The 137,852-nt window shown below is 36.9% G+C and overlaps 33 protein-coding genes across 33 annotated transcripts in view; 15 read left to right on the forward strand and 18 right to left on the reverse strand.

The window, feature by feature from the left end:
• Nucleotides 1-6,107: 6,107 nt before the first annotated feature.
• On the reverse strand, nt 6,108-13,280 carry MONOS_10021 (uncharacterized protein; the record flags this gene model as incomplete). Its single annotated transcript, XM_067862429.1, has 1 exon — nt 6,108-13,280. The coding sequence occupies one exon, from the start codon at nt 13,278-13,280 to the stop codon at nt 6,108-6,110; it is 7,173 nt and encodes a 2,390-aa protein (XP_067722015.1).
• Nucleotides 13,281-15,142: 1,862 nt separating this feature from the next.
• Nucleotides 15,143-15,814, forward strand: MONOS_10020 (uncharacterized protein; the record flags this gene model as incomplete). The annotated part of the gene is made up of 2 exons (XM_067862428.1): nt 15,143-15,419; nt 15,681-15,814. The coding sequence occupies 2 exons, from the start codon at nt 15,143-15,145 to the stop codon at nt 15,812-15,814; spliced, it is 411 nt and encodes a 136-aa protein (XP_067722016.1).
• A 112-nt stretch (nt 15,815-15,926) lies between these two features.
• On the forward strand, nt 15,927-17,346 carry MONOS_10019 (uncharacterized protein; the record flags this gene model as incomplete). Its single annotated transcript, XM_067862426.1, has 3 exons — nt 15,927-16,206; nt 16,256-16,501; nt 17,126-17,346. The coding sequence occupies 3 exons, from the start codon at nt 15,927-15,929 to the stop codon at nt 17,344-17,346; spliced, it is 747 nt and encodes a 248-aa protein (XP_067722017.1).
• Nucleotides 17,347-18,083: 737 nt separating this feature from the next.
• Nucleotides 18,084-18,455, reverse strand: MONOS_10018 (uncharacterized protein; the record flags this gene model as incomplete). The annotated part of the gene is made up of 1 exon (XM_067862425.1): nt 18,084-18,455. The coding sequence occupies one exon, from the start codon at nt 18,453-18,455 to the stop codon at nt 18,084-18,086; it is 372 nt and encodes a 123-aa protein (XP_067722018.1).
• A 4,292-nt stretch (nt 18,456-22,747) lies between these two features.
• MONOS_10017 (putative Capsular polysaccharide synthesis protein) lies at nt 22,748-23,635 on the reverse strand (the record flags this gene model as incomplete). Its single annotated transcript, XM_067862424.1, has 1 exon — nt 22,748-23,635. The coding sequence occupies one exon, from the start codon at nt 23,633-23,635 to the stop codon at nt 22,748-22,750; it is 888 nt and encodes a 295-aa protein (XP_067722019.1).
• A 4,169-nt stretch (nt 23,636-27,804) lies between these two features.
• On the forward strand, nt 27,805-28,318 carry MONOS_10016 (uncharacterized protein; the record flags this gene model as incomplete). The annotated part of the gene is made up of 2 exons (XM_067862423.1): nt 27,805-28,032; nt 28,098-28,318. 2 exons carry the CDS (start codon nt 27,805-27,807, stop codon nt 28,194-28,196), a joined length of 327 nt encoding a protein of 108 aa, XP_067722020.1. The 3' UTR covers nt 28,197-28,318.
• A 3,569-nt stretch (nt 28,319-31,887) lies between these two features.
• On the reverse strand, nt 31,888-33,573 carry MONOS_10015 (uncharacterized protein; the record flags this gene model as incomplete). The annotated part of the gene is made up of 1 exon (XM_067862422.1): nt 31,888-33,573. One exon carries the CDS (start codon nt 33,571-33,573, stop codon nt 31,888-31,890), a length of 1,686 nt encoding a protein of 561 aa, XP_067722021.1.
• Nucleotides 33,574-33,957: 384 nt separating this feature from the next.
• MONOS_10014 (uncharacterized protein) lies at nt 33,958-36,774 on the reverse strand (the record flags this gene model as incomplete). The annotated part of the gene is made up of 2 exons (XM_067862421.1): nt 33,958-34,763; nt 34,938-36,774. 2 exons carry the CDS (start codon nt 36,772-36,774, stop codon nt 33,958-33,960), a joined length of 2,643 nt encoding a protein of 880 aa, XP_067722022.1.
• Nucleotides 36,775-36,810: 36 nt separating this feature from the next.
• Nucleotides 36,811-37,911, reverse strand: MONOS_10013 (uncharacterized protein; the record flags this gene model as incomplete). Its single annotated transcript, XM_067862420.1, has 1 exon — nt 36,811-37,911. One exon carries the CDS (start codon nt 37,909-37,911, stop codon nt 36,811-36,813), a length of 1,101 nt encoding a protein of 366 aa, XP_067722023.1.
• A 5,655-nt stretch (nt 37,912-43,566) lies between these two features.
• On the forward strand, nt 43,567-46,932 carry MONOS_10012 (putative Choline Transporter-like (CTL) Family Protein). The gene is made up of 3 exons (XM_067862419.1): nt 43,567-43,630; nt 43,679-43,868; nt 43,931-46,932. Exons 1-3 carry the CDS (start codon nt 43,603-43,605, stop codon nt 46,410-46,412), a joined length of 2,700 nt encoding a protein of 899 aa, XP_067722024.1. The 5' UTR covers nt 43,567-43,602; the 3' UTR covers nt 46,413-46,932.
• A 538-nt stretch (nt 46,933-47,470) lies between these two features.
• On the reverse strand, nt 47,471-48,316 carry MONOS_18027 (uncharacterized protein). The gene is made up of 2 exons (XM_067871006.1): nt 48,134-48,316; nt 47,471-48,065 (listed from the first exon to the last, which is right to left on the reverse strand). Exons 1-2 carry the CDS (start codon nt 48,294-48,296, stop codon nt 47,659-47,661), a joined length of 570 nt encoding a protein of 189 aa, XP_067722025.1. The 5' UTR covers nt 48,297-48,316; the 3' UTR covers nt 47,471-47,658.
• A 290-nt stretch (nt 48,317-48,606) lies between these two features.
• Nucleotides 48,607-50,585, forward strand: MONOS_10011 (uncharacterized protein). The gene is made up of 3 exons (XM_067862418.1): nt 48,607-48,656; nt 48,755-48,858; nt 48,900-50,585. Exons 1-3 carry the CDS (start codon nt 48,623-48,625, stop codon nt 50,415-50,417), a joined length of 1,656 nt encoding a protein of 551 aa, XP_067722026.1. The 5' UTR covers nt 48,607-48,622; the 3' UTR covers nt 50,418-50,585.
• Nucleotides 50,586-50,830: 245 nt separating this feature from the next.
• On the forward strand, nt 50,831-51,607 carry MONOS_18028 (uncharacterized protein; the record flags this gene model as incomplete). Its single annotated transcript, XM_067871007.1, has 3 exons — nt 50,831-50,999; nt 51,136-51,263; nt 51,322-51,607. The coding sequence occupies 3 exons, from the start codon at nt 50,831-50,833 to the stop codon at nt 51,400-51,402; spliced, it is 378 nt and encodes a 125-aa protein (XP_067722027.1). The 3' UTR covers nt 51,403-51,607.
• Nucleotides 51,608-51,858: 251 nt separating this feature from the next.
• Nucleotides 51,859-54,800, reverse strand: MONOS_10010 (uncharacterized protein; the record flags this gene model as incomplete). Its single annotated transcript, XM_067862417.1, has 9 exons — nt 51,859-52,135; nt 52,458-52,596; nt 52,803-53,520; nt 53,721-54,078; nt 54,149-54,261; nt 54,320-54,431; nt 54,501-54,575; nt 54,658-54,683; nt 54,761-54,800. The coding sequence occupies 9 exons, from the start codon at nt 54,798-54,800 to the stop codon at nt 52,112-52,114; spliced, it is 1,605 nt and encodes a 534-aa protein (XP_067722028.1). The 3' UTR covers nt 51,859-52,111.
• Nucleotides 54,801-56,614: 1,814 nt separating this feature from the next.
• Nucleotides 56,615-57,820, reverse strand: MONOS_15320 (ArlL1, unspecified Arf-like protein 1; the record flags this gene model as incomplete). The annotated part of the gene is made up of 7 exons (XM_067868190.1): nt 56,615-56,886; nt 56,979-57,099; nt 57,193-57,256; nt 57,330-57,430; nt 57,481-57,536; nt 57,585-57,677; nt 57,760-57,820. 7 exons carry the CDS (start codon nt 57,818-57,820, stop codon nt 56,810-56,812), a joined length of 573 nt encoding a protein of 190 aa, XP_067722029.1. The 3' UTR covers nt 56,615-56,809.
• A 48-nt stretch (nt 57,821-57,868) lies between these two features.
• On the forward strand, nt 57,869-58,935 carry MONOS_15321 (putative heat shock protein Hsp20). Its single transcript, XM_067868191.1, has 2 exons — nt 57,869-57,999; nt 58,075-58,935. The coding sequence occupies exon 2, from the start codon at nt 58,136-58,138 to the stop codon at nt 58,766-58,768; it is 633 nt and encodes a 210-aa protein (XP_067722030.1). The 5' UTR covers nt 57,869-57,999; nt 58,075-58,135; the 3' UTR covers nt 58,769-58,935.
• A 668-nt stretch (nt 58,936-59,603) lies between these two features.
• Nucleotides 59,604-60,546, reverse strand: MONOS_15322 (uncharacterized protein; the record flags this gene model as incomplete). Its single annotated transcript, XM_067868192.1, has 3 exons — nt 59,604-60,102; nt 60,170-60,286; nt 60,389-60,546. The coding sequence occupies 3 exons, from the start codon at nt 60,544-60,546 to the stop codon at nt 59,604-59,606; spliced, it is 774 nt and encodes a 257-aa protein (XP_067722031.1).
• A 54-nt stretch (nt 60,547-60,600) lies between these two features.
• On the forward strand, nt 60,601-62,598 carry MONOS_15323 (uncharacterized protein). The gene is made up of 6 exons (XM_067868193.1): nt 60,601-60,627; nt 60,693-60,740; nt 60,786-60,855; nt 60,928-61,140; nt 61,207-62,058; nt 62,190-62,598. The coding sequence occupies exons 1-6, from the start codon at nt 60,623-60,625 to the stop codon at nt 62,394-62,396; spliced, it is 1,395 nt and encodes a 464-aa protein (XP_067722032.1). The 5' UTR covers nt 60,601-60,622; the 3' UTR covers nt 62,397-62,598.
• MONOS_15324 (putative Beta-lactamase-like protein) lies at nt 62,487-63,995 on the reverse strand. Its single transcript, XM_067868194.1, has 8 exons — nt 63,857-63,995; nt 63,756-63,809; nt 63,539-63,702; nt 63,406-63,487; nt 63,294-63,354; nt 63,223-63,227; nt 63,141-63,157; nt 62,487-63,028 (listed from the first exon to the last, which is right to left on the reverse strand). The coding sequence occupies exons 1-8, from the start codon at nt 63,960-63,962 to the stop codon at nt 62,900-62,902; spliced, it is 618 nt and encodes a 205-aa protein (XP_067722033.1). The 5' UTR covers nt 63,963-63,995; the 3' UTR covers nt 62,487-62,899.
• Nucleotides 63,996-64,009: 14 nt separating this feature from the next.
• Nucleotides 64,010-64,974, forward strand: MONOS_15325 (Iron/manganese superoxide dismutase). Its single transcript, XM_067868195.1, has one exon. The coding sequence runs from the start codon at nt 64,111-64,113 to the stop codon at nt 64,897-64,899; it is 789 nt and encodes a 262-aa protein (XP_067722034.1). The 5' UTR covers nt 64,010-64,110; the 3' UTR covers nt 64,900-64,974.
• A 63-nt stretch (nt 64,975-65,037) lies between these two features.
• On the reverse strand, nt 65,038-65,908 carry MONOS_15326 (uncharacterized protein; the record flags this gene model as incomplete). Its single annotated transcript, XM_067868196.1, has 3 exons — nt 65,038-65,162; nt 65,270-65,774; nt 65,858-65,908. The coding sequence occupies 3 exons, from the start codon at nt 65,906-65,908 to the stop codon at nt 65,038-65,040; spliced, it is 681 nt and encodes a 226-aa protein (XP_067722035.1).
• Nucleotides 65,909-66,000: 92 nt separating this feature from the next.
• On the reverse strand, nt 66,001-69,249 carry MONOS_15327 (uncharacterized protein; the record flags this gene model as incomplete). Its single annotated transcript, XM_067868197.1, has 6 exons — nt 66,001-67,735; nt 67,972-68,424; nt 68,508-68,578; nt 68,635-68,811; nt 68,939-69,070; nt 69,244-69,249. The coding sequence occupies 6 exons, from the start codon at nt 69,247-69,249 to the stop codon at nt 66,214-66,216; spliced, it is 2,361 nt and encodes a 786-aa protein (XP_067722036.1). The 3' UTR covers nt 66,001-66,213.
• A 75-nt stretch (nt 69,250-69,324) lies between these two features.
• MONOS_15328 (uncharacterized protein) lies at nt 69,325-69,973 on the reverse strand (the record flags this gene model as incomplete). The annotated part of the gene is made up of 4 exons (XM_067868198.1): nt 69,325-69,473; nt 69,547-69,618; nt 69,683-69,848; nt 69,905-69,973. 4 exons carry the CDS (start codon nt 69,971-69,973, stop codon nt 69,325-69,327), a joined length of 456 nt encoding a protein of 151 aa, XP_067722037.1.
• Nucleotides 69,974-75,176: 5,203 nt separating this feature from the next.
• On the reverse strand, nt 75,177-78,746 carry MONOS_14593 (uncharacterized protein; the record flags this gene model as incomplete). The annotated part of the gene is made up of 8 exons (XM_067867408.1): nt 75,177-76,150; nt 76,380-76,592; nt 76,752-77,612; nt 77,789-77,905; nt 78,134-78,264; nt 78,349-78,472; nt 78,533-78,659; nt 78,739-78,746. 8 exons carry the CDS (start codon nt 78,744-78,746, stop codon nt 75,701-75,703), a joined length of 2,031 nt encoding a protein of 676 aa, XP_067722038.1. The 3' UTR covers nt 75,177-75,700.
• Nucleotides 78,747-80,083: 1,337 nt separating this feature from the next.
• Nucleotides 80,084-91,395, reverse strand: MONOS_14592 (uncharacterized protein; the record flags this gene model as incomplete). Its single annotated transcript, XM_067867407.1, has 4 exons — nt 80,084-90,633; nt 90,779-91,012; nt 91,079-91,275; nt 91,347-91,395. The coding sequence occupies 4 exons, from the start codon at nt 91,393-91,395 to the stop codon at nt 80,275-80,277; spliced, it is 10,839 nt and encodes a 3,612-aa protein (XP_067722039.1). The 3' UTR covers nt 80,084-80,274.
• Nucleotides 91,396-95,859: 4,464 nt separating this feature from the next.
• Nucleotides 95,860-97,299, forward strand: MONOS_16469 (uncharacterized protein; the record flags this gene model as incomplete). Its single annotated transcript, XM_067869376.1, has 1 exon — nt 95,860-97,299. The coding sequence occupies one exon, from the start codon at nt 95,860-95,862 to the stop codon at nt 97,297-97,299; it is 1,440 nt and encodes a 479-aa protein (XP_067722040.1).
• A 4,850-nt stretch (nt 97,300-102,149) lies between these two features.
• Nucleotides 102,150-109,106, forward strand: MONOS_12822 (uncharacterized protein; the record flags this gene model as incomplete). Its single annotated transcript, XM_067865471.1, has 1 exon — nt 102,150-109,106. One exon carries the CDS (start codon nt 102,150-102,152, stop codon nt 109,104-109,106), a length of 6,957 nt encoding a protein of 2,318 aa, XP_067722041.1.
• Nucleotides 109,107-110,053: 947 nt separating this feature from the next.
• MONOS_12821 (putative isochorismatase) lies at nt 110,054-110,913 on the forward strand. The gene has a single exon (XM_067865470.1). It carries the CDS (start codon nt 110,083-110,085, stop codon nt 110,644-110,646), a length of 564 nt encoding a protein of 187 aa, XP_067722042.1. The 5' UTR covers nt 110,054-110,082; the 3' UTR covers nt 110,647-110,913.
• An 894-nt stretch (nt 110,914-111,807) lies between these two features.
• MONOS_12820 (uncharacterized protein) lies at nt 111,808-117,565 on the forward strand (the record flags this gene model as incomplete). The annotated part of the gene is made up of 1 exon (XM_067865469.1): nt 111,808-117,565. One exon carries the CDS (start codon nt 111,808-111,810, stop codon nt 117,553-117,555), a length of 5,748 nt encoding a protein of 1,915 aa, XP_067722043.1. The 3' UTR covers nt 117,556-117,565.
• Nucleotides 117,566-122,927: 5,362 nt separating this feature from the next.
• Nucleotides 122,928-129,228, forward strand: MONOS_12819 (uncharacterized protein; the record flags this gene model as incomplete). The annotated part of the gene is made up of 1 exon (XM_067865467.1): nt 122,928-129,228. One exon carries the CDS (start codon nt 122,928-122,930, stop codon nt 129,102-129,104), a length of 6,177 nt encoding a protein of 2,058 aa, XP_067722044.1. The 3' UTR covers nt 129,105-129,228.
• A 31-nt stretch (nt 129,229-129,259) lies between these two features.
• On the reverse strand, nt 129,260-130,739 carry MONOS_12818 (uncharacterized protein). The gene is made up of 4 exons (XM_067865466.1): nt 130,313-130,739; nt 129,871-130,245; nt 129,706-129,784; nt 129,260-129,601 (listed from the first exon to the last, which is right to left on the reverse strand). Exons 1-4 carry the CDS (start codon nt 130,686-130,688, stop codon nt 129,427-129,429), a joined length of 1,005 nt encoding a protein of 334 aa, XP_067722045.1. The 5' UTR covers nt 130,689-130,739; the 3' UTR covers nt 129,260-129,426.
• Nucleotides 130,740-130,807: 68 nt separating this feature from the next.
• MONOS_12817 (uncharacterized protein) lies at nt 130,808-134,648 on the forward strand (the record flags this gene model as incomplete). Its single annotated transcript, XM_067865465.1, has 15 exons — nt 130,808-130,814; nt 130,885-131,106; nt 131,160-131,285; nt 131,365-131,469; nt 131,570-131,707; nt 131,844-132,011; nt 132,139-132,270; nt 132,478-132,639; nt 132,831-132,962; nt 133,088-133,225; nt 133,333-133,461; nt 133,615-133,743; nt 133,919-134,047; nt 134,159-134,299; nt 134,503-134,648. The coding sequence occupies 15 exons, from the start codon at nt 130,808-130,810 to the stop codon at nt 134,646-134,648; spliced, it is 2,004 nt and encodes a 667-aa protein (XP_067722046.1).
• An 893-nt stretch (nt 134,649-135,541) lies between these two features.
• Nucleotides 135,542-137,852, reverse strand: part of MONOS_15460 (uncharacterized protein) — a gene marked incomplete at both ends in the record, with an annotated part of 6,072 nt that continues 3,761 nt past the window's right edge. The window contains one exon of the mRNA XM_067868340.1: nt 135,542-137,852. This exon is cut by the window's right edge and continues 3,761 nt beyond it. Coding sequence (XP_067722047.1) covers nt 135,542-137,852 — 2,311 coding nt within the window.

The following is a 137,852-nucleotide window of genomic DNA, read 5'->3' on the forward strand; positions in this document are numbered from 1 at the left end:
AAACCCTAACCCTAACCCTAACCCTAACCCTAACCCTAACCCTAACTCCTAACCCTTCTAACTCCTAATTCCTAACCCTAACCCTAACTCCTAACCCTAACTCCTCAACTCCTAACCCTAACCCTAACTCTTAACCCTAACCCTAACCCTAACCCTAACCTCAACTCCTAACCCTAATCCTAACCCCTAACCCTAACTCCTAACTCCTAACCCAACTCCACCCTAACCCTAACCCTAACCCTAACCCTAACCCTAACCCTAACCCTAACTCCTAACCCTAACCCTAACCTAACCCTAACCTTAACCTAACCCTAACCCTGCACCCTAACCCCTAACCCCAACCCTTAACCCTAACCCTAACCCTAACCCTAACCTAACCCTAACCTAACCCTAACCTAACCCTAACCCTAACCCTAACCCTAACCCTAACCCTAACCCTAACCCTAACCCTAACCCTAACCCTAACCCTAACCCTAACCCTAACCCTAACCCTAACCCTAACCCTAACCTAACCCTAACCCTAACCCTAACCCTAACCCTAACCCTAACCCTAACCCTAACCCTAACCTAACCCTAACCCTAACCCTAACCCTAACCCTAACCTAACCCTAACCTAACCCTAACCCTAACCCTAACCCTAACCTAACCCTAACCCTAACCCTAACCCTAACCTAACCCTAACCCTAACCCTAACCTAGTTTAACCCCCTAACCCTAACCCTAACCCTAACCCTAACCCTAACCCTAACCCTAACCCTAACCCTAACCCTAACCCTAACCCTAAACCCTAACCCTAACCCTAACCCTAACCCTAACCCTAACCCTAACCCTAACCCTAACCCTAACCCTAACCCTAACCCTAACCCTAACCCTAACCTAACCCTAACCCTAACCCTAACCCTAACCTAACCCTAACCCTAACCCTAACCTAACCCTAACCTAACCCTAACCCTAACCCTAACCCTAACCCTAACCCTAACCCTAACCTAGTTTGAACCCTAACCTAACCTAACCCTAACCCTAACCTAACCCTAACCCTAACCCTAACCTAACCCTAACCCAACCCTAACCCTAACCCTAACCCTAACCCTAACCCTAACCCTAACCCTAACCCTAACCCTAACCCTAACCCTAACCCTAACCCTAACCCTAACCCTAACCCTAACCCTAACCCTAACCCTAACCCTAACCCTAACCCTAACCTAACCCTAACCTAGTTTGAACCCTAACCCTAACCCTAACCTAACCCTAACCCTAACCCTAACCTAACCCTAACCCTAACCCTAACCTAACCCTAACCCTAACCCTAACCCTAACCCTAACCCTAACCCTAACCCTAACCTAGTTTGAACCCTAACCCTAACCCTAACCCTAACCCTAACCCTAACCCTAACCCTAACCCTAACCCTAACCCTAACCCTAACCCTAACCTAACCTAACCCTAACCCTAACCCTAACCCTAACCCTAACCCTAACCCTAACCCTAACCCTAACCCTAACCCTAACCTAACCCTAACCCTAACCCTAACCCTAACCCTAACCCTAACCTAACCCTAACCCTAACCCTAACCCTAACCCTAACCCTAACCCTAACCCTAACCCTAACCCTAACCCTAACCCTAACCTAACCCTAACCCTAACCCTAACCCTAACCCTAACCCTAACCCTAACCCTAACCCTAACCCTAACCCTAACCCTAACCTAACCCTAACCCTAACCCTAACCTAACCCTAACCCTAACCCTAACCTAACCCTAACCCTAACCCTAACCCTAACCCTAACCCTAACCCTAACCCTAACCTAACCCTAACCCTAACCTAACCCTAACCCTAACCCTAACCCTAACCCTAACCCTAACCCTAACCCTAACCCTAACCCTAACCCTAACCCTAACCCTAACCCTAACCCTAACCCTAACCCTAACCCTAACCCTAACCCTAACCCTAACCCTAACCCTAACCCTAACCCTAACCCTAACCCTAACCCCTAACCCTAACCCTAACCCTAACCCTAACCCTAACCCTAACCCTAACCCTAACCCTAACCCTAACCCTAACCCTAACCCTAACCCTAACCCTAACCTAACCCTAACCCTAACCCTAACCCTAACCCTAACCTAACCCTAACCCTAACCCTAACCCTAACCCTAACCCTAACCCTAACCCCTAACCCTAACCCTAACCCTAACCCTAACCCTAACCCTAACCCTAACCCTAACCCTAACCCTAACCCTAACCCTAACCTAGTTTGAACCCTAACCCTAACCCTAACCCTAACCCTAACCCTAACCCTAACCCTAACCCTAACCCTAACCCTAACCCTAACCCTAACCCTAACCTAACCCTAACCCTAACCCTAACCCTAACCTAACCCTAACCTAACCCTAACCCTAACCCTAACCCTAACCCTAACCCTAACCCTAACCCTAACCCTAACCTAACCCTAACCCTAACCCTAACCCTAACCCTAACCCTAACCCCTAACCCTAACCCTAACCCTAACCCTAACCCTAACCCTAACCCTAACCCTAACCCTAACCCTAACCCTAACCTAACCTAACCCTAACCCTAACCCTAACCCTAACCCTAACCCTAACCCTAACCCTAACCCTAACCCTAACCCTAACCCTAACCTAACCCTAACCCTAACCCTAACCCTAACCTAACCCTAACCCTAACCCTAACCCTAACCCTAACCCTAACCCATTTATTTTTTCCTTTCCCAAATCAAAAAAGAACAGTTTTTTTATTTGGGGGGTAGTACTTCATCCATGGTATTATTAAGGCTTTCCAATCATCCGTCCTTAAAGTTTTTTTTCAATGTTTTTATATTCAATCATTCATACGTTAAAAACCCTTCAAAAGGTTTTAAGAGAATATCTATGAATTTTAAAACATTTACTTGTGAGATTTTAGACGGACTTTTTTTTCGTTTCCTACTTAATCAAAAATTTTTTAATTGGACAATATTCAGAGTTAAGCCTCAGTAAATCGTGCAAACAAAACACTCTGAGACGCACAGCCCTCTGATAACTCGGATTCGTCTAATCCGTCCTTCTCAGGCATGACCCCTTTACCAATACTCTCATTTATCTTTACAATAGCCAGGCATATGGTCCAGCGAATGAAACGATTAATTCCAAACTAATGAAATCCGTTTTATTACATTCACCATATGTTTTTATTGGACCAACCGTTCCGGCCAAATCTTTCAAAGGCGGTACAACCAATCCTTCAAGATCCTCGACTTGGAAATAAAATATCTCAATTTCCTTTTCTTATCCCCTTGTAAAGCAGTATAATATAGAATCTCAGTCTATATACCAGCTTCCATCCACAAGGCATTTAAAGGAGATACAAGACCCATCACATTATATTCTAGTCATATATGTTATTCTACAGCTCACCTGGAAGATACGACCCCATTTACACACATCCCTTTTAACAGGATCTTCCCTTATCCAATCGTCGCCGACCGTAGATAGGAGGGTTGTCAATATCCTCGATGGCCATGGTCTTAATTTCCATATCTCTATTTTTATCTTTTAACATCAATTCCCTTTCTTAACAAAAGGCATGCCCAGGAGATTATCAATATAATCCTTCAATTGTCTTCTTATAATTCTCTGGAATAGATTCTGACTTAGAGGCGTTCAGTCATAATCTAACGTATGGTAGCTTCGCGGCACTAGTTTCTCAACTAACCGCAAATGCCAATTATACGATTCTAGGGTTCCTCTCGTACTTACTAGAATTACCATCTTGACAATAATTACACAATATCAGTAGGGTAAAACTAACCTGTCTCGCGACGGTCTAAACCCAGCTCACGTTCCCTGTTAGTGGGTGAACAATCCAACACTTGGCGAATTCTGCTTCGCAATGATAGGAAGAGCCGACATCGAAGAATCAAAAAGCAACGTCGCTATGAACGCTTGGCTGCCACAAGCCAGTTATCCCTATGTCCCCTCACTCACATGTTACAAAGGGGATAACTTTTATTTTATAACTTGACATGACCCTGGCTGATCTTGACGATAATTAACCATAGGATATATGGATGGTTGACTAGATGATGTAGATAACTCGTTTAATTGATAGACCTCTATTTGGTGAGAAAAAAATATTTTCTGGTTTGACTGAAAAATGACTGAAAAATCATTCAAAAATTCATATCTCCACAAATGCTGAAGATAATAACCTGATATTATTTCAATAAACAGTAGAAGTTATTGCCAACATAATACATATTTATATTTGAAATGAAAATTCTGAGTCAAATTTATTAAAAATCTTTTTATCTCATTTTCTGTGATATCCTGAGTGAAGAAAAGTCAATAAATGTGAATATTTTGTAATTTTTCATATTTTTTCTGTGTTTTGGAATATCACCGATAATTCACAACTAAGATGTGGGTGAAAGTATTTGGCTCAATTCCCCTTCCCCACCGAGATACACTATTTTTAGTGTTTCGAAATTTTAGCTGATTTTTTTTTGTAAGTTTAACATGAAAAATCATAATTCAACACAAATCGAGTTGAAGTGAATAGAGCAACTCATCATTCAAGCTATAATGCATTTCACCTGATAAAATCAGGTCTTTATCGAAAAAAGTGAAAAAAAAACATCAAAATGCTCAGAAATGTCTTGAAAAAGGATTGGTTTTTTTTTTGGTAAATTGTTTTTTTCTAGTCATAATAAAAAATGCAACAAATGGTTCTATTTTTTTCAAAATATCCTTTTTATTCCATAGGATATAATAGTGTCATCTTTCAATTTTCCAAGAAATAATTATTTTTTAAAGAAAGAATTTTCATTTGTTTTAATTGTTTTGTCGAGGTTTGAAAAAAATCCGACTTTTCGAGACAATGCTTCTATTATAACTACGAGATAAGGGCATATTTTCAATAAATAAATTCCAACTGTACACTTTGATAGAAAATAAAATTTGACTTGAGTTTTTGGGGAAAAAAACTTAAAATGTGCAAAGAAAAATGATGCAAGTGTTGCATATGCGTTTGGACTAAAAAAAAGTGTTTTTTTTTTCGAAAAATCTGAGCTTTTGAATTTTAATTACAGAAGAAAAAGATGATTTGAAAATTCCTTTGTTTGTATCAAATTTGTTTTGTCTATTGTCATTCAAAGAATAGCTGAAAAAAAAAGTCAGTTTTTTTTATATGATATTAGTGATCTTTGTCAGTTTCTATCTATCTCTCTCTCTATCTCCATCTCTATCTTCTTTCTTTCTTTCTTTCTTTCTTTCTTTCTTTCTTTCTTTCTTTCTTTCTTTCTCTTTCTCTCTCTCTTGGTGCTGGAATTCTGTTTTTTATTTTCATCCAGTTCTTCAAATACACACAAAATCGCTTTATTGCAAAACTTAAAACAAACAAAAATGTGATGTCACATAATCAATGATGAAAACATGACTATAAACAAATGACATGAACAGACTCTTTCTTCAAAATAAAATTCATTTCTCACATGTAGCACAGTTTTGAAATACAATAAGAAGGAAAAAGAAAGTGAGCACATGCTGAACAAAAGAAGAGAAAGCCTCAAAACTGATATAAACACACATAAATTGAATATCAACTTTGAATTGCAAGATGAACTCAAAAAAAGACAAGTCATCGAATTTAGGTTACAAGGATAATTGACTATTTACACATATAAGGGGAAAAAACAGATTCTTCACATCAAAAAATGTATGAAAAAAACAAAGAAAATGCAAAAGAGAATGACAGCCACCTCAGCCATCAGCCCAAGCCAGCTGCATAATAAATTTGCAAATTGAATTACAAATAATAAAAGAATCAATAAAACAAATAAAATTGAACGAAGAAATAATACACATAAAAGAAAAAAAGAAAGCTCTCTGAAGCAATTGTTCATTAATGAAAAAAAATTTACTGTATTTTTATCGAAATTTTTGCATTTTTTAATCAGCATCTTCTGTGTTGATGTCCAGTGGTGATGCTTCCAATAAATCAAGAGCGTGTGTTCACAATCGGACACACATCATTCACTCAAACATTATAAAAATTGCTGTTTTTATTCATTATTCAAAATCTTCTTTAAATGTAATTTCTTTTCCTTAAATTCTTCTTTTCAGTTTCTCTCGTATTTGTTGTTTGGGCTGTTTCCTTCGCCAACTATAATATTGTCTTTGTTCTCTTCATTTAGAACACACTCCACTATTCTGCTGTCTCTTTGAAAACAATTTTCTCGTCTTTCTTCGTTGCTATCCCCTGCATAGCACAGAGCATCTGTCGCTGTCAGCATCGCTGCATTCGCTGGAAACAGTCCAATGAATTCTCTCTTCATGCTTGAAAGCGAAACTCTGTCTGGCGTCTGCACCAGGACACTTTTCTCCACCACTCCTTTCAGCCGAGATCCCTCAACTTTTTTCATATTCGGTCTCTCTCCATTCACTATCTTCTGCCCTGCCACCTCTGCCTCATACTCCCCAAACGGCACATCCAACGTCAGACACTCCCAAAGCATCATCCCAATCGAAAACACCACCGACTCCTTTGTTGCTCCCATCTTCTTGTTCATCTGCAACTCAGGTGCCTTCCACCTCAAACACTCTTTTTTGAAGTCATCCTCATCTTCAAACGCAGATGAGGGCAGAAAGTCATCATCATCATCGCTGGTTGAAGTCACAACAGTTGATGAGGAGATGGATGATGAATCCGAGTCATCATCTGACGAGCAGTCGGAGTGCATCACAATGCAGATCACCATGTGCTCTGAGAATAACACAATGTGCGGACTCAGGTTTGCAAGAGATGAAAGAGGATTCTCCATTTCATCAAAGGAGTGAAGTGCAAGATTTGCCACCCAGAACAGGATCTGTGCAGCTGTTTGCTCCCTCTCCTTCAAGGAACCGATAGGCATCTCCTTTGTCTTATTCCTTCCATGCAGCAACATGAACAGCGAATCCCTCAAATCCACAATCAGCTTTTCATGTGGAGACGAGCAGGCCATTGCATCCACAAGGTTTGACATGGATGAGGTGGTTGGGCACAGACTCTCTGGTCGGATAAAAGTGGAATCTGTATCTGTCGTTGAAATGGATGAGATGGATGAAATTGATGGTGAAGGAGTTCGCTTTCTGGTCTCTTCCTCTTCTTCAACCTTCTCTAATGCCCATTCAGGAATCTTGTCCGAGTCTTTACCCAATATATATTCAGTCGATCCACTTTCAGCCAGTAAGTGTTCTGACGATTCTGAATGTCCCAAACTTTTCGCATATACCCTCTTCTTAATTTTCTCATCGTTCTTCTTCTCAGCTTCCTTTTCCGCTCTCTTCCACTGCTCTTCTGGAGACATCTCCATTGTAACCATCTCAAATGCCTTCGGATCCTTTCTGATATTATCATTCACAATCTCTCTCAGATCTTCTGCTTCACTCTTGACCTTCTTCCACCGAACAATAAATATAATAGATACAATAAGAACAATTAGTAATATGATACCCATGATTATTATAATTAACAGCCAAAAGGATTTTCCTTCTTTGTTTCCTTCTTCAACAATCCTTTCATCTCCTTTTTGCTCAATCTCGCTTCTGTTCTTCAGGATGAACGATTCAGTTGCCGAGGGAGAATGACCATCTCCAAACAAGATGCACACCCTCACTTCTGCACTCGCCTCTGCTCCCCTTACCATCTCCAACCCAATTGTTCCATGCACTTCCTCTTCGCTCACAAACCCAGATTCACTTATTTCGTGTGTTTCAATCTGCTCAACATCTCCTACCGATGAAACAACTCGAAATGACAGGTTGCATGGCAGAAGAAGTGTGCCTCTGAACACAACGCCCAACACCCCTTCCTTCTCCTCGGTCTCCACCGATCGGAGTGTGGGGATAAACAGTGGTGATGCTCGCTCCTCAACAATCCCCTTCAAACTGCATCCATCATTTAAGATCCAAAGAGAAGAATTGGGCATAACCCCATCTCCGCCTTTCAAGCTGGAAATGTTTAGTGAAGCAGAGTCTGAGCAAATGATGTTTCGATGAAGAGAAGGGTATTTTTCAATGAAAGGATTGTTGTTTGCTAGCATTCCCATCTCGATGACAGCCTTTCCTCCTTTTATCGAAATACCTCCTTTCGATGAATTCTCGATTTTAATATCATTCACCTGCAAATTGGAGCCTTCAGAATGAACGAGAGATCCGTTCCATTTACATATTTCTTCAAAAGCATTTGCAATCTCAATTTCACTTTCTTTCGCAAGTGCTCCAGTAAATCGACTCAAATCCATCGAAAAATTCGATGCATTATTCACATTTATTACGCTCCCTTTATCCGATAAAGAAATGCAATTTGAGCAGGAACAATTTGTGAAAGTAACATATGCAGACGATGAAGACACAGAAAGAACAGAAGCTCCTTCTGAGTTCCTTGAACAGTTATTGAACGAGGATATTCCAATAGAAATTGTTCCTGAAGCAGAATCTTGAATCGCAATGATACAGCCTTTAGATAGATTCATTCCGTCAGCCACCACCCAATTAAATGCAACGCTTCCACAATTTCCAATCTCAAAAATATCAGTCTTTGCTTCAATCTGTTCCAATTTCACATTCGTCAACGAAATTTCATTCCCACAAAACAGAAAAGAAGGCTTCTCGAAGAAAAGCATTGTTATTGTGCAGTTGTCAATGTGCAAATTTCCATTTTCAACTTTCAACAAAGTCGAGTTAAGAACAACAGATTCAATGTTTTCTGATTGGCCAACAGAAGAAAAGTCAACAAACGAAAGAGAAAGTTGTCCGTTTGCTTCATGAATTACAGAGCGACCTGAATACGAAAACAGCTGACCAATGCTGAATTTCAATCTTTCAATCCTAACGTTTCCCGATGTCCTGATTAGACTGCCTTCATTGAAATTAATTGTTGAGTTCAGATGCACCAAGGCGGCTGAAGGAGATTCCAATGAGCGGATTGTCACATCATGGACATCACATTTCCCAACAATTTCTGTTTGCCCCAAGATCAACAGCTGTGAATACAGAGATGGAATGATGTGCTGGACTCCAAAACTCAATGAGTGGCATGGCGTGTCGAACTCTCCACATTGCTTGCTATCTTCGTGATTCTCTGCAACAGATGACACAAATATTGTCTCGCTCTGATATCTCATAACCCTCAGCAAAAGATCCTCTTCCCCCACAAACGAGTCTGTTGTGCAGCCCCATATCGCCCGCTCCTTCACAAATGGCGCTCTGAAATCTAGCAAGAATTGCTCATCAACAATTTGTGTGTCAATTGAGTGGCATTTCACATACGCATCTCTCCCTCTCAATGCAGAGTTGTCTCGAAATGTGATATTTGACAGAACAAAATTCAGTGGATGCTCAGCTGTTGAGGTGCATTCCAGAAATAGCCACCCACCTCTTCCTGTGTTGGAGCAGAAGCACTCAGAAATCGTGCAAAATGAGCAATCAAAGCTCCCTCCCTCATTCAACACATTAAACATCCCTCCTCCCTTTCCACACTTCAACCCTCCACATCTTTTCATCGTTGTGTTCCGAATCACCATTTTTAATGGCTCATCATTCTCATTTCGAATGATCGAGATGTTTTCTGTTGTGTCTTGGGTGACTTCTTCAAACAAACTCCACTCAATATTAATGTTTTTTTCTCCTTCATTGCTCCCTCTCTTCTCTCCAGCTGATCCCTTTGATATGCTCAATCCGCTTGCTCCTTCCACCTCAATATTCTTCATCGTCAGGTTTTTCGCATTCAACACCGTTGTTGACAACACAGAAATAACATCCTGCGAAAAGCTCAACAATTGCATTGTCACAAATTCCAGCACAACTGTCCCTCCTTCTGCCTTGATCAACCCATAATCTGTCAATTCTTCTCTCTCATCTCCTTTTTTGGCGAATGAGCAGTCTTTCACAGTCAATAATCCCTCGCTTGAGCCAACATGCATCAAAACATTCACTCCACTTGCGAATGAAGATGGAATCACAAACTTCATCAGCTCGAAACAGGTAATGCCACAAATCTTCATTGCTGCTCCTTCTGCTCCTTCAAGCGATGAGACACATTCCAATGAGCACATGCTGCTCTCATCCGATTTCACTGATATTCCACTCACATCAACACTCTTCTGAAGATACCCTTTTCCAATGATGTTGACATTCCTTTCATTTCCTTCTGGCAGTCTTGTCAACGAATGATCCATCGACAGACACGGATAATCTGAGAATCCACACACACATACATCGCAACCTTCGCTCCCAATAAATATCTCTGAGCCAAGTGAGATCCAGAAATTGACCAGCGGAATGGCATTCGTTGTGTCATTCCCATCAAAGCCCCTCATAGAATTCAATGAAATATCAGAAAGATGCCCAGTCACAAACGGAAGAGAGGTGTTTGTGATGCTCTTTGTCAAGTTTGGCGATTCTACAAACAGGTCATTTCCATATTTCGCAGCATTAGGTTTGTCTGCCTCAAAAACAGGGGATGAGATCACAAATGAAGAATAGTCATCGATCAACTTCAGTGCCATCCCTCCCCCAAAGCCAGCCATCTCTTCTCCAGCTGGTGCTGTGCATCCTGTGAATGTGCATGAAACAATATTCATTTGAATGCTCCCTTTCAACTTTGCATTGATAGCCCCTCCTCTGCTTACATCTGCCAGCACTGAGCATCCATCAAAATCACATTCTTCAATATTTATTTCTCCATCTGTATTTTCATCATTGCTGTTATCGATGCTCACACATCCTCCACTTCCAGCTGCTCTGTCGATATCTGTGAAATTGCTGTTCGTCATATTAAACCACAGAGTACTCATCAACTCGGTATTTGTGCTGCTTCCAGACAAAGAGATCAATGGATTTCCGCTCAAAGTGATTGACAAAGCTGAGAATGAATCAATTGTCAGGATTCCTGAGGCTATGGATAAGAATAAGGATACCGATTCTGATGAAGAATCTTGAAGAGTTAAAGAACATTGAGACAGCGTTAGTGATGAAGAAGATGATGAAACAAAAGTGGAATGTGATGAAAAAGAAGAAGGAAGAGAGAAGATAAGACTTGACAATTCAGTTTCGATGGTTGCTGTTAACAACGCTGAATTGGATGTTGTGCTTGCATCAGAGACAGTCCATCCACTTTGATCATCATTTCCTCGAATTTCATGTTTCTGTCCGGCAAAGGTCAATTCATCGTTCATAATTATCATTCCATTCACAATAATTTTCTTTGCCCCTGCAAGTCGTGTGAGAGAGTGCTTCAAAGTCAAACATGGGAATTGAACAATTCCACAGTGTGAATGATCGAATGATTCGATGTTACTCACATATATTTCTTCTGGGGTGGGGAGGAGATAGATGCACAGAGGAATGGCCACACTGTTGTTTCCGTTGTCATATCCTCGAACTTTGTCAAATGAATCCAATGAATCTGTAACACACGAGATCTTTTGTGATTTTGCAGTCATTTCCAAATTTGGTGAGAAGACGAAGATACAGCTTCCCCATTTGGCTGTGTTTGTTCCGAATGAAGAGGAGATCAGGAAATTGGGATTTTCATTCAATAATCGAAGAAGGATTCCTCCCCCAAATCCATATGTTGCTGAGCAAAAGCATCCATCAAAAGATCCGCCTTTCACTTTCACTTCATTTCCATTCCCAACACACAGCATCATCGATCCCCCATCAGCCGATGTTCTGCTTCCACATCCTTCAAAAATGCAACAATTAAGATCAATGCTTGCCTTATCATTGGAAAACGACATCACTGCCGCTCCGCTCGTTGTTCTCTCAACCCCATAAAAGGTGCACTCTGAAAGTGTCAAGGAAATCTCATTTGTTGAAGAAAGTGAAAATAATGAAGTTGTAGAAATTGTCTTTGCCCAGTTCACATGTTCTATCTGAAACATCCCATTCTGTACATTAATCAGTTCTGTCGAAAAAGCTGTTTCTGACGTTTGCGTACTTCCAGCAGAAATGTTCAATCTGCTAATATGTATTTCTCCTGTTCCAGTAATCTCAAACAGCCTTGAACCACGATTATTCAGATGAGCCGAGTCATGCACAAGAATAAGGTCACTAACAGTCAATGTGCCTGTTAAAACTGAAAAAAGAGACAACCCAGATGCTTTAAATTCTGTTTGAATTGCTGTACTCATATTGCTTTGGCCATAAACAGTAAAACTGTTTGCTCCACAATCAAAACTATTCGTTTCAATTATTGTTCCAGAAAGGACTTCAACATTGGTCACAAAATCCGGAATGAGTTGAGTCAAACAATGGCTGATGGTGCTACATGGATGAGACTCATTAATTCCGCATGCATATGTATCTTTGACATTAGGTTGCGTTTCAGTCGAAGAAACAAATCTGGTTCTTCCACCATCATTCCTAAGCCATTCACTACGATCAACAATTGAGTCATATTTAATGCTAACTCTGTTTGTTGTTTGCCTTGTTGAATAGCAACTTGTATCAATGTTATTAGATGTTGAGCTTTGCAGAACAATATCATGTCCTGATCTTCCACATGTGTTATTGTGAAAAAAACAGTAATAAAACAAAATTCCATTATTATTTGCATTAATATGTAGGCATACAGCTCCTCCTCCACACTTTGAATAGCAATAGCAAAACAGGCAATTTGAGGTGATTACTTGATCTGTACAGCCATAATGCTCCATTGCTCCTCCTCCAGAATTTCCTGAATGTAGCGCGCTGCAATTTGAAAAAGAACAATCCAGAACACAATTTTTCTGTTTTTTGGTCATCGTCTGGCGGAGATCAATTGCACCCGCATCGTTTCCTGATGAACAGTTCTGAAAAAAGCAGCAATCAATAAGGGATTGAGTTGATATTTCTTCTGCATTTATTCCTCCACCGCCACAGTCTGTATTTATCGATGCGCAAGAGCATTGAATAAATGTTGTGTGTTGAACAATGCATTCAGCGATTTTCAAAGCACAGATTCCTCCACCTCTTGTCGATGAAGCATTGCATCTTGTGAATGATGAATTCTCAACTGTGAGAATGGCACTTGCATTGCCATGAACATAAAGAGCTCCTCCTTGTGGGGATGTGCAATCAATCCATTCACATAAAGAAAAGGATTGGCTTTCCGTTGTGTTCAGCTTTTCTTTTTTCTTCAAAGCATTTGCTTCTCTTTTCCCGAAGTTTATTGTTGTGTTTTTGCAGACAAATTCCTGAGAAGAATATGACCCACTCGAAATCCCTCCTTCAAAGACATTCACGCACGAATAAATAAGGCAGTTCTCCATAGAACTCCGAAAACATGAATGTTCCGCAAAATGATCACTATTCGCATCATATTTCACAGACATGTTCCTGAAGGCACAATTTATAATCTGTTCGCTTTTGCTCTTCCCTGATAACAGGAAATTGTCTGATGTTGAAATAGCCAGATCAGTAATGATGGAATTGCTCAAAACGACTGAATTGGAATCATCATATGAAAATATGAGACTGGATGGGTTAAGACTCTTTTTGGGGATCAAAGTCAAATTCACCATGTTAATTGCCCCACTTTGTAAAAGAGACAAAGATTCCGATTTTTGGTGGGAAATGCAGGAATCCAGTGTTGCACTTGATTTATCTGTTATTAACATCAACGATGAAGACAATTGTTCAAATGCCAAATTTTCGAATCCAATCGAAGAATTGGAAAAATGTAAAAATGTATTAACAACTGTAACTATTTTTGGCTTCAATTTTTCTATTCTAGAGAACGTATTCTGTTTAAACAAATAATTGTTATCGAACTTGGATTGAAATTGTGCTTCATTTGAAATTATTTGACCAAAATAAAAACAGTTATAAGGCAACTGTGCAAGAGAGCTAATTTCAATATTTTTGAATGTATCATTTTGTGCATTGTCGTGCATAATCAATTCTTCTGCAAACAAAAAACATGCAAATAAAAATAAATGCATGCTAAGTCAGAGAAATCTTCCACAACGAAACAAAAAAATATGTTATGCACATGATCAAACAATATCCTCAAAAAAAACTAAATATTTCTGATGAGAAACTTATTAAGTATAGTATGCGCATATTAATTATATAGTGATTAAAGAATTTAAATTTATTTTTTATTTTAATAATCAAAATTATTTAAACTCCACTTAAACATTTTGATGATGAATATTATTGTGATTCCAATCTGCTCAGAGAAATGAAAACAGTGAAAATGAATAAACTGACGCATGCGCAATTATTCTATCTGAATCTCACGGGAGGGTAGAGAGTGTAATTTATGAAGTCAAGTGATTGAAACATGACGTAGTTATTGGATCTACACATATTTTTTTTTGACAAATAGCAAAAACTGAACGAATGTGAAGAGAGAATGAGAATCTCATTTTTCACAGAAAAGTGTGAAATTGAAGAGTTTTAAGGAAGAAAGACAGGCAAAAGGGTGATTGGTGAATCTGTTGATAAAGTCATTCAAATGAGGAAGAGGAAGAAGAAGATGCACAGAGAATAGAGATAAATAAAAATTTGGGCTTTAGCAAATGGAGAAAGGAAGGCAGACAAAGAACTTGCACAACGCTATCATTTGAGCCTTTCAATTGTGCTTGTGGTATTAACCACCACTGCTTTGGAGAATGGAGCAGCAAATCTTTGTTTCTGAGGAGCCTTCTAAAAGAGTCAAATAGCCTGTAATTTTTATCGTTGGGTATCCAAATTGTGTTGATAGTGATTTCATCTCTCTCAGATTCTGAATTGATCTTTTCACTCGCATTTCATTCGATTCATTTGACGTTTGTCGAGAATGTTTCACGAATAGAAAAATCTTCTTCATCTTCTCATTAATATCGCTTTTGTCATCGCCTTCTTCTTCTTCTTCTTCTTCTTCTTCTTCTTCTTCTTCTTCTTCTTCTTCTACCTCTATATCATTGTCATTGTCATCATTATTACAATTAACATCATCATTATTACAATTCTCCTTCTCTTCTCCTTCTCCTTCTCCTTCTTCTCATTTCAACTCCTCACCTGAAAAAACCAATTTCTCATTCATTTTCCCTTCGCTCGAGAACTGAGAGCTTTCGCGGCTGGTTGATCTTTCTGATCCTAATGTGGATGTTGTGTTTTATCACATGCAGAGCTGCCAGCAGACGTGATGTGGTATCTGAAAAAGCTTCTTGTGGCAGAAGCAGTGCAGCAGTCATCTCTTCACTCAGCGCCTTTGTCTTCTTCCTCTTCTTTAGTTGGAACAGCTCGTCTGACTGTTTCGCCATTCAGAAGGCGGAGAAACGAAGAGAAGAAGGCAGCAGAAGTTGAGAAGTCATTTTCATCTTCATCATCAGCGCCTGCGATTGACCCTTCGGATGCATCTGCGGTTGCGGCGTCATACACATCGGCAGGAGCGATGAACGACATCGAGAGGCGGCTGGGGCGTATGAAAATCACAGATAGTCGTTACTGAGGGAGCAAAGACGCTTTGAGGGATATAGCTTGACACAGCTGGTTGTGTTGATGGGGGTGTAGTTTGTGAATACGATGTTGCATTTTTGGAGATGCTTTCGGTTCCGCTGGTGGCGCCGCTTCAGTCGCTTGCAGTGTCGGTGGGCACGAAGTCGGGGAGAAAGCGGATCTTTGCAGCGGCAGATGTGGATGTTCATTCTTCAATCTACGATCTGTTTGACCCGTCACTGCAGATATGGCGATCTCCGCAGTCGAGGCATGCGGAGTGATGAAGCTGGTCAACAAAATGAGGAGGCGAATGGTTGCAGTGAATGAAGTGGGAGAGATTGCGGAGAAGGCACTGGAGGCGGTGGAGCAGAGGGGCTGATGATGGAAGATGTGGTTCTGCCGCATGCAGCGATTGTGCTGCATTTGCTGGAAGAAGGAAAAGAAGAAGAAGAAGAAGAAGAAGAAGTTATAAAAAGGAAAAGGAGGAGAATATGATGAGCGGGCTGACAGAGCAGCTGCAGGAGAAGGACAAGATCATCTGGATGCAGCAGAGGAAGATTCTGGAGCTGAGTGAGAAGCACAACGCAGAGGTGAAGGAGTTGAAGGAGCTGCAAGAGCAGCTGATGGAAATGAAGGAGAAGAATGAACTTTCGGATGTGGTGATTATGAAGGAAAAGTCTCGTACGCAGCATGACGAAGTTGTGAGTGGACAGCGTGGACACGCTGGTGATGTCGGTGTTGTAGCTTGCCACGTCTACTCCGTCAGTTTCCGTGTGTGGCATGATGATTCCGTCTTCAGCTTAGTTGATCTTGCCTTCAGGGCTGCGTGAAAAGAACCAAGAAAAGTTTTCCACGAGTATCGGAGATGACAGCGTTGTGATGCTTGGTCCGAATCCAAGCTTGAAGGAGCTTTCTGTGAAAGTGGAGAGTCTGGCGAGTGCAGCGAGAGAGGCAAATAGTGGTGATGGAGGAGGAGACGGATGTGAAGGAACAAAGTTAGAGACAAGCAGGAGGTTGGAGAAGAACGGCATTGGGACAAATGGAAGTGGGGGAGGTAGCATTGGTGGTATTTGTGGTGAAGGAGAGTGGAAGCAACTGTGCGGCAGAAGATGAACAAGATGGAGAAGGAAAATGAAGATGCTGACGAAGCTGAAGTAATGCAGGAGCAGACGATAAATGTGCAGAAGGTGCTTTTCAAGAAGGTTATTGCAAAGCAGCAGATGGAGCTGCGTTTAAAATTAGCAGGTGCAGAAGAAAATGAATGCGTCGTATGAAGAGACGGTGCCGCGCCTGGTTGGGTAGGTGAATGAGCAGGAGGAGCAGGTTGGGCTTGGGGACTTTGGAGGTGGCAAGGAAGGCGGGGCAGAGGAGAAAGATGAGAAGGAGAAGGATGTGGCGAGGAGGAGGAAAATCAAAAGTTGAGGCGGAAAATACCATGAAGCTGAGGAAGGTGAAAAGGGAGAAGAAATAGATGAGAGCGCGCCGCATGGGTTTCCTCTATCGCAGTGTGAAGATCTAACGAAAGAGTGAAAGGACTGGATGCTAGCTGTTGTTCCATATTGTGAAGAAAAAGGGGTGGGGAAGGCGATTATTGTGCAGCGGCTGTACATGCTTCTTGAGCAGACGACAGACAACAGAGACCGAGAAGAGTCGAAGTGATCTGCTGCGCATTTTTGTGGATCTGGGGCAGGGTTGTCTGTGGCAGGCGGGGCGCCTTTGCCAAATGGGAAGACAGAGATGAAGCGGCTGATGAGCACGGCGTCAGGTGTGCTGGGGCAAGTGGCGTTCAAAACTGTGCACGTGCTTCGGATGCCACCCATACTGCGGTTGTCTGTGCAGATGGAGCGGCTGAAGACGGGGCTGCAGCCGTCACTTGTGTGGACGCTTTCGATGATCCGAGGGATATACTGAGACAAGACAGAGGCAGATCCGGGTAGGGGCAGGGATAGGTTAACAGGGATTGGTGAACTTTGTGTACATGTAGCTGGGGGAGAAGCACGCGGAGCAGAAGAAGAGTGAAGGTGCGTGATGGACGATTGTCTATCGGATGGAGCTTTTCTGGAAGTACTTTGCGGAGGTGTGCCTGTTTGGAAAGTTTGTGCAGGAGGAGTTCATGGAAGACGAGCTGTTGTTCTTCCTGTACTTCTATTCGGTGCTGTTTGAAGGGGCGCTGCTGCAGCCGATGGAGGAGAGCGATAACTTTCTGTTGGTTTCGTTCCGGATGTGCCGTAAGTGCAACAGCATTGTGGTTGAAGTGGCGTTGAAGAAGAAGATACAGATGTTTCTGGGGGTAGTATGAGAAGGTACAGTCAAAGACGGGAATGGAAGACGCGTCTGTTCTTTTGCGGCTTTTGATGAATAACAGCCGGGCAGAAGCAGCAAAGCGTAAAGAAAAGACGATGAAGGCGCTGCATGATTCAAGACGTAGGGGCTTTCCATTGACTTCATCAACTTCATCAACAACATTATCGGGGGCAGTGTGTAGAGGGATCACATACTCGAAGCTGGAGTCTCTTTTGTGTGTGTGTGTTATCCACAGAAGCCGCAGGCGCTGTCGCTGCGGATCTTTAGGGATGCGTACTGGCTGTCTGGCTGCTGTCTGCCATCGTTTGCGTCTGTGCCGGAGGCGTTTCAGCACAACGACTTCTTCACGCTGTGCCTGCGGCTTCTGGATGTGTGCGATGCAGCAGACCGAAGTGTACCTCTGAAGGAGTCTGAGAACAGCGCAGTTGTGAAGACGATGAGCCTGGGCTTGGCGCTGCTGAAGTAGGTGCTGGACAACCGGGCGCGGATGCTTTCGGGGGCGTCGGTGGGGAGTTGGCAGGGGCAAGGGAAGGTGCAGGGGCAGGGCTGAAGCGGTTGGGAGGAAAGAAGGCGGAAGGTGCTGTTCCGGATGGCGCAGCTGCTGGCAGTGCAAGTGGAGCTGCAGCCAGGGAAGAACGAGATGGAAGGGGTAATCTGCTTTCGGCTGCTGACTGTTTAAGGGCAGAAAGTGATGCAGTTTCACGAGACGATAGCATCGAAGAGGGAAGAGGAGCCGCGTCTTTCTATGTTTCACAATTATCGGCTTCTTCAGCTCAATATTAATAAGTTCTGAGTTCGAAAGAGATGACTATTAACAATTCACATCAATCTTTTGAGTGAGCATTGGATGGGAACTTTCATTTGATTTCCATGTTCACTTTTTCATCGGTGTTATTGTCTTCATCAAAGTCAACTTATTTTCTTTATTCTTTCATTTTTATCTCCTTTTTCTTATCGCATCCATTTCCTTTCAAAAAATATTTTGAAAGAAGCAAATATTTGATAAACGTCTAGAATGCAAAGTCTTCTTTTAACACTGTATTGAACTAAATGCATAATAAACAGAAGAAGAAGAAGAGGAAGAGGAAGAGGAAGAAGAAAAAGAGGAAGAAGAGGAAGAAGAAGAAAAAGAAGAAGAAAAGGAAGAAGAGGAAGAGGAAGAATATGAATAAGAAGAAGATCTTGTTCTGCTCAATGGAACAAGAGGAGAAGAAGGGCGGAATAAACCAGGAACAGAAGAAGAAGAAGAAGAAGAAGAAGAAGAAGAAGAAGAAGAAGAAGAAGAAGAAGAAGAAGAAGAAGAAGAAGAAGAAGAAGAAGAAGAAGAAGAAGAAGAAGAAGAAGAAGAAGAAGAAGAAGAAGGGGAAGGAGAAATAGAAAGATTGATGAATGTAAGGAGCAAACACTTCGCTTCAATCAGCTCTGTAAAAGCAGGAAATAATACATGAAGGTGTAATTCTGAAAGAAGTTAGCTTTTCTCTGTACATACTCAACTCTGCGGTTATAATGATCTTTGGTTGAACAGCGTCTGTGTTTTATTCCACGTTTTTCATATTTCTTCTCTTCCTTTCTTCTTAACAGAAGACACTTTGAGAACGAGAATGAAAAGCGTTGGATAAAAAATAATGCAGGAAAAAAAGATTGGAAAATTTCTGTTGATTGGCCGGAAGAATGTGAAGATAGAAGAAAAAGAAATAACCCTTGAGATATTTGCCTTTGATTTCTCCTCAAGCAATGGATGAATGTTACATTTGCAAAGAAAAAATGAAGTATCAATCTGCTTCCGGTATTCCTTCAGAAAGTGCAATTGCTTCCCTTTCTGCCATCTGAACAGTTGAAGTGTTTGAACCAGCAATGCTTCAATAATTATTTTCAGCTGATTTGTCTCTTCTCAAATACAACATCAAACTTTTCATCTCAGCCTATTACTATTCAGTAAGAAAGACACATTGACTGTGGCAAAAGATTTCCTGTAATTCAATTCTCTTTTAATAAATCGCAGTGCTCTGAGCAAGAAAAGCGAAAAAAAATGAAAACTTTGAGTATTCCTTCTTGTTGTATGTCGAAAAAACATTTTTTGATTTAACGCATCAAAATAAGGATAAGGAACTGATCTTTATTCATCTGTGAAGCTGCAGAAAAGAATGTAGAATTCGTTGAGGGGCTTATAAGACAGATTTTGCAATATTTCCAACATAAGAACCAGAACAGCCAAGCTGATGTTAGAACAAATTGTTGTGGTTGTGAATAAAGGCTATTTAATTTTACTACTGCTGTGCAAGCAAAAAAAAAGATCAGAGATGTTATCTGTGAAGGCCATAGTGAATTAGAAGAAACATTCTGAGAGTTTCGAATGAGAAATGGCAAAAAAGGCATCGTTATTCTTTCAATTATGTAAAAAGCAGTCAAAAATAGGACATTGGAGACATTCAAAGGGATATCCATTCATTTTTGTGCCATTGTTGTAAGATGTGTCCACAGAAATCCAACGAATGGTTTCTGGTTTGACCCGAGAAGAGTAAGTTTGTGCAAAAATGAATAATTGGCAAAGAATCAGAGTGTCTTTTGCTCTCTTCATTCTTTTTGGTCAAAAACTGAATTCTCTGATTATTTCTCCTAAACCTTTTGGAAAATAGCAGTAAAATATTATTCCCTCAAATGCTTTTTGAATGCTGCTATGGAGGAAATATTTTTTGTTTATCTCATTTGAACATCATACAATAGGGGGAAAAAATGTCTTTGAGGTGTAAGAGGCGTGATAAACCTCAAAGAAAAAAATTAAGTCTCACTTATTGTTTCCGTTCCTTCAATCATGAACCCCAATGTCTTTAACGTTAAAGATGGCCTTTAAGAATTTATATTATTTGTTCATTTCACATTGAAAGCAATTTTCCATTTCCTTCAACCATTCAATTTGCCATTGAATTACATTCTTTTGAAAAGAACGCAAACATATTTGTTCAATCAATTCTTTTGTATTTTCTACTCTTTTTCCTTCAAAGATTCCAATAAGCTATCTTGAATGAAAATTGAAAATGAAAGTGGAAAAAATACAAAACATAAATAAAACATAACTATTCGAGTATACAAACATTTTGTGCATTTGCTTCAAGCTTTAAACGCTTCGCAAAATGAAGAAATTTTCTTTTCTTTTCGGGAATTCGGTTGTCTGCTTTCGTTCTTTCCTTTATCAATTCCATTATTATATTAGGTATAAGTTTAACTCCAAATCAAGAAGAAATGCGCTTCATGAAACAAATTGAACGAAAAATTGAAGAATTATTTTCCATTTTAAATTATTATTTATTTGATCAAAATGTTATTTTGTTTTTTTTTCTTGGTCTGTTTCGATAAGTTCTTAACTTCGTTGAATATATATATATTTCATGAAATTCATAAAAAAGGTTTTTTTTAACTAATGTTAAAAGCGTCTCATTTTGCAAGATAAATAACAATGTTAGTATTTGTCTTTTATTTTTTGAAGTGAAAGTACAAATTTGTTCAAAAATAGAAATGTCAATTATGAGCAGAATGATTTCATGTTCCGTTGATAATCTTGTTTTTGGAAATTGAGAGATATCTTCTATGAAAAGTATTCTTTTTAATTATTATTAGATTATTTCTTTGAATGTTCAACATCTTATATTTAAGTTTATTTTAAAGAACTTTTTACTGATCTTGGACATTGCAGCGTGGATGAACAGAAAGAGAAAATTGTTGAAATGAATATTTTCAGGATGAAATGAATGAATACGAACTCGAATCAATTTTCAGAACCAATTTTTTCAAAGAATTTGATAAAATGGTTGAAGAATAGAAATTTTCGATGAAGTGTATCCTCGTTTTGCTGAAGTAAATGGGATATTGCAATTAGCTGAAAAGAATTTTCCCTCGAAACTTTGAAGAATCTTTGTTGAACAAAAGATTCGAAAAGATGATCATAAATGAAGAAAAGATAAATAGAAAAGAAAAGAACGAAAAGTTTCTGATCGATCTTTGTGAGTGCTTTTTGATTTTGTGCATCAACTGTATTTCAGAGGAATAACTTTCGATTTATGTGTAATATCTTCTGAAAGCTGCATTGAAGAAAGAGAAAAACGAGGAAACACAAAAAGAAATGGAAATGGCTTTACTGGTTTTGATCCGTGTTTGGATGTGGAAGGTATGAAATAGAATTTTCTTTGTTAATTTATTGCTTTCATTCTCGTTTTTCATAAGTATTTTGTACAAGAACTGTATCTGAATGAAATCAAAGAGATTATGAAATGTAATCAAGCGCATCGTCATCTGACACGACTTGCGTATCAGTCTGCTTGGAAGTTTTTGATTAAGAGATTATACAAAGAAAGAGAGCTGGAATGAGTAATTGTGAATGAGCTACATTTTGTGAAAAAAGCAAGAAGAGAACAGGAAGAAATGATGAAATGCGAATTGGAAGAGAAAAGAAGAGGAAATAGGAGAAAAAGAAAGAGGAGAACCGAAAATCCTCAAGCGATGGCTTAATACGATGGCGTTTTTCTTTGAATACTGTCTGTTATGGAATGAAGACTTTGTTATGCTTTTTAGCAACATAGCGAGAATGCTTCGAGCTACAAGAGAGAATAAAAGAGTAATTAGCCATTGGTACATTTATTTCATTAGCAATGCAGTCGAAAGCAGGGCTATGATGATTGATGACTTTCTGAAAGGTGGAACAGCCGATTCTGAATTGGATGAGATTTCGCGGTCAACGATGAATGAAGGCATAAAAATGATAACTTATCAATTTTTTGTAGTTCGAATGTTTTTCATCATTCTTTTAATCTGATAATAAGTTGAAATGTTTGTTGCAAAAAAATCACATTTCAAAGTAATTAAAATTAAATACATAGGAGAATTACAAATTTTTCAAGAATAGTTAGACAAGAAAAAAATACTAATATAAAAATTCCAAAGTTTCAAAAATAATAAAAATACAAAAAAAGAAAAAGAGTAATAACTTTCGAAAACGATATCATTCGACAGAAATTTAAATAATATCTACATCAGGGAATTTCACTTTGCCTCTTGTTCCAGCATAAAATTTCAGAATTGGATATTCGTGAACTTCTGGATCATTATCCCATCTATCTGCAACACACGTTGAGTTCCAATAGCAAGACTCGTGCAGCTTGAACCAATAATCTACTGAATTTCGAAGTATTGCGTTTGGATTTCCATAGTATTCTCGCTGGACAACTGTTTGCATACAAACGTAAGGCGCAAAATACGTTCCAAAGTATTCACGCTTGGTTTTTGTAGCAGCTTCGTGAATGCATGGACTTTTCATTATTATTCCGTTGTAAATTCTGTCTTTCATGTAAGGAACAACTCCCATAGACAACATTATCCTAAATTCTTCTAAAACTTTTCCAATTAATGGGCTCCCCTTTGGCGCCATCAAATATCCCAGCTCAATGTGATACGCGGGAGGCCAATAGCTGTTGAATGCAAGCAAATCAGCCTTCGCTTCAGTTAAATCCCGATAGCAATCTTCCAAAAAGGTGTCATTTTTGAGATACATTGACACATCCATCCATAGCCCTCCATATTCATGAATCAATCGAAGGCGATAAAAATCAGCTTTATTCGCTAGAGGTAGTTTCCTCAATTTGGAAGGGATTGAGTCTCTGTCCAAATACAAATTGATTGTCGAGTCTGTGATAAAAATGAGAGTGAAATTTGCGATTTTTTCCTTCATGTTGTGCAGAAGATAGCGCACTTCCTGGTTCAATTCGCCTTCCCAATAAAGCCAGATGATCCTAGGAACTTCATACGTCTTTTCTTCTTTGATAGTTGTGTTTGCCTTTAAAAAAGATGCGCCAAACAGAATCACAATCATAGAAAGTAATAAAGTCATGAACAAATGACGATTCATAGATTCAAAAAATAAAACTTGAAATTCGATGGAAAAGATTACAAAAATTCATAAAGAATTAAAATAATTATGTAGTAAAACACAAATTTAACAGAAAAAAACGAAAAAAGCACACTTTATAAGCTGCTTAAGTTAATTGTGTAGCAAATGATCCTGTGCGATCGCTCATATAAGTTGCGCCTGTGTCAAAAATGTAAAAAGATGATAAAAACCCTAAAACACGATAAATGTTAATATGGAAATTTCAAAAATGAAAAGCGCAAATCGATGTGTGCAAATAACACAGAATTTCAAAAGATAAATTATACGTCAAAGCCAAAAAATTTCTTTTCTATTTTCTCACTCAAATAAAAAGACTTTTGAAAATTACAACAAAAAACATCCGAATAACAGCAATATTATCAGCATCACATACAAACCTCGCTCTCCAATGTAGAAAACCAGAACTTCTGTCCGATTGAAATGTTCTTCAAGATTCCAGCAAAAAAACGCCTTCAAGATGCAAATCTTGTCTCATATTGTGTTTCCAATTCTTCAAAGAAAGCATTTCTCCATTTATTCCCATTCATTTCTTGTTCATCTGATATTTCAATCAAAATGAATTTTTGCACGCTCAAAAGTAAATTCTTCAATGTAATCAAAGCCCAAATACTTAATATGTCTTTTACCTGACTTATTTGCCTTTTACTCTTCAAATGCGCAAAATTGGATTTTGTAGTTGATTATCCGTCTTTGGCTAAATGTGTCCTGTTACAGTTGCAATTTCAAAAGCTCAGACATTCATGGAATCTTTGCATGCAATAATTTTTGAGATTGTCATTATTCTTCTAAACATTCTACAATGAACAAGAAAAGCGAATTCCATGAAAAATTCTATTTTTCTTCATCTTCTTCAAATAATAAATGAATTTCAATTATCTCTTTCTCAGTTTAAATGAGTTACGTCAAATAACATTTGGATAATATTATTTCTCTCAAAATGGCAAAGTATGTTAGAAGAGTCATACGAGCCAACAAACATGCAGAATTTAAATTTTAACATTCCAAGCGAATTTTCTATCCAATTTTGAGACAATCAAATAGACGCCTTGAAAGTTGAGGTTAATGATTTGAAAATGGATTAAAAAATTAAACAAAATAAGAAGCAAAAAATGAAACCTTTTCAACAAGCCTTCTCTCTTGCTGATATAAATAGCTTCTTCGCCTTCTTCGTCCTCGTCTTCACGTTCTTCATCAACTTCAAACTCTTTTTCTTCTTTAAATTATACTCCCCTTCTTCTTCTATTTTTTCATCTTCCTCTTCTTTGTTTTCTTCGCCTTCTTCGTCTTCTTCGTCTTATCCATCTTCTTCCTCATCCTCTTGCTCCTCTTCATATTCATTTAGATTGGTATCTATCCGATGATCTTCAAATAGCTTTGTTGATATTTTTCGGTAATCATGCACCAATCAAATCCTGTTTATTGATAAGACGCTTTTCTTCGGATAAGTCAATTTTATAGCCAAAATTCCAGCGAATTTCTTTGCCTTTTCCAAAAACGGCTTTTCTCATTGTGAAAATCCTTCTCCAATTCCAAAAAAATGCATAAATGACGAAGCAATATCGTACATCATCATCGTTAATATTTTCCGGCCTTCAATCCACTAATTTTGTTTCTCTTCTTTCTCCAAATTTTCTTCATCATTTTCATCATTTTCATCATTTTCATCATTTTCATCATTTTCATCGCTTTCCCCCATTTCAGTCACATCATTCTGCTTTTAGATTCTAATCATTCCGCCAAAATCTTCATTCTTCATCATTTTCCTCCTCTGTCTCCTCTTTCATTTCCCTCAAATGTCCATCCAGAAAATAGCATAACATCAGCAAAATAACATTTCTTCGCATGGATATTTCATCATCTGTAAGTTCCTTTGCTTTTAAAAAATATCTTCGCCATTTTATTGTCTCTCTTTCTTTTTCGCCAAATATATTGCGTCAAGTTTTCGTTTCATCCTACCAGAAGTTTGTGCAACTGAACTTAGCCGAAGAAGTCCTATGTAAAATCTCTCTCTTCCTTGTATCAATGGGGAATGAAAGGCTCATTCATTCAGAATGAACTTCAGTCTGAGCTGGCTGTTGGAGCGCAAAAGGAAAGGTCAAATCTACTTCACATCGAAGAATAACTCTTTTCCAAATAAGAAATAGAGGAAGTAGATTGGTCGTTTTTCAAATATTGTAGCACAAGTGAAGATTTCTAACAACATTTATCATGAAGACGAAGTAAATGAAGTTAAAGAATTCGAAGAAGATGAAATGGATAAAGAAGAGGAGGGTGAAGGAAAACAAGAAGAAGATGATGATGATGAAGAAGAAGAAGATGAAGAAGATGAAGAAGATGAAAAAGATGAAAAAGATGAAAAAGATGAAGAAAAATAAAAAATATCAGCTTTTCCAAGTCAGGTTGTTCAATAGAAAAAACTGAATGTGTTCTATACGCGAATGCCCTGCCAGATCATTAGCCTCGATAAACGAGTCGTTTCTGCCAAATACCCTCAACAAATATGCCAAACAAACTGCTTTTCTCTTTCAAGCTCATGTTAAGCATTTTCATGTTATACAGCATGCAAAACAGATGGCAGAAGTCACGAATATCATCGTTGAATGCAATGCAAACATGAATAATCTCAAAAGTTCTGACTCTTTTGAAAAATGTTAAAAAGGTTTCTTTTCGTGTCATTCCTGTTCGTGGCCAATCTGTATTCACTAAAAGAGCGTCATTAAAGAAAAATGAATGAAATATAAAAGGTCAAACCATCTTTTTGACTTTTTAATATTTTTCCATCTTAAATGGATAGGTAATTATTAACCCAACTTGCTTTCTTGTTCTCCAAAATTGCCTCTTGCCATATGAAAAAATTCAGACAGCTGGACAATAAATGGCTGGCAAAGAACATCATCGAGCACAGAGAATCCATTGTGAAGCTGGACATGATTCCAAAAGAAATAGCACATTCTCCAAATTAACAAGAAATCCACTCCTTTTCAAAGACTTATTCAACACCATGTCTTCGCTGATAGCTTTCCAGCAGGATTCGTGCAAAATTCAAATGAGATTGTTGTTAAGACCAGCTGAGTGCTTCGTTCAACTCGCTTCCTCCATTGTCCAACCCCCAATTCCCTTTCCTTTTCCACAAAATCATCCTTCCCTCAAAAAATCACGCAAAACAAGCCCTGAGCAAAAGGTATGCCAAGTGAAACACATTTCCCTCGAAATGAACAAGAGGTTCAATTCAATATTTCGGATATTCTGTTAGCTTTTTCTGCATCTTGCTTGAGTTATTTTTCATCAAAATATCGCAGCCAGCGTTATGCCATATGTTTTGTAATTTATTACCAAGTTCAAATCTCATATAATTTTACTCACCAATTCACTTTTCGCAAACAATATTGGAAAACAGCCACTTGCTCCTCCATCTCCAGGTTAAAATCCCTGTTCTTCTGCAGTGCTATAAATCGCATGGGTGCATCTGTTGCTATATGCCAAAGTAACTCAAACATGCTCTGGCTGCTGAAAATCATCTATCAAAAATCTTAACTTAAAAATTATAGGTTGCAAACCCTTATTTAATTGCTCAAATAGTTATTTTTTTAATATAAAGATTTGCATGTTTCGATGCAAAAGACATTGATGAAAATTGAAGATTTTTGGACTCATGTGTTATTAGATGTTTGACTTGTTGTTTTTAATTCTATTGATTCAATTGCACCACGAATATTTCGAAAATGAATTTATTTGTTGTTAGAAATAATTTTGCAATTTTGCGGTTTCTTTCGAACAAACAAATATTTCCTGATATATCTATATTTTGAGAAAACGATTGTTCGGATGATTAATTGTTTTATTTTCCAATTTTTTAGAAAAACTGCTGCAATTGGAAAAATGCACCGACGCTGAGCAGAAACAAAAAATCGAAAAATTGAGCAATGTTTTGGAAGAAATTTGCAAAGAAGAATTCAAATCCGTTTTCACAACAGAGTTGTTTGATGAAATTCACACAATGATTGAAGAAAGGAAGCTTTACATGAAAAATGCAATCTTATTGTTGAAACACGTTGGATATTGCAAAAAGTTGGAATGTTTGTAATCTGCATTTTGAAGAAACTTCGTTGTGCAAAGGATTTGAAGAGATGATTATTGAAGAAGATGAGAAAAAAGAGGAAAAGAATGAAAAGCTTCTTTTTGATCTTTGTGAATGTTATCTTTCATTGTATTACGAATTCACGGACATTCCAGAAGAAATAACTGATATTTGTGGAGTAAATCTTATGAAAATTAAACTGAGGAAAGAGGAAAACGGGGAAACACAAAAAGAAATGGAAATGGCTTTGCTAGCTTTGTGTAATATAAGATTTAATGTATGAGAAGTTCTTTTTCATTTTTGAATTTTTTTTATATTTTTATTTTATTTTGTTTTTATTAGTTTTTCGAAAAAGAACTATATTTGAGTGAAGTTATAGAAGTTATTAAGCATCATCAAGAACTCAACAATCTCTCTCAACTTGTCTATCAATCTACTTAGTTATTTTTGATGAACAGATTTTTCAACGACCAAAGCTCGGAAGAAGTGATTGTGAATGAGCTGCATTTTGGAAGAGAAGCAAGAAGAGAATTGGAAGATCTGTCAAAGAGTGTTGATTGGAAGGGAAAAGAAATGAAAAAAGGAAAAGAAGTGAATGAAGTACTTATAATCGGGAGATGGTTCACTGTTATTGAACGTTACTTTTTCTCATACACATTGTGGAACGAAGTACTTGCTGGACTAATCGACAGCATTGTTCAGATATTTGGAGCAGCGAAGAATAATCACAGAGAAATTAGTCACAAGTGCATTTTTTTCTTGAGAAATGCAGCGGAAGGCAAAGATGTGCATGTTGAAGACTTGTTCAAGGGAGGAGCTATTGATGCTGTATTGGAGGAAATGAATCAATCAACGTTGAATGAAGGTGTGACATATGAAAGCGTTCACTTCTTTTTGAATATTTCAAAGCGACTGAAAGGAAAGGAGGAAGGAAAAATCGAAGAAAAAGAAAGAAAAGACATGAAAAGAAAGATATTTAAAAGGATGGAAAAAGAAGGATACGAAGATATCGCTACAAGCCTTTATGGATTCATTTCTTTTCAAAACGATAAATATCATTATTATTTATCGTTAGATGTTTCTGATTATTTTGTGAATGTTTAAGAAAATGAAAAGCATTTCACTTTATAACTCAAAAATTAGTTGAGATGTGAAATTACAATCCAGTTTTCCCTATCTTCCATTATTTTGCATTGAACATTTCAACTTTTAAAATCCAGAAATTTTTCATTGAATGAGTTTTACGAATATCGGATTGTATTTTTGAAGTTGTAATTTTTTTCTCGACACAAATAGAAAAATTTAATATATTAATTTATTTATTTATTTATTTATTTATTTTTTTATTTATTTTTTATTTTTTTTTTACAATAAAACAGGGATTAAAAAAGAATAAGTTGTTTTTTTAGATAAAACAAACTGGTTTGACAATCACATCGAAGTCACAAATAAAAAATCTGGAGAAACCTTAAATCAAAAAATAACTTTATCAGAAAAAGAAAAAGTTGTCATTAAGTTATTAAGTCAAAACTTTTAACACACAAAAAATTTCCAATGCAAGCTTCTTAAAAAATATTGCTCAAAATTATACATTATAGAAATCCAACAAATCTTGCTGATTATTATCATTTACGGAATATTAACCGGTTTATCAAAAAAATGTAATGTGCAACAACGATGGAAAAAATTTTGTTTCTCAAGGTTAAAAAAAATTAAAAATGTTTCAAATGGAAATTCAAAAGAAATTCCAACAAGGAAAACATTCGGTATCAAAATATCGCGAAAACACGAGCAAAACATTGATCAAAATATGAAACTGATAAATTACAGATCTTTCTCATGATGAATTTATTTTCTAAAATATCAAGCATGAAACATTGCAACGAAATATTATTTATTTGGAAATAATTATCATCAAACGCAAGCTTCTATATGAAGCAATATGAGAAAAATTTATGGGATCGAATAAAAAACTGGGATCTTATATAATTTTTATCCAGTCTATTTCACAAAAACAGTTAAATATTCTTCTTCAATAAACCAGTTCGTTAATAAATATATTACTTAAATTTAGGGCAAAATATTTCCCTTCAGGCTATTTCATTGAAAAATATTGCTCTTTTCATTGACTTTTTGAGATCAAAAAACACAATAAAAATGAATTCATTTTTCTCCATTCATGAAATGTCACAAAACTTTATGTTTTGATTTCAACGATGCCTGTTTAAGAATTTGACAATCAAATATATTTTGAAATTTGAAAAAGGGAAATAAAGTTATGAGCGAAGTAATTTTTCAAAGCTTTGCGCAAAAAAAAGCTTTTAAATTCGTATTTTCCCTCATTTGGTGGGAAATATGGACTTTCAAGCTTTTTATGCACAAAGCATAAAAAAATTGTTTCACTTATAACATTTTTAAACTTTACCAGATTACAAATTAAATCGAATTTTCACAACTGTAAATAAACAATATTGATATAATAACAAAATGTGTTGTGATATCTCACGTATTTCGAAATAGAGACATATTTTTTCCAAATATCTTGATCACAAAAAGTTCATCAAATGTGCATAATTTTTCAATGAAAATGCCTGAAGTCAAATATTTTGTCCCATTTAATGTTTCTTTTCTTTATCATTTCATTCTTTCAGTTTTAAAAACTTTTCTTCATTTTTAATGAGTGATTATTTTTACTTCTTATTTTTTCCGAAAAGTTTTTCAAACTACGCTTTATTCACAAAAAATAGAATTTCATCCAATATTTTTAATATTAATATTTTTGCTTTTCAATGTGTTTATTTTCTAAATGTTTATTGTCGAGAAACCAATTTCAAAGAACAAAACATATCAATGAAATTTCTTTCGTTTGTAACTCAAATCATGAAAATAACCAACTATCCAAAAATTAACATGATTTCAAAAATAATCACACAAACAGAGAATAAGAAAAGTTTAAGTCACTTGTTTAAATGGAATAACGATTGAATATCATTGAACTTTTTCGAGTGGTCTTTCTCATGTATTTTTGAATGTGAATTGCAGCCAGAAGCATATTCATTTAAATAATTATATTTTATAAGAACATGTGTGGTAAGAAGATAAAAAGAAAAAACAATAACTCAAAAATAGCAATTTTTATTCATTTGTTCACTCTTTTTTGAATAACATAAAGGCAAAGATATATGTCAAGAAGCAACGTATAATTGTTCTTTCTTTGTTGTGAAGGATTCAAAGATCAAACAATAATCTTTGAACTTTTAATATTTTTTTGTTGATAATAACAGAATAGTGTGTGAACTCTTCCAAAAGAATTAGAAATACCATTTCCAATGATAAGAGCTGGCAAAAGTGGAAATAAGTTGATATTTGAATTTCATGACTTAATTTTCGTAATTCGATGACCTAATATAAATATCATTTATGTTATTAAATATAAATATTAGCATGAATATCAATTTTATTGTTCCACTCATCTTAAAGATGTTTCTGTCAGTATTTTTTCCAAAGCCCAGGAAAAATGTGTTATTGTTGAAATGGTAAATCTCCTCTTTGGAGGGCAATGCGACAGGAATGGAGCTGGTTATTATATATAAATTAGGAAATAAAGAAATATGATTAAGTGTTATGCTTTTCTTTATCTTTTATTTAAAGCAAGAGATGAAAACAAATCACCAAATAATATATAGAATAAGGGTGGAAAAAAATCCTTGAATTCAAAAATGTGTTGATTTTTGAAAAAGACAATTTGTTAATTGCGTTATTCAAAAATTCCGGTTGGAATAACATTCAAATTCAACAATAAATTAAAAGAATATAAAATGGATACAAAAATTCTTTTTAAAGAATGAGAGACAATAGCAATGGAAACAATCTCTGGTTCATAGCAATGGTAAAGCTATCCCGACTCTTCTCTTTCAGAAGACTCAGCAAAAAGTTAATTGGAAGCGTTTTTCATTTCGCAAATGAACTGATTTTCAAGAAGCAAAACAGTTCCATTGGCGCTTTAATCTGTTGAAAGTTCTTTCATTGTATAATTCATTCTGATTTCTGAGCATAATTCTCCCATCTCTCTCATCCTCCTTCGTTTTCTGAAGCAAGTGCATCCATATAATCTGCCCTGCTCAACAGCCTTCTATCCCTCATCAAGCAACCCCATTTCAGGATCATCCAGAATAATTTCTGATTTCTCTTCCATTTTCTGATTTCTCTTTTTCTTTTTCTTTCTCCTCTTTTGCTTCTCTTCCCCTATTTCTTCTCTTTCTCTCTCTTCCACCACTTCCTTTTCTTCTTCCATTGTTCTCTTCATCCCCTGATCTTCTGAATCGTCTCCAATCATCGAAAAATGGCTATTTGGTGCTGAACTTATCCTGATATAATATTCTGTCTGCTTTCCATTTCTTCCATCATCTGCAGCTGCAACCTCACCAAACTCCTCAAATCCAATCTCGCATCCTCCCCTCTCATCCATAATTTCATCAATCTCTTCCACTTGTTTTCGTTTCTTCCCCTTCCTTCTCTTCCCCCTTTTCGCTTTTCCATCTCTTTTTCGCATATTCTGATCTTCTATTCCACCCGCACAAGCAACACTCTCCGTTCCTTCTCCCTCTCCACAGCTTTGAAGCAAAGCAACTGTTAGCATTTCAACATAATTCACTGGTATCACTCCGATCACTTCCTCACAATCAAATCCGCTCTCCACCATTTCTTTGTTCTCATGCACATCAAGCTCCTCAACTTTCTCTGTTGACATTCCCATCTTATTTCCCGTTTCTCCATCCAATAATACTTGCATCTTATCTTCTTCCTCCTCCTCTCTTTGCACAACATCTTCTTTTCTCCATTCCCCTCTCACAATATTATTTGTTTCTTCTATTTCTCCATCTCCAATTTTCCTTTTTCCCTTATTTTGTTTCTTCTTAAGCACAACAATTATTGTTATTACAAACAACAGAATCGCAACAACTATCACACAACCAATGAATGCAATCAAACTCCATTGGATTTTGTTCTCTTTTTCAACAATCCTTTCATCTCCTTTTTGCTCAATCTCGCTTTTGTTCTTCAATACGAATGGAATTGTTGATAAAGGAGATTCTGCATTCCCAAACAAAACACAAACACTCACCTCTATTTCATCTCCACAATTGCTGATTATATCTTTCGCAACGCTTCCTTCAACTTCTCTTTCTGACAAAAACCCATTTCTATCAAAATCATAATGTTCAATCTCTTTCTCTTCTCCATTTCTCTTCACAACTGAGAATGCCAGATTGCATGGAATAAGAAGCAACCCTTTAAATATCAATTTCATTCTATCTGTCTCTTCTTTTGCCTCCACACCCTCCAACGCAGAAATGAAAAATGATGAATCCCTTTTTGAAACAATCCATTCAAAACTGCATCCATCATTCAACATCCAAAGAGACGTGTTTCTTTCCCATCCATCTCCTCCTTTCAAGCTCATCACATTCAATGTCCCAGAATTGGAACAAATGATGTTTCTTCTCAGAGATGGATATCCTTCAATCGATGGATTATTGTTCTCAAATCTTCCATCATTAACAGTCATTTCCCCTCCACTCATCGTAATTCCACCATCTGGTGAATTCGACAATGTTGTATCTTTCATCACCACAGAACTCTTGGTGATATCCACGAGAGATCCATCCCATTTGCACATCTCTTCTTCTGTATTTGAATTCTTTTCATTTCTTTCATTTGAACTTCCATCAAAAATGCAATTGTCCATTGAAACATCTGTGCAATCCTCCACTTTCATCAATTTCCCTTTTGTGATCTTTGAACTCACTCCACCCATTGTGAAATTTGTCAATTTCATCGTCTTTTTAATTGATAAGCACGATATCAATGATTCTTCATTTCCTTCAACTGAGATATTTTCTGTTTTGAAATCCTTTATTGTTAATTGACCACATTCATTTATATCCAATAGAGATTTTGAAATTGTTGAATTGCTAATCGTTAATGAATCAATTACTGATGGAAGAAAAGATGAAAGAAATAATGCAGATTCATGAATAATGAGATTTGATATTGTGCATTCATCAAGTTGCAATTCTCCTTTTTCCATATTAATAATGTGAAATGGAATGTTTGAAAATGCTGCATTTCTTTCTTCTGCTGATTGTTTTGTTGTGAATGAGCAATTCATTATCTCAAGAATTCCTCCTTCGGGTGATATTTATGATTCATGTTGAGAGTTGAAATTCGAATCAAACACAAAATTCACTCTCACCAACGAGACTGTTTCTCTTGTTGAAATCAAAGAATCTTTTGTTTTTTCAATTTCTGATTTCACTTCAACTTTGCACATCTCTCTGCTCTTCGAACTCAGACTCATCTCCTCCAGTTCTATCTCTTCCCCAATCACACTCTCTTCAACAACAATCATCACGCTCATGAAATCTGAAGTCAGATGCATCATTCCATGATCAATCGAATCACATGGAAGTGTGTTTGTTCCACATTGCCTCTCATCCGATCCATTCACACTGCTCACAATAATTGTGTCACTCTGATGGATCGTCGCAAACCCAATTAGATCTGTGTCGCTTTGGTGTTCGCAATAATCTCTTCCAAATATCGCGTTGAAACGATCGTAATAGCCTTCTCGAAGATCAAACTGGAATTGGCTTTCATTTGTCTGTGATGAAATGTTGAAGCATTCAATGAAAATGTCTTTTCCAACACTTGCACTGTTGTCACTGAACTTCACCCTCACAAATGTGAAATTCAAATCTCCTCTTTCCTTTGTTGCCAGATACACTCCTCCTCCTCTCCCTGAACTAATACTGCAGCTGCATTGACTGATTGTTGAGTCGATCATCTTCATTGATCCAGATGCACCTAATGTGAAGAATATGGCTCCTCCTTTTTCACTTGATTCTGCTTTGCCTTCTGTGATGTTACTCTCATTCACAATAAAACAAATCTTTTTCTCACTCTTTGACTCCAAAATACTTGCTCCATTATCACTTCTCTTCACTCCTGAAAATGATGAATTATCAATGTTGAGACTCATTTACTCGTCCACTTCATTTAACTTTGTTGCTAATTCAGGTCCTTTGATCAGAAGAAGACAACCTCCACTTTCATTCAACGACTCCACTCGAACATTTAAGAAATGACAAGTAATTCCAGTGTCATGAATGGAAAAAATACTGTTTCCAACGTTGCATGATTCAATCGACAAATCATTCACTTCCACACTGTCTCCAATCACGTCCACAAACACACAATCAAATCCATTGTTCACTCCTGCCTCTGAATTGAATGAGCATCCAGTTATCACCAATTCTCCATTTTTGTTGGAAATAATTGTTTTGGATGAGTTATCAAATTCAGATGTTAATTGGAGCTGGATATTTGTTAATTCAAGATGAACGTTATTCACCATGAAATATTCCAGTTGACTTCCAATCCCCTTTTCAAAATTCAATGTTGCTTTTGTTTCTTCATCTCCCATCTTCACATCCTTTTTGATCTGATAATTGGAAACATTGAATGAATCTTGAATAACAGCTGATCCTTCAATTTGAATTGTTTTATTTCCAATATCCTTTTTCATGTTTTTCATCCCTTTCCACATCGTGAAACATGGCTCTTCCTCACTTCCACATCTTGCAACATCAAATCCTTCTGATGAGATAAATATCTCAAAGGAGCTGTATGGAATCAGAAACATAAATAAATCTTTGTTTGAATGATAGCTATCACTTCCAACAATCAGAGTTTTATCATCCTTCATTGAGGAATAATCAAACTTGAATGACTCATTTGTCACAGAACTGTTCAAATCCTTTCCCAAAATGAACATATTCTTCCCTTTCCATACACTGCACAAAGCAAATGTAATGCTCTCCAATGAAAATGTTCCCATTTGATTGACAAATTCAGCAAACATCCCTCCTCCCATTCCTCTCCCTCCATTCTCAACATCCTCTGATGGCACAATACATTCTGACAAATTCACTCCTTTCACTTTCAATGTTCCTCCGCTTCCAACTGATATCATCATCCCTCCCCCTTTCATTCCACTTCCACCTGAGCAGGTTGATGAAAAATTGCTTTCTTCAATTTTCACATTCCCATTAACGCCCATCCCAACATTCAAACATCCTCCTCCTCCATTTCCACCTGCAACTTCCACCTCCACTCCACTCATTCTGCTATTCAAAATCTCCAATTGCACTCCACTTGTCATCGTTATTGGAGATTTCCCATTCATTGGCAGTGTCACTCCACTTTCCATCACAAATCCATCAACAATCAGATTCCCTCCTGCCATCTCAATGATGCTGTATCCTATCCTTCCATCGGTCAATTCCCCACTCTCAGATGAGACAGAACAGTTCTTCACACTGAGTGTTGATGTTGAATGGATGAATGCACTTCTCCTTGATTTCAGCTGACCTTTCACAACATATGAAAGTCTCCTCATTTTCAATGAACTCGAACATCCAACAAGCCAATCTTGAGTGGCTGATCCTCCATCACTCACATTCACTTTCACCATTGTTATCTCTTCTCCTGTTGTCACTTTCCCCGAAACACTCTCATTGAATGAAGGCCCGATGATTTCATCCTTTATTGATGATTCAGAAGTAACCTCAACTTTTTGGAAGCCTTTCGGAACTCGAGTGCTCATGCAATAATTGATTGTTTGACACCCAAACCATTCAAATCCACAGTAGTTGTGATCCAATGCCCTCTCTCCGCTCCCATCGACAGTCAGCTTCGATTCGATGGTGAGCAAATACACAAACAGTGGAATCACTCCACTTTCATTACCATTTTCACTCCCACTCAGCTTCAGCACATCTGATGGAATAACCCTTGTGTCAAAGAATGCAAATGAGCTTGTATTCACTTTTGACTCCAAAAACACTCCACTCCCACAATCAACAAACACATCCTTCCCATATGTTGCAACATTCCCATTCACTTTCGAAAACTGAACATTCTGCCCAATTGTCAATCCACATCCCCCACTCTCCATAAACACAAACATCCCTCCTCCTTTCCCTCCTCTCCTTCAATTATTATCTGCCTTATTCCCATCAATCACACTCGTTCCATTCACAACCACTTTCCCATTTCCCTTCAATCCAACATATATTCCTCCCCCATTCCCATTCGCACATTCACATCCTTCCATTGTTGTATTCCACACCACAAATGTCTCTCCTTCCATCACGCTCTTTGCCATCACCACCCCATCTCCTTCAGTCAGATTCACATTTCGAATTGTCACATTTGACAGAAAACTCTCTTCTGATTCAACTTCTCCTGATGATGGTTCTGAGAACAGAGACTGGCTAACTTTCATAGTTTTGATCTCCACATCAATCATCTTCCGCTGCGTCAGCGCCACTTCAAACACACACTTCGTCATTCCACTCCCTCCTGATTTCGAAGAGTCGATCAAAACATCCTCCAGCGAAAGAGTGCCACTCCCCAATGACACCATAAACACACTCGGCGATGAGCTTCTTGTCGAGTTGTGATCGATCCCCATATGTCCCACCTCCAGTTGGCCAGTAGATATGCTAAACAGCGTTGTCGAAGATGAAGAAAGAGAACTTGTCCCAACCACGCTCACCGTATTTCCTTTCCCTGTAATTATTATCTTCTTTTCCCCAACACTGATCGTTGATCCTTCACTCACATGCTTCCCTCCCAGCACTGTGATCGTTGAGCTCAGCTGCGCAATACTCGACCCCACCGCATGCCCCACTGTCTTGCACGGAGCAGACTCGCTTATCCCACAATACAAGTTTGAATCGCTTCCATTCGTTCCCACAATTCTATCCTTCAATCCTTCGTTGAGCCACCACTTCTTTTGCGTTTGCTGATAAATCCAAGTATCTTCAAATAAATAAACATAGCATATTCTCTTGTCATTTGTATTTGTTGTATATGATTCATAGAACGGATTTGATGAATTTGATACTTTGTAATAATCTTCGAAATACACATCGTGACCATATGGAGTGGTATTGGTGCATCGACAATCAAGAAAGAAAATGAAATAGCAAAAATGGTTATTACTTGGAAGTGTTTGTTGTTTTGGATAAAAATCTAATCCTCCACCATATGAATTTGCTGTGCAAAAAATATACTGGATTCTCCTCATTTCAAATGACGAAGGAATGCCAAAGCAATACATCCCTCCGCCCCATGAATTAGTAATTGAACATGAAGTAAAATTGCAGTCAAAGATGAACGCATTTTCTTCTTCTTCATTCTCGACTTCGATACATTCAGATCCTAAAGCATTGAAAGAATGAAGAAAGAGACCTCCTCCGTCATAGCTTGCCTCACATTTTTGGAATTGACATCTGATGATTCGAGCGCATTTTGAAATCTGATAAATAAACATACCCCCTCCATATTGATTTTGTGCGATGCATGTGTTAAACAAATTATTTTCAAAAAATACAGATTTAATAGAAAAGCACATAATCCCTCCACCACACCAATATGACGAGCAGTTGCTAAATTTGCAATGAGTAACTGATAGTTCGCTATTTCTTAAATTGTTCATGCATATTGCTCCACCACTCGATATTCCATCTTCCCAAGAATTGTTAGTTCCTGTTGTCTTTGATCCGTTCCACTCGCTCCAAGTAAAAATATTTGCACAATCAGCTGTAATTCTCTGTCTCGTTGGCTTTAATGGATTTCTTTCACTTCCAGAATATGCAATATTTCTTGTCCTGCAACATCCAATAAACGAGATGTTTGAAGCAGTCAAAGAGGTAAAGGGATTATTGAAAGAGGGTATTATTCCGTCATCGCATGCATCGCAGACAGATGAAAACGAGCATCCATTCATTAATATTGCATTTCTGCTCTTGCAAATTAAATGAGAGGATTGAAATGAATGAATTGATGAAATGTTTGCGAACAAAGAATATTCCAAGAAAATGAAACTGCTTCCAACGCACCCCACAAACGGACAAGCAGCAACGCCCAACGAAGAAAACGCGCAAAACGCAACAAAAATGGTTGTTTCGGGCGCAGAGTGAAATGGAGGTTGACACGCCTCAACAAGCGAACCCACAAAGCCATTTGGCAAAGACGGAAGCACACTGAAGTTGCAAAGGATAATCTGGTTGCTGTCAGCTGCAGAAGGTGTTGGAGATGAAATTATAAACCCTGTGCGAGAAGATACGAGCAAGCACGACCAAACAGCCAAGGACAATAAACTCCCAACTTCGCAAATGTGTTTCTGAAAAATCGGCTCAAAATTTAGGCTTCGCAATTACAGGCTTGTATTCGCTTCAATAATAACTGTGCATAATTTATTGGCACCAATTTTGTATTTCGATGCATAAAATCCTTTCAAAGAATCTGTCGTTGAGTATTTTCGAAGGCTGAAATAAGAGTTGTAAAATACACGAAGCAAGCTAAATTAAATAAAGTATCGCTTGCAACAAACTTTTTGCTTTTTGTAAGAATAATCTCGTTTAATGTACCATCAGAATAACTCATATATATGAAGTTATGATTCTCTTTGCTGAAATCAGTAAGCATTTCTTTCATAAATGAATCGCTTGTTTCATTGTATTGCGCATATATAATTGCCATCATATATAAATATCTAATTTTCATTAAATATGTATTTACTGAATAAAATCGAAAATACAATTATTATCTTTTTTATAATATTTTTCACTTTGATCAAAATTTTCATTTTTTGTTCGTTTTTTTTAAATTTTTATTAAAATAAATTGTTATTATGTTATATTAAAAATCAAATTACTGGGATAAAGAAAGACTTTATATTTTGAAATATTATTGTAAAGATTAAAATCACAAAAAATTCTGGAAAAAAACTTTAGGGTGATTTATAAACCCGAACATTTTCATAAACCCGGTTATTTTTTTTTGTTCATTGAAACAGAATAAATACAACATAGAAATATAAAAAGCAAACTTTCACAAGTTTAATTTTCTATTTTACGACAGAACAAATAATTTTTTGTTTCAACTTTAGTTTTTGATGATCAAAGGAATTTAAAATTTATTTTTGATCATTAGGAGGAAAACATGAAACTTCAAGCTTTTTCAAAGAAAAAATTTGCAATCTTTATTGACTTTTTGCGATAAAAAACATGAATGAAATGGGTTCATTTTTTTAATACTTGTGATGTCACAAAACATAATATTATGATATCAATGATACAAGTTTACAGATATGAGAATCTTATTTATTCTGAAATCTGAGAAAGTTAAGTAAAGATATGAGTGAGGCAATTTTTTTGTTCTTTGTGAAAAAAAGCTTGAAAGTTCATATTTTCCCCCATTTATTTTGCTCGTTTTGAATCAACTCTCAGTTTTTGTTTGTTTTTAATTACAAGGTTAGAAATATACATAATAAAGTTTAATTATTCGAAATGTTTTATGTTTTTATTCTTTTTTTCTGTTGTTTTTCTCATTTCATCATTTTTGTCAAAAAATTTGAAAATATGAAAATATCTATGGTTTTATTTGATATACAAATTTATATGTTACAATAACGAATAAATAAGATAATAATGCATTGGTATTCTTAATGATTAGTCATTTTAAATTTTGTTTAATATAAAATAAGCATATTTATCATTTTCAAAAATTGATGTGTTTATTTTTGAGCAACAACATTTCACAAAATTCTAACATGGTAATTGCTTTGTGAAAATATTTTTCTTTTCATGCACATCACTTAAAATATCGAAAAAATATTGTGCAGCTCATAATTTTCATATTTTCATATTTTTTGTCAAAAATAATGAAATGAGAAAATTAATAGAAAAAATGGATAAAAACATAAAACATTTCGAATAAAAAAACTTCATTATGTCTGTGCGTGATAATTTTTGAAATCATATTATTTCATTTAACAATATCTGAGCAAAAATATTTTGAGAATATCAATTAAAAATATATTTGAAAAGTGATAAGGCTTATTGAAGACATTACAATCTTTTATTCGGTAAAAATATTTGTTTTTTAAAACAATTATCATGCTTTTTCTCTTTTGAATAAACATTTTCTTTCAAAAAACAAACAATCTTAGAAAAATCTACACCCCGAAAAAAGAAATGATTACAAAAATTATCTCCAACATATTTGATAATACTTCAACAACAAAGATTATCACATTAAATAGAAAATGAGTGAGAAGAAACAGGGATTTTGTTAGTGTTAATAATGGTGGACACTTTCTAAAACTGTGGACAGTTGCATTTTCTCAATTACCATTGATAGTCGAATTGAGATAAAAAACTCAACTATTCCCTCATTGAATGTGAACTTATTTGAATTGTTTAAATCACGCATCCAACACAGTGATATTTTATTATAATTATTTTTTATTTTCGGAGAAACTCGTAAAATCTTGTTTCTCCGAGTTTCTCCGAAAATTTAAAATGTCTCTTTCTTTATTCTTGTGAATGAGTTGTTTCATTTTTATATGATTTATTAGTTTGTATTCATTGAAGGAATAATTGGGTTCGTTGTCAAAATACAACTTTCAACAGTTGTTGAGAAAAGGCTTCTGTTCATTGTTATTGAAAGTGTCCACCATTATTAACACTAACAATAAACGTTTAAGATATATGTTCAATAAATAGGTGATTATTTTTGGAATCATAATTTTTCTTTCAATCTTTTCGAACCGAAAAATACCTTTGAACATTAACAAATAAACATTGAAAAAAGAAATGACTTATCGAAGACATGGGTGATTATTTTTGAAATCATATTATTTCATACATAATTTTCGGTTCGAAAATTAATCTTGAATATTTACAAAAAAATACTGAAGAGTGAAAAAACTTTTTAAATAAATTTTTATCTTTTATTTAAATAAAACGTTTGTGTCAAAAAAACAATTATTGTGCTTATTTTCTTTTGAATAAAAAATAACTTTCTAAAAATAAACAATCTTTGCAGAATTAACACCCCGAAAAAATATTTGATTTCAAAAATAAACATCCACATCTCCATCTTTATTTTTGCAAAGACATTTGTTGAAGAAACAACTGGAAAGTGTTTTGCATTTGTCAAAATTTTTTTGAAAATTTCCTTTTGTTTAATTTTCAAATAAAGAAAAAATTTCAAATTTCGATCAAATTACAGTTCTCGCTCACCAAATTTCGCTGCCATGAAAATAAAATCTACACAATGTTATTATTTCCATTCAAGAAAAGTTTCGTGAGTGGGAACAGAAATTTGATGGAAATATGAAATTTTTATTTTTTTGAAAATTAAACAAATGGAACTTTTCAAAAAGAATCACCCATATTTCTAAAATAACGAAAAACTTATTGGTGATGAAAGAACCTGAAATTTTGATAATTGTTAAACAGACGAAAATTAATTAGAAAAAGTGAGCTCATATTCAATAATAAAAGTCACAAAGAAAAATTCAATTTATCAGTCACGAATAAAAAGGATATGACTTGTCACTTGCAGCATGACGAGGAAAATGAAATGAAAAAACGAAAAAAAATACTAAGTGAGAAACAAAAACTTTTTAATTGATTTGAGTGTCAAGACTTGCCCTGAAACATTTTTTGAAACTGAAATGAAACGTGAAAAAAATGCATAATAATAATGAATGGATGAGATCAATTGTGACATATGGGTGATTGTTTATGAAATCAAAACTTTTTTCGATGTGTTGATTTTTCAAAGACTGCTTGTCATTGGTTAGAGATTTTGAATCCGAATGCTAAATGCATTTCAACTGTTTCAATAACAAATGTTTTCGCGATAATATGTCGAATTTTTTTTGAAAAGTTACTTTTGTTTTATTTTCTGGTTTTTGAGAAAACAAAATATTTTCATTATATTTTCATTCCAACTCACCTAAATTTATAAGATTGTGAATAATAACATTAACAAGCATTAATCCACATGCTGATGAATTTTGGTGAGTTGGAAGGAAATTTTGATAAAAACATTCATTTTTCATTTTTCCTGAAAATTAAACAAAAGGAACTTTTCAAAAAAATTAAGACATATAGATAATTATGTTTTTTAATATATCTTTTCTCTTTTCAGTATTCATTTGACAACATTAAAGAAAAATTTTCGATCCGAAATTTTTGAATGATAAAATACAGTTTGCGAAAAAAAATCCCGACATCGCAAAAAATACCGGATAAGATCAATTTCACAATAACCGTTAGAGTAATAATTCTGACAATTTTCCTCAAAATATATCTCACCAATACAAACTCATTCAATATACAAAACTTCCAAAACTTCCTCGTTTGTGCTCAGAAAAAAATTGTTTATAAAATCTCAGAGAAACTCAAAATCCTATTTCTCCGAGATTTCAAAAATTAATTTTAACTGAGCACAAATGAGGATATTTTGAATGTTTTATATTTCAAATGAGTTTGCATTGACGAGATATATTTTGTGAAAAATAGTCAGAATTATTCCTCTTGCGGTTATTGAGAAATCGATCTTGTCCGGTATTTTTTGCGATGTCCGGGATTTTTTTTCGCAAACTGTATGTTTTCAAAAATAATCACCCATATATTACTCAATAATACAAAAAACAATTCAATTATAATGAAAATCATATAACAGATTTCTTTTATTATTTATTCACAAAAATATTTATTTTATTATTTATACCAAACAAACTTAAGCAACAAAATAAATATTCAAATTTTTTCTCTTTTGAAAATAATATTTATGTACTAGAAAAAACTGCTAAATGATAAATAACTAGGTTGAAAAATATCACGATCATCGAAACAAAAGCGTAATTTTGATCCATCATATTATTCAATATTTCTTTTCGAAAGGGTGCTGATTTGTTATGTTCGCTGTTGCAACTATTTTTAAAGGTATGCTATAAAAGATTTTTTATCATAAATTATTGTTTAATTAAACAGAGCTTGGGGAAAAGGAAAATTCTTTGGTTGAAACAAATGGAAAAGTTGACATTCCTGCAAATCACAAAAAATGCAATGACATATATTGCTTAATTGCTTTCGGAGTTGTTGTATTGCTTTGGTTAATTTTATTCATATATTCATGTGCAGCTGCAAAGTTGTATATGTTTCTAAATCCGCAGGCATCAGAGTTTGTAAATATCGTAATTTGAAACATTTTCACAAATTTATTAACGCACAACAAACATTTAGGGGAGTTTATTGTGGAGTGAAGACAAACGTCAGCGATCAACGGAAAAATACAAACTTATTCGTATATCGATCTGAACAGTGGTGTGTTAAGTCTTGCCCCTCGAATAATGAACGATGCATGTGCAAGGGAGAAAATCCAAGCTCTTTAAACTCAAGTGAATGCGGAAGAAAAGGGTGCTATTACGTTTCATACGATTATTCTCCTGTGAATAAAGTGTGTATTGCGAAAGAATCAAGCGATACAGTTACAGAATTTGTCAATAGCTTCATGGGTAGCTTTATAAGTGGTATATGGATGATAGTTGCAATCGCATTCATAGCAATTGCTCTTTGCGCAATCTGGATCGCTTTTATGGCATGTTGTGCACGTGGAATGGTTTGGTGTTGCCTTATCGGATCAGTTGTTGCTGTAGCAGTTGTAGGTCTTGCACTTTTCATCGTTGGAGTTATGTTTTTAATTGGTGCAATGGATTCTGCAATGGATGGTTCTAACAACAACAAAACAAATTCAGCCGAGAATTTTTCAGGATCCACACAAATTCTTCCAGCAGTGATTTACAAAAACAATGGAGCGAGTCTATTATCTCTTCCTTCGGTACATGTGTACTCGATTCCTCAGATAACTAATGATACAAAATCTGAATCCAGATCCGAATTTGCTGAACATGTTATTGCTTATTATGATCCTTATTATGATCCATACTACAATAATAACACGAATAACAATAGCACAAGTCGAACAAGCAAAAAACAACCAACTATTGGATCTATTGTAGGTCCTGTATTGATGGTAGTAGGTGCGATCGTCTTATTGTCAATGTGTTGCTGTTCATGCTGCATGTACTGCGCTCGTGAGCGTATTGAGCTTGCTGCTCGTCTCACTGCAGAAACATCTTATGCAATTCGAACTAATCCTCTGCTGCCGGTCATAACCACTCTTGTTTCAATACTGACATTTGGGGTGTCAATTTTGTTTGTGCTTGGCATTTTATGCCTTGTGACTAGCTATCCGGTCAGAACTGTGAATGGAGTTCCTTTTATTGATGTTCCTGGCTACTCTGCCATCTGGTACATCTTTTCTCTTTTTGGGTTTATTTGGATGGTAATGTTTTTGTCTGGAATAAACGAAATGACGATCGGAGGAACTATTGCGACATGGTACTTTTCCAGAGACAAAGCTAAAGTCTCTTGCTTCGAAACATTTAAAGCATTCTGGCGCACAATTCGCTACAGCCCAGGCAGCGTGGCATTCGGATCAGGATTAATTGCGCTGTGCGCTGTGCTGAGGATGCTGCAAGAGCAGGCGGCCAGCGTGTGCAAACAGGGCGGGTCTCCGCTGGTGCTGCTGTGCTGCTTGATTGATTGCATCCTGAGCTGCATTATGCAGTTCCTTGAGTACATCAACTCACAGGCTTATGTCATCATCTCGATCAAAGGAACTCCCTTTTTCGAAACAGGGAAGCAGTCAATTTTGCTAATGATCAGAAACATCTTCAGATCAGCTGTTCTCAATTCTGTTATTCCGCTGGTGATGGGCATTGCAGAGACGCTTATCGTTCTTTTGAGTCTGTTTATTCTGTTTTTGATGGCCCGTCCGATGTGGTTTGGGTTAATGACACAGGAATATGCGATTGCGGCAGGGAAATTCACAGAGCTTGGGTGGATCTTGAACGTGGTGATCGGACTTTTTGTGATTGTGTTTGTGGTGAGCACGATATTTGACACATACACGTTTGCCATTACGTCGATGTTCATTAGCTTCCTTCTGGACGAGGAGATGGCCATTACAACTCCAACATGGGAGAAGTTTGGAAGCAAAAAGCTGCTGAAGCACATGGACGAGGCAGCAAGAAAGGGATATGAAAAGGCATTGAAATACAAAGAGAAAGACGAATCGTTCGACATGAGCTATTGGAGCGTACCTGTTAAAGACGAGGGAGATGCAGAAGCTGCACCGCCTAATTCACTTCCTGCTCAGATTCAGCAACAACCGTATGTACCACCTCCTCAGCAGCCTTATCCCCAACAACCATATTCTCAACAACCATACCCCCAGCAGCCATATGCTCAGCCACCGCAACAGCCATATCCTCAACAGTATTACCCTCAACAACCGTATCCACAACAACCATATCCTCAACAACCATATGCCCAACCACCAATGGCTGGAAACTTAGTACCAATGCAGCCCATGCAGCCAATGCCAGAAGCGCCTCAAATGCAAACACTGTCGAATGACAAGGAGCAGCTCGAGGCTGAGATCAGTACGCCTGCTGCTCTTCCTGTTCATGTCCCTCCTCCACCTCCAAAGAGGGTTAAAAAGATAGAAGTTGATAGCGAGTCTTCAGGCAGCGATAGCGAATCTACTGAAAGCAGTAGCGATTCTAACGAAAGTAGTAGCGACTCATCAGAGGATGATCGATCGAATCGCAAGGGCAAAAAGACACGTCCGCAACCCAAGAGCAAAAAAGGGAGAAGATAAAGATACGATTGAAAAAGAAAGAGAGAGAAGTTATTTTGGAGTATTTCTTTATCTTTTTTTCAAGGATTTTATTTACAAATATATCATTAAACTTGTGTATTATTGACTTTCAATAATTTTTAAGCTTTTTCACAAGATATGATTTTATTAAATTTTGTTTTTTTTATTTTTATTTTTTTCTGTCTTTCATTATTTTGAACGAATTATTTTTATGAAATTGCACATTTTGATGTGATTTCTATATGTGTTGGAATTTAATTTTTTGTGTTTGTTTTTAAGATTTCGATATTATAACAGCTTTACTATGTGTTCTTTATTCTAAATTTGTATTGTCAAAATTTCTTTTCTATTCTTTCCTTTTTTAATTTTTTATTGAATTTTTGGATACTGTTTCCTTATTGGAAATGATAAATGTGACTTTTCAATATTTTTTAAAAAAAAATATGTATTTTCCCCTGAAGTCTTTTTACTTAATTAAATATTATTTGATGTGAATAAAGACAAAATTTGCCTCGTTAAATGGAATTGTTTCAAAAACAATTCATTATTTGAATATATCGAATGAACAGTCTTTGATATCCAATTAAAAGGGAAAAAAAGAAGGAAAGAAAAAAGAACTTTTTCATAACACTGTAAAATTATTTATTAATGATTGGAGTCTTTTAAGAAGTTTGCAAAGTGGAGAAAAAACACCAAGAATCAAAATTGTGAAAAGGGACAATCAAAGAACGATTAAAAAAGATAAAATAGTATTTTCAAACGTGAAAAAAACTCGTATAAATTAGGATAGCGTTCGAAAGCACAGTAATTAGAAATTCATTTAATAATAATTTTTAAATAAAAAAAAAATTATTAAACTAAATTATAATATAAATTATAATATTTTTTAGAAACAACTGTAATAAAACGTTTATTTTTTTAAAATCCTTTTTGATAAATTCACCAACATGTCTTGAGAATGAACTTCACTTTCACAATTCACAATTTTCCAAAAAGTCGTTTAATTTCACATCAATGGTTTAACTTTGATCAAACAGTTGGAAAAAAAATGAAAATTGTTTTTATAAAAAGTAACATTGTTTGGAATAACAAATTAATTCAAAAATACTTAATTGTACACAAGAGATGTGAAAGTTGTTGAATTGAAAAAATTATGACAATCAAAATATTGTTTAAAATATAACTTTGTAATAGTGAAAAAAAGGACATTTATCGGGAAAATGAAGATTCAATGAAATAAATTTATTTATTGAGGGTTAAGTTTGAAGTCAATCTGGAAGTTCAGGAGAATTTCAAACACAAACACAACTGTTATAAAGATGAATTCAGTAAGAGTGTAGTTAATGAAACGAGTGTTCTGATTTTTCGAGTAGTACCAATAACCTCCACAGGTTCTGAGATAGTAAATCCATGTGAAGATAAAGTGGATAAGCGTTCCAATCAAATACAAGTAAATAAAGACTGAATTCTTGCACGGGATTATCATCAACACGCACACAACGATGCCAATTATGCTACATATGAATAATGTAATAATGCTCCAATCAATGGAATTCTTATATCCACATTGACCTTCAAAGAAAAAGTGAATCATCCAAAACACAGTTGTTCCGACAAACATGCATAATTGGAAAATAATAAACCATTTACTCCCTAAATAAAAGCAAAATCAACGTTATCAATTTAGATATTTCTATTAAATTTAAAGAAAGAAGACATACATGGGAAGCACAATGTTTTAGACTTTGCAATATAATGAAGCAAAACAATCACGAACATGCACGTTTGGATAATCAAAATTATGATTGCAAATGCAAATAATGCATCTCTAGTTGAGGTGCAAGATTTAACATAATCTTTTGCTGCTGATAATTCGAAGTCCATTTAAAATATTAACTATAAAACTGATGCCCCATTATTTCGTACAGTTAAAGTATCCTATTTAGGGTTCTTTTTTCCGGAAATGTTTTCAAAAATGTAATGATTCCAAAAATTGTCTTCAAGTTGGTATTATTTGTGAAAAGACTATTATTTGATGATTATCAAAAGTCAAATCTAATAATGGTTACACAATTAGGATGGTTATCTTTCTGTATTCACATGGATACATTTTCATAAAAATTCATTAAATTTGAATTCATATATTCTTTATTTTCTATTTTCTTTTCTTTCCATAATATTGATCATGTTAGAAAATTTTGTATATCATTATGCAAAATAAAGCTGATAAAAATATTATCGATGGTTTGCTTTCTTAAGTTGATTTATAGTGACTTATGTATTCATTGAATGGTTTTTTATATCTGGAATAATATTACAAAATGTACATAAAATAAAAGCAGATGAAAAATTGCTTTCAGATTGGGAGATTAGCTTGATTGCGAGAGAGAAAGAAAGGCAACAATTGTTTGAACAGGAGCATAGTTTGGCTGTGGAAAGAATGAGAGTATGCTGCAAAAATATTTTTTTAGTATAATTTTTTTATAGAAACTTCAAGAAGAAAGAAATGAAATGAAAAATGCTGTATTTTTACAACACGTTTTTGATTTAGCTGATGAACATGAAAAATTCTTCCTCAAAATTACTGGAGACATTGCAAGAAAAGAGACAAAAGAAAATCTTGTGAAGCAACTTGAATTTAATGAATGGAATGAAAAAGTTTTCTGTAGAACGCAAAAATGTGTTGAAAATTCCATTATCCATAAAAAGCAAAGTAGGACATCAGAACAATGTAAATCTTTACAGGAATTTAATCAAATAGAACCAAATTCAAAACATCATCTTCTTCCATACTCAAAGGAAACTGTAAACTTTCATCAAAAGGATCTTTTAGACTCTAAAGCTCCAATATCATTCACTTCGGGTACCTCATTTGAGTTTGATAATGAAGAACTTACCAGATCAGCAAAAAAAGAAATTCCAAAATTACCATTGATATCACTCACGACCTTTGATACGAAGCAACCCTCGTTTGAACCATTATTTACGACATCTCCACGATTTCTTACAAGCAGACCAGTTCCAAACAAATATCATTCATCATACAAAAGGAAATGGCGAAGGCAAAGATTAGGAATTCGAGACTCCCTTGTGACTTCAAGGGAATGTGGAAGTAAAAGAGAGTTGGTTGTATTAGCTGCGAATGACAGAAGTCCTGAAAAAAGAGAAAAGACGTGCAACTTTCGTGTTTCTGGCCAAGGCAAAGTGGATGCGCATGGCATGTCTATTTCAACGAGTGTGCCCAAAGAAATAGAACAAATCTCTCCTTCCTCTTTTCTTCAAATCATTATGTCGCCAAAGACATCTGCTTCTTCGTGCTCAACAGAACTTTCAAATTCACTTTCGTCGCATCGTCGTTCTTGCGACCCGTCTTCTTTTCCTCTTCCGCTGGAGATCAACAGCCCCAAAACGTCTTATTCCCTCCGCTCGTCTTTCCAACGTGACGGCTTGGCAACCGCTCCGTCGCTTTCTTCTCGTTTTTCTCGCACTCGGCGCTCTTTCCAAAGAGACACACAGCATCTCCCTTCGCTCAAAAGCCAGGACAGCCTGCACAGCTGCCTCACCCCACGCGCTTCAACGACGCAATCCTCTTTTCGCTCATCAAAAAAACCGGCAGATTATCCTCAAACTTCCTCTGCTTCTGCGTTTTCTCCGACTTTTTCTTCGTTTGCCCCTTCTCCTCTGTCGATCTACTCCTCTCCTTCGGCGCCTGTGTTCGGTACGCGCTTCTCTATCGACCCGACGGTGTGGGGCAGCGCTCAAAACTGCGCGTTTTCTGATCGCTCGCCTTTTGTCGCTTCGAAGAAGAAGGATCTGTTTATTCCGCACAAATTCGAAGAAACAATGAACTGGAACTCATTCGACACGGAAAGCGCTGAAGAGATCAAAAGGCTCAATTGGCCAAAGTCGATGAAAAAACCGTATTTTTGCATTGATAACACGGCAAAGATATTCAATCAAGATTTGAGAAAGAAAAATGAAGATTTGGATAAAAAAGGTGATTGAATAGTTGATAATTATAAGTGCATATATTTTTTTTTTCTTTTTTAATTTTTTGAAGTCATTATTTATTATATTTATTATAACTTTATTTGCAAATGCATTTTTGAAACAAGTTATCAGTTATGTCTTAATTTATGGAAAGATATTTACAAATACAAAAGAATAAACAAATATTTATTTTTTTTATTAAACAAAAATAAAGATGCAAAAAACAATGAATATAAAAAAACAATAATAAACGTCCAATTTTTTTATTTTTTTATTTTTGTGTTATGTTTTCAAAATTCAATTAAGCATCCAGCACTTGCATCCAGAATTTCGAAAAAATGTTTAAGGGATATCATTAAAGAATGATTCATTCTATTGTAATAACAAATACAGAGGGATATATTGTTTTTAGTGAGTATTTTGTTGAAATGAAAAGTGAGGAAAGAGCTGAGTGGAATCAAAAACTTTTCGAAAAGACGCAATATGACTGGAGCCTTGGTGGGGAGCAATGTTGCATGATAGGCTCATTACTGTGCGTTTTTGCCCAAGTAAATGATGCGCGAATTTTTGTAGTTGGAGAAGAGGATGAAATACTATGTATGCTTTGATGATTTTAACGAGAAAAGAGATTTATAATTTTAAAAATCGATTTTGTTTCTTTTCTTTTAATTTTATTTTTTGTGGAAATGAATTCAATTACCAAATGTTATATTTTTTTCCTCCTATTGAAAAGTGTATCATTTTCTTGAGTCGCTGCTGACGGTTCTGCAGAAAGTTGTTTTAAAAACAAAAATCACTTGGAATGGGATTGTTGAGGACTATCCAAAAGTTAGCTTAGCAGTCAGAGAGATGGTTAGTTCGGTATGTTTCTTGTTGCATTTCTTCCCCTCTCTTCACAAATTGTTCATTTCTTTCAAAGGGTCGAGTGGAACATTTGAATGCTGATCCAATCGACAACATTTTGAAGTTGAAGCAACCTTATTGCAAGGACAAGCATTGAACATTAAGCAGCATTGCAAAAAAAATATACATTTCAATTGTTGAACTTCATTTCACAAATGTGATGTCCGAAAGCAGTTTGCCAATATCTCCCAAAAATGCTTAGAATTCATTTAACTTTGAAAAAATCACTTCATCGCAATTTTGTTAAAATGTAGTTTATTATTTGCATCTATAGTTTCTTTTTATTGTTGAAATTAAATATTTTAGAAACCAACTGTTTTTTTTTTCTTTATTTGACAAATGAAAGAGTTGTTTTTGGAGGTAAAGATGAAAATTCGTTTCAGAAACCAAATGAAAAAGTAAATACAAGCAAATACAGAGCTCAATTTTCCAAATAGAGGAACTCCTGTTTTTCTGAAATATTCACGATGGTAATTTCAGGGAAATAATTTCTTTTGTAATTTTTTTGGTTCGTTCTTCTTCAAACAAGTTCATTTTATTTTAAATATTTCTCCAAGCTCTCGATTGTTGGTAAATGTGGTGTGTGAAGTCTACATAAAGGAGGCTAATTATTATTGGGACAAAAAAAAAATAAAAATGAAAGTAAAAATGAAAAAAATACAAGAAAGATATTTCAAAAACAAATTGTGAAGTGAAGCAGGAATCTAAATGGTTACATTTATGAAGTAAAAGAAATATTGTTAATGAAAATACTTTGTAATTGTGTTGAATGTTCCGATAAAAATAATTATTGTTCGGCTTCTTTATTATGCTTTCTTTGCTGGTAATTGCTGGAGAAGAATATGAGGAATTTGCAGAGCATTGCGTTTATCAATGGTGAATATACACACAAACAACAAGAAAATACAGAAATCAGTATGCAAAAAATTCCAATGCAGAAGAAGAAGAAGAAGAAAAGAAAATTATTTGAAACAGTTTTAAAAAAAAAAGGAAAAAAAAATTGACAAGTGTTTTCTTAAAGAGAAAAACATCCAACAATGATGGTGCTCTCTCTTCGAAGCACAACGATTTCAATCTCTCTTTCTCCCTCTCTTCCTCTCCTTCTCTCTTCCTCCTTTCAAATACAACAATCAGAAAGATATATCAGCATACAGAAATAAGACGCGGTGTAAAAGTGACCCCTTCCATTTCCTTCTCTTCTATCATCTTTTTGATCTTCTTTTCCTGCTCCTTCCGCTGCTCTTCCCACTCAGCACTTCGCTTTTCAAAGGGGGGAAGCGAAGCAGCAAGCCTGTGGGAATAGAAATGGTTGGCAAAACAAACAACAGATTCATAGTGAAAAAGGAAAAAAAAAATTATTTCAAAGTCGAATAAGCAAAATACATAAATTCAAAAAAGATTTCAAAATATCAAGTCATTCTCTATCATCTCATAATATCATTAACTCAAAAAATCATTTCCTCACCAAAAGTTGTGTGCGATGAATGATAAACACACTTGTGGCTCATCTTTTCTGCTTCCAGTTTTGGTTTGTGTGGCGCTATCAGCTCTTCCTCCTTCAGCACTTGTGCCTCAACCAGCTTTCTGTTCTCCTGAATCTCATTCCTCTTCAAATACAGCAAGTGAGTGCGATGCAGCGGAGACGAAGAGAAAGAAGAAGAAGATGATGATGATGATGATGAAAGGGAAGGAGAAGAAAGAGAAGAAAGAGAAGGCGAATTTGCACTGGCTGTGTTTGTCCGAGAAGACGAGCGTGTCGAAGAAAGCGTCTGAGAAAGATGTTCATCGGCAGCCAGAGCAGACGTCAGCACAGATACATCAGCAGGCTCATCAGCAACCTCACCAGACGGTGCTGCTGTTTGTGGTGAAGTGAGTGCGTCTGCAGAAGATGCCTGAGAAGGAGAAGAAGGAGAAGCAGAAGGAGAAGAATGCTGAAGTTGTGTTTTGAGAGGCAACGACTTCGAAAACCGAGGAGAGGAAAGAGATTGATGCGCAAACGACGCCTCAGCGCTCTTTCCAGGCGATTGTGTGTGTGCCAGCTGTTTGGAAGACAAAGAAGAAGGAGAGGAAGGAGGAGAAGAAGAGGAGGAGGACAAAGACGAAGTGAGAGAGGCTGAAAGAAGCGGGGTGTGTGTGTTCGAATGTGGTGTGGAATGACGTGTGATGAGTTTGGGGGTGAAGGTGCACTCAGGATCGATTGGCTCAGGCAGCGGTTCTGCAGAAGAAATGGCACAAACACAATATTATTCCATGTTTTGAATTGGATGAGGGAAAGAGAAGGGGGGAAGGGAAAAAGTTTGATATAATTCAATGAAATAAGGGAAAACAGGATTGTTGCACAATTTTTGGAGTAACAGATAAAATTATTATTGAAAAAAGTGTTTCAAAAAGCAAAGAATATAAAGCTTCACAGACCTTCTATTTTCTTTTTTGCCTCCACGATTCCATCTTTAAAAGCCTTTTGTGTTGATGTTTTCCCGTAATTTTGAGCCAAAATTCTCGACCTTTCGCAGATAGTTGGTGAGTGTGTGCATTCGGCTGGCTTGTCTTTCTTTCTTCGTTCCTCCTCTTTTCTCAGCATCTCTTCTCGCTCTCTCATTCTCTCTTCATGCTTTTCCTTTGCCAACTCTTTTCTCTCTTCAACATTCAGCTCCCGAAGCGATGGCGCATCAGAAAAAAAGCTTCTTTGGGAAGTCAAAGAAGCAGGAGTATTTAAAGGCGTATTGTTTTGAGTGCTCTTTGGTGTTTGAATTTTTATCTCTTCCATCATTGACTTTCATTCAAGAATAATTATATTACAAATGTTTGCATAATAGTATGTTCAAAATTTTTGAGATGCACACTCTGTGAACAAGTTCTGCTTCCTGTATAGCATATAAACGATCAAATACAGTTCCGTCTTTTGACGGATGAAATGAAGGCGTGTCTAATGCCTTCATTTGTTGAGAAGCTATTGCTATTTAAAATTTGTTAATATTCATCTTTTGAATCTTTCGGAAAATAATCAATCAAACTTGTTTTTTCTGTTGTGCCCTTTACAAGAACTGGACATTTTTCTATTATTCCATATGTTTCTTCTTTGTTTCGAACAGGAAGAGGACCATCTAATAGAAGAGGGTGATCCTGCTAAGAGTTGAGGATTACGCAATAAAATAATAATATCCATATTCAAGCCTAACAACAGATGAGTCATACCATTGATATTTGAAAAGCTGTACTTGAAACTTTTGGAGTACCAGCATTTTTAGTCAAAGATTTTGAAAATTTAGTCTAAAGCAAATTTTTTATCAGACAGTATTTCATCAAAATAACAAAATTCAAATATTAAAATGTATTTCAAATAAATTACAACTTTGACAGATTCTAGTTTTGCATTTGCTGAAGTTAAAGATTTAATTTTTTGTAAGTTTTTGGTATATTAAATTGTTGAATAAATTAAATGCATTGAGTCAAACATGCACTCTCTGAAATTGTATCCAGGTATCTGTTTGTCATGAAAATCAGCTGCCACAAATAAGATTTTTAAGCGAATGTGGATAAATCAGCATATATTACACTTTAGATCATTCAAAAAGATAAAGTTTTTTTTAAATTATCCCCAACTATTTCATTAATATGAAAACCAAAAAAGACAGGGATATTACGAAAAAGAAAGAATTGCTTTGGGTTTTTCTGGAATATCAGTGAAGAAATGATTTTTGTCGAAAGAATGTTCAATTTCCTGCACAACATTAATTTTTCTATTAACAGGTTTAACTATTTGTAATTAAAAATTTTCATTCGGTATTTTAAGTTTTTGACATTTCAATTCGTTACACCAAAAATAATTCTAATTCGAAAAAAAATAATTCAAATTCGAAAAAGAATAATTCAATTTCGTAATTAATATTTCTATTTCGAAAATTAATAATTCGAATTCGGAATTAATAATTCAAAATCGAAAATTAATAATTCGAATTCGGAAATTAATAATTCAATTTCGTAATTTATTAATTCGATTTCGAAAAAGAATAATTCAATTTCGAAACGACAATTTTTTGATTTGTGGAATTATTAACTTACGTTTTGCTGTCAAAATACTCTTTATTTTTATCTCGTGAGGACACTTTGTTTATGAATATTTAAAAAATTATGTATTTTCTTCAAATAATTTTCATTCATTTTGAATGAAGATTTACAGATATCGCATAAAATACCGGACATCGCACAAAATACCGGAAAAGAACAATTTCACAATAACCACCAGAGATATTATTCTGTTTTTTTTTCATTAAATGTCTTATTAATTCAAATTCGTTTGCCATTCAAAACTTTCAAAATAGAATCATTTGTGCTCAGAAATATCAATTTTTGAAATTTCTGAGAAATAGGATTTTGAGTTTCTTCGAGATTTCGATGTATATTTTTTCTGAGCACAAATGAAGCTATTTTGAAAGACTTGAATGTCACATGAGTTAGCATTGTTAAGATATACTTTGAGGAAAATTGTCAGAATTATTCCTCTTGCAGTTATTGTGAAATCGATCTTGTCCGGTATTTTGTGCGATGTCCGGTATTTTGTGCGATATCTGTATTGACTGAAGTTAATTTGAAAAGGAAAGAAACACATTTTCATGTTTAAAACCGATATTATTCAAAAATTTGCCAATGAAACAATCACATTATTGTGAAAAAATAATTCAACAATCGTGAATAAATTCTTTTAAATTTTATTTGGTTATTCAATAGAATGAATTTTTATTAAATTATTATAATTTGAGTGATGATTTTCGAAAATGAAAAAAATTTTTTAAAAAAATTGATTTATTGATTGTTGCAATTAAAAAAACAGTTTTTTATGAGCAATAAAATTTGATTGGTTAAAAAATAACTTGAACTTTTCTGAAATCCATTCTCGAGAAAAATTTAAAATTTTAGTTAATAATGAATTTCGAAATTGAAATAATCATTTTCGAAATTGAATTATTAATTCCGAATTTGAATTATTTTTTTTCGAAATTGAATTATTTTTGGTGTATCAAAATGAAAAAATACATCAAATATTCCTAAATCAATACAAAAAAATTGTAAAAAAAGGTATGTTTAAATAGATATAAAAAAATCTCTTCTTTTGACAAGGTGGCCGAGTGGTTAAGGCGTTAGCCTGCTAAGTTAATTCCCTTTGGGAGCATGGGTTCAAATCCCATCCTTGTCGTTCTTTTTGATTTTTAATATGTTCATTTTATGTTTTAAATGAATGTTTTTTCTTTATTTAGCTTTGTTTTAAAGGAAGAGAATGATATTTTTTATGAAAAATTGAAAAGCAAAAGTTACATAATACTCCAATCAATATTTTAACTTAAAATTAATAAAAAATACAACATATAAAAAGGAAGTGAAAATGAAATGATTCATAAGATGTGTAATATTCATTAAAACACTTAAATATTTTGTGTAGTGGAATATTATTTATAACTTCAGAACAAAACCAAAGTTATATGGAATAATTTATGTTAAGTTCTTTGTTATGTTTTTTTCTTTTTATTTTTCTTTTCAACCTCGTCAATCTTTTCAACAAGCCATTTAAAAGCTTCCTGTATTCCTAAAATAATAATAATAATTGAAAGAAAAATGGAAAAATATTTTTTGTAAATCAACATTTCACTTTATTCATGTAAAATATCCTTTAAATACCATCTCCCCGTAAAGCAGAAACTCGAAGCAATCTGAAAGGCCTTGAAACTCCCCATTCCGCTGGTTGACAATCTAACGCTGAAGTGACTACATCAAGTGTCTGACAATCTGGAAGATCACTCTGATGTTTGATGAAAAACAAGAAAAATTTTGTTAAGAGAGAAAAGTCAGTTTGAATCTCAGATGTGTACTTTCAAAATTAATATATGCACACTTTGTTTACGCAACACAAAATTGGAATTGAACTGAGTTCAGGTTCTCTAAGTAATTTTTGAAGTCTGTAAAAACAAAACCAATACAAATAACATCAAATTTTAATAACTTATCACCAAAAACAAAGTGATGCTAAACTCTTCTTTTGCTTCAGTAAATTTAGATTCATCGGCTCCATCAACAACAAATATACATGCAGAAGCGTCATCAAAATGTGTACTCCAAAGTTCTCTAATAATCTAAATTTTGTTATCAAAATTAAGTAAGCAAAGAAAAAACTTATCAATACCTTCTGACCTCCCATATCAACGATTTCCGCATCATGACCAAAAAGTATCATTCGTTCTTCAATCGACAAATAGTTGGAAAATACTTTTAATAATCACAACAAACCAATGTTTTGCCCCAGCGTTGGGGGAATGTTTCCAACATTATATTTCTTTCCACTGATTATTTCGGAAATTTTCAATAAAGTTGTTGTTTTCCCTATTAAAAACAGTTAAGTGAAAAAATCCCATCAATTCCATGAAAAAAGTATTATTTTATAAACGAAAAGCTTAAAAAGTACCAGAATTGTTCAGTCCGAGAAGGAGAATTTTTATTTCTTTCTTGGAACTGCCACAACCCATTTAATTTTATTAAGGGTTACTGTTAATGTTTCAAGAATCTTATTTAACCTTTCTATGTTTTTTATTGAACAAAGTTAAAAGGTTCAGATTTACGCCATCATATTCAAAAAGTAGCTTATTGAAAGTGAATGCGGTTTCATTATTTTTACAGTTTCATATGATGAATTTAAAGAAAATATGCATGCAACCATTAAGTAATTTGTCTTTTGATCTTTATAAATGTATATAAATACTAACTTCCATCAAATTTTCAGGCATTTATAAAAACCAATCTTATTGAACTTTTTATTGTGTAACAATTACAATTTTACAAAAATGGCTTTGTGGAATTTACGTCATGATTTAAACTCTCTCTTTTCTTCACCATTTGTATTTGATGATCCATGGGAAGGATATAACGAACTGAGGCGTAGAACTCTTGATTTGTTTGATACGCACGTTCCTTATCTTGAAGATGGATCCAAAGGAGATTCAGATGGAGAAGGAGAAGGCAATAATAAAAAGGGAAGGAAAGCTCATTCGTCAACGAATCAAACAGCAATCACAAAAAAGAACTCCGATTCTGCAATAACAAAAATGCAACAACCATCATTTTGGATGCCTCGATGCGATGTTAAGGAGACAGACAATGAAGTTATAATTTCAGCAGAACTGCCTGGATTGAAAAAAGAAGATATGAAAATCGAATTTGACGAAGGAAATAACACATTGATTTTATCTGGAGATAGAAAACAAGAGAAAAGCGAAGACAAAAAAACTAAGCACGGGAGATATTATTACTCCGAAAGGAGTTATGGATCCTTCAAGAGATCATTTAGACTTCCAGAAGAATGCGCGAGCAAAATATCAGAATGCAGTGCAAAAACAAGTGATGGAATACTTGAAATTCATTGTCCAAAAGATGAAAAGAAAGCTGAAAGCAAAAGGAAACAAATATCAATTGAATAATGTGATGAAATTTCTGAATGTTTTTTATTTGTTTAAGTATTACAATTTATTGTTTTTACTTTTTTTTAAACATTTTCGTTACATATTTTGTAAAATTTTGTATTTTTTATAGCACTTGTTGTTCTATTTCTTTTCAACCATTCAAAATTGAATCAATATGTCTTTGATTTTATTTTTAATTAAAATAAGAAAAAAAATTTAAGTATATACCAAAGAAAAAGTTGAAAAATGCATTTTTTGTTTCGATGAAAAGGAAGAGGAGTTTGTTATCTTTCATTGAATCAGATGATAAAAACAAACAAAGCGCAATTTGCAGTTTCTATAACAAAAAACTTAAAAATGAATGAATCAATCAATCAAAAAAAAAAAGTAAATGAAATAAAAATTGTATTTACAACAAATAAGAATATATTTGATAAAAAATATTCCTTTTAATTCCTCACATTTGCAAATTTCAACAACGAACGAAATGTGCTTATCTTGAAGGACGAAGAGAAAAACTTTTCATTTTTAATTTGTTATTAAAGCTTTTTGAATAATAGGTTCAACAACAAATTAAAAATGAAAACAAAAATTGCAAATTAATGTTAAAAGTTGTAAATGTAATTTGAAGAAAAATTAGTGCTTCAGGAAAATAATTAAATGCATTATTTTAATGTGTAAGTATCAAAGAGTCGTAAAGAGAACAAAGATATTAATTTTTTCCAATCAATGTTAAAATCTTTCTTTGATGTGCAAATAAAATAACAACAATGATTACCAGAGGACAAGTAGTTCTTGATTTAAAATGAAATAAATTAAGTTGCTGTTAAAACCAGAACATAAAGGATTCATTTTACTCTGTTTTGTCTTTGTTGGCTTCTTCTGTTGATTCCTGTTGATTTGCTGCAATATCCGAAGAAGGAGAAGCTTCCGCTGATTGGGCAACTTCGGAAGATGGAGAAGACTCGGGCTGTTGGGTGGTTGAAGAAGATGAATCAGAATGCTTCACTTTGTTAAGAACTTTTGAAACTTGAGGTTCGATGTACTGCTGATACAATGGTTCAACTTTGGGCCACACTTTTTCCATGAAGATTTGTGCTGTTTTTGTGTGAATGTTGTACTTTATAATTGCAGGTACGATAAGAATTGCAACGCATGCGGTGAAAGAAAGAAATGCTCCTTTAAATATTTGTGCAAAAATTACACCAAAAATGAGTCCAATTGTTACTAACAATGGAGCATTTGTAGGGCTTGATAAAATTTTCTTTACTGATTCTTTTTCCGTAACTTTCTTGCAAGAATTTTCACACGCATCAAATGGCTTCATAAAGTAGTCAATTGCTTCGTTATCTCTTTTCATCAAAAAAAATTTCATGATAATCAATTAAATAACATTATAAAAATATAACCAAATCAAACCCTCCTTCATTTGGCTGAACCAATTGCAGCTTCTTGAAGCACACATCGCATAAATAGATCTGAAGGCCAAAAAGGACAAAATATGATATTGTTGTAAGGTCTGTTTTTCTTACAAAACTAAAAATAATTGAATCAATGCATATTTCCATATAAAAAAGAATTATTAAATGTTGAAAAAATGTCCAATTAATTATCCGAAAAGATTTCAGAATGACAAACACAAAATCAACAATAAACAAAATCCACAGCAAAATGTAGCCAACAATGTTATCCAATCTCAATGAACTATAAATGAAATATGGATAGCCGCTCAATTTGTTTGCAGTTACAAAGTCTCTAACTTTATCGTGTTTTCCCAAAGTCGCAAATGACTCCATTAAATGATCAATTTCGATCCAGAACCTATGTTAAAACATTCCTACAGTACCCACAAGTTGTGCTTGTTGATGTTGAATGATGTTTATATTTTTGATATATTTTAACATTTCAAAAGAATTTCAATAAATTTTGAATAAATTTATAGTGAGCCAAGACGTGTTTATCGTCCAAATTTTTCTCAGACTGCAAAAGCGTTTGAATTTGAAAATTATTAGCATTTTTAGTTATTCTTTTACAGACCTGTCGGAAGACGGGCTCCAAGAATATGTGTAGGTTTAACAAATAGAGATTCTCCAGAAATTTCTGAGGTTTGGATTTTAAAGTTTTTTTATTGGAAATATTTGCAATATTTTAAAATTATTTTTCTTTTTTTTTTTAAGATTATGCAACCAGAGCTAACTCAAGAAGTTCATGGAATTGAAGCACCCTTGCATTTGCAAAGGTTCGAGCTTTCTCAAAGGTACAAACGGGAACAAACTGGAATTAACTCTGCAGCTCTTGGGAAAACAAAACGTCGTCCTTTGACTGAAAAACCAGCTGAAATTGATCCTGACGTTGCCCACATATCGCCTGCACATGTTACACAGCTTTCTGTTTGCGCGTATTTCGGGAATTAAACATTTTTAAATTAATAAATTAAAATTTTGATTTTTCATTAGCCTTTTTTGAGAAGTGACAAAACTTTCAGCCTCAAAAATGCATTTGAAGAACAAAATCAATATATGAATTCACATGTTAACAGACGCGATCCTGCCATTGCTCCTTCACCCATTACATATGCACCAAGGTTTAAGAATAGAATGACAGAAAAGCTTTTCCATCCAGCTGATTCTGAAGCAACAGTGAAGACATCATTTACACTTCAGCGCCCAACAGAAAGCGGATCAGCACCAACCTTATCTCGGTCAATAAATGATTCTTCTATTCAGACGTCGTCTGATGCGTTCTCTTCAAAAGCAAATGGTTCTTCAAACTCGTTTTCTTTTTCTGCTGCGCCTTTCGACGATCGCACAGTCCTCAGAAGTGTGCTTGTGGCAGGCAAAGAGCGCTCCCAGAAAGTTGTTTCGCCTGCTGTCGTGACAACCTCCAAGCCGCGGGGCGACAGGGCGCTCGAGCGAGGAAGAGCCTCGTCTGAGCCAAGAAGCACATCATCGGCTGACTCAGCTCCCTCAGAAACATCTCAAAGAAGGCGCTGGGGCACATCCAGCTCGTCTGCTTCAGCCCTTTCGTCTTCTGTTCTTTTGACTACTCCTCCTCTTTACTCCTCCTCCTCCTCTTCTTCTTCTTCAGCCACACCTTCTTCACTCACACTCACTCGCACTCGAGAAGTGCCTCATCCACCTCAAATGTGCCCTCCCACACGCTTCGAGCGGACAGACTATCATTCAACTTACTCGCTCACACAGCCTCCCGAAGGCGCTGCTGCAAGAGGCGTGGGAAAAGACGTGTACCAAACAACAATGCGCTCCAACTGGACAAGAAATATCGGGGCAGATGAAAAAGAAAAGGAGGTTTGGCTATTGTTTTTTGTTTGTTTCTTTTTTAATGAAGAATTCTTTTTTTACTCAAAAAAAAAAAAAAAAAAAAAAAAAAAAATATGTATTGTTTTTGTGTTCCAATGTTATTTGTTGTCATTCCACAGATTTCTCGCCACGAAAATCGGCTGAATCGGCGGAGGATGAACGAAGAGCGGGTGCTGTCGATGCATCAGCAGGAGGAAGCGAAGGGCGAGCAGCACCGAGACGCCCACCTGCGGAGATTCACAGAGCTGCAGAACCAGTACGAGATGCACGCGGCTGAGGCGGACCATCGGGTGGAGGCGGTGATGCGCGACAGGCAGTTGATGTAGATGGTGTTTATGAATAAATTTGTGTTGTGATATTCTTTTGTTTTTATTATTTTAATTTTAAAAAAATAGAAAATCGATTATTTTTCTTCTTTAAACATTTCATCTATTTTTATTTGTAATTTCCTTTCTGTTTTTTGTTTTAATCAAAATAATAAAATAAAATTCATCCAAAAATTTCCGCACAATACTAAAACCTTAAAAAGATTAATATTTTTCTCTCTGCACGGAACAGAAATATCCAAATAGATAGAAAGAGAGAGAGAGAGAAAGAGAAAGAGAAAGAAAGAAAGAAAGAGAAAGAAAAAAAAAAAAAGAGAAAGAGAGAGAAAGAAAGAGAGAGAAAGAGAGAGAAAGAGAGAGAAAGAAAGAAAAAAAGAAAGAAAGAAAGAAAGAAAGAGAGAGAGAGAGAGAGAGAGAGAGAGAGAGAGAAGCATTTTAGATATTTATAATATCAATCACACAAGAATTCTAATGAAACAAAAAAACAGTTTTGTTTTGTTGTCTCAAAGATCTCTGTCAATTTCTTTCTCAATCGTTGTCTCTCCTCCATGTCCAGGAATTACACGGGTTTTCAAAGGAAGATTATGAAAAAGATAATTTAATGAGGTCTTTAATTCCGAAGACGATCCTCCCTAAAGCAAAAAAGATGAAACAATTATGAAAATAACATTATTATGTTAAAAGAAAGTCAAAAATTAGAAAATCAAGTTTGTTAGAAAGAACCAAATAAATAAGCAATCAAACGGGAAGATCTGTTCGCCCTGTAATTGTCAATTATAATTCAAAAATTGTATATATATTTACCAAAATAACACGTGCAGCATACCAACACTGTTAAAAAATCACAAAAATTATCAAATTCGATTAAAGAGAAAAAATCAATTTGGCTAATCAAACCCATTTCGAAACAAAGTATCTCCAGATGCAAGAGTATCTCCAAAGAGAAAGCAGCATGATCCTTTAATACGAAAAAAAAATTGAATTCTTTGCGTAAATATAGAAAAATTACCTTTACTATGACCAGGAGTATGAATTATCTTTCCTTTGATAGATCCAAATGAAATCATATTATCCTTTGAATGTGACTCAACCTATATATGGTTATATCAATAAAAGAAAAAATAAAAGAAAAAATTTGATACCTTTGCAATGCTCTTCAATTTTAGTTGTGAATACCCAAACATTTTTCTTTGGTCATTAACTTTGTAATACAACTCAAAATCATCTGGATGAAGAGATGCACTACAATTGTAAACACGCTGGAGCTCACCACTAGGATCTATATGATCAAAATGTCCATGTGTGTCTGAAATTATTTATTCATAATAAAAGTCGAAATAACAAAAGTTTCCCGCATACAAAGAACATGTTTGACATTAAGTGATTTTTTGTTAACTTCCTTTATTATTTTATCTAAATTATGTGGGAAATGTACAGAGTTCTAAGTTTTAACTATTTACCTATTTTGTTGCTTGGATCAATAATTATTGAATCTCTTGTATTGGTGTCATACGCAATAATAGTATTTGATTGCAGGTACCCAATGGAAAGCACAATAAATTCCATCTACAACTTATAAACACACAAAAATTTTCACTTTGATCATCTCCCATGAACAATTCCATTTTTAAATTTTCATGAAAATATTTGCGAATACACGAATTCGCAATTATACATAATCTTTTGTAAGCCTCACGAGGTTTATTAAGAAATTATGATAATTTTCATCGTTTTGTCAGCAGCAGTTGCTGATATTTCTCCAAATTTCATTGATGCCAAAACAATCTTGAATCAGCCTCCTCAACAGTTTGCAAAATCTATGGAAAATCAACATTTTAGATCCAAAAAAATAGCAAAATTGAATAAGCACCAGGAAGATATCTCAAAGCCAGATTATTTTCCAAATACAGAATTGAAATCAAAACTACTATCAAAAGAAATGCAAGGCATGTCAAAGGAATTGTTGGAGGATCATTTCCAACTTTATGATGGATACATAACCAATGCCAATAAGCTTCTTGCAACTCTGCGAAATTTTTCGACTGAAAAAGAGTATCGAACAGATCGACGAAGGCGTCTTGCGTTTGAAGTTAATGGTATTTTGATGCACGAGCTTTATTTTGAAAATCTAACACCAGAAGAAACGCAACCGTCTGAAAATGTGAAGGACTTTTTTTTGAATCGATTTGGCACAATTGACAATCTGTTCGAAGATTTGCGTGAAGTTGGATCCACAAGAGGAGTTGGATGGGTTGCTGTGATGCATGATACAACAACGAATAATACGTATATTAATTGGGTTGAAGAGCATCAGCTTGGAATGCTTGTTAATATGGAGCCCCTTCTCGTGCTTGATTGCTGGGAGCATGCATTTATTAAAGATTATGGAGCTTCCGGTCGTCCATCGTTTTTTGAAGCTTCGTTGAAGAGAATTGATTGGAATGTGGTTGAAAAAAGAATAAATGCTGTGAAGAATGGAATGAGCGTGACTCGTTCTTCTTAAGTTATTTCAAATCATTCATCTCAATTTTCACTTGTTCTTTGAAAGTTGTGAAATAGAAAAATGCAATTATAAAAAGCACGTTTTTGCCTTTAGAAAAATAATTTCTTTGAAAAAAATGCTGAATTCTCTTTTCTCTGGTTATACTTGTTCTGTCTGTTTCAAAAAGTCGCGAAATGCTTGTCTTTGTTGTGATGGAGTCAATTCATTTAGCATCTCTGGAGTTCCTCCTCTACTTTTCAGAGTTCGGGGCCTTGGACCGCAATCTTTTGTGCATTTTTAATTTTTTGAAAGAGCGTATCGATTGTTCATGAAATTTTAAAAATTTAAAAAATAAAATTTGAAGTTAAAATATTAATTTAATTGAACAAACATTGAGGTTGTTCTTGTGAAGTCTGTTGCGTCTGTGCATGAGGATTAGATTCGCAATGTGAATCTTGAACTGGAACTGATTGATCAGAAGACTGAGGAGGCGGTGGGGAAGGCTGTGGAGGTGAAGGAGGAGGTGGTGGTGGCTGTGGAGATGATTGCGAAGAAGGTGCTGGAGGTGCGGGGGGTGGTGGGACAGGGGCAGGAGCAGGTGCAGGAGCGGGAGGTGGAGCCTGTTGCTGAGGGATTTGAGGTGATGGATTCATAGGTGTTGGTGGACATTGCTGAGGTTGTTGTTGTGGTGGGCAACAATTTTGAGGGTATTGACGTTGGGGACAAAAATATCCTGGTTGTTGCTGTTGCTGTTGCTGATAAGGATTTTGGTAATTAGGCCCAGGTCTTTGACGATATGGATAGTTTCCTCCATTTGGATAACCACACTGGTTCATTGGACCATTCATTCCTGGTCCATATTGATTGCCACCAGGATAATACGGAGCTCCTCCATACTTTCGATTTTCAAAATTTTTATGATATTAACATTTTTGTGAACAAATTGAAACAAAGAAAAAATCAAAAATGAATTCAATACCTGAGCAAGGCAATCAAAGAAAAGCAAAAATGCAGTTGATATAAACAGCATTTACTCGATTTGAAAATGTATAATATTCACTGTAGTAGAAAGATCATTAATACATTTTTCTTTCACTTTTGGCCGATTATTTATAAAGAATATGAAAAGTAGCATTTACTATTTTGAATACACTCATTTTAAGCATGATTCTTAAAAGAATATCTCGACTTTAAATGGTGAAATTCGTGATGAATAAAAAGGAATAACATTATAAAAAAATATATGGGTCATTTTGAAAAGGCATAAAGTGAAAGTGATTTTTTCCGTTCAAATATTTATTCCCTTAAAAATTCATCATCGATAATCCGATGTAATTACTTCTGCCCCCATTCTCCTTGAAGAACAGGTGCTTGCTTCTTGGATGAAAGTGCTGCAAATTCAGATGACTTTGCTTTGAAAGGAGCTGCTGATCCTTCCGACGATGAATTTGCTCTTTTATCTCCTTTCTTTCCCTTGTTCTCAGCTTTTTGCTGGGGCTTCTCCTCTTTTATTTCTGGAATTACTTCCTTTTTCTCCTCTTTAACTTCCTCCTTCTTTTCCTCTTTCTTTTCCTTTGGCTTTTCTTCTTGTGCTTTTTCCTTTTTCACATTTTGCTGTTTCGGTTTTGGTTGTTGTTGTTGTTGTTGTTGCCCTTTCTGTTCCTTTTTGCCTTTCTTTCCTTTTTGCTGATTTTGTTGGTTTTGTTGGCTTGGCTGTTTTTGTTCTTTCTGCTCTTTTTGCTGTTGTTGTTGTGGCTTTGGTTGTTCTGTCTTGTTCTCTTTCTTCTCTTTCTTCTCTTTCTCCTGCTTTTCTGGTGCTGGAGCTGAAGCTGATGCAGATGCTGATGATGCTTTGCCTGGAACATATCTCATATCAGCTGGAGTCAAAACTGCATGTGGAGAAGTCGAAGATGAAGAAGAAGAGGAAGATGAAGAGGAAGAAGAAGAAGCTGAAGCAGAAGCAGAAGCAGAATCAGCCGATGCTGCCTTCTTCGGTCTCCAGACGAGGTCAGTCTGGCTCATCTCCTTTGCCTCCTCTCTTTCCTTCCTCTCCTGCTGCCTCTGCTCAAACAGCTCCCTCTGCGCCTTCCTCCTCTCCTCCCTCTCCTTCTCCCTTTCTTCCTCTCTCTTCCTCCTCATTTCCTCTCTCTCGTCCACCACCACCTCCACTTTCTCTGCTGGAAGGCTGTTGAAATACGACTTTCTCTGCTTCAGCGCTTTGATCGTCCCTGGAAGCTCTGCCACTGACGCTGGAATGTTCACTCCAACTTGGATGAACCCGGCGGCGATGTGGCCTGGCAGCTTCAGAATCTTCGGCTCTGCTTCTGCTTCTGCGGACGCTTCTGAAGAAGAAGAAGAAGAAGAAGAAGATGCTGAGGCTAAGGCTGAGGCTGGTTGTGCTCCTCTGCCTGCTTTCTTCGACTTCTTCTTTCTTTCTTCCTCTTCCTCTCTCTCTTTCCTCTTGTCGCCAAGCAGTTGATACCCTTTCGGAATGCCCTCAGACAAAATGGCATCTTCTTTCTCTTCTTTTTCCTCTTTCTTCTCTTTCTTCTCTTTCTTCTCTTTCTTGTTCTGCTTTCCTTGCTTATTCTCTTCCTCTTTCTTCTCTTCCTTCTTCTCTTCTTTCTTCTCTTCTTTCTTCTCCTCCTTCTTTTCAGTCTTCTTCTCTTCCTTCTTCTTCTTCGCCAGCTGCTGAGGCACCATCCTCTCTATGAACGATATCAGCACATTGCACATGTCCATCTCATCCTGATGCGGATGGAACTTCTTCATTTCCTCTTCCCACTTCCTCCTCTTCTCCTCCATCTCCTTCCGCTCTTCCTCGCGCTTACGCTCTCGCTCTTCGTATCTTCTTTGTCTGAGGTTAATAGAAATGTTTCAATTAAAAAATCAAAAGAAATCATTAAAAGTAAATAGATAATAATAAAAAATAGATATTAATTAACATTATAAAAATATTAAAAGTATTTTTTTTAAATAAAATTTTCAAAAAAAAAAAGAATAAAAAATTCAAATTTCCAAAAAAATAATAAATAAATAATTTTTTTCAATGAATTTTATAAAAAAGATAAAGAAATAAAAATATAGACAAACCTTTCCTGAATCGCTTTCTCCTGCATTTCCCTCTTCTCCTGCTCCTTCATCCGGGCAAGCTCAATCTGGTTCTCGTGGTATCTGTCCCATGCTGCCTGGTACTTCTCGTGTGCTGTCTCCCACTCCTTGTCTTTCTTCTCCTTCTGCTCCATCAGCTCTTTCTCTTCTTTTGACTCTTCTCCTTCCTCAGCCTTTGCCAGCGCTGCCTTCGTGTCTTCGAGTCTCTTCTTCTCCCATTCAATATCTCCATTGTGCTTCAGCACTGCTGCTTCAGCACGTGACAATTCCCTCTTTGCTTTATCCAGCTCCCGTCTTGCATCCAACGCTTTCTGCTCTCGTTTTTTCAGATCTGCAAACAAGTGTTCAGATTCTCGCATCCTTGTAATTTCTCCTGTTGCAACCTTTTGCTCTTTAAGAGTGAGAGAAGTCGTCTCAATGTAATGCATTTGTTCACTTAGTATCATTCAAATTTTATTCAGAAAAAAAATATTTTCGTAAATTTTCTTATTCGAAATAAACAAATTAATGAATAAAACTTGATCTTTGCGTGCAATTCATCGAGGGATCTGCAAGGCAATTTATGTCTGAACGTTGTCAATGCATGGTTCTAATTTCCGTGAATGACGTAACTTTGAGTTAAGTTTTATAAAAGCACTTTCAAACCTCTGCATTAAATATTTTCTCCTTTTGATCAATAATAGATTTACATTCTTCAACATGCTTTTGTTTTTCTGCGAAAATGTTTTCTGCATTTGAAATAGTTGATTCACTTCGCTTTATTAATCGTGTCAAGCGCTGCTTTTCTTGAACTCTTTGTTTGTTTCGAGCATAAAATTCAGACTATTTTCGACAAGAAACAACATGTAATTTAAATGTTTCAAGTATTAAAAAACATCAAAAAGCAAGAATCATTTTGCACAAAATGAATTGATGTTTCTTGAGAAATAACTTTCAAAAAAGAACACACAATTTTTTCAAGAATTTTTTCATATTCATCTTCAATTCTCTTTAACGTTGCTTTAAAAGCTTCTTCATTTGGTCTTGGAACAGTTGTTGCTTGTTCTTTTGACTTTTTTCCAACGCTTTTATTTGTTTCAACCTTTGACATTTTTAGTTCTTATTTTAGAGATGTAAAATTCACATCAATTGATATGATCTTTATTTCACATTTTAAAAAATCAGAAACAATTTTATAATATTTCCTCAAAGGAGGGAGAAGACTCAAAGTCAATTAAAATCAAGGTGAAATCGCTAGGATGTATAAGAAGTCACGAACATCAGAATAATGTTTATAAATCAAAAAATAATTTCTTAAAAATAAATTGTTAACAAAATAACGATAAAAAATAAAGTCTATCCAGAATAGGAATATGTGCTTCCAGCTGGAGCAGTGGAGTAAGCAGTTGTAGGTGGTGGAGCTCCTGATGAATAACCTTGTGATGGAGCAGAATATGAATCTTTGAAGTCATTTCTGCATAAAAACGACAGTACAGCAGCAACAGCTAAATAATTGAAATGAAAATGAAATATTAGATATGGATACACTTCGTAAAAAAATCAAAATTAAAATACTACCTTTTGCAACAATCAAGAATGATGAGATAACAATAAAATAGATGCGGCCCCAAACTCCCTTATATGTGATACCTAAATTAAATTTCATTGCAAATATTGAAAAAAAAATAAAATTTAAAAAGCAAATAAGACCAACCAATGACAATAAGGTGAACTACTGAAAATAAAGTGGAAAATGCTGCAACTGCCATGAAGAACAACATAAGAGTTGAACTCCCTTGATGTATGGCATAGCATCCAATAAGAGCTAAAGCCAAATCTTCATTCGTTATAACAAAGAACTTGTTAATTATTGAGAAGAACTTTAAGTCAAAGGAAAAGTCAAAGAAAACAAATTTTCTAATTTATATATGCATGCCATCATAACTGCTAATGCAAGCATCAGCAACTTTGACAAGAAAGAAGTGTTTTTGATAAAGTCGAACATCTCTAAAAATTTGTTGAGTGATCTCAAAACCTTTATATATCAAAAATATCCTATTTTGGAGATCATTCATTTTTGCAATGTTATTAATAATATTATAACTTATTAAATTTTTATATTTCTTTATTGATGAAATTCTTCTGCAAAAAGTGTCATTTTACCTTTTAGAATTGTTTTGATAATTAACTTGCAAAATATTTTTCATGAGAAAGTAAAAAATAAATATTTTTAAATAAAACATTTTCGAGGAAAAAAATATTGTGTTTTTTGTAATATAAAAACAATTGTTTTTGATAATGTGGAAATCATTATATTTTTTTTTCTTTGTGTACAGAATTGTTTTTCGTAAAAAGATATCGCTTCCACTACGAAAACCTGAAAAAACAGAGAAATAAGCAGAGATAACTAATTAATAAAGCTTCAAACAATATTTTTTATGACAACAAACATTAATTTGTTTTTGTTTGTTCTTCTTCTACAAAATGAAATACAATACTTATGGATGTTTGAAACATTAATATACAAGCTTATTTTCTTAATCGTTTCAAAAAAAAAAAATATTCAAAAGTGAAAACTCAAGAAATGAACTTGTAATTCATTGATGTCAAATATCATTAAGAAAAAATAAAAACAAGATTGTCATATTGAAACTTCTATTTTTTTTCAATTTTTGAAGACAATAAAATGCAAAATGATTCAATTAAACATTGTTTGAATGACAATGGACTTATTGTTTTCTAAACAACTATTCTGAAAATAATTCCGTTTATTTTTATTTATATTTGTAATATTTTCATTGGCTTATATGATATGAAATGCTAACGTTTCCACTTTATATGAATGCAGGAAAAAAAATTGACCAAATTTCGGAGAAATAATTGTGAAATTTTCTCCGATATTTATCCACTGCTATTAACGGATATTTTTTCGTCTGATTTTGTTAAACCATTAATGATTATTTCCGATAGTGAATTATAGGCTATTGCTTTTTTCAGATGAAACCCATAATTCATTGTGAACATTATTTTTCCAGATCGATTGAAAATTTTCTGAAAATCTTCATGAACACTCAATTTTCACTGCAAAATTTTATCCTTTTCATTATCTTATCAATTAAGGAAAAGTGGAATTTCACATATGGCTGATTCTTTTTTAAAACTTCCTTTTGTTTTATTTTCGAATAAAACCAAATTTTCAAAATTTCATCAATTTTCTGTTCTGACTTTCGTAACTTTTCTGAAATGGAAATAACAACATTGTTTAGGTTCTATTTCCATTTTTATGAAGTTCAAAACGTGGTAACAGAAAATTGATGAAAATATGAAATTTTCGTTTTATTTGAAAATTTAACAAATGAAACTTTTCAAAAAAATAATGACATATTTCTAAATGGGTAATTCTTTTTGAAAAGTCACAAATGTTTAATTTTCTAATACTTCACAAATTTCATATTTTGATCAAATTTTTGTTTCAACTCACAAATCTCCTCAAGAATGTTTGAAATAACATTATCAAGAAATAGATTTCTTTTAAGTGAAGTTTGATATTTGTTAACAAAATATATAGCAAGATATGAAAATTTTGAAGTATTAGAAAATTAAACATTTGTGACTTTTCAAAAAGAATCACCCAAATATTTTTGAAAAGTTCCTTTTGTTAAAATTTCTGATTTAAACGAAAACTGAATATTTTCATCAAATATTTCTTCCAACTCTCAAAAATTCATAAGCATGGAAATATTAAAATTGTGAAGCAATTGGTTCCAAACTTGTGAATATTGGTAAATTGGAATGAAAAATTGATGAATGTGTTCAGTCTTCATTTTTACCTGAATACAAAACAAAAGGAACATTACAAAAAAAATTAAGAGAAATCTGAAAAACAAAAAAAGAGATTCCAGATATTGATGAAAGTGTTTTATTGAAAAACGTGTCTGTAAACTCTCAAATCGTAATTATATAATTTTTTTCTGATGATTTAACCACAAGAAAAATAAATAAAAAAGTTAACCCTGGGTGACGTGGTGACTTCTGACGTGACCTTTTCGATTTTTGACGGACTTGCCAGATTTTTCCACGTCACATAAAAAAAAGGAAAAATAAATATATTTTATCAAAATTTCCATTACACATTTTTCACTGACGTGCAAGCTGTTATCAGATTTTTGACGTGTCACTGACGTCACCTGTCTCTGACGTCACTCCATGTCAGAAATGTGTTTATGCTTTTGAAATGCGAAGAAGAACCAAATGGTCAGTAATGTTTAGAATTGTTATTGATTTTGTTTTTCTACTTATTTCCTAAATTTTTCTAATTTTTCCCTCAATTCTCCATTTTTTTCTAAGTGAAATACATACATCAAAAGAAAGAACATGATAATGCTATTTATTATTCTTTCAACGCAATAGCACAACATTGAGAATGACTTGTTGTCGAGGTTTTGATTTTGTTGTTATTCATCTTTAATTTATCTCTTTTGTATATTTTCAATCATGACTTAAACTGCTAAATTGTCTTTGAAAGAAAAATGAATATTAAGTCGATTTAACATCTTTGTTATTCAAAAAATGTTGGAAATAAATTCAGTTGTTGAAGAAAATGAATAGTCTAAAAATGATTGTTTCTTTAGGTGCTAAAGTTCAAATAAATAGGGATGCTCTCATTTAATGACGAGTGAAGTTTTGATTACAACTGTCTTGTTAAAATTGATGAATTACGTGCAACCGTGGAACGCTTTTGCATTTATGATTTTCAAAGCTGTGAAAGGCCAAAAGTTTAATAAATTACTCAAAAGAGCATAAAATGGGATGAAATATTTAACAAACGAACAAGTGTGAGAATTCTTCTAAGCACAACGGTGTTCCAGCCAGTCATTTCGAAAATTTTTGTAGAAGAAAAGAAGCAACAAGATTATTTGATTGTTTCAATTTTTGTAAGTTTTTTTCAATAAAAAATATGAAAAAATTCACAAACAAAACTTTTTCATATTTCGAATAATAATCTGCTTTCAATTTTGTGAAATGGCAAAAAAAGAAAAATAAAACATCAAAGTTACAATATTCATTTCTTCTAATTTTCTCAATCAAACGAAAATAGACAAAAATATTCATCGGCAATTAATCGAATATTTTTTTTTGTTAAAAATAAAGCAATTCGCAAAAAAATAGCGATGATATCTTCATATCCTTCTTCTTCCATCTTTTTGAGCATCTCCCTTTTGGTTGTCTTTCTCTTTGCCTCTTTCATTTTGTTACCATCTTTTCTTTCATTCCCCATGAAATAAAATGAAAAAACTCAATAGATCACTCACAATTCTGTCATTCACTGTTTGCTGCTGAATTTCCTCTAAAACAACTTAAACTGCTCACCTTTTCAAAAAGTCTTCAACCATCACGCCTGTGCCATCTGCTGCTCTTTTTATTAATTCAAAGCATTTTTTGCTTATTTCTCCATAATTATCCATTGCTGTTCGAAGCACCCGAACAACGCTTTCAATAAGCCCAGCAAATTCTTCATTCCGCAATTTGCATTCCCTAAAGAAAGAGTCCAACGTTCCGATCCATCTCAATAAAATGAATTCTTCTTTGGTTTCTTTTCCTCTCTTCCAATCCACACATTTCGACAGCTCTTCAAGTTCTCTCTCCGCTTCTCTCGCAAAATGCAGCTCATTTCCAACAATATCTTCCAAGCTTCTTTAGAAACAGAATTTTTGAGTCAGAAATTCCCAAATCGAATAATAGTTAAGATGAGAAAGAATGTTGCGTTCCTGATAACATTGGATTACTCCCGCTTCACATTCAGATACAGCTTCTGCTCGACAAACTTAATTAAAACAAAAAAAACCTTGACAATGGAAATCACAGAAAAATTTTTTCACACATTCTGCCCAAAAGCAACTCAAAACCACCAATCACATTTCCACTTCTTTTTGCAGCTCTTCATTTTCCTCTTTGTTCAATACAGCTTTCAAAAGATTAGGAACAAAAATGGAATGAACTACTTCTGAAATTAAACCATTAGAGAGTAGCAGATAACAATCACAAAGATAAACCAGAGCATTTCTTTCTTTTCTTCTCCTTTCTTCTATTTTTTCGAGAATTAACTTTTCTTATATTTCACAAAGAAACGAACCATTCAAACCATCCATATTCACGCTCATTATAATTATCCAATATTCAACATGCTCCAGAAACACAGCTGCAGTACCAGACACAATTTTTTATGTTCGATCATTTTATGTATTTTATCAAACATTTTTTTGTGAAAACAAATTTAATCCTTTGTCTCACATTGCTTCAATTACTCAATGCATTTCTTCCATTTGCTGTCTGCGCATCTCCATTGCATCTTTCAAGCTCAGAAAACATTTCTGAATAAAATAAATAAGATATAATCATAATCATAAAAAAACCAGCATTAACATAAAACGCAAACCCAAAAACGTATTTTCAATATTCTTCTCCTTTATTTTTTGCTTATGTTGCAGTTGGAAAGTGTCACACTTCAACAATTCAAACAAAATAAACACATGAAAATAAAGGAGAAAGAAATTGAAATGTTCAAAAAAAAATAAGTGTGAAAAATTTTGTATTCATACCAAGATTAAACTGATTTGTTCTATAAATAAGCTATTTCGTAGATAGTTTTCGAATAAAAAAACGAATAATTTTGTAATGGGATACATTGATCATTCACAAAAAATTCAAAAAAGATATTATTATAAATGTTCATATATTTATAATTTAAACTTTCAAGTTGTTATTCTCTGAATATAAATGAAATGTTTTTTTTTTTTTTTTTTTTTTTTTTTTTTTTTTTTTTTTTTTTTTTTGTGGAAAATTGGTGATGGACGTAACGAACTTTTTTCTTCACGTCGCCCAGGGTTATAAAAAAGAAAGAAAGAAAAAATTAAGTTATTTTTTGAAAATTCTACAAAAAAACAAAAATGATAGCATAGTGTACATTTTAACATGTATCCATCGAATTTGTTTTTTATTTCACTGTGAACAAATGAGAAGAAATGAAAGGATTTTATGTCATAGCAGCCTTCGGAGAGATGATCAATATAAACGAAAAACAATATTTTAATGTTCAAAACAGTTGTAGTAAAAACAATCTGTGAGTTATTTTTTTTTAAAGTCACTCATGTTTAATATTTTAGTTGAATAAAAAAAGTTTCCCTTGTGAGAATAAGTGTAAAGAGGAGAAATTTTGTCGTTTTTTATCAAAAAATGGTCAAAAAAATGTTGAATTTCAATGAACCTGAAAATTAAACATTTACCACTTTTCAAAAAGAATATCATAGATAGTAATTTTTGTTACAATCTTTTCATATATGAAATTTTGGTACTTCAAAAACTCTCACATTTTTTCAACAGAATAATTTTTTAGAAAAAATAAAAATTCAAAAGTAATTCTTGAGGAATAAACGAAAAAGTCGAATGTTATGCTCTGACGAAATATTAAAATTAAATATTTTATCGTTTATAAGAAACAATAACCATCTAACTATGAGAGACAACCAAATTTTCGATACAAAAGCAAACTCGAAAACATAAATATTCAAATCGAAAGGTAAAATAAAAACACACAAAAAAGACGAATAATTTTAAGAATACATCAGAACGATGTCTTTTAAGCAGACAAAATAGAAACAATAAAATAAGATCCAATAAAATTGATATGATCAATCTCAATCTGATTTTGATTTCTTGCTCCTCTCCAACTGAACTACATCAGATGTGTTCTAGAAGCAGAACTTTTCGGACGAGGGTAGAACAGAGGCTTCTGAGAGGGGGTGGAAAAGCCAAGTGAAGTGGATGGCCTGGTCGAGGTTGAAGAGGTGGATTTTGCCAGAGGATCTGTTTGTGTGGCGCTCAGCTGGGGTTGATAAAGACGTGATTTCAGCTGGCCAGAACTGGCTGTGGAAATAGAGCGTGAAGTGCTTTTGAGGGCAGAAGAGAAAGGAGAAGAGGAAGAAGTAGAGGAAGAGGGCCGGAACCCAGATGAAGTGAGAGCGCTGGATCCACGTCTGGTGAGTGTTCTTGATGTCATGTTTGTGCGTGTCTGTGCAGACGGCGGGGAATATCCAGATGGCTCGGGTGATGTGCTTGAGGAGGCAGACGACTTGAGGAGCCGCTCGTATCCTTGCGCTAAAGACTCATTCGCAGACTTCACATTCTGAATAGAAAAAACAGACAATATTTCCATTCATACACATTGTTACACACAAATAAGGATGATTCATTTAATGCAACAAACATATAGAGAAAAATAGAGAAGATGAAAACAGAAAAATAAATTTCAAATCAAATCATTTCTTTAATTAGGCTAAAAATAAAAATTCTCAACAAAAAAATGAAAGCAGAACAAAAACAATATTAATCATTAAAATTTTACGATCCCACACTTTGTAATCTCTTGTGTTCTGCTCCAATTCCCTGTTCCGCCTCATCAGTCTTTCAATGTCAGCAACAGTCGCATTCATCGCCTTTTCCTTTATTGAGGCATCACTGAAACCATCTTCTCCTTGCTCGCTGGACATTTTGACTCCGCCGCCTGAAAAAGAAGAAGAGGAAGAAGATGGCCTCTCACCCCATTCAGATTCTTCTGTGAGAGATTTCTGAGAAGAAGAAGAGGAATATTTTTTTTAGATGCAGAAAGGTTAAGATCAATAAAAATAGAAACATCAAAAATAAGTGTGTTTGAGGAATAATAAGTCAATAAAAACAAATGTCAAAGAATGAAATAGATAAAAATATCTTTTCAATAAAAAACACACAATCTGCATTTTGAGTGCAGCTAACTCTGATTCGTAGCGTGCCCTCTCCGTCTTCCTTCTTTCTTCCTCCACATGAGAGCGCCTTTCCTTTGCCAGCATCCGTCTTGTTTGCTGAGTCAGTGCAGAAATGCGTTCCTCTTGCAAAGCAATGATTTTCCTCAGCACTTTCCCTTCGCCCGTGTCCAGCGAGAGATCGCTCAGCGAACTGGATGACATCACATTCTGCCCAGACATCGCTGAATAAGAGCGAGAAGCACCAGAAAACGGAGATGTGGAAGCTGCTGAAGAAGAAGAGGAAGAAGCACTTGGATCTTCAGACAGCTTCTTCAATACAGAAAGAGGAGATGAAGATGCCTGCAGCGAGGAAGAAAAATTCACTGAAGAATATGGAGAAAGATGGACAGAAGCACGCGGAGAAGGAGAAGCAGAAGGCGAATGAGAAGGAGATGGTGAGCAGGTGGAGGATGTTGAAGCAGAAAGAGAAAAGGAAGAGGTATTTAAGCGATTCGTGAATGAAAGCAAGGCTGTTCCATCGCCTGCGCTGAAAGGAGAAGCAGAAGAGAAGGAGAGCTTCCGCTTCTCTCTCTCTTTCTCCTTCTCCGCCACAACAGCATCAAACAGTCTGTCGTATTCGCTTTTCAGCTCGCGAATCTTCTTCAGCAGCACCTCGTTCCCCAACTGCGACTTCCGCAGCTCCATCTTCAGCACAGCAATCTTCTTGTCTCGTACGCCAACCATCGCCGTCGTCCGCTCCAGTTTCTCATTCGCAAACTGCAGCTGAGTGCGCGCATAATCCGTCTTGTACGACTGCAGCTCCACTTTCACCTGGTCGAGCTCTTGAACAAGTCTGTCTTTGTCAACCTAAATGTGCACGTGCAATGCAGATGAAGATGCGAAGCAATCGAGTTGATAGCACAAGATGTTAATAAATGAAGAACAAGTTGAAATCATTTTGATGTAAGAATGTGATGATAAACACACAAACAAAGAAAAAAAAAAAAGAGAGAAAGAAGAACGCAATAAACAAAATACACAACCTCCAGTTGGAAGCAAAGCCGCTGCACTCTTTCTTTCTCCAGCTCTTCTTGTCTTTGGGCGTTTGAGATTTGTTGCACATCAGCATGGTGCTGTGCCTTCATCGAGTGAAGCTGAGACTGAAAAGAAAAATGAAGTCACAGTTGAATGTTTTGTACGAGTTTGATTCGAAGCGAATTCAAAATTTGAATGCAATGGAGTGAAAGAAATATATAATCAATCAAACAAACAACCAAATAGAATTTAAAAAATAAGAAAAAAACATCTCGAAGTTATTACATTTTCACAAAAAACATGAAAAATTAAATGATTATGATGCAATTTCTTTTCGAAAGATCCTTGCATACGTCAAGTTGAGTGATTTTTAACAGCTTCAGTTGCTGTTGTTGGATGACTTTTTTCATTTCTGTCATCATTTCTTTGTCGTCGTTTATTTCATTCTGCAACTTCTGAATGTGCTGTACGAGCTTTTCGTTGTCTGAAGTATCAAAATACAGCACAATTGAAAGCAAAACATAAACATTTTCATTCAAACAAGTCAATCAATCATCATTTTTCAAGCCTTCCTTCAGAGCTTCCAAAGACATTTTCGCGTTTGTAACAAGTTCTGAACACGAATCTTCTTTTGCTTTAATCAACTTTTCAGTTTCCGTTTTTGTCGTTGTATTATCTTGGATTTGTCTTTTCTATTGTCAGTTAACCGTGATTATTATATTAATACGCAAAAAGTTGATCGAATTTCATACCAACAATTTAATCTCTTCCTGCATCATTAACATTTTTTTAGATTCAGCAGTCTTCCCTTTTGTCGCATCAATTGATACTTGGAATTCATAGTTGTTCTTAAAATTAACCAAGGTTCGTAGTTCCCCTCTGGGTGCGAATATAACACAAAAAATTAAAAAGAAATAAAATCAATAACCAAAAAAAAATTATTCAAATAAAAACACACTTTAACATTTCAAGAACAGCTAAAGACTGCTTTTTTAGAAGTTCTTTTCTTTCGTCTTCTAACTCCTCTTTTGTTGGCTGTCCCTCTGGAAAATCTTTCATTTCCAAATATCTGTCATTTGACATAAAAATTCGTAAAAAACAAACAATCGTTCAAACAGTTCAACAATTGTACGAGCTAGTTCTTCTACTGGTAAAAGACGCTCAATTAGATGATCTCGTTCGACTGTTAGTCCATCAATTATTTTCCGACTCTCTGCTGATTCACGCTATTTATCCAGTAATAAACAAAATGCATAAGTCGACATCATTAAATTATTTCACAAAACCTCGAATTCACCTTTTAACATTTTCACTTGAGCCGTTAGAACTCCATTTTCCTTTTGAAGAAATATTGCCCTTTCTTTCAGCGAATCTGAATCCATGCATTCTGCATTTTTTTGTCCCCCCTGAGAATTATTTATTTGCATTTGTTCATTTTTTTGAGTCATAAACAATTTTTTCTTTAATTCTTTATTTAGTTCTAAAAATTGTTTAAAGATCATTAAAATATAATTATTTAATACTATCAAAGTTTATCCAGTATTCTTTTTTTATGCAACGAATAAGCACGCATGATAATTGTTTCAACAAAGAATTTATCATTTTCAAAAAAAAAAAAAAAAAAAAAAAAAAGAGAGAGAGAGAGAAATGTGGATTATCCAAAAAAGGATATATTAATTTTGTGAATAAATTATGTATTAAAAAAAATAATTGCTAATTGATAATGTTGAAAAAAAAAATATTTTCTGTTCAATTAAAAAAAAATAATTTTGAAGTTAAGTTTTCAACTTCGTTAATTCAAATTCTGAGTGACATGGTATTGTTGATATTCCATGTTTCTATATAGGCAATGTCATGCTTTTGTCATGTTAGAAATATACTTTTTTATTTCTTTTCCTCATTAATCTGCTTTTTTTTGAGAAGCACATTTCATCGCACGTTGATTCTCTTATCTGAAATTCGCACAAATTTCATATTGCAAGATTGCGCATATGCATAACTAACTTTCGGAAATTGTTATATGAATAAAAGAATAGCAAAGGAGAATTTGAACATGCATCCTTCTTGTGACTGATGGAACACTCTGACAGGATTTGATTTTTCAAGGCATTTGAGGGTTGAGTTTTAAAGTTTTTTGTGTCGTCAAACAAAACTTTTGAAACTCGCGTGAAATCTATGAAATTTTTCCAGAATAATAAAAGTAGAATGATGTATGACGCGCTTCAAAGCAAGAAAGGAATTCTTGTCGTTTTTTCTATTCTTTCATATTTATAACATTTATTTCTCATTTTTATGAAAGAAACATTTTTATTAAAATCATGATATATTTAAATTGGAAAAAAAAAAAAAAACGAAATATATAAATATATACAACATCACTGCACCATCATTGGAATGAAACATTGCACGATCACGTGCAAAATACGCAATAAGAACAAATAATAAAACACAAGAAGAAAAGAAATATGCGAAGAATCCGTTCTGCTAATAAACTTCACCACTGAAGCAAGCAGTGTTCATCATCGAGCAGCATTGCCTTCATTGAATCATAGTCGCATGTACGTGCATAGCTCATCATCTTGCCCCACAGCGGGTCCTGGTCAACCACCTCCCACAGGCGGAGCAGCCCAGACACATGCGTCTGCTCGTTGTCGTCCTTGCACGCAACCACTTTCTTCTCAAAGCTCGCCATCGACGCTGTGTAGAACACCTTCACCAGCTCCTCCAGATCATCTGCTGGCCCATACGGCAGTACGTAGTTCTCCAGCCCCATCAGCACCTGATGCATCCGCGCAGACATAAACGGGATAGTTCCACCAGACACTGTTGACTCGTTGGCAGGCACCGTCCGCCCGAAGTCGATCAGAAACACCTCCTCCTTCGCTGTGCCTTCTCTCAGCAGCACAAGATGATCTGGTCGCACATTTCTGTGCACTTTGTTCTGCCTGTGCATCACCTCGAGTGTGGTGATCATATCAAACATGTGCTTCCCCAAGTGCGGCGATGTCCATGGCCACGACTTCCCCACGGGTGCACACACAAGCAGACGATCCAGCTCTTCCCAGCACACAAAGGAGTTTGCATGTGGCACACGCGCCTCCATAATCGTCTGCAGAATAAGAATTTCGTTCATCAGCTCCTCCGCCTTCGCTTCCATGTACGCTTTGAAAGAGCAAGGTACAGTCTCATCCAACTGCACAACTTCATCATCATCATCGTCGTCGTCGTCTTCATCTCCATTTCCATTGCGAGCATTTACACTCTTACTACTCTTGGCCAACGTTGTATCACCATTTCCTTTGCCTTTTGCTCCTTTCTTCCCCTTCTTCTTCTTCTGCACATGTGCCACCAAGCAATAGCTCTTCTTCCCAAACCCGACGATATCGCTGAACGAAAACCGTATCCCACACACCTCGCATTTCGGAATGTACCCAAAGAAGTTCGGTGGTTGGTTCAACATCCATGTGAAGTTTGCAAACGACGTCTCCTCACAAAACGGCTTGGGTGTTGTATACACAACGCACATTGTGCCATGTTGCTTGTATCCAATAAAGATCTGATAGTAAAAAGGAGTCATCGCAATCGTTATGACATAGAATCTCCACGGCTGTGCCTGCAGCAGCTTGTAGGTGTGGATCATTGTCTCTCCCGTCTCATCTTTGGTGAGCGACCTCCGCTGTGCAATGTACCAGTCATCTAAATTGTCTGTCGTTGATCGCTTGTAATGCGTGGGTGTTGGGTAAAACATTGGCGGAGGCGATGGAGTTGAACGGGAACTTTTGTCATTGCTTTGCGTGTTTGAAACAGAAACTCCTTCGCTTTTTGATGATTTTGACTGAGAAGCAGCTTGTGCATTGTTCTGCTTCTGTTTCTGCTTCCTAACTCTTTTTCTCCTCGTTTTTGTCCAGTAGAAGTCGATAAACGTCACAAAAGAGCGCTGCACGAAGCGGCATTCAGAGGGATGGCCAGTCAGCACCATGAATGTTGGGTACATGTTTCCCAGTGTTATTCCACACTCAGAAGCAGGGCAGATGTAGAGGTGACTGTATGGCTGGGTGGTGATCTTGATTGGATAGTTCGAGGAGAGGAAATCGGAAACACTTGGTGATGTTGGGGCAGCAGCTGGATGAGCAGGTGGTGAGGGTGCATTGCTCATTGGAATAGCAGAAGAGGGAGAAGAGGAAGAGGAGGAAGAAGGAGAAGGAGAAAACGAAGAAAGGGAAGAAGACGAAGGGGATTGGAGAGGAGAGGAGAAGGGAAGAGCAGATGGATGTGGGGCAAGTGACTGAAATGAAGAGTGAATGGAAGAAGGTGGAATGAGTGGCTGTGTAAAAGTGTCTGATTGAAGTGAATGAGATGTCTGATTGATTGAATTGCTATCAGAAACAGAATGAATTGGAGGGATAGAAGAAGAAGCATTGGGAAGCAATGGCTGAATATCAACTGAATCAGAAGATGAATTTGAAGAAGAAGACGAAGACGAAGACGAAGATGTAGATTCAACAGCAGTAGAAAGAATACTTGTTGAAGCATCTGGAAGGAGAGCCAATGAAGTGTCAGATGTTTGATCACTGAGAAGAGAGAAAGGAGCAGATGAAACAGATGAAGCAGAAGCAGAAGAAGAGGAAGAAGAAGACACAAATGAACGAGCTTTCGAAAAAGGCGAGAAAAGAGAAGGCGAAGAACGAGAAGAGGAAGACAGGAAATCAAACAGTCCCTTTTTCTGTTTGTGAGGCGAGGAATGAAAAGGAGAAGGCGAAAGCGAAGGCGAAAGAGCGATTGAAGTGGCAGGGTGTGATTGAAGGGCAGAAGGCGAAGTGAAACCCATCCTCAGCGGAGAAGGAGAGGGAGAAGGCATCAGAGAAGGAGAAAGGGAAGGCGAGAGAGAAAGGGAGAGAGAAGGTGAAGATGAGGAGGAAGACAAAGGAGAAGAGGAGGAGGAGGAAGCGGAAAAAGCACGAGATGAGAAAGGGGCAGAGCGGAAGGCCAAGATGCGTTGCTGCTGTTCAACCGACATGGTGGCAAAGGAAGAAGGAAGAAGTGTTTTCGGAATGGGCGATATTCGTGCTGTTGGTCTCAGCTTCGATTTGGACTGCGAAATTGGGTGGGAATGAGAAATGACTGGAGAAAGAGACAAAGAGGAAGAGGAGGAAGAGGAAGAAGTTGAAGAAGTTCGTTTGATTCTTTGATGAGATGAATGTTCTTTTGTGTTTTTGTTCTTTTTCTCTTTTCTTCTTTTGGAAGACGTTTCAGAAGTCTCGTTAATTTCTTCTTCTTCTTCCTCCTCTTTCTCTCCTTTTTTATCCACTTCTTCTCCATCTTCCTCTTCTTCCTCTTCTTCCTCACTCAATTGTGTTTCTGGCATCAGATCATCAAGAGGAAGTGGAATGAATGAAGAAGAAGGAAAAGACGAGGCTGTTGAATTTCTTCCATTTGAGCTGCCTTTTGTTGATCGAAGTGGAGTTGAAGGACCAACGCCAATGTATTTTGGATCGACTGCCTTCTTTCTGAATGAGAAGGGAGACAGAACAGTGGAAATGATAGAAGTGAGCGAGGAAGAAGAGGAAGCAGATGAAGAGGAAGAGGAACCAGAGGAAGCAGATGAAAAAGCAGCAGAGAGAGAAGTCGAATTTGCAGATGAGACACTGCTTGAGGATGATTGTGAGCTGATGTTGAAAGCACTTGCGATGCTTGTGGATGACTTGCGTGAGTCCCACTGCCTCGAAGAAGGAGATGAGATGGAGCTGAACGGCGGGAGATGGCGCTTCCCATCTGCTGAAGTGACGAGAGAGAGAGAAGAGTCATTCAAAGAAGAGCTAACAGCAGAGTCAGATGCAGTTGAAATAGAGGGAAGCTCGTTGGGTGCGCCTTGTTTGCGTACTGTGCCTGTTACTGAGCTGTTTGAAGAAAGAGAAGAGGAGCGGGACAGCTGTGAGGTTGGGGTGGAGATGGAGTAGTTTGAGAGAGAAGGGTTTGTCTCCAGCAGCGAAGCCAGTGTCAAAGGCGGAGTGCTTGCTGGATTGGGCACTTCATCTGATGTCTCCACCAGCAGTGCAGACAGAGACTCAATGCTCAGCATCGTGTGCGATCCCACAATTGCTCCTTCTCTCCCTCCGTTTCTTCCTCCCATTTCGCTTCTTCCTCTTCCTGTTGCTGTTGCTGCATCCCCTGCCATCCTCAGTGCTGATGCTGAAGAAGAAAAGCCCCTCCCATTCAACACTCTTCCCCCCACTCCTCCTACTCCTAATCCTCCTTTCTTTCTGTTCGGCGCTTTCTTCGCAGTCTTCTGTGCCAGCACAGTCAGCGCAGACAGATGTGGAATGCTGTTTGCCACTTTCGCACTCACCGTGACTGGATGACTCAGCGCTGCCTCGTTCAGAATGGCAGCTGTGTCTGAGTGGTCTGCTTTTGCCTTCGCCACTGCAGACTCCACTTCGCTCACATGCAGCCCATAAATCGTGAGGGAACGACGAGTTGAAGCAGGAAAATGTTTGGGCGTTTTGCTGAATTGGAAGCGGTTCGGATCGTCTTCTTCGGTTTTCTCCTTCGCATTCTCACTTTCCTCCTCTCCTTCATTGCCATTTCCTTCTCCATTCGTGTTCTTGTTTCCGTTTTCCTTTTGTTCTTCTTCATTCTTCTTCCCTTTCTCCCCTCCGTTTTGTATGTCCATCTTCTCATCTTTCGTCCTGCTGGTTGTTCGGAATGAGTCAATGTCTGAAGTCAAAATAATTTCTTCCTCTTCCCTTTCCTTCAGTGCCTTCATTTGCATCTCCTCTTTCTTCTTCTTCTTCGCTTTTGCTGCTGCTTTTGCTTTGGATCGCTTCAGAAGTGGATCAACATCTGGGAAGTTCGCATAAACCTCCCACGATTCGTGATAGTAAGTGAGCTGATAAGGAAGAGGTCTGTTTGGTGGAGAATAGCAGAGAAGAGGAGGAGATGGGGTGTATTCACGTGATGGATGCTTCTTCTTCTTCTTTTCTTTCTCTTTCTCATTCTCTTTCTCATTCTCTTTCTCTTTCTCTTTCTCCTTCTGCTGTTGAGGTTGTTGCTGTTTCAATGATGGTGACAAAGAAGAAGAAGAAGAAGAAGAAGAAGAAGAAGAAGAAGAAGAAGAAGATGATGATGATGATGATGATGACAATGTTTGAGATTGGATAGCAGTTTGAGAAGGAGAAGAAGCTTCAGATGGAACAACTAGTGTTTGTGGAGGAGAAAGAAGAGAAGGTGGATCTGTTAAATCAGGTGACTGAGAGGGAGATTCAATGGGAATAGGATAATCTGAGGGAAGAGACAAAGAAGACATCGAAGAGCAGGTTGAAAGGGCAGGCGAGGCAGTTTGTTCGGGAAAAGAGGAAGAAGGAAAGAGAGAGGGGGAAAATGATGATGAATTATCAACAGTATTATTATTTCCGATATTATTATTAAAATTGTTTCCATTATTGACTGGATTTCCATCAACACCCAAAGAAAATAGAGAAACATTTGTATGGGATGCATATGGAAGCTGATCAGAAGAAGAAGAAGAGGAAGATGATGAAGATGAAGGAGAAGCAGAAGAAGAAGAATTTCCTCTGTTTGTGCTATCAAACAAAGCATTTGAGAATGAAGAAGATGTAGAAGCAGAAATATCAGGTGAATTTTGTACGAAAAATTGACTGTTTTGTTCAGAAGCAGAAGCTGTTGAAGGGCTTCTGGTGAAAGTTGGACGTTGGGGAACAGGTTTGATGAAAGGTGTGCGAATATCAGAGAAAGAGGAGGAAGAAGAGGGAGAAGAAGAGGGAGAAGAAGAGGGAGAAGAAGATGGATATTTATTCAATGTAACATCAGAAGCATTAATTTGGTAAAGTTGATTGTCTTCTTGTGAAAGAGAATAAGAAGACGAAGGTGACAAAGAAGAATAAAACAAAGAATTTTCACTGTTTCCATTCATTTGATGCACATCTGTCTGTCTCACAAGAGCAGATGCTAGTTCTTTTGTGGGTGAGTCATTTCCATCATCTGCTCTATGTGATGATGAGGAGGAGGATGAGGAGGAGGAGGATGATATCATTTGATTGTCTTCTTTGTTGTTAATGAGAGGAAGCTGATCTTCACTTGGAATCATTTGAATGGAAGAAGAAGAGGAAGACGATGATGACATTTGTGATGAAATCAAATTCAAAGAAGAAAACTGCGTAGATGATGAATTGCCATCAGCTTCAATAACAGCTCCTCCTTCTTTCTTCATCTTGCTCTTTTCCTCTTCCATCATTTTTCTCATCTCTTTCTCCTTTTCCTTTTCCTTCTCCTTCTTCCTCTCCAACCTCATCCTCTTCCTCCTCTCCCCCCTCTCCTTCCTCCTCCTCATCTCCTTCAGCACAACCTCCTGCTGTGCATAATTTGCCTCTGAGAAGATGACTGAGTGTGGATGTCTGCTAATCTCTGTGTTGAACAGAGGAAGATACCAGCTCTTCGGTGGGGCAATGGGGGGCGAATAAACAGGACGAGGAAGAGGAGAAAAGGGAGTGTCGCTTTCACTCTCGTCATTTTGGTTGGATTCAACTGGAACAGAAGCAGAAGCAGAAGCAGCAGGTTTTTCTGTTGGTTGTCCAATTTCTTCTACTTTTCCTGCTTTTTCTGTTTTGTCTGATGATGTTGCTGTTTCCTTTATCGCTTCTATTGTCTTTTGATCAGCCAACTCTTTTACCTTCTTTTCTTCCTCAGCATTTTCTCCTTCTTTCGTCTTCTCCTCTTTTTTCTCGTTTTCTCCTTTATTTCCAATTGTATTTCCTTTCTCTTCCTCTTTCCCATCGCCATCACCAGCACCACCATCTTCTTCTTCATTCTTTCCTTCTTCCTCCTCTCCTCCTTCTTCTGCATTCTTCTGCTCCTTCTCTACTTTCTCTTCTTTCTCTTCTTTCTCTTCTTTCTTCTCAGCTGTCTCAGCCGGTTTCGTCTTCTTCTTCTCTTCTCTTCTCATTTCTTCTCTTTTCATCTCCAGCTTCATCTTCCTCCTCTCCTTCGCCCTCTTCTCCCTCTCCTTCTTCCTCCTCAATCTGTCATCTTTTATTCTCCTCTCTTCTTCAATCTCTTCTTCTTTCCCTGAATTATACAGCTCCTCCCTACACGGTATAAGGAAAGGCAGCAATTCCTGTGTCTCGCCATGGTATCTGATTGAACTGTCAGACAAACAGCTGAAAATGGCTGTATTGTGCGGCTTTTTGACGGGCGTCCAGCCATTCGAGAGGCAGATGAAGAGGAGCAGTGAAGACTCGGCATATTCTTGGTCTTCCACGCTGATCGCATACGGGTCTTCCTCTTCTTCTTTGGAGGTGGGAGTTGAGGAAGAAGAAGAGGAGGAAGAGGAGGAAGAAGATGATGAATTTGAAGAATTTGAGGAGGAAGAAGAAGAATGTGAAGAAGAAGAATGTGAAGAAGATGATGAACCAGAAGAAGACGAATCAGAATAAGATCTTCCTCTCTTGTACACGTGGTGTCTTCCTCTGCTTCTCTTATACTTTGGCTTGCCTTCATCATCCTCATCGTCATCGTCATCATCATCATTATATTTCCTTCTATGCCTTCCATGATGATGATGATGGTGATGGTGATTGTGATGATGATGTCTGCGTGGTCTGTTCTCCTTCGCCACTGATATTTCATCCTCTTCTTTCTCCACATGCTCTTCATCCTCCTCCAACTGTCTGTGTTTGCGCTCTTTCTCGCTCTTCCTCTCACTTCGGTGCGTCTTCTTCTGCGTGTTCCTGTTCTCTTCGTCTTCCAAATCAACCTTCCTTTCGTCGTCTTCCTCCTCCTCTTCTTCTTTTTCTCTTTCTCCATTCCCTTCTCTCTCTATCACCATCTTTATGTCTCCTATTCCACTTTTCACATCCTTCTTATCTTCCATTTTCTGTTCATTTCCTTCTTCTTTTCCTTCTTCTCCCTCTTTCTTCATCGCCTCTTCTTCTGCTTCTTTCTCTTTCGCTGCCTTTCTTGCCGCAATCTTGTCCATCCTCTCCTTCCTCCTCTGCTCCCTCCTCTTCTCCATCGCCTTCCTCCTCTCATAATTCCTCCTCGCATCTCTTTTCCTCTTCTTCTCCCTCTCCCTCGCCTCCTTCTTCCTCGTCTTCCGCAGCTCCTTCTTCGCTGCTATCTCCTCAAACGAGTCCATCATCAGCCTCAGAAACAAGAAGGACTTCGGGTGATAATAACCCCCCAAGTCCATCTTTCCATACTTCTTTGGGATTTTGTCTGCTCGTGTGGGTGGCAGGTCGGCGTCTCTGATTTCGAACTTGCCGCGGAAGTAGCCAGGAAAGGAGGCAGGGTAGAAAGGCATGGGGGTGGAGAGGAAAGGAGGTGGTGGGTGGAGAAGGAGAGGATGGGGGAGAGGACCCGGGGAGGAGTCTGGGGCTGGCTGGTCAGCGGATTCGGGTGGAGGAGATTTGGATTGGGAGGAAGGAGATGGGGCTGAAGATGGAGAGGAGGAAGAGGAGGAGGAGGAAGAAGAAGAGGAAGAAGAATTTATTGATTCTTGTGTGTTGAATGGTTGAGGGAGAAATTGGTTGTTTGAAGAAGAAGAAGAAGCCGAAGAAGAAGAAGAAGCCGAAGAAGAAGCAGAAGGAGCAGTAGGTTGAGGTACCATCTGCTTCATCATCGACATAAGGGCAGGGGAGACGTCGATGCTGGCGGCACCAATTTTGCCAGGCGTTTTGCTGATGTTGTTGCCAGAATTGAATGAAGTGGGGAAAGAAATGGAGGAAAGGGGAGAAGAAGAAGAAGAAGAAGAAGAAGAAGAAGAGGAAGAGGAAGAGGAAGAAGATTGAGATGGAGAAAGAGAACATGTTGTATTGACAGAAAGATTATTTTGTGAAGGAGAAGAAGAAGAAGCAGAAAAAGTATTGTTTTCATTGGGAAAAGAAAAAGAAGCTGAATTTGATTGAATTGAAGGAGATGTCCCAGAAGTTGTGGATGTCTGGTTTTCAGAGAAAGAAATGCCATCAGATGAAACACACGAATTAGCTGTTGAGGATGAAGGCAAAGGAGAAAGAGACGAAAGAGAAGAAGAGGAAGAAGAAGAAGAAGCTGACATATCATTTCCTCCAGCAATGTTAACACCCACAGAATTCACAGCAGTTGAATTGGCACTGCTGAGTGTAGAGACAACATTAGATAGTGAGTCAGGCAGCCCCGCCGTCAAATCTGCCTTTCCCTCTGCGTTTTGAGCAGCAGGCACCACCACCACTTTGGCTGATGTCTTCGCCTTCTCTGCAATCAACGTCGACACCTTCTTCAGTCGCGAGGGGCCTTTCTGTTTGAGGGTGAATGTTGGCTTGACCAGCTCAGAGGGGGCAACAGTGAGGGAGCGTGCCGCAATCACGTCGGAGTCAGCAGCCGCTGCAAGAGGAATGTCCAACATCTCCCTCAGCCGCCGGGCGTTGGTTTCGGAGTCGTCTGGGTCGGAGTCCTGGAGAAGGGAGATAGACTCGGAGGAGGAGGGGGAATAAGGGGGAGGAGGAGGAGAATGAGAGTGGGAATGGGAGTGAGAGTGGGAAGGAGAGGAGGAGGGATGGGATTTGGGGGAGGGAGAACGAGATGAATGAGGAGATAATGTAGAGGAGGAGGAGGAGGAAGAGGAGGAAGAGCCAACATTTTCCTGTTCTGAATGAAGTGATGAAGTGGAATAAGCCAAGTGAAGAGAATTTGTGCTGCCTCTTTTGCTGTGTGAGTGTTTGTGGAGGGAAGAAGAGACAGAAGGAGAGGAAGGGGTGAAGGAAGAGAAGAGAAGAGGCTTCAGAAGCAGAGAATCCGTTTCAGTCTTGTTTGTGGAGCGTGTGGAAGAGGTGTGGTGGCGATGATGTTGATGTTGATGTTGATGAGTGCTGAGGCGTTGTGCTTGAGGATCGGCAGATTCGGTGGAGGAAAGAGAAGATCGAGTTAAAGAAGAAGATGATGAGGAGGAGGAAGATGAGGAAGAAGATGAGGAAGAAGATGAGGAAGAAGATGAAGATGAATGTATTTTCACTTTCTGATGAGCAGCAGCTTCAGAATGGTGGTGGTGGTGGTGATGATGATGATGCCCTCGTTCACTTTCTTCCTGTTCCAGCAGCTTTTTCGCTTCTTCCTCTGCCAATATGCTCGCAATCGACTTCTCTGCTGTTTTGTGCGAGTGGCCATTCATCGAGGCAGCCAATGATGTCAGTTCAGGTGTCGGCGTCGGAATCTTCCCTTCCTTCAGCTCCCTCGCTATCATCTCCTTCGCCTCTCGGATTTTCTGCCGCTGCAGCTCTTTCTCCTTCTGCCTTTTTTTCTTCTCCTTCGCTTTCTCCTTCAAAATACGCTCTCTTTCCTTCTGCTCCGCCAGCAGCTGCTTCATCTTCTCTCTTTTGTTCGCCTCTTCCAGCGCCTGCCTCTCTTCCTCCCTTTGCCTCTCCTCTCTCTCTCTCTCTTCCTCCTCCCTCTTCCTCCTCTCCTCTTCTGCTATCCTGCGCTCCTCCTCCTTCTTCTTTCTATGCACTTCTTTTATTTCCTCGTCTGTGAGCATGCGAAACTTGTGTCTTTTCTCGGGAAAGCGGAAGTTCATCACCAAAATCAGCCTTTGCGCCACAAACGCGTCCAGCGGGTCTTCGATGAGCAGCAGGAACTTCGTCAGCTCTGCTTTGAGGGTGGCGTCCAACGGTAGCTTTGACAGCGGGCGCACGAGAAGAAGCACCGGAAGCACAAATTCCGTCCGCAGCAGCTGCGGATCACACTCAGTCAGCAGCACTTCCACACACTCGCTCAGCACTGCCAGCCCGCTCTGCTCGAATGTGCTCAGGCGGTCCATCATTGTTTCGAGGAGGAGCAGAACACACGAGCGAACATGCGGATCTGCTGGCTAATGTTTTAGAAATGAAATATTTATGGAATATTTATTGTACATTGTACATTGAAAAATAAAAGAAAAACATATTTTCAATAAAAATTAAAACAAAAAATAGTAAAAAATATTTAATTTTTAAAATGCAATGTTTATCACAAACTGTGTATTGGAATAGAATCCTGAAATACATCAATGTAAACATTGAATAATTTTCGCGGATTGGAAACACCCCATGGGAGGCTGCTTCATTTTTACGTTCATCAGGAAGAAATAATCTTCTTTTTTGAGATGATTCTTGAAATGGGAAGAACTGAATTCCTCCATGAGGTATAGGAACATATTCAGGCAAAGTCAAAGAAATTGCTACTTTTTGCAAAAATGGCCAAAAAAAAGTCTTTTAGAAACGTTCCAAATTTTTTAAACAATAATCAGAAATCCGAAAAAACAAAATCTTACAAACGAAGGAATGAGGGTATTTTAGTCCTATTCTGCAAAGAATCACTTCAAGAATGCTATAATCCACAAAAAGAGGAAGATCGGGAGATTCGGCAATTTCGTCGAGTTTTTCTTTAACAATTTCAGAATCCTTCTCCCCTTTAATGAAGTGTCGCTTGCAACGATTTAGTGCAACAACACAATCGCGAGGATACGATAAAGCTTTATATTTAAAAAATCATTTAAAATTTGATAATGAATTCAAAACAACGTAAATAAAGCAGCAATCATACAAGATTCATGAAAGCGTTGTATGCTCGGGTCCGAGGCAACAAAGCTCATATAATGATTGCGGAAATCGAAAAAAAATCAACTATTATTAATTATTTATTATTATGGGGATATTTCTGATGTTTTTCATTAAAAGTCTCTGTATTTGTTCAAAAAAACAAATTAGGTTATAAAGAAAGTTTAAAAATTATGAACAAAAAGTGCACTATCGTTTTTGAACAAGATTTGGTAAAAAAGTTTATTTATTTAAACGAAATACATATATTTTTCTGACTTTAGACTTGTTCGTCATATGTTGCTTTTTCTATTTAAAAATAGTTATGAAATTATCTGAACCAACAGAAATATTGAAATTGTTTAAACAATTTATTCTTTTGTCTTTTCCTGATTCAAAAAGAAATTAAGCAGAAAGGAAACTCTCCATAGGTTCAACATTTTAATGGGACTTTTTCCCTTATTGGCACTTTTTTTGTTTTTGACTGCCAACTTTCAACAAACGTTGATTGGCTTTCAGTACTTCAAAAAACCTTTTTTACAAGTTTAACACAATTTATTTACAGTTTGTTTTTTAATTTTTGCTTATTACACATTGAGAAATTACGTTTTTTTGTTAAATTTGAAAGGACTTTTACCAGCCAACTAGGCAACGTCCAAGAAATTAGATACATGTTTTGAATAGCAAATACTATTATCTAACTACTTTTAAATTCTTTTTTTTCATAAACACTTTTTTCTTGTTTTTTTCACATTTCATTTTTTTAACAACATTCTAACATAAAACCGATTATTTCTTTGTTAATATAATGAAATGATAAAAATAAAAATTTGATATGAAAAACAAATAGTCTAATAATAAAGTATTGGAAAAATGAAACATTAATTTTTTCTATTTAACTAAAACGGACAAATGGCGCTAACTTTAAATAATCGATGATCAAGTTTTTGTAAAAAAGTTAAGTTCTTGACAAATCGAAAAAATTAATGTTTCATTTTTCCAATACTTTATTATTAGACTATTTGTTTTTCATATCAAATTTTTATTTTTATCATTTCATTATATTAACAAAGAAATAATCGGTTTTATGTTAGAATGTTGTTAAAAAAATGAAATGTGAAAAAAACAAGAAAAAAGTGTTTATGAAAAAAAAGAATTTAAAAGTAGTTAGATAATAGTATTTGCTATTCAAAACATGTATCTAATTTCTTGGACGTTGCCTAGTTGGCTGGTAAAAGTCCTTTCAAATTTAACAAAAAAACGTAATTTCTCAATGTGTAATAAGCAAAAATTAAAAAACAAACTGTAAATAAATTGTGTTAAACTTGTAAAAAAGGTTTTTTGAAGTACTGAAAGCCAATCAACGTTTGTTGAAAGTTGGCAGTCAAAAACAAAAAAAGTGCCAATAAGGGAAAAAGTCCCATTAAAATGTTGACCCTACTTCAATGTTTTTTTTTTTTTTTTTTTTTTTTTTTTTTTTTTTTTTTATACTATTTTATTTTATTTTATTTTATTTTTTAAATAATCAAAGGAGATGAAGAAGCTGATAAATATGCTTGAGATGTGTTTGAAGGCTGTTATGTCAATAAAGAGAACGAGGGAGAAGTTGAAGATAAAATGGAGCAATTTTGAAATTGAGGAAGAAGAAGAGTCTTCCTACCGATCCATCGGATACATCCACTCAAATTGGTTCCATCTTTTTCGCTTCCAAAATGGTTTCCTCTCATCTTCTGATCTCATTCCATTCTGCCTCAATTCACTTTTCTTCAGAATGTCTTTCCTCTATCTCCATCTCTCCCTTCCTCATCAAAAGTTCATCTCATTTCTCTCTCATTTTCTTCTTTTATGCAAGCTCAATTCTTTTGTCCAATTCTTCTATCTTCCATCTCTTGTTATCCTCCACCAAAGCAATCTATCCAAACAGAAAAGCAAAAAGAGCCATGAAAGGACTTGACCATTGCTCATTGATATCTCTGTTGAATCAAAAACAAAAAAAAAATATGAATTTTCTCCCAGACTTCATCACAAGAAAAGAAATGCATACGCTCTCATTGCAAATAAGATCCCTTCTTCCATCCATGTTTTTGTCATTCATCGTTTTTTTTTTAAAATTTCATCTTCTTTTGTAATGAAATCTGTTTCTGTTCAAAATATATGAAGAAATCCAAAAATTCTTGCTATCGATCCAATTTCACGATTTAATAGAATATGTTCTTGCTGGCCAATCACACCCAAGACAATTCGCATTTTCGAAAAACTGTTCAAGGTTTCTCAAGCTGGCAAACAAAAAAACAAACAAAATTCAAAAAGGATCAAAAGATAATTGCAAACTGAATACAATCAAAAATGATATAATAATATCTAATTTCCATTTCTCTTTTCCAAAATCCTTCATTCAATATCTATATCGTTTTGTCTGCAAATGCGCTTGCAGAAGAACAAACAATGCTTCCAATCAAATGACATTATGTTGTTACTTCACGCTGTCACACTTGATGCTTTGTCATAAAAACATCATTGTTTGAGCAAGAAAAACGCTGCGGATTCATTCAAAGAAATGTCAGGCCAATCGCCAAAAGATCTTCTCAAAATCAAACAAAATAGAAAATAGCGCTCATTGTCTTACGAAAACAAAAGCTCATTCATTCCATGGAATCAGGATAAAAGAATTAACCTGCAAATAAAAAACGATATGCCCATAATAATTTAAAAAATATCAACAAATAAAGAAAAAGTGATTTTTTTTTAGAAGAATTGCTTGATCGCTGTCAGGAATGAACTTATTTGTCTGCATTATTTGTGCGCAGTGTTTGCATCTTGGGACCACTAACGACAAGGCCTATCTGGTGGAGAAATCAGAGAAAGAAAGAAAAGTGGATTATTTTGTGGATAAGAGGACAAATAAGCTTCAAAATGATAAAAACGAAGATAAAAGTGTGTTTGATGCACATTCAGAAGGTTTACGAGGAATAAAGAAAGAGGATGAAATTGAAGATAAATTATGGATGAAGCAAAAGAAAAATATGAATGAAGGAAATGACCAAATTGAAGGAGAAAATTCAGATGAAAAGAATGAGAATACTAACAATTTTGAAAAACGAAAAGTTAATGAAGGAAGCAAAGTTCTGGGGTGTTTGAAGATGCTCAACTGTTCAATGAAGTTGAATTCATTGGTTTTAATTTCATATGGAATGAGAAATGTGATTCAAGAAAAGGGATGCAGTGTAATTGAATTGAGCAGAAGCAAGATTGGAATCGAGAGAGATATATCTCCATTTGATTTGACTGGATGTTGTGGGACATTTTCAAACAATTCTCTCAAATTGCATTCATATCTTGTTTCACAGAATTGTCCACCTCTTTTCTCTTCAAAAGCATTGGAAAAAGAATTTCATGAGAATTGTCATGTTTCTGTTCGTTCATCTCATTTCACCTCTTTTCGTGTGTCTGCAGCCCCATTCCTCTCATCGCCTTCCATCCCTCTTATATCCCTCTCCAAACTCACATTTATCAATATTTCAACAGCATCCACTTCCCATTCACCTCCGCCCACTTCTTTTTTTGAAACGTCTTGTCTGATGAGTAGCTGCTCATTTTTGTCAGTCTGCAATGCATATGATGGCGGGATTGTTCCTTCTCTGAACAATCACTTGGCTTCCTTGACTGCATGAAACACTTCATTTATTGGATGTTGCAGGACAAGAAATGTTGCAATCAATGGGAGTGAAGGGAATCCATCGAAGCCAGGGAGACAGAATCAGACAGATAATGGAGCGAATTCGTTTTCTTGGTGTGAGTGGAATGGTTCAAAAACGACTGGAACAGGAACTTTTTATTCAGATGGAACTTCAAATGGCGGAGCCATTTTCATGTCTGGCATGTCATCTGGAACACTTTCAGTGAAATATTGTTCATTCTATGATTGCCAAGCACATTGGTATGGTGGAGGAATAATGTGCTATGAAATCAATTCAGTGAAGGTGGAAAATACTTCATTTAATGCTTGTATTTCTCAAGATTATGGTGGTGGTGGTGGAATGTGTGCTTATTCGATAACTTCATGTGTCAGGATCAGCGGCTGCGAATTCGAGAAATGTAATGCATTTGAATTTGGAGGGGGGCTTTATCTTTCAACTTTTCAGGTTTCTGGATCAGAATGTATTGGAGTGGAAAGTGGTAAAGGAGAGAGCGCTTGCGTATTTGAATGCTCATTCATTTCATGTTCTCTTACAAGTCAATTTGGAGGAGGGTTGTGTTGTATGACTGTTCCAGCCCAATTCAACATGAGAAGCATCCAGTTCATTTCTTGCAATGCAATTGCAACAGGCGGAGGATAGTATTTTTTTCCATGTCAATCAAAAGCTCCAAGTTTGAATTTTTATTGTTATTTCTTCCTCTTTTACAATTGCATGTGCTCTATTTCAAATGCTGAAGGCCACGATGTGTTTTTGGAAGATGATTACAATTTTTTTTCATCAAATAACCCATTCCATGAATCGTACACAACGAATACCAATGAGATGAGAGTATACTATTGGGCAAAAGGATATCAGATTGCAGTAAAGAAGGATTGGTTGCATGAAATGAAGAATTGGTTTGTTGGTGTGAGTGGAAGTGACTCGGGCAATGTGTGTGGGATGAGTGAGTCTGCTCCGTGCAAGATAGTAAGGCATGCAGTGGATGAGAGCATGGAACAGCTGAGCTCGACAATCACAGTGCTATGTGGGAAACATGGAAGTGAAGGGGTAACAATCAATATCAGGGAAAAGAAGATAACAATAACAGGGAGAGGGAAGACAGTGAGCGTGATTGGGACAAGTTCTCTTTCTTCATCTTCGACAACGCTGTTTAGCATATCTTCCGGTCAACTGGAGGTGGGACATGTGGGAATTGATCACAACGCGACAAGAAGTCCATCGCCGAGTGTGTTTGTGGTGTCTGTGGGGAGCGGGACTCTTTCGCTGGAGGATGTTTTGATCGACTCTTCGAAATCAGGAGGGAGTGGAATGACGAAGTGTGTGTTTGAAGTGGCGCTGAGGCAGCTGAAGATGATTGATGTGGAGATCAAAAATATTAAAATGAATCAACCTCCATTTACCGAACCATCATCTGCAGCATCAACATCAGGAGAGAGTTTGCTGGGGAATGTGACAATTCGAAATGTGAATCGAACAAGGGGTGATGGGGTGGTGATAGCAAAGAGCGTGAAGGCAGGAGAGACATTTGTAGTGTGGAATACAACAATGGAAGGATACTCTTGCCAAGGTGGGAATGGGGGAGGGATAAAGGTTGAGTTGGCTTCTTCAACAAGCAAAGCTTTCATTGGGACATCAACATCGCACAGCGGAGGAGCAACAAAATTCAACAAAACGAAGTGCAGCGGATATGGAGGAGGGGTGATGCTATGGCTAGCAGATGGCTCATTTGATTTTGCGATAACAACAGAGAGTTTTGTTGGTTGCAGTGCAACATTGGGAGGGAAAGATGTGTTTGTGAATGGGAGCAAGTTGGTGAGTGGGATCATAACAATCGCAAAGCTGAATGTTGGACACAACGCATCTATTTATGATGAGTTGATGGGATATGACCGGAATGATTCAGGGATGGGAATATTTCCTTTGAATGTGTTTTTTGATGCACTTTCAGGAGCAGCACATGTGGGGAAGGGTGTAAATGGGTATGGAGGATATGACTCGTGGTTTTGTGGGTTTGGGTATTTTCCATGCAAAACAATCACACATGCAGCTGAAACACGATTTGCAACAGGAAATAAGAATATTGTGTTGGATTCAGGGTTTGAGCTGGGAGAAGTTGTGTCGATGGCAGGGTCATATGAATGGGAGGTGTATTGTGGGATTAACAAGACGAATGTGAATGTGAGGGTTCCGAGTGGAATGAGATCTTCGTATTTGATAAATGTTCAGAGGGCAAGCTCAATAATCAAAGCGCAAGCACTTTGATTTAAAAGAAAACATTCTCTCACTTCCTTCTCTTCTATTTACGAGAGATCATCACTTAAGGGTCAGTCACGATCACTGATCTAAAAATGATGATCCCTAACAATCCTCTGGGAACAGGACTTGCGGCCGAACCGAGCGCAGCTGCGCTGCCTGGTGGTCCAACAAGCGGGTTTCCGACATTTCCCGGACCCTTTTCCGCTTCCCAACCTTCTTCTATTTCATCCTCACTCTCCCCACCTTCTACCACCCTTGGCGAAGAAAAAGAAGAAGAAATTACACTGGAAAATTCGTTTCTTAAAATATTTGGTAGAGCACCGGAATTATCGTTATATGATCTTCCATTACCGGAACAGGAGATAAATGACTTGGTTGCTTCGTTGAAGACAGAAGACTTATCCCCTTTCCTCCCTAATGCGCCTCCACCTTTTGTAAGGACTACCAGTCCGTACAAAGACGCCTTAGATCAAGCAGGAGAAAGATGTGAGACGTTTCTTTACCCCGCAATGAAACTTATTTTATTTGCCCATACGAAAACAAAAGATGATGAAGCTCAGAGTGCCGTAGCGCAAGCATGTTTACTGCTTGCACAAGCCTTGAAAGAAGCCAGAAACGCTCGCATCCAAGCGAGATTTGGATTTACCGAAGCAGCGAGAATGAAAGAGGATTCAGCATCACCGCTCCTAACGAAAAGGCAAAGTGATTTATTGGAAGAGGTCAGGAAAACCTCACAATCAACAGCGAAAAGATGGACTTCGTTCTCATTTAATTCCAAATCCTTTGGCAAAAGCAGATATGGAAAACATGAAAGCTACCAACGCCCTCGGTTTTTTCGTTCGGGTCCCCGGTCGTGGGCAGGGAGAAAAACCTCAAATACATACCGCAGAAGTCCTTCTCAAACGCGATCCAGGGGAACGGGAACCAACTAAGCCAGTCACCTTCAATTGTTGGAGGAAGAACGGAATATTTTCGAGAAGCGTGGAGAATGATAGATGGAGAGAAGTTGGTAAAAAGAGGCGTCATTCCAATTTGGAAAAACAGGATAGCCAGGGAGAAATTACTAAACTCAAAAATGGAAACATACAGCCCCCATCAATCAGGGGAAGCAACCAAAGCGATGGCAAAGCTGATCCAGAATCAGCTCGAAACGAACATAATACAAAAAAATACAGAAAAGAAAGGTGAAACATTTAAATCCAGTGTTTGTGATAAAGAAAAAACAAGGGGGATGGAGACAAATTATCGATTGCAGAGCGTTGAACAATGCAACGAAGTCAATCCATTTCAAACTGGAGGATTACAGGTCACTAGAACGAATTATAACAAGAGGAGATTATGCAACAACTTTAGACCTAAGCCAGGCCTACTATTTAGTGAAAGTGGACGACAACTTCAAGCCGTTTCTTGCGTTCGAATTCAACGAAAATTACTACTGTTTCAACGGAATGCCATTTGGATACAAAGATTCTCCAAGAATCTTTACAAAAATCATGAGGAAGGTGATACAATTCATCCGGGAGCAATGGAACGTAAGAGCAATCGCGTACCTCGACGATATTATTCTTCTTCACCAAGACCAAAAGAAATTAAAATGGATAACTCAGAAAGTCGTTTCTCTTTTCGAAAGCCTTGGTCTTCTGGTAAACACAGAAAAGAGTCATTTGATTCCCTCACAAACTTTCACCTATTTGGGTTTCGAGTGGAACACGCACCAGTTCAATGTAGCTCTGGAAATGATGAGAACGAAAGAACTTATAAAGGAATGTACCAGATGGAGGAGGAGGTCCCTCAGAGCGAAAGAAGTGAGAGTAAGAGACCTTGCAGCGTTCATTGGAAAGCTGAACGCTACAAGGTTCGTGGTTCGAGAAGCTTCTCTGTTTCTCTCAGATCTTTATCGCACTTTAAACAAAATGGTTTCGATGGTAGGATGGAGAGGGAAGATGAGGATCAACCAGTCCATTCTCCCCAATCTAACCAAATGGATATCGAGGTTGAAAACCAACACGCCAAGACAACTATGCCCACTCTTTCTTCCAGATGCAACACTTACGACGGATGCTTCCAGAAAAGCTGTTGGAGCTTATTTAAGAATCGGAAACAGTATTTTGGATTTTCATCGCAGACTCCCCTATTGGCAACGAAATCAAAGTTCAAACTATCGGGAGATGTTCGCAATTTTGTCAGCTCTAACTCACTTCTCCCCAATTCTGTTATCCAATCGCATCCACAAACTACTTATCAGATCGGACAACTCAACATCGGTGTTCAACCTGAACAGGTGGCGGGCAGGAGCGAATTTGAGAAGACTCCTATTGAAGATTTGGAAACAAACGCACACGATGCAGATTCAAGTGAAAGCGCAACACATCCCCGGTCAAAGAAACGAAAGGGCCGATTCTCTTTCCAGGCTAGAAAGGGGAGGCGACTATCAGATAAAGCAAGAATCCTACAAGGAGCTTGTAACGAAGATGAGATTGAACATAACGTTGGACGCTTTCGCCACAAAACAAAACAAGAAAGTGAGCAGATGGTGCGGGCCAGGAAGCCCGATAAACGAAGACGGTCTGCAGCAGCCTTGGCGAGGAGAGACAGTTCTTGCTCATCCTCCAATTCCTCTCATTCTTCCGACAATCAGGAAAATGATTCTCGAACGAGCTCGAGGTCTTCTCCTTCTTCCCGATTGGAAGGGACAAATATGGGAGCCGTTGTTGAAAAGAACGACCCATATAGAATGGATGTGGAAGAGCCAGAGCGAACTTCTTACCCCGGGACCATGGATGAAGAGGATGGATGCTTGCCTGCCACCAGGGAAGCTTCGAGTTGTACTGATGAATCCTTAGCGATCAATGGAGAACACTGGTTCAAAGGAGTTTTGCAAACAAGAGGATTTCCAATGGATATATGTGATCTGTGCAAATCCAGTCTTTCGCCTTCGACGTGGCATGGGTACTTACTCAGTTATGCTCATTTCGGAGACCAGTGGACAAACTGCGGCTATGGTCTTTCTGTTGGAGATTGGTTCAATTGGGTCGTTAGATGTGCCGATGTTTTCCTTAAGCTTTTCAACAAGGGGCTGAAGGAGCAATCCCTTTGTAAAATACGATCTGCCATCTCTCTCATTTCTCAATTATTATTCGAGAGAAGTTTGGGAGATTACCCGCTTATGAAGCTTCTCTTCCGATCATTTAAAAGATTGGAAAGGAGGAAGAAGAAAAATAAGCCTGATATATGGAACCCCAAAATACTTCTTGATTATATATCGGGGCTAGGCGAGAACGCGAACTTATCCTTCACTACTCTCACGAAGAAAACAATTTGTCTTTGCATGCTATTCTCCGCCTGCCGGTTCACCGAGCTCGAGCGGATCAGTCTGAAACATTCTGCAGTGAGAGAAGATTCAATTGCATTGGATACTTCGCTGAAAACAGGACCCGAAAGAACAGACATTATAATACCGTTTCTCACAGATACTCCTTCAATATGTCCTGCCTCAGCAGTGTGTGAATTGTGGTCCAGAATAAGCAAACTTCAAGACAACCCTGACCACTTGTTTATTAACGATCGCACAAAGATTCCACTTTCCGCAAGAGTGCTGAGAAAACTTGTTGCAAATCTCCTTCACGAGACAGGTATACCGAATTATTTTGGTCCTTACTCGATAAAGCATGCTTCAATATCTGCATTGACAATGGCTGGACTACCAATAGCGCAAGTGGCAAAGTTCGCAAGGCTGTCTCCACGAAGCGATACCATTATTAATTACTATTTTCAAAAGATATCGCCACATCCTGTGCGAAAGTGATTGCAGATCAAGCGGCTATTAATGCAACTTCCTCCCAGACCCAGTCATCACCTTTAAGTCTGCAAACCCTTCGCAAACCAAAAATTACTTTTGATGACAATTCAAGTTCAGAAGATATTGAGGACTCTTCGTCAACTGACGAAGAGCAAGATGAGGAGGACTACAGTCTGAACTCAAAGTCTGACAACATCGAGAGCGAAAAAGGAATCAGGATCAGGTTGGAAAAACCTAATCTGCAATATGACAACAAAAGCCAAACGATCTACAACGACGAAGAAGAACCATCAAAGCCAGACTACGTGGAGGAGCCAGACGAGAACAGTCATAAAGAGTATGAAAGAAGGAATTTTCGTGAGAAAAGACTAGTTGGAGAAGTTGTCCAGAAGAAAACAATTGAGATAACAATTAAAACCAGAGCGCAAGCCAAACGTGAGCAACTCGAACAATTGCTGAGGGATGACAAATAAGAGGTCAATCAAATAATAACAACAGCAGAGTATTCTCCCAATTATGGAACTCTCTCGTAAATAGAAGAGAAGGAAGTGAGAGAATGTTTTCTTTTAAATCAAAGTGCTTGCGCTTTGATTGAAAAAGAAAATGTGAATCTCACTTCCTTCTCTTCTTCCCGCCTCGATACACTCCCACCCTTATTATAAACAGATTCTGTTAATGACCCATCTTCCTTCTTCTTCAGGCGTGATATGTAATGAGCGCCATAACATTGTTATGTTTTTTAATGTTTCTATCCTTTTTAGCTATTTCACATCACCGTTGTAATCTATTACTATTTTGCATTTCAGATCAGTTGGGTGACTGACCCTTAAGTGATGATCTCTCGTAAATAGAAGAGAAGGAAGTGAGATTCACATTTTCTTTTTCAAAGAACATTTCCTTCCAAATTCCATTTTCGTTATCGAGTGCAACATCGCTCATTGGTTTGATCAGCTCATCACTCACACTCACAGACTGCTCAGTTGCTCATATATCAGAGAGCACATCGAGTGTGGGCTTTGGATATAGCATTGTGAATGCGCAAAATGGGAATCTAAAAATGGATCGATTTGTGATTGGAGAAGGGCTGACATTCAATGATCACTCAGTCATTGAATTTTGTGAAGGAATGGCGAGCGTGATTTGTTCAGGATGCAATTTCAGTGGAGTCAAAAGGAATGAGGGAGATGGAGGATGGATGAAAGGAACAGTTGGAACGAGTGGAACGTTGATAATTGATGGATGCAATGTGAATGGGAGCAGTTGTGCTGGTGGAAAGGGAGGAGGAATATATGTTGGATTGAAGGGAAATGGGAAAGTGGTTGTGAATGGAACGAGTGTGATTGATGGGAATAAGGCAGAGAATAATGGAGGGAATGGAGGGAGAGGAGGAGGGATGTTTGTGTTGATGGAGAGTGGAGGATGTGGATTGACAATTGGGCAGAATGTTGAGTTTTCGAAAGTGAGGGAGAATGTGGCAACATATGGGAAGAATGTGTTTGTTCATTGTGGAAGTGGTGTGTTTTTGGAGTCAAAAGTGAATACAAGCTCATTTTCATTTTTTGATGCAAACACCATTCCATCAGATGTGTTGAGGCTGAGTGGGAGTGAAAATGGGGATGAAAGTGGAGTTATTCCACTGTTTGTGTATTTGTGTTCAATGGAGACAAAGGTGATTGTTGATGGGAGTGGAGGAAATGGGAAGGACCACAATCATTGTGGATTTGAGGCATTCAGGTGTTTGACAGTTGATTATTGTGCGAACTCGAGATTGAGTGAAAGTTCAAAAGAAATAGAGGTTGTCTCGTCTTCGTCAATAACCAAGGAAATAACAGGACAATCATTTGATGTGATAATTTCAGGCAAAATAACATCATCATCCGATGGGGAGAGGATGGGAGTGAATGTGAGTGATGGAGGATTAGCCACACAAGATTATCTTGTTGGATGTTCGAGTTCACTGACAATGAGGAGACTTTCATTTGTTGTGAAAGGTCAGTTGAATTCAAGGAGAAGTGCATTCTTTCATTCAACATCAACACTCAGCATGACGAACTGTTCAGTCTCATTTGAGAGTGGGGCATTGACCAATGGAAAGATAGGATACAGCATCATTGAGATGACAGGAGGGAATCTGATTGTTGATGGATTTGTGATGGAGGGGGGAGTGATAATGAATGGGAAATCTCCAGTTGCTATTTCAAATGGAGTTGAATTGGAGATTTTGAATAGCAGAATGATTGGAGTGGAAGCGATAGGGGTGGATGGGGGATGTTTGAATGTGGGTATGGGCGTTAATGGAAATGTGAAAATTGAAGAAAGCAATTTTTCATCAACCTGCTCGGGTGGAAGTGGGATGAAAGGAGGAGGAATGATGATATCAATTGGAAGTGGAGGAACATTGAGAGTGAAAGGAGTGAAGTTTGAGGGATGTATTGTGCCGTCAAGTGAGGCTATGAATGGAGGGAGAGGAATGGGAGGAGGGATGTTTGTTGAACTTCCAAATCAAATGGGAACATTTTCATTGGAGAGCATGACATTTGCTGGGTGCAGTGCATGGAAAGGGAAGAATTTGTTTGTGGAAGCACAGGACTTATCGGCTGTCATCAACAACACTTCAATTGGATTCAATCCAGTGATTGAAGTGAATGTTGCAGACTTGAATGAACTTTGCGGAAGAGAAAGAGACAAAGCAGAGCTGATTGTTCCACTTGTTGTGTTTCTTCGGACATTTTCATCACCAGCATATGTGAGTGGGAGAGAACAAGGAATTAAATTCAGACTGTGTGGATATGAAGATTACCCATGCAGTACAATTGAAGAAGCAAGTGAATATCGGTATCCGAGTTCAAAGCGAAATATCAGACTGACAAGCACATTTTCATTTGATGAAGAAGTGAAGTTGGATGAACAGTCATACGAGATTGATTCTAGAGACGAAGATGTTGGAATAAGAATTGGAGGGACAAGTGCAAAAACACAAGAAGCGTTGGTGATGAACAGTGTATCAACAACTTTGACAGGAATATTGTTTGAATTGGGAGGATCAATTGGAGATCGATCATCATTTGTTCATTCGACAAGTGGCACATTGAGATTTGCTGATTGCCGAATAAAGATGGGAAATGGAGTGGATGCAGTGAGTTATGCTTTTGTGAGTGCAAGTGGAGGGAAAGTGGAGATTATTGGGATGAGATGTGGAGGGAGCGAGAGAAAAGTGAAATTTGTGGGAAGTGTGATTGTCGTGAATGGGAGTTGCGAATGCATGATGGATGAGGTGATTATGAATCAAACAACATCAAGAGGAGTGAATGGATTGGTTGAGATTGCTACAAGCAGCTCAGCCACAATCCAGAATTGCTCTTTCGCAAATTGTGATCTTCCGAGTTGTGGAGCAATTCAGATTGAGAAGTATTCATCAATCACATTGAAGAACACCTCATTTGAGAACATAACAAGAGGAACAAGAGATGGTGGATGCCTTCATGTGGATTCGAATGATGATGGAAGCCAAGATATAATCAGAATTGAGAATTGCACATTTCTTGTGGGCAAGGTGAGTGAGAATGGAAAAGGAGGAGGAGGGCTGTCAGTTTCATTGGAGAATCCATCTGAGCTGTATGTTTCATCAACAAGATTTGAAAAGTGCTGTGCACCTTCAACAAGTGGATCTTCAGGGAAAGGAGGAGGAATGTTTCTAACTCTGACTGAAGCAGATGCATTGTTTGAGTTGTCAGATACTCTTATATTTGATGGAAATGAGGCAGAATATGGAAAGAACATGTTCATTTTGTCATCAGATCTGAATCAAACGATTACAATTGATTCATTCAACTTTGATTATTCATCAATGATTAATGATAAAACTCTGTTTGTTGGGAGTGATAGCTATCATTCAAACAAAGATTTATTCATGTTCCTCGTTCCATACAACTCATTTGAGATATTTATCTCGTCTAGCGGATTTGATGTTACACGTTGTGGAAGTGAGGAAGAGCCATGTTTCACGATGTGGAAAGGGATGAAAAACATGAAAAAGGAGATTGGAGCGAAAACAATTCAGATTGAAGGATCAACAATTATTCAAGATTCATATGATCTTTCCAATTATCAGATCAAAAAGGATGTGAAGATGGGAGATGAAGAAACAAAAGCAACATTGAATTTTGAAAAGGCGATTGGAAGTCAACTAGAATATTTCATAGTGAATGATATACATCTTGAATTGACAAATATCCAGCTCCGATTAACATCTGAATTTGAGAACTCAGCCAAAACGATCATTTCGAACAGAGCTGGTGATTTAATATTATCTGGATGCTCATTCCATTCAGAAGCAGGAGTTACAAATGGATTTGATTGTGTATTTGTGGATATGATTGGAGGCAGTGTGGAGGTGAATGATTTATCGATGGAATCATGCAATGTTGGAAACAGCATTTTTGCCATTCACGATACTGAAATTACTTGTCATTTTGTGAATGTTCGAGTGGAATCGTTGAATGAAAGTGGAGGTTGCATTTTTTCAATCAAGAAATCTGAAACAACAACAAAAACAAATGAAGTGAGTGAGGAAATGAATCTTGTGATTGAGAAATCATCATTTTCGGGAGTGAAGAGAAGTGACAACGGAGCAAGCATTTTGGAATCAAAGAGTGAGAAAAAGATTTGTTTGGTTGTGAATGAGAGCAACATCACAGAAGACAAAGCAGAAATGAGTGAAAAAGGAGGAGCCATATTCTTCACATTAGGTGCATCTGGATCAATGAAGATGATCGACTCAACAATCAGTCAATGCAGCTGCAGTATTAGTTCAGGGAGAGGAGGAGGGGTGTATCTGGCAACAAAGGAAAGAGGAGATTTGAATTTCACATTTGTGGGAATGAAGTTCAGTTCAAACACAGCAAAAGTGGGAAAAGATATTTTCATTGAATGTTTCAACATCACATTGCAGATCAATGAGAGCCAATTCCAGTTTGATCTTCGAGAAGGCTATTACGATCGTTTCAACGCGATATTTGGAAGAGATTATTGCGAACACCAAAGCAACACAGATCTAATTGGGTTTGTAACGATCCATCAGAGTGACACAATCATTGTATGCAGTGTGAATGGATCGGATGAAAGACAATGTGGAACAAACACACTTCCATGTTATTCGATTGAACATGGACTGATGCATCTGACCTCAGATATTCTGAGTCTGATATTCGTTGTTGAAGAGAGTTTGATTGGTGATGAGATAAATCTGAACGAGATGAGTTTGAATTCGAAAAGCAGAGATTTGTGTAAAGTTGAAGTAAAATCGAACATTGAAAGAACAAGTGAGGCTTTGGTGACAACAACAGGAACAGTCTCATTGGTGAGAGTGAACTTTGCGTTTGATTCGTATTTCATCTCTTCACATGAATCATTGATATTACCAGAGGGAGGAATTCTTGAAATTATGAATTGTTCATTCACAACAAAACAATTGACAGAAGGAGTTAATGATGCTTTTGCGAGCATTCCATTTCGTCTCATAAATATGGAAAAAGGAGAAATACAACTTGATGGATGTGCAATGTCAAATCTCATTATTCATGAATCTGCATTGCATCTTTCTTCTCAACTTCCATCAGTAATTGATTCATTGACGATTAGCAATTCAACAATTTCAAAATCTCTGATAGATATTAATGAATGTGGTCAATTAACAATCAAGGATTTCAAAACAAAAAATATCTCAGTTGAAGGAAATGAAGAATCATTGATATCTTTTTTGTCAATGAAAAAGACAATTCAATTGACAAATTGCTCAATAGGCGGAGTGAGATCAAAGACCACAAAAGGGAAATTGATGAAATTGAAGGATTGCACAGATGTTTCAATGGACAATTGTATTTTTGATGGAAGTTCAAAGGAAAGAAATGATCAGTCTTTGAATGAAAAAGAAGAGATGTGCAGATGGGATGGATCTCTTGTGGATGTTGTGAAGAGTTCAGTGATGATGAAAGACATAACAATCTCGAATTCACCAGAAGGTGGAATAACAATGAGTGGAGGGAATGTGAAGATTGAGAAAGGAGAGTTCATTGACAACAATCCATCGATTGAAGGATATTCATCGCTGAGAAGGAATATCATCTGTTCCAATTCTGGGACATTGAATGTGATGAGTTTGAAAGGAGGAGATGGTTGGAAGGATAATTCATCACTTTGGATGTTGGATGAAGGGTGCAGTTTTGAAGGGATTGTTTCCGAAAGGGATTCGTCATTCTTCATTCCAGTGTTGGAGAGTGTCGAGGCAAAAGAAGAGACAGATAGAATGAAATTGGTATTTAAAGGATTGCTTCTTGTTCCGTGCAATTTGTCATTCTCAGTTGTGAAGAGAAAAGGAGAAGAGAAAGAGATTGAAAAACATGATTTTGATGGAAATGGGTTTTTGTCAGAAAGAGAAGTTGAAGGAAGCGTTGCGAAAGATATTATCAGCAGTTTTGGAGATGAAATAGAAGTGAGTGTGCATGTTTTGTTTGGCAACGCAGAATCTCCTTCATCAACACATTCATTCATCCTGAAGAATGCAAGTATTACTCCTACAAAAGATGATGAAAGAATCTCAAAGGGAGGAAATTCGAATGGAAATATATCTTCATGGGCAATGATTATAATTGTTGTATTTGTGTTGTTGTTTATAATTGTTTTGATTATTTCAATTATTGTTACAATAAGATGGAGAAGGACAAAAGAAGAGGCAAGAAAATACAAAGAGATTGTTGATGATAACATCAAAAAGGATGCGAAGGCGTTTGAGATGGTGACGATGGAGATGGCACCCGAGGAGCGGTGGAGGAGAGCTGGAGGGGAGGTTGAGAAGATGAATGAAGAGAATGGAAAGAAGAGAATATACGAGACGAATATGCAACATTCAGAGTCATCTGAGCATCTTTTGAGTGAGAGTGACTCCACAGAATATATTCTTGGAAAGGATTCAGACAAGGTTCCAGAATGGGTGTTGGAGGAGGTGGATGAGAAGGAGTGGGAGGAAGAGATTCAAAAGAAATCGCCATCACCTTCCATTTCGTCAACAGACACCGAAACCACATTTGTTCGAGGGGAGGATCTGTGCCCAACCACCTCGTCGATGTCGAATCTGGTGGATGCGATGGCCTGTTCATCGCCTCATGAGAAGCTGATTGTGGATCTGAGGGATTCGCTGTTCATGTTGTTGCATGGGAGGAATGAGAAGAAGGAGATGGCAATTGGCTCGTTGAAAGAAAGAGAGGTGACAGGAGCGCAGATCCTGTTCTGGGTGGCGAATGGGGCACTCCACTCGTTTGATGAAATGAGCAATCCTCTTTCATCTCTTGCCAACCTCAGTCCTCACATTGTTCTGTTTTCCGAACACATGGTTATCTGCATTGCCCTCCACTCCGACTGCACCTCTTCCTCCGATGATTCGGACTCATCATCCATCTCATCATCGACAGTTGCGACGTCTGCAAGTGATGATGATGGCGATAGAGATTCTCTGCCATCATCAGCGTTTGAGGAGGAGGACGATTTCAAAAAAGAGTGTCTGAGGTGGAAGGCGCCAGAACTGCTGATGAACAAGAACATGGGGGCAACAAAGGAGTCAGTGGCATTCTCGATTGGGATGATGCTGTGGGTGTGCCTGACGCTGGAGGTGCCGTTTGGGGAGTATGCGGCAGAGGTGGCGGGGCAGAAGATCAAAGATGGGGAGAGGCCGGATGTGTCGAGGGTGTGTGAGTCGTCGGTGAGGGAGCTGGTGGGGAGGTGTGTGTGCGAGAAAGTGGGGAACAGGCCATCTCTGGATGAGATAAAGCGGGAGACGTTCAAGGATTTTGTGGGAGGGGCAGTGGTGATGACGATGTCGGATGCGGTTGGGGTTGGGGCTGAGGAGGAGTCGAGATATGTGAGAGAAGAAGGGAGTGGCAGCACAAAGAAGGAAAGGAGCAGGGAAGAGGCAGCAGACAGGGCGAAGGATGAAGGGACAGAGCAGCAAATGAGTCAATGAGCAAATTGTGTGCAGAGCATACTTCTCAGAAGTTGTTGAGCTTGTGGAGAGATGTGAGAATGTGAGGTTGCTGAAGATTGAACGAGTTTCGATTATGTTGGCAACTGTCAGGAAGAGGAAACACAGAAGGGTTGGAGTTGTGGGCACATTGCGAATGGGTGTTGGCTGGCTGCTTGGATTGCGTTGGCTGAACACCCTGTGATGTGCAAGGGCTGATGAATATGTATTGTTTGCATGTATTTTGTTTGCATGTATTTTGTTTGCATGTATTTTGTTTGTATGTATTTATAATTGCATCTGAAACACTTCATTGTCTTTTTCTTCAAACTTTCATTGTGTGAGTGGAAGTGTGATTTTGGGAGAGATGCCTCATGTGTGTATGTATTTGTTTTTTTCAATGTATTTTTTGAGTTCAACCGTCATTTTCAAAAACAATATATAATCAACTATTTTCTTGTTCTTTTTTTTTCCTTTTTTGAAAATGCCAATGAGAAAAATCTTGTTCTTGAACAATAAATTAACATTGTCCCTATTTCTGATTGAGCTTTCATAAATATGTGAAACTCTTTGAATAATCATGGGTTAAGCCTTTCACTGGATTGGGATTTTTGAAAAAGATAAATGACAAAACATGAATAATTTGTATTTTGTGATTGATAATTTCTTATTCTGTTATTCTCTCATCAATCCAAAAAGTTTCGCACGAAAGTATTGTGCAGAAGTATTCTTTATGGTTGAGATATTCTTGGGAAAAAACGCAGATTAATAACAGTTTTGGCAGGCAATAACTTTGTACACAAATTTTTTTCGATTTGTACATTTTTTGGTAGTTTTCAAGTTTGTTAAAAAAGTGATAAAATGAGAATAAAAAATAAAATTATGATTATAATTTGTATTTTTTGTGTTTTTTAGAATATTTATTGATAAAAATTGAACCAAAATAAGATTATGCATCAGATCAGTTACATTTTTTACGATGGAAGATTCAAGGAAAGGATTAGTTATTGTTGACATTCAAAATGATTACTTCCAAGGAGGACGCAATCCATTGTCAAATCAAGAATCTGCTGCTGTTAATGCGCTAAAAGTTTTAAACGAATTCAGAAAAGCAAAATTGCCCGTGTTTATAATTCAGCATATTAATGAGGATCCTGCTTCGCGTTTTTTCATAAAAAACACTGAAGGAGTAAAACTTCATGAAGGACTTGAACCTCGAGAAGGAGAACAACATATCGTCAAACATGTCCCAAGTTCATTCGTTGGAACAACACTTCTTGAGGAACTTAAAAAGGAAAATATTTCTGAAGTTGTTGTTATCGGAAGCATGAGTAATATGTGTATTGATTCTACAGCTCGTGATTCAGTCCATTTGGGTTTCAAGACAACAGTAATTCATGACTGCTGTGCTGCAATGGATCTTTGCTTTGGAGAAACAAAAATTCCATCTCCAACTGTCCACGCAACATTCATGGCTGCATTAGCAATGCTTGCACAGGTGACAGACACAGAAACATTTTTAAAAACAATTCAAAAATGTTAACATTATTGCCACTGATTGTGCCAGATTACAAATACAATTTTTTGAAGTATTATGAATAATGTTTTGTTTTTATTGTAAATGCTATGTTCGTATTTTCTTTTTAGTGACGCAATCCTTTTTATTGAAGTTATTTATTTTTTTATCATCATATTTTTGGGATTTACAACTAAAGATTGATTGCGTTCGAGTGTTATTGTTTTCCTCATGATTGTGCTTCTTGGTTTTTGAAAATTGTTGGAGTGGAAATATCAATTAAAGAATGAAAAATTATATTGTTCAAAATGCAGTTGATTAATTGGAATTATTCGCAGTTTATTTTTGACTTTTAAGAGAAACATTCATAGTTATTTTTTGAAAATAAAATTTGTCATTCATGTTCGAATCGAGAAAGAAAACTATCCATTATTAAAAATCAGGAACATCCATTTTTTTTTTAACAAAAAGGCAGAAACGCTTTTGTATCCGTAAATGGGTTTGAAAGCTTGGTAGCATATGTTTTTTGACATTTATTTTCTTTAAATTCAGAACGACACGGACAAGACGATGATACAAGTTTGAATTTGTATTTTTCGAAGGGTATTGTGAAAATTTAATTTCTTTTGAATTGTTAATTGCAAATTTTAGGGGGAGTCAAGCTCGTTGATGTGCCACTTGCTTTCACAATTGAGCAGCTGCAACATTATTTTGCTGAAGCAGGAACAATTGAAAGAATCCACAAACAAAAGAAGCCACTAACAGTTCAAGGATATATTTTTATTTATTTCGCCAACCAAGAGAGTGCTCAATTTGTTTTACAGCATTCTGTCGTTGTTATTGATGGAGCTGAGTATGCTGTTCAACCTGCATACAAAAACAAAACTATTGCTGTTCAAGGAAATTTATCGCAAACAACAATCGAAAAATTGGCAGTCCTTTTAACGTATTGAATCTTTCTTTTTATTTAAAATTTGTTTAACTTTTTATATTCATTGCTTTTATTAAAATAGGAGGCGCTTTGGAAAAATCACTGGGATATCGCTTTCAAATGATCGGAAGCTTTGCTTTTTTCAATTTGAACTTCGTTCACAAGCCATAAAAGTACATAATAAATTATTGCAGGATCCGGAATGTCCTGCTCATATTTCGCTTTCTTGGGCCAATGTGTTTATTACTAAAACAACAATGCCATTTATTGTAGTGAGCAAATCAAAGACGGAAATCAGTTTAGAAACCACTAAATCTTTAGTACAAAACGAGCTTGCGAAATTTTTTGGGGACGATGCCTTTATGGCTCGTCAGATTACACGACTGAGCCCCAATCTTGATGGTGTTCAATCGAAAGTCTCACGTATGTCATCGTCTTTTCCGAGCGTGCTGGGAGACAAACCAGCCATCCGCTTCGACTCCGTTACGATTCCATACGAAAAATACTCGCAGCAGAAGTTCGGGTTCATCACTCTCCCGTCGCTTTATCTTCTTGTTGTGTCTCTCTCCTTTCTCGACGGCTTCACTCCGAACGGGCAGGTCAACATCCACTTCTGCCCAACCATCTACCTGGACCCAGCATACGAGCACCCTTGCACCCTGAAGAAGGAGAAGATCCGCTTCTTCTGCCGTAACTCGCCATCACACGTATCTTTATCGTCGCCATCGCCAATGCCAATGTCTATGCCAATGCACTATTCATCCTCCCGCCACGCTCCTGTCCCTGTTCCCACCTCCACTCCCGCCCCTGCCTCTACCTCTGCATCTGCTTCTGCTTCTGCCTCTAATTCTACCTCTTCTTCTGCCTCTGCCTCACCAACACGTGAGCAAAAGCACCAAAACGCCCTTTCAATCTACCGCCCGTCTCCTCTGGACATCCCCAACAGCATCCTCCCCCTCCCCCAGCCGTCCAGCAAGTCGCCTGACCCGATCTCCCGCTCTCCGTCGCCTGCTGCCCCTGCCTTCTCTGCCCGCCCTGCCGCCAACAGCATGCTCCCCATGTACCACTCCCTCGACGTGTCCCCCTTGGCTCTGTCGCAGTCCCACTCCCAGTCGCGTTTCTCTGCCTCTCTCCTCACTTCCCCCACATACTCCGCCAGCCTCTCTGCCTTCGCTCCGTTCACTCAGCCTTTCCTCTCCCACACTCCACAGCCGGCTACCCCAAAGTCCACATCTCCGTCTTCTCCTGTCCTTGAGCCCTTCTCGTCGCAGCAGTATGGAAGCAGCCACTTCTTCGGGGGATCACAGTATTTCTATCGCTCTCCAACAAGTTCGTCTCCGCTGTCTGCCACACAAAACTTGGTCTCTAATACTTATTTACCGTCATCATCATCATCAGCATCGTCTTCTTCTTCTCCTTCTTTCAACCCCCTTCATTACTCTCTGGGAAGCAATCAACCTCGTGCCATATCTTCCACATCTCCTTCGCTTCCCAACAGCTCATCATCTTCTTCCTCTTCTTCCTCTTCCTATCAATCTATCGCGAATATTTCAACTTCCAATCATCTGTCTTCTGCTCTCTTCCACTCCACTCTCATTTCCTCTTCCTCTTCCTCATCTGCATCTTCTCATCAGTCGGCATTCCAGACTCTCAAGTCAACCTCAAAGACTTTCCCAACTCCTTCCATTTTGTCTTCTCCTTTCTCTTCTTCATTCTCTCAGCCAAACACTCACCATCAATCCAGCAGTGTCATCAAAGACCCTCTCTTAGCCACACCTCGCCTGCTGCAGAGTGGAGAAGGTGCACATTCATCTGACTCTTCTTCTTCTTCTTCATTTGTCCATCCGAAATCCCGCTCGCCTTCAACACCCAACAGCAGCAGTAATATCGTAAGTAGCATCAATAACAATAACAATAATAGCAATAATAATAATTGTAACCAAATTCCTCAGATCACACGAACCATCTTCCAGAAGTCGCTCCTCTCGCCCACAGGCAGCTGGACACCTGCAGACTACTTCTCAGCCCAGTCACGTCTGCCGCCGCTGCTGCCATCGCCTGGCAGAAGCGACTCGTTCGCCACTCTCTCGCCACACGACCCGAATGAAGCAGCCCATCCGCCTCTGCCGAAGCAGCACTCACGAAGCACACTACAGTCCTTTCAGGCAAATCCATCACTGCCGACAACTCCGTCACAGGCACAAATATCTGCTGGCTCTTCTTCTTCTTCTTCTTCCATCACGTTTTCTCCTTCTCATCATCTGATATCTGCTCGGCCACAAACCTCTTTACCATTTGATCCAAGTCTTGCTGATAGCTCATTCGTATACCCTTCCTCCTCCTCTTCCTCTTCCTCTTCTTCTTCTCTCACCAACCCAATCAACTCTGCTTCTAACAGCAGTAATAGCAGCAGCAGCAGCAGTGGTAGCTATCCAAACAACAGCTCATGTACTCATTCTCCTGTCTTTTCAATGAGTGTCAACAACATCACTCTTCCAATGTCGCCATATTCTCTCCAGTCTTCTGGCAAGCCCTTTGCCCCGGCTGTGATTGAGCGCTATTCTACTTCTAGTTCTAATGCTTATTCTTCTTCTTCCTCCTCTTCTTCTTCCTCTTCTTCTTCTTCTTCCTCCTCCTCGTCGGCCTCTTCCTCTTCTTCTGCTGTTCAGTCAGAAGAGAGACACAGAGATTCCATGGCCATTCCTTCACGCGATGGCTCTGTTCTCTCATCTCTTCATTCAAAATATACTTTTCCTCTTTCCAAATCGTCTGGAGTGTCTGCTGCGCAAACAGCTTTTTCTCTTCCTCCTCCTCCTCCATCGGCTTCTTCCTCTTCTTTTTCTTCTCTTTCAAATGTGCTTCAAACAGATTCCTCCGGCCGTTTTGTGACTTTGTCTCGGCAGGACTTCGACGAGCTGATGAATTACGCAAAGTTCTTCTTCGACTGCCTCTCCACACCCGCAGCCAAGCAGCTGATGAGCATCCTGCAGCAGACCGCCCCTCAATTGCATTCACATTCCAATTCTCATTCAAATGCACACTCTGATTCTGCTAGTCCATCCATTCCTATGCAATCTGCTTTTTCGCAGCAGATGCCACAAATACCTAAGTTAAGTCAATTAAGTCAGATGCCTCAGTTGCCTCAACTTCCACAACTGTCTCAGATGAATCAGATGAATCAAGTGACTCAACTTCCTCCAATCCCACCAATGCTGCCGATCCCTCCAATTCCTTCTATTCCTCAAATGCCTTCAATTCCCTCAATGCAATCGCTGAATGAGCAACCACAGGACTATCAGTCGTATCGTTCAAACAGTCGGAGCAGAAGAAGAGCAGAAGAAGGTCCAATTGAGCAGAGCTATGCATCTTCTTCTTCATCATCATCTTCTTCTTCTTCTCCATCTTCATTCAATCCACCTCTGTCGCTGTATACTTCGATGCCGCTTACTCCCATCTCCACAAAGACGCTGAGCTCATTCTCTCAGTCAACCAGCAACAACCCCAATGGCACATCGAATAATAACAATAATAATAACATTGCCACAGGCTTCCCTCCTTCTGCTCTGCCTGAACAGGAGCTGTCTCCACTGCACCATTACTCAAACTTCACTGGATGCGTTCGCTCCTCTTACAAGCCATTTGAGCCGCACAAGCAGCACATTTCGTTTCCTTCCATCCAAATCGACAGATCAGACGAGGGAGAGATGGCGATACCTCCCAAACAGAAGGAATACAACGGCGTGCGACAGGATGTTCCATTACTTTCTCCTAATGCTCCTTCATCTGCTTCCTCTTCTTCTTCCTCCTCCTCCTCCTCCTCTTCTTCTTCCTTTGATGAATCTTCTTCAATCGATGATTCTTCCATGCTCCGCACGAAGTCCATGCCAGCCATCCCGACGACTGTTTCGCCTCTTTTCGTCTTGTTCGATCCAAATGGCAGCAGAGACAATGCACACGGCAATCCGCAGCCTGTGTCCCCCATCCAGTCACTTGCAGCGCCGGGTGCTTTGGAATTCTCTGAATCTACGTCCACACTCAACACAGCAGGGTTTGTGCTGTTGCAAGACAATGCAACTGCAAAGGAGGCATCTTATCCACAAAGCAGAATAATTTCTCCATCTTCTCCCTCTGCTGGCAACTGTCATTCAGTTGAACATCCAGAAATCTCTTTCACACCAAACTTGAACATGCCCCTGACTGCAGTTCCAGTCAAACCACGGCGTCAGCAGCTGAACAGCTCTGCTGCTTGCTTTTCTCCTTCAATCAACCATTTTGCTGCATCTTCAGCATCTGCCCCATCCATTTCTACAGCATCGCGTCCATTTGAGCAGTCTTATTTGTCTGGAAAGAGTGACTCTTATGCTTCAACAGGCACACCTCCACCGTATCCAATACTTTTGCCACGCACTTCTGCTGGAAGAAAGGAGCAAATTGCATACGACGATGGACTGGTTGACCACAGCAACCCGCTGAAATACGAGCAGAATGCAAAGTCAAAATATTTAGTTCCTCCTTCGCTGCAGACACAGCCTTCTTTCAACAGCAGAAGCAGCAGAAATGGTGGAAGTGGTGGAGTGGGTGGGTTTTCGTATGACATTCATTCTCTTACAATTCCATTGGAAACATGTACAAATGTTGTGCAGACTGTGGATGTGACGATGGGACAGGACGATGTTGCTGGGATGGCATTGTCATCTTCCACCCATCTGGTGCCACCAGCGTCTATTGTTAGTGTTCCTCAGTCAGGCAGCTCCTCTTTAATACCTTCATCATCATCATCGTCTGCATCTTCTTCATCTTCATTGCCTTTGCTTGCATCTTCCTCCTCTTCGTCTTCTTCTTCGTCTCTGCTGGATCCAAATTCGATGAGTTTTATTCCGAGCAGCTCAATGGACAGAGGAGGAAACGTGTCATTGACAAACCTGGTGGCCTATCAGAATGTTGCTGATATGTCCCACACATCGCAGCTGATTAATGGCCAAGCTGTGTCGATGACTCAGAATGGCCAGCCACTTTCACAAACACAGCAATCACAGGATTTTATTCAGCACGGCTTTTCACCCCTGCTTGACACGACACTCCACAATCAATACTTCGACCAGGCAGACGCTGTTAATCCAGTCTCCTTTGCGTCTGTCCCAATGCAGCGCAGGATGGTAAAGCCCGCTACTGACAACTTCCTTTTGCTGAAAATACCCACTTCCCCTTCCTCCCCATCAACATCAGGCACCATCACACCCGAAGTGTCAATCACTCTGTCTTCTTCCTCGTCCTCTTCGTCTGTCTCGACTTCTCCCACTGCAACGGCAACAGCCACTGCCTCAGCTTCAGCAACTGCATCGCAATCGCCCACAGCCACAGTCACTGTCACCAACACAGTCACAGCCACAGCTACTGTCTCTGGAATGTCTTCTGCTGGCCTGGAGACGATGACGCCGACCAGCATCTCAGGCACAACTGCCACAACAGCCACGACAATCACACCTTCCACAACAATATCGATGTCACTCCCTTCGTCCAATCCGGACTCACTCTTGTCGCAGAAGCAGCCGTCCACACGCAGCGAGCGGAAGAACTTGGCATTGGCTGTGATGGAGCAGGCGACAGAGCCGAAGATGGCAGTCCCGAAGTTCGTGAAGACACTGCGGCATTCGCGGAGTGCGCAAGATGTGCGGACGCTGAAGACACACAGCAAAGTGAGGGGCAAGCACGATGGACCACAAAAGCAGAGGCATCTGGCGGTTCCGCAACGGAGCAGACAGAACGAGACGCGGCTGAGCAGCAACCTGTTCAGAGGCAACACACAGGCAGAAAAGGGGACCAAGCCGAGAGTGGGCAGGAAGATGCTGCGGATCGACACGAAGACGCGGTCGTACAAAGACGACGAGACGTATGCAACAGAGATGACAGTCGGAGATTGCTTCGACGAGGAATTGTCGTGCTCGTCGTTTCGGTGCTCTGTGGACTGCCATTCGGATGAGCCGGGGTATTCGCATCGCAAATAGATGTGGGGATAATGAGATGAAGAGAGGGAAAGAGGGAAAAAGTGAAAAAGGGAAAAATGGAAAAAGGGAAAGAGGGAAATAGAGAAAGAGAGAAAGATAGAAAGATAGAAAGAGAGAATGATGGAAAGAGATAAGAAGAAAAGAATGGGGCTGGGAAAGTGTTATGAAACTTTTCTCGGAATTTATGTTGTTGTATGTTTGCATATTTTGAATATGTTGATTTTAAGAAGAAAAGAAAAGAAAAATATTATTTTGGAATAATCCTTTATAAAATGAAAGCATGTATTTTCTTCTTTTTCTTCTTTTTTTATAAGCTTTGCTGACTTATTTGATATTTCTGCTGTGCTCAAATATGTCGATACAGTTGCATCCTCTCAGAGCATATTGATTTCGCCATTGTTTGGATTAAGATTGCTTTTACAAAATGAATTTAAAAAAAGGCAATTTTTTGCATTTCACATTGTTGTTTTCTTTGGAGAGTAATCTGCCAATGTCAAGTGTTATGCTAAAGAAATTTTCTATTTTTAATTTCTTCTCACAATTTGAAGTATTTTTATGTATTTATATATTTATGTTTCGTTTATGTAGTTGTTGCTTTTTCTTCGTTCAGCGTTGACACTTTTATAAGAACTTCAATCTTAATAACATTTGCGTCAAATCTCTTGAAGTTTTACAATAAAGACTTTGTTTTTTTTTCAATCATTTTAAGGATTATTATCATTTCTGTTTTAATTTTCTCTCTTTTTTTTTACAAATTAAATGTGCTTTTGTTCTCGTATTCAATCATTTTCTTCATTTTTCCACTAACTTTGAAGATTACTGAAAGTGTAGCTTTTTGTTTCGTTAATCTGTTTATATCTTCTTCAATTTTTTTTTTTTTTCATTATGTACTGTCTGCTGAATGATGGATTATAATGATTGTGATACCATTAATTATTGACAGATAATTTGAATGGTTTTCCATTCACTTTTATCTGATTATTTGATTTTGAATTTTCTTGTTTCTTGTTTCAAAGAATTTTTCTTTTCATTAATTTATTTAAAGATAATTTTGTTGAAAGTTTCAAATTCTCTAATAGTGTGTTATTCTGAAACGTTTTTCTTGTTTTAAAATTTTTAAATAATGAAAAATATCAAATGGGTAAAAATTGAAAAGCAAACTTTTAAGTCGTTTAGGAACTAAAAAATTGGGTGATATTTTTTGCAATCATCAGCACCAATAATGATACAATTTCAGCGTTCGTAGTTCGTTTTCGAAACGAAAAATATTCATATTGGTGTTGTGAATGACTTGTGATATATGATTAAAATTCTCATCATTATGTGTTGTTGTATTTCTTTGTTTATCATTATTTGGAAATTTGATGCAAATAAAAGATAAATATTTATTTATATGGGGGGAAATACGTTCTTTCAAGCTTTTTATGCACAAAGCAAGAAAAAATTGTTTCACTTATAACTTTGTTTCAGTTTCTCGGATTTCAAAATAAATTTGATTTTTGTATCCGCAAACATGCATCGTTGAAATCAAAACATAAAGGTTTGTGACATTTCACGAATGCCAAAAAATAAACCCATTTTTATTGTGTTTTTTGCTATAAAAAAGTCGACGAAAAGTGAATAATTTTTCATTGAAAATGCCTGAAGTCAAATATTTCGTCCCATATGTTATTTTATTTTTATTCTTTTAATTTTTTTTTTGTTTGTTTTTTCAAAAATAAAATTGGAAATAATTTTTCTGATGTGATAATGTTATTTTCAAATTATCATCAAAGAAATTATAAATATTTCTGACATGAATAACAAATATATCATTTATTTCATTCAATGGAGACTCTTTTCGTAATACAGATCGTGCAAATAATACCAGACATCGCAAAAAATACCGGACAAGATCAATTTCACAATAACCGCAAGAGGAATAATTATGAATATTTTCCTCAAAATATATCTCATTAATACAAACTCAATTGATAAACGAGATTTTCAAACCAGCTTCATTTGTGCTCAGAAAAAAATACAATCGAAATTTGGGGGAAACTCAAAATCCTATTTCTCCGAGATTTCAATCAATGATTTTTTCTGAGCACAAATGAAGCTGGTTTGAAAATCTCGTTTATCAATTGAGTTTGTATTAATGAGATATATTTTGAGGAAAATATTCATAATTATTCCTCTTGCGGTTATTGTGAAATTGATCTTGTCCGGTATTTTTTGCGATGTCTGGTATTATTTGCACGATCTGTTGAAACAATTCTGAACAATTTTTTTATTTAACAAATTATTTTTTTCAGGCAAACAGGAATGAAAAGAATGCAAATCTGTCAATTTTTTGTCAATAATTGCATATTATTTTTCCTTATTTTTTTTATTATCAAACGAAACCATCAGAACTTCATTATTTAGGTTTTTACACTTTCAACAAAAATTCCCAAAAAATAGTCACTCACTTGAATTTTTTTTATGCTTTCAAAAATATTCACATTAAAAAGATTGAAAAATGAAATTTGGGTATTTTAATTGGGGGAAAATTCGGTCATTCAAGTATTTTTATCACAAGGGATTAAAAAATTGCTTTTCTAATAACTTTGTTTCGCTTTTTCGAATTAAAAAATGAATTAGATTTTAAGATCCTTAAACATGCATCATAGAAATCAAATTATAAAGAATTGTGTCATTTCACGAATTTCAAAAAATAGACCCATTTTAATAATGATTTTTGTCCTCAAAAAGTCAATGAAAAGAAAATAATTTTTCAATGAAAATGCCTGGAGTGAAATATTTTGCCCCAATCGAAATTTTAAATTATTCAAAAAATTGTAATTTTGATGGAGGGAAATATAAACTTTCCAGCTTTTTTTGCACAAAGCACAATAAAAATGTTTCACTCAAACTTTTACAAGACTTTCTCAGATTTCGAAATAAATTAGATTTTCATATCAATGAACAATTACCAATGACAACATAACAAAAAGTTTTTTTGATCTCACACGTATTTTGAAAAATGAACCCGTTTCATTCATATCTTTAGATCACTAAAAGTCAATTAAAATGCAAATTTTATCATTGAAAAAGCTTGAAGTCACTTATTTTTCCACAAATTTCAAAAAACGAACCCTCTTCAATCATATTTTTTGATCATAAAACATTCATTCACAAAGAACAAATATTAAAAAATAAATAATGAAATAAAAAATAATATATCCCTTTGAATAATAACTCTTCAAAGAAATAAAACAATTTAGAATCAATTCTCTGAAAAATTTTATGATTTCAAAAAAAAATCACCAATTTGTCTTTATTTATTAAGAAGTTCCTATTGCAGAATATTTTGTTGAAAATGATAGTTGAAAACAATCATCAAAATTTCATTCCAATTCACCAAGAAGTTCCAAGAAGGAAACATATGCTTGACAAGGTAATTATTACCATTCTTGTAAAATTAAGCAAGGCGGGATGAAAAAATGATGAAAATATTAGAAACATCATTTAACTTCTTTGTGTTCATTTTCTAATATTCAAAAAGAGTTACACAAATCGAGAATTATGAATGAAAAAATCTAATTTCAAAAATAATCACTCACCTGAATAATTTTCTAAAGGAACTTTTTCAAAAAAAAAAAAAAAAACATGCAAAAAATTTTTTTGAGTAAAAATATCGTATTTTCGAAAAAGAGATAAGTGAGGCGAATAAATGAAAAAAAAAAATAATCTCATTTGCTTTGAAATGCCGTTAGAAATGGTCAAACTTGAAAAATTCGTAACGACAATAAGAAAAGAAATACACATTTTCACTTGAAAAACAAAATCTGCTTAAAACAAAAAAAAAAAAAAAAAAAAAAAAAAAAAAAAAAATTGTTTTTAATGAAATTCATCTTTTGTTAAGATTCCTATAGAGCAATGCCTTCTGATAAATGGAATCTATTTTGCGAATGGAAATGAAGTGGATATACAAAAGTTCAAAGATGAAATGGACAAACCGCATAAACAACCAAAAAAATCTCAAACCAGATAAAAAAATTTCAATTTGGAATGAGGTAAAGGCGAATGATTAGATGTTGACAGATCAATAAAAAAAAGTTGAAAATTACAATCGGGAATATATTACTAAAAAATCATTCTATAAAATAGTCATACAGATAAAAGGTATAAACAATTTCCTTGAAAACAAATCAAAACAATATCAAAAAAAAAAAAAAAATACGCGTGTTATGACTATAAATAAAAAGAATTAAACGCAAACTATAACTTCTAAATTAAATAAGAAATATGATAAAAAATAGTAATCTACAACTACTACTACTACGAATGAAACACCACATATAAAAGGAGCACATCAAAAATTATTCGGCATTTTCATTCGATAAAATCACAATAAGAAATAAAAAGGTAAAAAAACTAATTATTAAAACGAAGTCACATCTAATAATAAACAGTTCAATGCTCTTTGTGAGATATAAGAAGGCTATGCATTGACCAGTAGTTTGATTCTTCCATATTAACAAAAAAGTCAATCTTCGTCAAAAACACAGTTTCAGATTGGTTTAAAATGTTTAAGGGAATTCCAAACATTCTTGACCACCAACTGTTTTTAAATGGAATATCCCTATCTGTCTTTTGAGCAATCACGACAGCACAAAGGAGAAGAGTACCCAAATTAGCTTCTGAAATAACTGATCTATGTCCCTCTGCCATTCTCCTTTCTTCTGCTTGACACAACCTATAAATTAACGCAATGCTATGTATCATTTCAGATGTTGTTAATTCCGCATATTGCTTTGAAAACTTGAAGAAATGACATATTTTATCAAGCATTGCATTGCCTGCTTCCGAGAAGCACAATATTTCAGAACTCTTACCAGAAGTTTCTTGGATAACAGAAAACAAGGAAGGCAAATGCTTTGCTAAAAGCAAGCAAATAGTCTTTGATCCAATCAAAATACACTCGTCATTAATCAATTCAGTGGCTTCTGAATAGTTGTAACAATCAAGTGAATAATCACTTTTTCTTTCTTGTTGATAAACCCCGTTTGTATAATTGTAATTAAATCCACATTTCCTTTTATCTACAAAATTTTCTTCCATGTCCATCTTTTCAGTCGGATGCTGATGAAAGATACTAGAACTTAACGCTGGACGTGGAAGAAATTGAGCAATGCTTGAAGTGGCAAGTTGAGCAGTCGCAGAAGTTGTCATCATAAAAAGACGTATCAAACTCGGTTTTCCTTCTCGAATTAATAAAGTATGTAATTATTGATCAACTTACATAATAAGATAATTCCAAAATAATAACATTGGTATTATTTGGCAAATATGCGAATGATCGCAAATTTGATGAAGCCTTTGGACCGTTTTTGTGCTTTTGAGTTTTCATGAAAATATTTCTGAAAAGCAGTTTTTGTCTGCTTTCATTACAAAAAATTTTTGTTTTTTTGTTATTTATTGCGGAGTGCAAATTTTTATCAACTTCAATTATTGCTAAAAATGTGATGAATTCAAAGAAAAATTCTATTCGTTTTGATGGTTCAATATTTACTCTTCGAAATGCTTCTCTTATTTTAAAATCACACTTATTAAAACCAGAAAATTTTCACGTGGGAAAGGAATTTAAACGCTCGACAATGACATTACAAGCATGCGCAATTTGTTTGCAACAAAATCATCCTTCAAATTTCCATCTTTTTCAAAGCTCAACAACTTTAATCAATATTACTCTATTTTGTGATAAAGGCGAACAGCATTCTTCAGTTTGCGAGCAAGAGGATGGCCCAAACAACTTCTTTGTAAGTTTTTCATATCTTAGGGATATTTCTCATTCATTTGAACATCCAATTTTAATTTCTGGTGATAATACTCATGCAAAAATTTCACATTGCACGTTTACGAACATTACATCAAAACCAGAATCATCGTCATCAAAAAGCTTTTTAACAGTTCCAACATTTCTTCATTCTGCAAACGTGGAAACAAGAATTCGGAGCTGCTCCATCAGAAATGTAGAAAATCCATTATATGGAGGGCTTCTGGAATGTTTTCTAAGTTCACAATCCAAAAACCATGTACTAAATTCTACATTTTCCAACACACTTACTGCCATCACTAACGAACGGGAAGTTCTTTCTGAAGCTTCATATTTTTCCTTCTGTTGCTTTGAGTATTGCTCAACTCCGTCCCAACCAACAACTTCAATGAACAAAAATGGAGGAGCTTTAATTCTTCGACAGACAAGATGTTCTAAAACTTCAGATTCTCAAGAACAACCAACATCTTTAATGCTTCAAATATTTCGTTGTTCATTTACTGGGTGTACTGCTGCTCAATATGGTGGCTCAATTTCATTTCAGGCATGCGGAGCATTTACCATTACAGAATCTTCATTTTCCAATTGCACAGCTGGAGATTCTGGAGGAGCAGCTAGTATTATCTCAACTTCTGCAGATAACGCAATTATGACTATTACAGATGTCTATTTTGGAAACTGTGAAGCGGAAAAAGGGAAAGACTCTGCATCTTCTTTGCTGAATGATGCAAGAGGAGGTGGAGCAATGCTTTTATCAAATCCGATGCAACATATTACGATTTCAAATTGTCTATTTGTTAGTTGCAGAGCATTAAGCAAAGGAGGCGCAATTGTTCTTTCAGTCGCATTTCCTAATCAAGCAGGATACAGCAGTTCTTATTCACACAGCAGTGCAGAATCCTTAATTTGCATACAAACAACAGAAAGCAGAATTCTTCAGAGATTCAATTCTGATGACAATGCTCTTATCATTTTTAGTCTATTTTCCAACTGTCAATCAAAAGCATATGGAATGGATGTTTTCGTGTCTGCAATAACTGAAGAATATTTGACGGCAATAGAAACACTGACTCATTCATCTTTTTCTTCTTCAACATCGAATTGCGCGTATTTTGCCAGAAGTAACATTTCTTCATGTTCCATGCTTCCTCCTTTTCCTTTCAATCAAAACCAAACGGAATACTATGTGAATGGAAGTTCAAGTAATGCTTCTCTCTGTGGATGGAACGAAATGCCATGCAATTCAATTTATCGCGCACTGGTTATGATTCGATCAACTGGAAAAAATGATGCACGTAGCGATGAGTCCTGGAGCTCCACTTTTTCAATTTCAATTGTTGACTCCAAAACAGTTGATGAATTCAATTCGATGGAAATTGAAAATACAAGCATTGAAATTAACGCATCAAATTCGTTGGATGTCTGCAATATTCAAACGATTCTGAATTTACCGACTGTGCCAATTTGCTCGCTTGAAAGACAGCTGAACTCATTGTTTTTTATTCATTCGGGGTTATTAACAATGAATAAGGTCAACATTATCCACAATTCGAACTATTCTTCACAGTTTTCTTTGTTTGTGATTGATGCGAAAAGTTCCTCGAACAGTCGGAGAAATACCGAAGCAAATCTTATTCTCAATCGATGCTCAATAACAAATTTGAAAGAAAACAGCAACATTCGTTTCCATTCTTCAACTTTCATTTTGCTATCCGGAGCGATTGTTCTGAATGAATTTGTTGCTTCTGATATTTTGCTTGAAGATTGTTCGTTTATCTCTCTGTATTCTCCTCTTGCTGAATCAGATCCGAATTCCAATAATTATTTTCGCTCACTTTCCATAACGGGAGCTTCGTTTAAATCTGTAAATTCACTTGTCTTCAACAATACCATGAAAGATGATTCATCACCTCTTTTAATTGGCTGCTTATTTAGTGGAGAGATTGGATCTCAGGATTTTGTTTCTTTCTCAGAATGCAACATCACAAATTGCACGGCTGAGTGCGCAAGCGAAGACTGTAAGAGCGAAGCTATTTCTCTCGTTACAGCTGAATGCAGGGCAACAGACAATCGGAGTCTTTTACTTTCTCATTCTTACATTACTGCGTCTCCCATACAAATTGGAATTATAAGCCATTGCTCATTTGAAATGGAATATGTTAAAGCTGAAGATAGTTTGCTTTCTTCGAAAAATACAGAAAACACGGAGTCATTTTGCGAGTGGAAAAATGGAGCTCTTATTCTCGATGAATCGAATGCAGCACTGACAAACGTAACAATTTCAGGCGCATCACAAGGAGCACTTTCTATTCTTCGTTTTTGCAATGTTTCTATCCAGAATAGCACTTTTGTCAACAACCGTTTGGGAACATCAGACTTCCCTGAAATGAAGAGAAACATCTTTTGCTCTGGAAATTCATCGATTAGTCTGAAAGGGAATGTGTATAGCAGCGATGAAGATGACCCCAACAACTGGATTATGCCCTCTGATTGCACTGTGAATCATGTAGATGAGATGGCTGGACCTATTTTCTTTGCTCCTCACCTCGTTTCTGTTGGAAACGAAGAAGTTGACAATGAACTGAAACTTTTATTTCATGGAAGATTTATCGTCCCTTGCAATTTAACATTTGGGATTTCGATTGAAGAACAAGTGCAAGCCAATGTTAGCAACACTACTGTGCAATATTTTGAATTGAGCGATGTTTTCAATGATACAGATGCAATGGGTTATATTCCTTTGAAGATTGTCTCTGAAGCGTTACCTTCAACAGAAATACGCACGTTCCTCACAGCGTCTGTAGGAAATGAATCTTACGTTTCGGAATCTGTTGTAATCAAACAACGAAGACAACCAGATCCTGACCCGGAACCGGACCCAGATCCTGATCCCGATCCCGATCCAGATCCCGATCCAGACCCAGACCCTGATCCCGATCCAGATCCCGATCCTGATCCCGATCCTGATCCTGATCCAGATCCCGATCCTGATCCTGATCCAGATCCAGATCCTGATCCCGATCCAGATCCCGATCCTGATCCTGATCCAGATCCAGATCCCGATCCTGATCCCGATCCAGATCCTGATCCTGATCCTGATCCAGACCCAGATCCAGATCCCGATCCAGATCCTGATCCTGATCCAGATCCTGATCCTGATCCAGATCCCGATCCAGATCCCGATCCCGATCCAGATCCCGATCCTGATCCTGATCCAGATCCAGATCCCGATCCTGATCCCGATCCAGATCCTGATCCTGATCCTGATCCAGACCCAGATCCAGATCCCGATCCAGATCCTGATCCTGATCCAGATCCTGATCCTGATCCAGATCCCGATCCAGATCCCGATCCTGATCCTGATCCTGATCCTGATCCTGATCCAGATCCTGATCCAGATCCAGATCCAGATCCAGATCCAGATCCTGATCCAGATCCTGATCCAGATCCTGATCCCGATCCTGATCCAGATCCTGATCCTGATCCTGATCCTGATCCAGATCCAGATCCAGATCCAGATCCTGATCCTGATCCTGATCCCGATCCAGATCCTGATCCTGATCCTGATCCTGATCCAGATCCTGATCCAGATCCTGATCCTGATCCAGATCCTGATCCTGATCCTGATCCTGATCCAGATCCTGATCCAGATCCAGATCCAGATCCAGATCCAGATCCTGATCCTGATCCTGATCCAGATCCTGATCCAGATCCAGATCCAGATCCTGATCCTGATCCTGATCCTGATCCAGATCCAGATCCTGATCCTGATCCTGATCCAGATCCTGATCCAGATCCAGATCCTGATCCTGAGCCTAACCCGATTCCAAGGCAAGGGGCTTGCTGCAATTCAAGCGCCAGCTCAATAGCATGGGTTTACCTCAACATTTGCAATTGTCCTCCGTCATATCCTCCTCCTTCCCCGGATCCAACACCTGAACCATCTCCAGGCGGAAACTCAAACACAACGACAGTGACGAACACCAGCGATGAAAAGTTGTCAAAGCTGGCTTCCACAAACAGCAACATGATGTATTTCCTTGTAGCACTCGTCATTTTGCTTCTGCTTGCGTGCTCTTTTGCCTTATGCTACTTCTGCTGTGCGAGATGCTGCCGCAACCGAAAACGGAGAAGACCAGCAAAAAAGCAGAGAATACGCATTTCGAACAAAAGCACCGAAACAGACCCAGTCGAAGAGCAGAGCATTCCGCTGACTCATTTTCTGCTTCCGCCTTTTGGATTGGAGCAGCCAGACATGCCAGATGTTGCGCCTGTGCCTTCCCCTGAATCAACTCCGCCTCCTCCATCCAAGTTGACATATCGCGCAATGGTGGCGCAAGATCCATTCAACATTGTGAATGTCAATTCGGATGACTGTCTGTGGAATACCCTTCATGTGTTTTCGCCAACGCAGCCAGAATTTTTGCAGTTTATTTCTGACTCAGACTTTCCTGATGGCAAAGAGCGTTGGAAGGGTTCAAAGCAATGCAATATTCGAGATAAGAGAGTTAATGTGGTTCCTCTTTCTGGCTGGCACGGAGAGAATGAAGGATGGCCAGTGCTTGTGATTATCGAAATAGCTACTGCCATAATAAGAGGCCTTCTGCACCTTTTGCAGGTTTCCAGCAGCTATGCGCTTGGCGAAGATTTGGGCATATTGCAAGACACACCGAGCAATGAAAGGATATCTCCTGTTGACGAGCTGTTCACACATTTGTCTCCCTTTTCAGTGTTCTGCTTTGACGGCGAGGAATCTTCAGAAGAAATGCTAAAGCATGCTCAACAGCAAAGACGAGGCAAGCATCGCAAGCGGTTGCTGCTACGTGGTCATCGGCAACGTCAATCGCCAACTGCTTTTCAGACTGGCAATAAACATCAAAAGCAACAGAATGTTCAACCAAACAAAAAGGAGTCAATACATTCCATTTGTGTCTGCTTGGCTGTCAACAAAATTGACATTGTTGAAGCTATTCGATATTTTGCGCCTGAATTCGAAGGGCAGAGATTTAAAACAGATGAAACTCAAAGTGAAGAGCCAGATCAAACAGAAAGCCCTCTTTCTTCTTCAACTGAATATTCGCCTTCAGCTATGCTTTTGGCTTCAACGTCTGAGCCAATCATTCCTATCAAAAGATCCCCTCTTGCATCAGCCTTCCCCTCTCCACAAAAAGTCGCGAAGTCGTCGTATCCTTCGCCAATAGCATTCGACTTCTATTCCAAAAACACATCTCCAATGGATAGTTCTGCTGCATCTCCTTTAGATCTCCACAAGAAACCATTTCATTCTCCATCAATTTCGATCTCTTCTTTGTCTTCTCCTTCTTCATCTCTGTCCTCCTCTGCTTCTTCCTCTCCATCTTCAGATTCAATCACCACTTCATCCTCTTCAACATCCACCTCATCCTCCACCTCATCTTCTTCTCTATCCGCACACAACAAACGCCCTCGCCTTTCTCATCTGCCTCGCCAGCGGCCTGACTACTCGCGGTGTGCTGTGTTCAGCCTGGGCCTGATGATCTGGGAGATGGCAACAGGCAAAGTGCCCTTTGAGAATCTGGACCCAGTCACTGCCTCTGTGTGCATTGCCGAGCAAGAGCTGCCTCCTCTTTCGTGTGTGGCAGACGACGCGTTGGCTTCGGTCATCACAAAGTGCCTTGCATTCGATCCTCTGAAGCGCATCTCGCTGGAAGAGCTGGAGGAATGCCTGCAAATGGCACAACTAGCGAAGACAAGGCCGCTTCTCCCTTGATGAGTGGAATAGATTATAAAGTTGATTTCCACTTATTTTTAGCAAGTTTTATTTTTTTCTTATAAAAATTGCATTTTCATTTTTATTTATGTACTTTAAGTTATCAACAATACAGGCACACTTTTGAATATTTATTTATGATTATAAAAAAATAATTTTTTTTCATATAATAATTCTTATTTCTTATCAAAAATAACTAAAAATAAATAGTCAAAATTTTAATGTTCATCTTATGCTTTTTATTAAAAATTATTTCCCCATTTGTTTTCGTAATTATCACTTTTTGCCATTTTCAAATTGTTTCATCTTTAACAAAAGCTTTTTATGCACCGAACTTTGGTGTACAATGCAGACGATATGCAATTTCAGACAAAAGCTGTTCGGCTCTAATTGTTTTCCAGGAACCATGTTCAAAGCTCTCTTCACAGAATTCTGTCTGCTCATCAATTCTCGTATGCCCTGGGCAACAGTGCACAAATCCAAGCCGTTTATTAGATCTTGTAGATTAATGAGAAAGATTATGGATTAATGTGTGCAATAAAACATGATTTGAACATAATAGCATAATTAAATTATTAAAAAATAGAAGCTAAGAACATACAATTGCTTATATATATCTCTGTCAAAAGAAAAGTGATATGATGGCTTGATTAAGTATTCTTCACGTGACAAAGGTTTAACTGTACCGAATAACAAACAAAAAAAATATTTTGTTAAAAATGTTTGAAAAATTATTTTCCACGTTCCCAAAAATGAAAATACAAACCTTCCCAACCGCTTCCAACAAGTGAAATCCAAAGTGAATGTGGAGGAGGAGGAGGCGGCTTTGCTGCAAGTGCATCTTGCTTTATAAACAGTTCATTCACCAATTCCGAAGAAGGAGGAAGTGGCTTTCCATAATCAATAGGTGGAAGAGGATAAGTTGGAGAAGAATCAGATGGATTATGCATGAAATATGTAATCACTTCATTAAATGTAAGCAAAATGTCTGCAGGACTCAATGATTTAGATGAAGGAACCTCGTGCCCAGAAGATTCCTCAGGAATAAGATGGATCATTAAAACATTGATTTTAGAAGGCTTATCAGGCTCAGATAATTGAAGGAATTCGTTGCATCGATTAACGATATGATGAACAAGCTCTGAAATGCAAAAAAGAAAGAAAAGTATTTAAATCTTCCTGAATAAAATTTTTATGAGAAAAATCACCTTCTTTCGAATTCTGAATTGAAAATACAGAAATTGAATGCGCTTTCGATCCGTACTTCAAAAGTTTTGTCGAAGATTCTGCGAATCGTTGCGAATTTGTTTCAACATGAATTGAAAGCTTTCCGTATCTCTCATTAAACGCAGATTCCTCTTCAGCAGCGTTTTCTTCAACACCAATTCCAAGAATTTGTAAAAATGGCGATACAGATTCAGGAACATTTCTGTAAGCAAGTAATCCAGACGAGCCAAATTGCATTAGGCTTTTTAATCCAAAGAGCTTTTCCTTTTCAATCAATAATGCTGTTTCTTTGGAGTCTCCACGGAAAATACCCTCTCCGGAAAGAAGAAGATATTTAAGAGGTTCAACTGACACCATCTATTTTTTTTGATGAGTCTAGCAGACAAATAAACAAAATACTATTTAATTATGAATAAGATCAATGAAAATAAAAAAGAATATATAAATTATGATCCAAAATTAATATTTCGAGATTTATGGCAGGCATGTAAAATTCCTCATTACATTTTGCTCCTTCACCTAGTTTTTTGTCAAAATTTATTTGAAAATGTAGAAAGGCCATGGACTTCACTTCTAGAAACGAAACTCGCTTCAATTGGATTATCTCAAAATCATATTGATACCTTGTCAAATTTTCTTTCACTTCAAACTTTATATGATGGATATGTTGTTCCCAATAAAAAGGAACTGCTTTATTCACATCTTGCTCAACATCTTGCGATTGACGATTCGCTTGCTTTTTCTGTTGCAAACGCATTATTTTCAATTAATTTCGGTTTTTGCTTTTTGCTATTTTCTCATTTTATTATTGCTTGTTTATTATTTCAGAACAAGCGTTCGAACAATTTCCTCACAGAGCAGAAGAAGTCAATAAACATCATATTCAAAATTCTTTTTTTCCAAATACTCCAGTGGATCCAGCAACAATTACACTTCTTTCTGAAAAAGAACCAGGTTGAGCTTTACATCATTATTATACAAACTGTGAATTTTTTCCTCTTCTGTTTTCTTTCTTTTTTTTTTAAAACTGAAGAACTCGATTTGGAATCTGCATTTTCTCATTTGTTGCATTACACGGTTGAAAAATCCCAACAAACCGTCGCCGCATTGCTTTATATTTCTGCACATCTTTGTGATGGTTTCAATGATTTTCTTAATGATAATGTTTATTAATCCTTTTTTAAATTTTCTTTTTAACTGTTTTGTGTGAATATAATTTAATTTGATAATTACCTTAGATACCTTTTTTTCAACGGTAACAACAACTTCACCAACACTTCAATCAATTTTAATATCGTTGCTCCAAACATCCCGTGGCCTTGACATAGATGTTGTTGATGAGACTTTGCTTCTTTTGATAAAGCTATGCTGCCATGGTATTTTGTTTCTTTTGGCTTTGGTGGTCGACACTATGTTTAAATTCATATGATTATAAATTTTTTGTCCAATTTGCAAATTATGAATGGAAATGATTATTAACATCTAAACATATTCTTTCTCATTTTATATTAGAGGAACTTAGCATTACGTTGGGAAAGCAAAAGTTAATGGAAGATGTCGTCGGTATAATACGTGCTTATCTTCCAAAGGGAAAAGCATTAAAAGACGAGACAAGGAGGCTCATTGCATCAAAGCTGATTAAACGCGCAACATATTTGTTGTTCATTCTCTGCCATCAAAGTATGCACACAATCATCTAATCTTTTTTTCTCTTCTGTGTAACTGCTTCGCTTTTTATTGAAAAAAAAATGTATATTTATAAATCAAAACTTTCATTCAACAACAATTATACGATTAATCATTTCAGACGAGAACGTGCAAAGGGCGATTGATGATGGCGTGACAGGCGTTTGTGCAGATGTTCTGTCCACATTTGGCACAGAAACAACAAACCATGTGAAGAGCGTGTGCGACTTAATAAGCTTGTTGATGGCAGAAGGTTTGCCTTTACAGAAAATGCGTCTGTCACTTGAAATATAGAAAAAAATGTGAATTGAGAATTTCTGAATGAAACAATCAAAAAGTTTCATCTATAATTATTTTATTTAAATAAAATTTTAAAGCAAAAACTCGACATTTTTTGATTTTGCTTTGTGAAATTTATTTTTCAACGATCAATCTCTTTCTTTTCTTCATTTCGAATCAGAATCTAATCTTGGATATCTTTTTTCGTTGAGAGTGATCGATTTGCTAATGGATCAGTTGAATGCCTGCATCGAGCCTCTCCACGATGCACTGCTTTTCCCTGAGAAAGAAGATGAGCTAATATTCCATATTTCAAAAGCGCTTGCACATTTCTCTACTTCTGGTTTGTTGTTTTTTTTATTTTTGAAATTTCATTGAAGATTTTTTAATATCCTAATTTTTTTATACAATTGCGCTAAAAATGTGTCTTCAACGAATGATAATTTTTGGATGATTAATTTGAATTTAATAATTTTACTCTGTTAAATCATGTTTTTTTTTCCCCGATAACTTTTCATATATTTTTCCTTTTAGATATAGTTCTAAGCACACTCTCTGCTCCTGCAAATCTTCAGACTATTCTTTCTGCACTGAACTCAGCGCTTGTTGTTTCACCTCATTCTGTCGCTCAACTTGTGATCATTCTTGGAAACATAACAGCAAACGGTATTAGAATTTTTTAACTTCACCAAATAACGAGAAAAATGATTTCAAATTATTTATTTATTTATTTATTTATTTATTTTCTATTTATTTTTTTGATTATTTTTGCTTGTGCTGTTTGAAACCAGACAAATCGAGAGGCAATATTGCAGAAATGAAGAAGGTTAGTGTATCGCTCATGAAAACATTGAATCGCTTTTCGAATGCATCTTTCCCAAGCATTCTGCTTTCTACTCTTTCTGCACTTAGAAACATTTGCATTGATGGTTTTTATTTGCAATTTCTTCTTTGGAAATTCATATTTTGTTAAATTATTTAATCACGAACGATGCACACGATAATTCTGCTTCCACTTTTACGGCTTTTTGTGTAGGATCTTTGGCTGCATTTGTCGGAAGCAGCGTTGGCATAACAGTTTTAATGAGATGCTTAAAGGGAAATATATCCAATAATGAAATTATTGCTTCAGTTTTACAAACGTTATTTATCTTATCAGAACAAGGTTTGCGACTTTTCATTAATATAACCAAAAAAGAAGTATTTTAATTATTATTAAACACTTCTTGCTTTCACTCAAATTTTTGTCTGATTTCATATTCACTTTATATTTTCCAAATGTTTATTTGAATTTTTGCGATATTTGATATCTTTACAGAAAATTGCAGAACATTCTTATCTCAAGTTGAGAATTTGACAACCTTTCTGCAGCTTTTGAATGAATGTGCAAAGAACAATTTGATATTGGATAATCTTTTATCTCTTTTGTTGAATTTAACTACTGATGGTGTGCAATATTAGCATTTCGCTGCATTTTCAAGGGAATTTCTAATTTTCCAAATACCTTGTGAAAACATTTATTGAAAAGGATAAAAAATCTTCATTTTTTAAATTCTATTTGTCATTTTTAATTTTATTTTGTCATTAATTAATTTATCTTTTTTTGTTTTTAATTATTTTAGAAAACACCCAACAAATTGTAGCAAATTTAATAATGCCTTCAAATTTACTACAAATATGTCAATCTGCAAACATTTCTGAAAACAATCTCATTTCGTCTTGTGAATTAATTAGAAATCTTTCTTTTGTGGGTGTGCATTTGCTGTTAATAAAGTTCCTGATATACAATTTCTTTCACACATCTTCTATACACATGATTTTTAATTTGGAATGATTATTTTATCATCATTTATAAAATAAAGATGAAATGCCGGTAGCTTTGATCAATTCTGGTGCTGTGAATGTTTTATTTACTGTCTTGAGACAGCCTCTTTTAACTCAACAAAATCTACTCAAGCTACACACAGTTATACTTCAAACACTCTATATTTTTTCTTCTGTAGGTTTGTGAAGTTATTGAAAATACAGCTTTTGGAATTGACCCATCAATTCTCTTATTTTTATCTATTGTTATTTTAATTATAATTTATCCTTCCTTTTTTATTTTTTTTTTACTATTTTCTTTTCCATATTTTATTTTTCATATTATTTTCCCCCCATTTATTGTGTAATTTTTAATAATAACAATAACATTTAAAAAAAAAAGATGGAGTTCGACCGTTTTTCCCACAGATGGATGAGACCATTTCACGTGTATTATCGCAACATTCTGCCAGAGGAAAGTCACAAATTTCAGATGATGATACAATTCCACAAGTTGCTACATATCTTTATTCATTCATGAAGTCATGACTCGATGAATTATTGTTTTTTAATTTTTTATTCTCATTTTATCACTTTTTTTGCAAACTTGAAAACAACCAAAAAATGAACAAATCGAAAAAAATTTGTGTACAAAGTTATTGTCTGCCAAAACTGTTATTAATCTGCGTTTTTTCCCAAGAATATCTCAACCATAAAGAATATTTCTGCACAATGCTTTCGTGCGAAACTTTTTGGATTGATGAGAGAATAACAGAACAAGAAATTATCAATCACAAAATACAAATTATTCATGTTTTATCATTTATCTTTTTCAAAAATCCCAATCCAGTGAAAGGCTTAACCCATGATTATTCAAAGAGTTTCACATATTTATGAAAGCTCAATCAGAAATAGGGACAATGTTAATTTACTGTTCAAGAACAAGATTTTTCTCATTGGCATTTTCAAAAAAGGAAAAAAAAAAGAACAAGAAAATAGTTGATTATATATTGTTTTTGAAAATGACAGTTGAACTCAAAAAATACATTGAAAAAAACAAATACATACACACATGAGGCATCTCTCCAAAATCACACTTCCACTCACACAATGAAAGTTTGAAGAAAAATCAATGAAGGGTTACAGATGCAATTATAAATACACATAGCAAAATACATACAAACAAAATACATGCAAACAAAATACATACAAACAATACATATTCATCAGCCCTTGCACATCACAGGGTGTTCAGCCAACGCAATCCAAGCAGCCAGCCAACACCCATTCGCAATGTGCCCACAACTCCAACCCTTCTGTGTTTCCTCTTCCTGACAGTTGCCAACATAATCGAAACTCGTTCAATCTTCAGCAACCTCACATTCTCACATCTCTCCACAAGCTCAACAACCTCTGAGGAACATGCTCTGCACACAATTTGCTCATTGACTCATTTGCTGCTCTGTCCCTTCATCCTTCGCCCTGTCTGCTGCCTCTTCCCTGCTCCTTTCCTTCTTTGTGCTGCCACTCCCTTCTTCTCTCACACACCTCGACTCCTCCTCAGCCCCAACCCCAACTGCATCCGACATCGTCATCACCACTACCCCTCCCACAAAATGCTTGAACGTCTCCCGCTTTATCTCATCCAGAGATGGCCTGTTCCCCACTTTCTCGCACACACACCTCCCCACCAGCTCCCTCACCGACGACTCACACACCCTCGACACATCCGGCCTCTCCCCATCTTTGATCTTCTGCCCCGCCACCTCTGCCGCATACTCCCCAAACGGCACCTCCAGCGTCAGGCACTCCCACAGCATCATCCCAATCGAGAATGCCACCGACTCCTTTGTTGCCCCCATGTTCTTGTTCATCAGCAGCTCTGGTGCCTTCCACCTCAGACACTCTTTTTTGAAATCATCCTCCTCCTCAAACGCTGATGATGGCAGAGAATCATCATCATCATCGCTGGCGGATGTCACAACAGTCGATGATGAGATGGATGATGAGTCCGAATCATCGGAGGAAGAACAGTCGGAGTGGAGGGCAATGCAGATAACCATGTGCTCCGAGAATAATACAATGTGAGGACTGAGGTTGGCAAGAGACGAAAGAGGATTGCTCATTTCATCAAACGAGTGGAGTGCCCCATTCGCCACCCAGAACAGGATCTGCGCTCCTGTCACCTCTCTTTCTTTCAACGAGCCAATTGCCATCTCCTTCTTCTCATTCCTCCCATGCAACAACATGAACAGCGAATCACGCAGATCCACAATCAGCTTCTCATGGGGAGACGAGCACGCCATCGCATCCACCAAATTCGACATCGATGAGGTGGTGGGGCACAGATCCTCCCCTCGAACAAATGTGGTTTCAGTGTCTGTTGACGAAATGGAAGGTGATGGCAATCTCTTTTGAATCTCTTCCTCCCACTCCTTCTCGTCCACCTCCTCCAATGCCCATTCTGGAATCTTGTCTGAATCCTTTCCAAGAATATATTCTGTGGAACCACTCTCAGATAGAAGATGCTCTGACGACTCTGAATGTTCCAAGCTTTTCTCATACACTCTCTTCTTTCCATTCTCTTCATTCATCTTCTCAACCTCCCCTCCAGCTCTCCTCCACCGCTCCTCAGGTGCCATCTCCATCGTCACCATCTCAAACGCTTTTGGATCCTTTCTGATGTTGTCATTCACAATCTTTTCCAATTCCTCTTTTCTTTCCTTCACTTTCTTCCACCGAACAACCAGAACAATTATGACCACAAGCAGTATTACAACAACCACAACGCAAACAATCAATAACAAATATGATTTTCCTTCTTTTCCTTTTTCAACGATTCTTTCATCTTCTTTTTGCGCAATCTCGCTCCTGTTCTTCAAAGGAAATTGTACTGTCGATGCTGTAGCATTTGGGCTTCCAAACAAAACACAAACACTCACTTCTATTTCATCTCCACAATTGCTGATAATATCTTTCGCAACGCTTCCTTCAACTTCTCTTTCTGACAAAAACCCATTTCTATCAAAATCATATTTTTCAATCTCTTTTTCTTCTCCTTTTCTCTTCACAACTGCGAATGACAGATTGCATGGAATTAAAAGCGATCCTTTGAATGTCAGTTTCATTCTGTCTGTTGTTTCTTTTGCCTCGACACTCTCCAATACTGGAATGAAGAATGATGAATCCCTTTCGGAAACAATCCCTTCAAAACTACACCCTTCATTCAACATCCAGAGTGATGTATTTCTCTCTAATCCATCTCCTCCTTTCAAACTCACAATATTCAACTCCCCGTTTCCTGTGCATATCACATTCCTTCTTGCTGATGGATATCCCTCAATTGATGGATTATTATTCAAAAACTCTCCTTTCTCAATCTTCACATTCCCTCCACTCATTGTTATTCCACCTTCTGGTGAATTTGAGATTGTTATGTCTTTCATCAAAACAGAACTCTTCACAACATCCACAAGAGATCCATCCCATCTGCACACTTCTCCCGTATTTGAATATTTCTCATTCTTTTCCCAATTGCTTTTTGAAACATTGCCTTCATCTTCTTCTTTACCATCATCTCCATCGAATGAACAAGATTCCATTCTGACGTTGGTGCATTCACTGATCACCATCTGCCCTCCCTTATTGTTCACATTTCTCACTCCCCTCATCGAGCAGTTCAACAAGCTCACTTCTTCCTTCCCGTCTCTTCCTCCAATGATGCTTCCAACACCACTCATCGTCACATTCATC

Source organism: Monocercomonoides exilis, assembly GCF_001643675.1.
Source record: "Monocercomonoides exilis strain PA203 chromosome Unknown scaffold43-869231, whole genome shotgun sequence".
Lineage (NCBI taxonomy): Eukaryota > Preaxostyla > Oxymonadida > Polymastigidae > Monocercomonoides > Monocercomonoides exilis.

What these genes read in the sequence shown, in the direction of transcription:
- MONOS_15324 (XM_067868194.1), bottom strand. Translation starts at nt 63,962, where the DNA reads ATGGAATTTATTGTGCTTTCCATTGGGTACCTGCAATCAAATACTATT. An exon ending in AATTGAAGAGCATTGCAAAG is followed by an intron (nt 63,488 to 63,538) that starts GTATCAAATTTT and finishes AACCATATATAG; the next exon opens with GTTGAGTCACATTCAAAGGA. An exon ending in TACTCCTGGTCATAGTAAAG is followed by an intron (nt 63,355 to 63,405) that starts GTAATTTTTCTA and finishes TTCGTATTAAAG; the next exon opens with GATCATGCTGCTTTCTCTTT.
- MONOS_12818 (XM_067865466.1), bottom strand. Translation starts at nt 130,688, where the DNA reads ATGGTGTCAGTTGAACCTCTTAAATATCTTCTTCTTTCCGGAGAGGGT. An exon ending in AATTCAGAATTCGAAAGAAG is followed by an intron (nt 130,246 to 130,312) that starts GTGATTTTTCTC and finishes TTTGCATTTCAG; the next exon opens with AGCTTGTTCATCATATCGTT. An exon ending in AGAGATATATATAAGCAATT is followed by an intron (nt 129,602 to 129,705) that starts GTATGTTCTTAG and finishes TTAATCTACAAG; the next exon opens with ATCTAATAAACGGCTTGGAT.
- MONOS_10012 (XM_067862419.1), top strand. Translation starts at nt 43,603, where the DNA reads ATGTTCGCTGTTGCAACTATTTTTAAAG. An exon ending in TGTTGCAACTATTTTTAAAG is followed by an intron (nt 43,631 to 43,678) that starts GTATGCTATAAA and finishes TTAATTAAACAG; the next exon opens with AGCTTGGGGAAAAGGAAAAT. An exon ending in CTAAATCCGCAGGCATCAGA is followed by an intron (nt 43,869 to 43,930) that starts GTTTGTAAATAT and finishes ACAAACATTTAG; the next exon opens with GGGAGTTTATTGTGGAGTGA.
- MONOS_18027 (XM_067871006.1), bottom strand. Translation starts at nt 48,296, where the DNA reads ATGGACTTCGAATTATCAGCAGCAAAAGATTATGTTAAATCTTGCACC. An exon ending in TAAAACATTGTGCTTCCCAT is followed by an intron (nt 48,066 to 48,133) that starts GTATGTCTTCTT and finishes GCTTTTATTTAG; the next exon opens with GGAGTAAATGGTTTATTATT.
- MONOS_15321 (XM_067868191.1), top strand. Translation starts at nt 58,136, where the DNA reads ATGGCTTTGTGGAATTTACGTCATGATTTAAACTCTCTCTTTTCTTCA.
- MONOS_15325 (XM_067868195.1), top strand. Translation starts at nt 64,111, where the DNA reads ATGATAATTTTCATCGTTTTGTCAGCAGCAGTTGCTGATATTTCTCCA.
- MONOS_10011 (XM_067862418.1), top strand. Translation starts at nt 48,623, where the DNA reads ATGCAAAATAAAGCTGATAAAAATATTATCGATG. An exon ending in TGATAAAAATATTATCGATG is followed by an intron (nt 48,657 to 48,754) that starts GTTTGCTTTCTT and finishes AAATAAAAGCAG; the next exon opens with ATGAAAAATTGCTTTCAGAT. An exon ending in TGGCTGTGGAAAGAATGAGA is followed by an intron (nt 48,859 to 48,899) that starts GTATGCTGCAAA and finishes ATTTTTTTATAG; the next exon opens with AAACTTCAAGAAGAAAGAAA.
- MONOS_15323 (XM_067868193.1), top strand. An exon ending in TTTTCTCAGACTGCAAAAGC is followed by an intron (nt 60,741 to 60,785) that starts GTTTGAATTTGA and finishes ATTCTTTTACAG; the next exon opens with ACCTGTCGGAAGACGGGCTC. An exon ending in ATTCTCCAGAAATTTCTGAG is followed by an intron (nt 60,856 to 60,927) that starts GTTTGGATTTTA and finishes TTTTTTTTTAAG; the next exon opens with ATTATGCAACCAGAGCTAAC.
- MONOS_12821 (XM_067865470.1), top strand. Translation starts at nt 110,083, where the DNA reads ATGGAAGATTCAAGGAAAGGATTAGTTATTGTTGACATTCAAAATGAT.